The 144179-nt window shown below is 45.3% G+C and overlaps 1 pseudogene; it reads right to left on the reverse strand.

The window, feature by feature from the left end:
• Positions 1–770: 770 nt before the first annotated feature.
• Positions 771–119102, reverse strand: LOC141074214 (uncharacterized; annotated as a pseudogene).
• Between the last annotated feature and the right edge of the window lie 25077 nt (positions 119103–144179).

The raw sequence follows: 144179 nt of genomic DNA on the forward strand, positions 1-144179 counted from the left end.
GTCATGTGGTTCATTAATGTTACAAGGTCTAAGGGGTGAATGGGGGGAGCTTGTATGTAAAATTTGGTGTTATAACACTCTCACTCTTTCATACTGGTCACTTCAAATTCAGCATGGCTCCTCATGGCAAAGAAATCTTTGAGGATCTGAAAAAAAGAATTGTTGCTCTAAATAAAGATGGCCTAGGCTATAAGAAGATTGAAAACACCCTAAAACTGAGCTGCAGCATGGTGGCTAAGACAATACAGTGGTTTAACAAGATAGGTTCCACTCAGAACAGGCCTCACCATGGTCAACCAAAGAAGTTGAATGCATGTGCTCAAAGTCACATCCAGAAGCTGTCTTTTCAAAATAGACTTGAGTGCTGCCAGCAATGCCACCTCAAGGGGTGGGAAGGGTCAGCTTGTCAGTGCTCATACCATATTCTGTACTGCATCTAATTGGTCTGCATGGCTGTTGTCCTGGAAGGAATCCTGTTCTAAAGATGATGCACAACCAGCAGTTTGCTGAAGACAAGCAGACTACCGACGTGGCTTACTGGACCATGTCCTGTGGTCTGATGAGAACAAGGTAAACTTATTTAGTTTAGATGAAGTCAAGTATGTGTGGCGACAATCAGGTAAGGGATTCAAAGACAAGTGTGTCTTGCCTACAGTCAAGCATGGTGGTAGGAGTGGCATGGCTTGGGATTACATGAGTGCTGCTGGTTTTGGTAAGCTACAGTTCATTGAGGGAACCATGAATGCCAACATGTACTGTGATATACTGGAGCAGAGTATGATAACCATCCCTTCAGAAACTGAGCCACTGGGCAGTATTCCAATATGATATCGACCCCAAACAAATCTCCAAGATGACCACTGCCTTGCTAAAGAAACTGAGGGTAAAGGAGCTAGACTGGTCAAGCATATATCCAGATTTAAAAACTTTTGAGCATCTGTGGGGCATTCTCAAATGGTAGGTGGAAGAGCGCAAGTTCAATAACATCCACCACCTTATTGTCATCAAGGAGGAGGGAAGAGGATTCCAGTGAAGCTCTAGTTAACTCCATGCCCAAGAGAGTTAAGTCAGTGCTTGTAAATAATGGTGGCCACACAAAATATTGACATAATATAGCCATTTTCACGTAAGGGTGTTGTCACTTATGTTGCCAGCGGTTTAGACATTAATGGCTGTATGTTGATTTATTTAGAGGTCACGCCAAATTTACACTGTTATACAAGCTGTACACTGATTACTTTACACTGCTTTAAAGTGTCATAAATGCAGTGTGTTGTCAAATGAAAAGATTTACAAAAATGTGAAGCATGTACGCACTTTTGTTATACAATGTAAGTCATTCATTCCATCTATGCATATTGCTATCAATGTGGTATTGTTTGCGTAGATAAGATTTTTGATCGATTGGCAATTTTGATTCCTTCTTTTTCGGCAAGTCCAGCCTTTCTGAATATAGTTTCTGCATATAAATTGAATAGAAATAGCAAAAGGATGCAGACTTGCCTGACCCCGTGCTATATTTTGAACCATGCGGTGTTGCTTCTTAGTAAATGTTCCTAATGATGATTCGAAAAGCCTATATCCTTCATGGTGTCCAAAGTTTCTGGTAATCCATACAGTTAAAGGCTTTGCTGTAGTCAAAGCAAAAATAATTTCTTGGTTGTATTCTTTGGCCTTTTCCATCTAATGATAGCAAATAACATCTCGTTACTCTTCCTTTTCTTAATTCTGTATGTTCCTCTGGCAGTTCTTTGTCAAAAGTAAGGCTGTATCCGTCTTTTTATGATTTTCAGAACTATTTTGCTGGCATGTGATATGAGCTCAATAATCCGATCGTTTCCTCAGTAAGTAGCATCTCCCTTCTTCGTAATAGAAATAAACATCGATCTTGTCCAATCATTGGGCCATTTAATAGTTATCGATATCTGTTGACACAGGCATGTGGTGACATCACTTGCAGCTTCAGAACACTTTATTAGCTCTATTGGAATATTGTAACATCCAGGTGCTTTATAGCCGCAACGACTTTGCCTTTAAGGATGTTCGGCTCTCTATCATTTCCAGACTCCATTTGTTCCCATATCACCGAGTTTTTCTAGTTGAGGTGCTCCGTGTACTCCTTCTATCTTTCCTTGATCTGTTCTGGCTCAGTTAGCTTGTTCCTGTTGTCGTCTTTCAACATGCCTACTCTTAGTTGAAACTTTCACTACATTTCTTTGATCTTTAGGTATGGCTTCTTGGTTTTGCCCCTCAGATGTTTGCTTTCCATCTCATTTTTAATAATCATTTACTCTTCTAAATTGTTTTCACTTTCTTTTGGAGACTTTACTATAACTTGTGTTGTTTCTTTTACATTTTGTCAATAAACCAATTAAGGAAAATTGCTACTTTATTGTGTGCGTTTTCTGATGTATAACAAGATTTATTTTCTAAGTAAAACATTTCCCAAAATTTGAACATGAAAATGGTTTCTATCCTGTATGAGTTTTTTGATGTTTAACGAGATTTGTTTTCTGAATAAAAAATTTCCCACAAATTGAACATGAAAATGACTTCTGTCTTGTGTGAGTTTTCTGATGTGTAACAAGATTTCCTTTCATATTAAAACATTTCCCACATTCTGAGCATGAATATGGCTTCTCTCCTGTGTGAATTCTCTCATGTCTACCAAGCTGTGATTTTCTGTTAAAAGATTTCCCACATTCTGAACAAGAATAGGGTTTCTCCCCTGTGTGAATTATCTGATGTGAAGCAAGATTTGACTTGTCTGTAAAACATTTCCCACATATGGAACAAGAAAACGGCTTCTCTCCTGTGTGAATTCTCTGATGTGTAACAAGCTGTTCTTTCCGGTTAAAATGTTTCCCACATTCTGAACATGAGAATAACTTCTCCCCCCTCTCCACTGTGTGAATTCTCTCATGATTTGTAAGGGTGCCTTTACTACCAAAACATTTTCCACATTCGGAACATGAAAATGGCTTCTCCCCTGTGTGAATTTTCAAATGTGTAACAAGATTTCCTTTCCAATTAAAACATTTCCCACATTCGGTACATGAAAATGGCTTCTTCGCTGTGTGAATTCTCTGATGTTTAACAAGCTGTTCTTTCTGGTTAAAATGTTTCCCACATTCTGAACATGAGAATGACTTCTCCCCCCTCTCCAATGTGTGAATTCTCTCATGATTTGTAAGTGTGCCTTTATGACCAAAACATTTCCCACATTCTGAACATGAAAATGGCTTCTCTCCTGTATGAATTCTCAAATGTGTAACAAGATTTCCTTTCCAAGTAAAACATTTCCCACATTCTGAACATGAAAATGGTTTCTGCCCTATGTCAGCTACTCCATGCTCAACAGCTCTTCTCTGCCTTTGGTTTTTCATATTTGTCTTTGTTGAAGCAGAAGAAAGGACCTGTTGAAAAGGATCAGAAGACAGATTTTTTCTGAGAAGGTCCCGCGGTGGATCTGGTTTAATGACATGTTCTTCGCTAGTATCTAGTGTGATACCAAGATTATCTGCTGCAAAATCTGAAAATATCACACATTCCTCTAAGCTCCCGATGCAGTCGTCTGCCGAGAATAAAAAATATTTTATAATTTTTCATTTGAATTATATTACTACGTATAATATTATATACTTTCTAGCATTTCCATGCAAACTGTAATACAATTCAATTTTTGACAGACTAAGACAATAGACCACAATGAGAGACTGAGATTATAGTGTTAGGCCGCCTTTCAAATTTTCACATCTCTATTACAGCCATATTCTCTGTAGATTCAGGTCATACATTCTCTGGCATGTACAAGAACTCTTAATTCCAGGCAAAGCACATTAGAGCAGAGTGGCCATGAACAAGTCATGAAAAGTAAGGCTTTGTATATCTTTTTTAATATAACTAAACAGTGGATACAAGAAAGAATAACAAATCCTTCATATTCTTATATACGTCATATAAGCCAATAGAAACATTCGCTGAATATACCAATATGGGGAGCACTGGTGGATTAGAAAAAGTATGCAGTGTCCTCTGCAAATACAGTCATGGCCAAAAGTTTAGAGAATGACACAAATATTATATTTTCACATGATCTGCTGCCCTCTGGTTTTTGTGTGTGTTTGTCAGATGTTTTTATCACATACAGAAATATAATTGCAATCATATTATGAGTAACAAAAGGTTATATTGACAGTTAGAATGAGTTAATGCAGCAAGTCAATATTTGCAGTGTTGACCCTTCTTCTTCAGGACCTCAGCAATTCTCCCTGGCATGCTCTCAATCAACTTCTGGATCAAATCCTGACTGATAGCAGTCCATTCTTGCAAAATCAATGCTTTTATTTTGTCTGAATTTGAAGGTTTTTGTTTGTCCACCCGTCTCTTGATGATTGACCACAAGTTCTCAATGGGATTAAGATCTGGGGAGTTTCCAGGCCATGGTCCCAAAATCTCTATGTTTTGTTCCCTGAGCCATTTAGTTATCACCTTTGCTTTATGGCAAGGTGCTCCATCATGTTGAAAAAGGCATTGTTGATCGCCAAACTGCTCTTGGACGGTTGGGAGAAGTTGCTCTTGGAGGACATTCTGGTACCATTCTTTATTCATGGCTGTGTTTTTAGGCAAGACTGAGAGAGAGCCCATTCCCTTGGCTGAGAAGCCACCCCACACATGAATGGTTTCAGGATGCTTGACAGTTGGCATGAGACAAGACTGGTGGTAGCGTTCACCTGGTCTTCTCCGAATAAGCAGTTTTCCAGATGTCCCAAACAATCGAAAAGGGGATTCATCAGAGAAAATGACTTTACCCCAGTCCTCAGCAGTCCACTCCCTGTACCTCTTGCAGAATATCAGTCTGTCCATGATGTTTTTTCTGGAGAGAAGTGGCTTCTTTGCTGCCCTCCTTGAGACCAGGCCTTGCTCCAAGAGTCTCCGCCTCACAGTGCGTGCAGATGCACTCACACCTGCCTGCTGCCATTCCTGAGCAAGCTCTGCACTGCTGGTAGCCCGATCCCGCAGCTGAAACACTTTTAAGAGACGATCCTGACGCTTGCTGGTCTTTCTTGGGCGCCCTGGAGCCTTTTTGGCAACAAGGGAACCTCTCTCCTTGAAGTGGGGTACCACAGGGCTCTGTCCTGGGCCCTGTATTGTTCAACATCTTTATCAACGATTTAGATGAAGGAATTGAGGGTAAACTGATTAAATTTGCTGATGACACAAAGCTAGGAGGGATAGCTAATACTAGAGAAGAGAGAGAGAGGATTCAAAAAGATTTAAATAAACTGGAGAAGTGGGCAGCAACTAACAGAATGGTTTTTAACAGGGAGAAATGCAAAGTACTACATCTGGGCAATAAAAATGAAAAAAGCAGATATAGAATGGGAGGAATAGGGCTAAGTGACAGCACATGTGAAAAAGACTTGGGTATACTAATAGATCACAGACTGAATATGAGTCAACAGTGTGATGCAGCAGCAAAAAAGGCAAATGCAATTCTAGGATGTATTAACAGAAGCATACAGTCTAGATCACGTGAAGTCATTATTTCCCTCTACTCCTCTTTGGTCAGACCTCATCTGGAATATTGTGTCCAGTTTTGGGCATCACATTTTAAAAAGACATCAACAAACTGGAGCAAGTTCAGAAAAGAGCGACCAGAATGGTGACCGGTCTGCAAACCCTGTCTTATGAGGAAAGGTTGCAGGATTTGGGAATGTTTAGTTTGCAAAAGAGAAGACTGAGAGGAGACTTAATAGCTGTCTACAAATATCTAAAGGGCTGTCACATTTTAGAAGGATCAACTTTATTCTCATTTGCACGAGGAAAGACTAGAAGCAATGGGATGAAACTGAATGGGAGGAGGCACAGATTAGATATTAGAAAAAACTTTTTGACAGTTAGAGTGATCAATGAGTGGAACAGGCTGCCACGAGAAGTGGTGAGTTCTCCTTCAATGGAAGTCTTCAAACAGAGGCTGGACAGACATCTGACTGGGATGATTTAGCGAATCCTGCTTTGAGCAGGGGGTTGGACCAGATGGCCCAGGAGGTCCCTTCCAACTCTACGATTCTATGATTCTATGATTCTAAGTTCTTGATGATGCGATAGATTGTTGACTGAGGTGCAATCTTTCTAGCTGCGATACTCTTCCCTGTTAGGCCATTTTTGTGCAGTGCAATGATGACTTCACGTGTTTCTTTAGAGATAACCATGGTTAACAGAAGAGAAACAATGATGCCAAGCACCAGCCTCCTTTTAAAGTGTCCAGTGGTGTCATTCTTACTTAATCATGACAGATTGCTCCATTAACACAGGTGTGGGTGTTGATGAGGACAGGGCTGGAGATCAATCACTGAAACGATGTTAGCTGGTCCTTTTAAGGCAGGGCTGCATTGATGTTGAAATGTGTTTTGGTGGATAGAGTTAATTTTCTAGGCAAATATTGACTTTGCAAGTAATTGCTGTTAAGCTGATCACTCTTTATAACATTCTGGAGTATATGCAAATTGCCATTAGAAAAAAATGAAGCAGTAGACTTTGTAAAAATTAATATTTGTGTCATTCTCTAAACTTTTGGCCATGACTGTAGTTACCAGTCCCTGTTTCTTTTGCAGATCACTTAGCATTACAGGGTGCTTGAAAGTGAATCCTTCAAAAAATGTTCGGCAATGGGAATTCTCAATGATAAACAGGTGGAATACCTTTCAGTAGAACACCCTGTTTTGCCAATCCTACATGCCCTCCCCAAAATCCACAAAGCCAAGGACCCTCCTCTCATGAGACCCATCATATCTGGGATTGGATCAGCAACCGAACACCTATGTGAATGACTTGACATTCAGCCATTGGTCCAAAAAACCCTGGGTTTTTTGAAGGACTTTCAAAAATTTTGCATAACAAAACTTGGTCTAGTGAATTTTCATGGCTTAGTTGTGATGTTCTATTGTTATTCACATCTTTACCACATGCTGTTGCAATTAAATCCCTAGGATTTTAGTTATCGAAATGCTGACTTTTTTAATCTATTTTCTTATGACATTTTAGTTTTTTCTTTTTTTTTTACCTTTGATCACTCATTATTTTCAGTGTAAAGGTGTATCAGTTGGGGCTAAATTTTCTCCCACATTGGTCAATTTGGTTTTGTCACTCTGGAAGATTTAATTTCTCTATTCTACCGTACTTCCAATCTTTTCATTCACAATTGATATGGTATGGCACATACCCAGACAACCTCCTCTTCATGGGGCTTTGTATCTGCCAAAACTGGATTTGCTAAATATATTAACAGAAATGACTACAATCTAAAATTCATGTCCACTTCTCATGCAACGCAAATTTCCTTTCTTGATTTGCAGCTAGCAGTCATTCCTAATAAAATCATTTCTATAGCAACTTAAATTAAACCAGTTATGGGTATTACAATGTTATATGCCAATAGCAATCATCCCCAAACACACTATCCAAGCTATCCCAGTAGAGGCTTCACTAGGATGAAAAAAGAAACTGTAGCAATAAAACCAGCCTAATTAGAGAAATTGTGAATCACCATCTAGATTCATAAAAAGGGATACCCTAGTTGGACTTAAACAGAGCATCCGACATGGTCCAAAATAAAAACGGAACATTTGATGAGAAAAAAAAAAAATACAGAAATATTGGTAATCCAACTAAACCCATCTTATCCATACCTCAATTTGATTGTATTACATTCACTATTTACAAAATTGTACCCATCTCGTAAGAGGATTCCATTCTGTATTAAATTTTGGAACAGGGATGTTCCATTGTAGAGAAAGGAGAAACAGCAATGGTAACACTGTATCACCCAGCTGTAAGATGTATGCGAGATGCACTTCATACAAATTTAAAGGGAATCTTTCACCCCCCAGGACGTATATGACCTATTAATATGGTCATACAGGTAATAGAAATGTTCAACTAGTCGTGCTTGTTGAACATTGAATACATCAATGGGCACTGCATTTAGGGATCTTCTGCGTAGGTGCCAGTGAGTCACTGTGACCTCTGGCATGTTCAACGATAAGGCGCTCCCACCACTTCCTCCCTGCATAGTCATTGTAAGGAATCATGTGTACATAGCGATGACTATGCAGGGAGGAAGTGGGGAGAGCACCTGTCTTGGGGTTACCGCGACAGTGTGGAGCCAGAAGACCGCAACACCTGATTGCTCCTACCCCGGCGCTGAGAAGAAACACTTCATTTTAAATGTGTTTATTTCTTCTGGCAGAACAGGGGTTAATTGGCCATGTTGGAAATCACTGTGCTCACAGCTGAGCTCGGTTAGCCATTCCTTTCCCCTTTATAAGCTGGGCTCTGTTACAAATCCTTGTCAGAGCTAGAATTTGCTGCATGGCTAACTGAGGGAGAGGAGTTCATATGAGGAGAGTTGGAGGAGGTATCTGTGACTGTTGCTTGGTTTGTATGTGTGGTAACCGCCTATCCTTTTCTATTTTGGTTTATTCCCCTACCTTCACACCCCAGTGCATTCCTCGGTTATATCTGAGTGAATATTTTGTATGCCTTGTTTGTCAGGTTGGTGTACTACAGTTCACAGTAGCACCCCTCTTCCCTGGGTGGGGGGAAGAGAACAGATGGAGGGCCAACTCAGTAGATAAGGAAAGGGCGGAGGGTCCTGGCATCTTCACTATCTGAAGTATCCTGGGGAGTAGGGAGATCTAGGGCACCCCCTAGTGTTAGGGACAGGGAAGGAGCTCCTGGTCACCCGACAACTGTGTCGTGACAGCACCCTATCATAGTTCACGCCAGAGTTCACTGGAGCGGAAGAAACCGATGGCTGCGCACAAGATCCCTGAATACAGCATCCATAGAAGGGTGGAAGAGGTATGATTTTTTGAGGGAGTGCAGGGCACAGGCCGGGAAATCTGGCGGTACAACTGACGTGCATGGGAGGGGGTGGTATTGTAATGAGGACAGGGGGCAGCGATTTCTTCCAGACACAGCACGCCCAGGAGCCTGGAAGAAATCATTAACATAAAGACAGAATATAACATTTCTCAGCAACAAGACTATTAATATAAGGCATACAGGTAGGACTAGTGCAACATTTCTATTACCTGTATGCCCTTACTAATAGGTCATATACAGTACGTCCCGGGGGGTGACAGATTTCCTTTTAAATTCGCATTTCACGACAACACCGACATAGTTGGTGTTGTCAATATTGACTGCAAGGTATCACATGCATCTAATTATTTCATTACTCACCAATACAGACAGAACTGAAGATCCAATAGTCAACAGGACCATAGGAGACACCCACTTACCAGTGATGCCTTTTAGATCTACAATTTAGGAACTCGCATCCGGCATGGTTTGAATACGAGTAGAGAAATCATGTTTCATTATTGATATACAAAGATCTCTCCTTTTGTATATATATTTTATCTTCTATGTAATTTGTCATAGTAAACATGATTTTAATTTTATTATGCGTTCTCTGATTTTATTGATTCATTCATCCATGCTTCGTTATGTGAACTGCTCTTTCATTCCAGTCATGCGATTTCTACTCATCTGGACTTAATTTATTGTAAGACTAGAAGGATCCTACATGCTAGTGCAGATTAGCTTTAACAAAGGATGCCGGAGCGCGTCTGACAAGTGTTGCAGCTCGTCTGTTAATTTTTGATCCATTTCTCCCACGATTTCCCTATGGATTATGTATTGTAATTGATTTTTTTCAATAAAAGATCATTATTTTAACTGCAGGAGCTGAAATTCCTCTATTTTCCTGGATATTTCAGTTAATACTGTTGTCAACATAGTTAAACCAAGGCCAAAAGGGAAATGGTTCCCACTTCATAAAATTCATTTTATTTTAATATGGTAAAATCAGGTTACAAAGTAACGTCATGATCCATAGTAGCAACGCGTTTCAAATGCCAACAAGCGTCCTTTATCAGCTTGATAAAGGACGCTTGTTGGCGTTTGAAACACGTTGCTACTATGGATCATGACGTTACTTTGTAACCTGATTAATTTTTCCATGTTAAAAAAACGGATTTTATGAAGCGGGAACCATTTCCTTTTTGGCCTTGGATTATTCACACGTGGCCAAACAAGTTCCTTGCTTCAACATGCTGAACAAAGCTATAGGTGAGCTGGTTTTCCTCTATTTTTCAATATAGTTATACTGAATGGATTCTCTGATATCAGTATTGGGTACTGAATCGCTGCTGGGAGCATCAAGGTTGGAGCAATAAATAAGACTATTGTCCGTGCTTCTACAGGCGCTGATATGTTGCCTAGGTGGTATTGCCCTTGTTTAATTTGGTATGAAATTGGCCTATATAGAAACCAGTGGTGTACACCCGTGTGAATATTTATATGGGGGATTTGTACTTATACTGACTCTTAATGTCCTTGGATATTTCTTTTACTTTTCTCCTGTAATAATTGGCCATTGGCATGTAATTGTAGACTATATTTATACATAAAAAGGTCAGTTAATAACCAAATTTGGTGAGAATTTTCTTAGAAAATGGGATAATCAACTGATCTACCAATTGGAACATCCAATATTTAACTTCCACTTTACAGTAGATTAGCAGAAAACAAAGGAAAGGAACTTCAACTTTGTGATGATAGTTGAAATAATAAAGGAAAATACAATAAAGGAAATGAATGCAAAAATATGTTCTGAAACAATTCAGCGATTTACAAATCAACATATACAAGCAACCTAGACTAAAGGTACTGTCACACTAAGCGATATCGCTAGCAATATCGCTATAACTTGTGACGTTATAGCGATATTGCTAGCGACATCGCTGTGTCTGATACTTACCTACGACCCGCTCCCCCGCTGGTTATCGCTGATCGCGCAAAAACGTTCAGGACCGCTTCTCGTCTTCAGCTTCCTATGGAGAGACGAGCGACGAATGTGGAGCCGGGCGGGAGGACGCAGGATCGCCTAGTGTGACAGGTAAGTAGCGACCCCCGACTCCTGTGATGTCGCTGGTGAGATCTGCCTGTGTGGCAGCTCACTAGCGACCACTTAGCGATGTACCAGCGATCCTGACCGGTGACTGCGTCATATCGCTGGTACATCGCTAAGTGTGACAGTACCTTAAGTCCATGACAGAGCAATATCTTGAAAAAGATCTCAGATCAAGAGGTCTACGTGTACTCCTCCTTTTTCCAGGGTACAATTTCTCAAAGCCAGGCCTAATGGAAAAGTGAACTGAATGTTCTAGAACTCTCAAATATATTGATAGAAGACAAGAGTTTTATATTAGAGTGCAGAAAAGAAAATCAAAACAAATTAACACCACAGTAAGAGAAATTTGAAGGATAGTTGGATTTTGAGAAGAGGATTAAAGATATGCTGACACGAATTATAAGGTAGAGGTCAAAAGTAAGGATAGAAAAAGAAGGAAATATTTATGTGACAAATTAGATTTTGTAAGTGGGGAAGTTTATATGTGGGGTAAAAATAAATCCCAGTGTCTAAAGATCAATCCGATCTAAATAAGACTAAATCAACATCTGAATCGTCAAGCTGACACTGACTATACAGGAGTTTCAGAATCAAATACTGATTTCTCTACCAGTCGCCCCTACAATAACAATTTGAGAACTCCTTTTTTTATGGGACAGAGAAAGGTGGGGCTTCAGGGGATTACAGAAAGACACAAACAAGAATACCTACAGAAAAAGTTATGTTTGAAGAGTAAAATAATGACTCCCTGAGGATTACCATTCTAATTCATTATACTATTATGGGTACACAAGCGTTTTGAAAAACAAAAAGTCTCAATAAATTTATCTTGATTAAGGGTCTACACCTATTTCGACATATATTAGTTTACAAAAAAATATTGGCCAAAAAAAAAACTTCTCAAACCCCATACCATACAGGAAACACCTTTATCCTCACATTTGTTAATCTCTACTCCAGACTTCCCAGACCAAGAGATCAGAGTTTTAGAAGTACTGGAAGAACTTCAATAGGGAAGTTGGAAATATGAAGAAAGAAATTATTAGGACGTGGCAGCAGGAAATGTTAGGAAAAGAACACCTGAAACCAAAATCTACCACGTTGACCTCTTTCCACGCATACCCTGTGGTTAAAAGTTTTGAGTTCATGGTTACGAAAGACATCATGAGTCTTCCCGATCACAGAGGACACCTGAATGTTGAGGAGGATGAGAGAGTTGCCATGAAGTCATTAAAGGAGTGAGATGACACTTTTTTAAGCATCCCAATAAGGATGGCAATACAGTAGTCTGGCCCAAAGCTCGATCTGTTAGCCCAAAAGACAATTAATTGACAAGAACTGCTATAAACTACTGTTGGAGAACCCAATTAATCAGTTCTTGATGGAATATACCGTATATACTCGAGTATAAGCCGAGATTTTCCACCCGTTTTTTTAAGGCTGAAAGTGACCCTCACGGCTGTCAGATTATACTTACCCCTACCTGGCGTGGTCTCTGCAGCCCCTGCTTCTCAGTCTCCAGTGCTGCAGCTCTTCCTGTGTTCAGCGGTCACGTTGTACCGTTCATTAAAGTAATGAATATGCACATATTCATTACTTTAATGAGCAGTACCACGTGACCGCTGAACACTGGAAGGAGTGCCGGCATTGGAAAAGCAGGGACTGCAAAGATGCGCCAGGAAGGGGGGGGGGGAGAGCATATGCTATGTTCACCTGTCCCCATTCCACCGCCGCGCGCCGCTCTGTCCTCCGCATCCTCTGGCTGTGGCGTTCAGGTCAGAGGGCATGATGACATGGTTAGTGCGTGCCCTCTGCCTGAACAGTCACTGCAGAGACCCAGAAGACAGTGCGGTGCGCAGCAGTGGAACGGGGACAGGTGAATATCGCAGGTGCCGGGGCCCTGAGCCAGTGGTGACACCGGCATCTGGCCCCCATAGCGCCCCGGTGTCCCCACCTGCTCAGGACACCGGCACCTGGCCCCCAGTGACAAGAGGTGAGTATGTCTTTTTTTTTTTTTTATTCACAGCAGCAGCATATGGGGCATATTCTATGGAGCATCTTATGGGACAGCATATGGGGCATATTATTCTATGGAGCATCTTAAGGATGGGGCTAACCTTTATGGAGCATTATATGGGGCATATTATTCTATGGAGCATCTTATGGGGCCATTATTAACCTTTGTGCAGCATTATATGGGGCATATTTTTTGTATGGAGCATCTTATGGGGCCATCATGAACTGTATGGAGCATTACACTGTGTTCCAAATTATTATGCAAAAAATATTTCCTCATATTTTCTCTAAATTACCTATATGAATTGCAGTCATCGTTATTTTCCAGTCATCTAATATAATTGCAATGTTTTTGAACAAACTGCCTATGAAAACAGTATATTTTTAAAAATAAACACTCAAAATGCATGATCCAAATTATTATGCACAGCAGAGTTTTCAACCTTTTTATTTTGAACAAAAAAATGGTCAATTGTGAAATTATAAGCATTATCAGCTTATTACAAAATGAAATCAGTTTTCAAGTCAAAACTTTATTCTAGGTGATGTTACATTTGCACATAGGACCCCTTGTTCGAACGACGCTTTTGAACTCTCTCATCCATTGAATTTGTCAGTTTTTGGATGGTTTGTGCTTTAATTGTTTTGCATGTGGACAGAATACCCTCCCAGAGCTGTAGCTTAGATGTGAACTGCCTCCCGCCATCATAGACACTCCTTTTGATGATGCTCCAGAGGTTCTCAATGGGGTTGAGGTCAGGGGAAGATGGTGGCCACACCATAAGTTTGTCCTCTTTTATGCCCATAGCAGCCAGAGATGCAGATGTGTTATTTGCAGCATGGGATGGTGCATTATCATGCATGAAAATGATCTTGCTGCAGAAAGCACGGTTCTTCCTCTTGAACCATGGCAGGAAGTGCTGTTTTAGAAACTCCACATAGATTATGGAGTTCATCTTTACCCCATCAGGGATCCTAAAGGGGCCGACAATCTCTCTCCCCATGATTCCAGCCCAAAACATTACTCCACCTCCTCCTTGTTGGCGCCTTAGCCGTGTTTTCATGGGGTGTCCATCAACCAGCCATCCTCCACTCCATCCATCTGGACTATCGAGCGTTGCACAGCACTCATCGGTGAACAAAACAGTTTGGAAGTCAGTCTTCATGTATCGTTTGGCCCACTGGAGCCGTTTCTGCTTGTGTGCAGTGGATAGAGGTGGTCGACAGGATGGCTTACGCACAGCTGCAAACCTCTGAAGGACCCTGCATCTTATTGTTCGGGGGACGTTGGAGGCACCAGCAGCTTCAAAAACTTGTCTGCTGCTAGGACAAGGCATTTTTGCAGCTGCTCTTTTAACCTAACGCAATTGCCTGTTGGAAAGAGTCCTCAATTTTTCCTTATCAGCACGCAAACGTGTGTGCTGGGAATCAGCTACATACTTCTTGATTGTGCGATGATCACGATGAAGTGTCTTGGTAATGTTGATTGTAGTCATGCCTTGACCTAAATACTCCACAATTTGTTGCTTCTCAGCAGCCGACACATCCTTTTTCTCTCTCATTTTGGAAAAAAATGTAGGCTGCTTAATAATGTGGAACAGCCTTCTTAAGTAGTCTTGCCTTTATTTGGACACACCTGCCAAACTAATTTGCACAGGTATCTGCAATTGCTTTCAGTGATATAAAGAGCCCTGAGAAACATCACCATCAATGAGTTTAAATGACAAAAAAATTCTAACCTTATCACTCAAACTTTTTGCATAATAATTTGGAACACAGTTTATATGGGGCTCCTGAATTCAATATGGCTATTCAAAAATATTTAACCTACTGATGTCTCATTTAATTTTACTTTTATTGGTATCTATTTTTATCTTTGAAATTTACCAGTAGCTGCTGCATTTTCCACCCTGGGCTTAAACTCGAGTCTATAAGTTTTCCCAGTGGCAAAATTAGGGGCCTCGGCTTATACTCGAGTATATACGGTACATAGATCATTCAGGAGAGAGTTACTAGTGGGGCCATAATTAAAAGTGGTGGCTATGTTTTGGTAAAGAATCCAAGAGTAGCCACATTTTACTTGCTCCCAAAGATACATAAAACTTAAATTGCCCACCAGGGAGACTGTCTACTGAATTGCCAGTCTTACAGAAAAAGCCAAACATTTACTTGATCAAGAACTGTGAGAGATAGTTTATTGTCTCCCATCTTACACCAGGGACACCATGCAGGTGTTAAACAAATTACAGGACTATACCAGGGGGCATCAAGAACTGCTGGCCATGTGACGTGGAGCGCCTCTACACTAGCATCGATTATAATAGGGGCATAGTGGCAGTAGAGTTCTTCCTCTCACATAATGTTGAGAATGACCAAACAAGAAGACAATTTTTACTCCTATTTAAGTTTATGCGCAAACACAACTACTACTACTTCTTTGACTGCCTCTTCCATTTGCGGATACATGGCACTGCCATGGGAGCGCCATCGTGACAACCTTCACATCTATATTGGATTGGCTGGAAGAAGAGGTGGTCTTTGTGGAGACTATGTCTAAATTTGTTACCAAAATTGACATATAGCTATATTATATTAACAATGTTCTAATTATTTGGGGTGGAGAATCTGAAAAACGTACAGGTGTATAAATCTACTTAACATTAATGACCTGAACCTCAAATTGTCCCTATTTTGTGACCCTTCCTCTATTTTATTTTTGGACATTATCATCAAAAAGGATACTATCAAAAGTTACAGATGCACATGTATAGGAAAGACACTGCTACAGTGTCTTGGATTCCAGAAGTGCCAGTAAGTGAAAACTATCAGAAGAATTCACAAGGGGGGGGATTTCTATGATTACTAAAAACTGCTTGTCCCTTGGTAGATGAAAAAAAAAAAAAAGCTGATGAACTCAAGGGAAGACTCTTAGAAGAGAACTACATAAAGAGGTCGATAAAAAGGGCCTACAATCTTGCCTTTAGAATTGATATGGAGGATCTCCTGGAACCAAGATCCAAAAGTGGAAATTAGGACTAAAATAAGACTAATTACCAGATGATATGAAAATTAGAATGACATGCTGAGTAACCTCAATAAACATTGGCCTATACTACAGTCAAATAGAGATTTGGAGGGAATATCTTACACCACAGACCTCATCGGGATTGCACAGGACTACCTCTATCTCAACTCTTTTAATGAGCAGCCACTTTGTATGGAATATAACGCCAACCAAGAACTATGACCCTGGATTTTTTTCCATGCAAATTATGCAAGATTCTGGTCATGAAGAAAATTATTGAATGGTTTTGGTAACAAAGATAAAATACATAAACAGATGAATTGCTCCTCAGAGGGACTATTGTACTGCTTAAAGTGTCCATGTGGCTTAAATAGGTGGGTAAAAGCACTAGAGATCAAAAAATGAGGACCAGAGAACACGTATCAGATCCATTATAGATTTATGAGAAAAATGCGTTATCATAAAAACCAGAATAAATAGTTTTGTCACCTCCCTACTGCAAGACATTTCAAAATATTGCAAGACTTGGAATGGAGCAAATTGAGAGGCTTTGCAATTTGCCAGGTTTAAAATGGCACTGAAGGTGGATATCTGGATTAAATCTTATTAAAACAAGAAAATGAATGGATCTTCCAGATGGACTGTGCAAGCCCACAGAGACTGAATGAAAACCACAACTTTGGTTGTTTCATCTGATACAGTTGGGGCTAATCAAATATGTAACCTTGAAATCATGATGACAGAAATAGCAATATACACCTTTACCTAACCTAATAAAGAACTGCTTGCTATCGGAACCCTTCTTAGAAGTGTCATATCCATCTTTATGGCACTCAAATAGGGTGACTCCTAGCCATTGCACCTACTTTACCAATATCATACCCTCAGGAACCGACACAGTTGGCTGTTGTAGGTCATGGCATTTGTTCTTACATATTGCAATAGTTTGGGAGAAACCTCAATGGAAAGAATAAGATAACTTCTTTATACGCCATTCAATCCATGCACTAATTCATTCTTAGCTAAAACATATTATTGAATAATTAACAAGTGGATTCATGTAAATATTTAAAATCAAAATTGATCTTGACCCATAGGAAGGTAACATAGCGGTTTAGTGGGTTCAATTCTTAATCTCCTATATCTAAATTATTATTATTTAGCGGCCTTGGTCTCAATCTCAAGCCATGGAGACTTGATGGATGAATGATCTGTAGGAATATGGATCTTGTGCAAGCCTAGATAGGTCCAACAGGGTCTTCTCTGCTCTTATCTTGATTGCATCAACTATGATAGATCAGCTCACTTTGCTGCACCTAGAGGTAGACATAGGAATGCTGTCCCTTTAAATCTTCCACTGGTTTATTAAGAGTACTGCATAAACCAGTGCAGCGTGAGCAAAACAAGCATGGCCTTTCTAGCCTAACGGGAAAACAAAAACATAACGAATGGCACAGTCCAGGGATGCTGCGGTTATCCGCCTGCTAAGGCCTGTTTCACACATCAGTTTTTTTGTTCAATCAAAATCTGCTAAAATGGTGGATAACGGATCCGTTCCTGAACTGATGACAACGTTTGTCACTGGACCGTTATTTTAACGGATCCGTCAAAGGAAGAATTTTAAAGGAACCGCTGCCTAGAGGAGAGAGAGAGAGAGAGAGAGAGAAGAATTTTTCAGCTGCCAGAACAGAGTTGGCTGAGTGAAGTCTTTCGGGCATGTGCAGTGGGAAGTGCGGATCCTGCCGGCCGAAAAAACGTTGCATGGTCCGTTCGGGCATGTCGACGGACGTCAAAATTTTGGCGGATCCACAAAAAAACGGATCCAACGGATAGCCATCCGTCAAGATCCGCCGGTAATGCAACTCAATGGGAAAAAACGGATCCGTCAAGAAAAATGGCGGATCCGTTTTTTTTTGCAAAATGGCGAATTTTGACTGATGGACACAAACGGATGTGTGAAACAGGCCTAAGGAACAAAAAAGTTTATATTTCCTTATCATAAAAACACAGCTCTGGAGTTTGCACTACCCAACAGGCACTCAACATTGCCTGAGCCAGATGGTTGTGCATTTATACTCTGGACTCCACCCACTCAACAGCTGTTCACTCAACATAGCCCTAAACTTGGCCGACTAAACCCTCTCAGCACTTAGTGTGCTGGAACGTTTTACTAGGTTCATAATCACTGAAGGTAACTGCAGTGATACATATCTCCCCTCCAGTACTTTGCAGTGACCGTGTCACACAAGCCATCGGGTTGCTGGTCTTCCTCTTCACATTGTTTTTTCTATTCTTCATACCATGATGTCCTTCCCCAGTGATTGTTCTCTTCGTATTATGTGGGCAAATCGTAGTTTGGTGATCCTTGTTTCAAGTGACATGTCTGGCTTGATTTTTTTCAAAATTGATTTGTTTGTTCTTCTTGCCATTCATACTTCCCCAGCACCACATTTCAAAAGGCACTGATTCTTCCTTTGTCTCGTTTCTTTATCATCCAGGTTTCACATTCATATATTACTACAGAAAAAAAACAGACTATGTACGAGCCGTGTCTTCATTGCCAGCGAAATGTTCCTCGATTCAAAAGCCTTGTGAAATGCTTCATTCAGGGTGCGAAACGCGCGTCGGGTGTGGTGGATGCCAGGTCTCTTTTTTGGTAATGTATAAATGTTTGTGCACTTTTTGAATATGTATTTGACTATACATGGGATGTGAGTATGCTCCATCATAAGCATTGCTCACTTTTTGTTATACTTCTATTTTAGACCGTGTTTAATTTTTAACCCTTATCTAATAAGTTACTTTATACTTACTTATATATCAATATTTGATAGCTGTATTCCAGTTATGCCTTTATATTCATTGCTATAAGTTATTTTGCTGTTTTGAATCATTTAGTAATATTTGCATATCCACTTGGAATATAATGACATATATGCATGCTCCATATTCATTGCCTTAATACACTTGTTTTTGTGAATCTTTATACATATTACTGTCCAGGCTGTACCACCAATTTTTTCCTCATTTTTGTTGTTCTCATCAATATACTTATTTATACCTTTCTTGTTGATTTTAATATATTATAATAAAGAGTTTTTATTTATGTGTTTTCTCATGAAGTTTTTTATGATGCGGTCAGGATCGCTGGTGCATCGCTAAGTGGTCGCTAGTGAGCTGCCACACAGGCAGATCTCACCAGCGACATCGCACTGGTCGGGGGTCGCTACTTACCTGTCAGACGAGGCGATCCTGACGTCCTCCTGCCCGCGTCCACGCGTCGCTCGTCTCCACAGCAGGAAGCCCAGCAGGAAGCTAACGACGAGAAATGGTCCAGGACGTTCTCGCGCGATCAGATATAACCAGCGGGGGAGCGGTCGGAGGCAAGTATCAGACATAGTGATATCGCTAGCAATATCGCTATAACGTCACAAAAAACAGTGACGTTATAGCGATATTGCTAGCGATATCGCTTAGTGTGACAGGCCCTTTAGGTGTTACAGGGGACAATGGCTTCTTGGGATTAGGCGTTACCGAAATATAATGTGATGTTTTATTTTATTCTTAATTCTACACTTGAATATAACGCTCAACATTGTCTCCTGCTCACAGGCTGAGCAGGGGACAATGATGTGAGCTGTCTTCAGCATCCGGCGCCTGAGATCACCTCGAACTGTGTCAGCTTTCTTAGGTGCCGGTACGTGTGATACTGATCGGCACATGGTTGCCACACGTACCGTTTCCTCCATAGAAACCAGTTTAAACTCTGTCGTGTTGGTGGCTTTTCGCCTACGAATTGCTCGTACGAGGTCATTCTACAACAGTTATATACAATTAAGGTCAAGACTTTGACTTGGCAATTCCAAAACGTTTAGGCTGCATTCACACGTTGCGGTTTTTTAACGTTTTCGCGGCGGTTTTTAACACGCGATTTTGCCGCGAAAACGCAAAAAAAACAGCATCCCATGCAATCCTATGGGATCCCGCAATGCTGTGCTAATGCTGCGAATTTTCCCGTGGCAAAATCGCATCATGGAAAAATACGCAGCATGCTCATTATTTTGCGGAATTTCGGCGATTCCACCCACATAGGAATGCATTGTTCTGCTTACTTTCCACACGTGGCTGTGCCCACCATGAGAAAAGTAAGCAGAACATTTGTGGATGGTACCCAGGGGGTGGAGGAGAGGAGACTCTACTCCAGGCTGTGGGTACCATATCCCTGTAAAAAATAGAATTAAAATAAAACAATCGGGTTATATTCATCTTCCGACGTCCCGCGCAGCCTTACCGATGCTCCCGCCAACTTCCGTTCCCAGTAATGCCTTGCGGCAAGGACCTGTGATGACGGAGCAGTCTCGCGAGACCACTACAGTATCGCAGAGACCGCTACGTCACCAAAGGGCTCGCAAGGCATTACTGGGAGCGGGAGCATCGCGATGATCGGGAACGCTGCACGGGACGTCGGAAGGTGAGAAAAACAGGATTTTTTTAATTTTTTTTTTTATTATTTTTAACATTTGATCTTTTTACTACTGATGCTACATAGGCAGCCTCAATAGTAAAAAGTTGGCCACACTCGTCAAACACTGTTTGACGAGTGTGACCAACCTGTCAATCAGTTATCCAAGCGATGCTACAGATCGCTTGGAAAACGCTAGCATTCTGCAAGATAATTACACTTGCAAATCGCTAGTTTTTCCGTGGGAAAATCACGGGAATTTAAAATGTGGTTTTCCCGCGGAATGGAATTCCCGCAGTAACTTCGGCGGGAGTTCCGCAACGTGTGCACATAGCCTAAGGGTACGTGCACACGCTGCGGAATGCTCTGCGGATTTGGCCGCACGGATTATGTAAAATCCGCAGGTAAAAAGACCTGCGGTTTTACCTGCGGATTAGCCTGCGGTTTATCATCTCTACAATGGAGGAGATGGTAAACCGCAGCGGAACCCGCAGAAAGAATTGACATGTCAATTTTTTCTGCGGTTTAGAAACCGCAGCAAATCCGCACCATCTGCACAGTGGTTTTTGATATCCATAGGATATTATGGTACTGTACACCGCAGCAAAAACTGCTGCGGATCCAGGGCTGTAGAGTCGGAGTCGTGGAGTCGGAGTTAGTGTTGGTTGGAGTCGGAGTCGGTAGAAATGTACCGACTCAGACTCCTGTTTTAAAAAAAATGTATTAATATTTCATAATTGAACTTTCATATGAATTTTATAAATGTTACTCAAATATATATGTTCTATCAAACTATGAACAACAGTGATAAGCAGTTCTGCTGGAGATAGAGACATTTCTTACTTCTTGTGTGTCACTGTTCTCCACTGCCCTTATCTAATCTTATACTTGGTTAACCTCATGCTGCCCCAACCCCCCTACTTACAATGTATGAAACTGAAAGTGAAAATGTGTTGCAAATTCTTAGTAGAAAAGCTCCTCCTCTAGACTAGATCATACTAGGTGTGCGTCTTCCAAGCATCTCACAGCTGCCTGCTACTCAGAAGAGGAAGACTGTAAGAAGTATTATCCTTTCAACAAACTTTGCATCAGTTAACTGTGAGGACATGAGGAATAATAACAGTATTACTGACCACTATATCAGTTGTACGACCTGGCAATAATTTTGTACAATTGTTTTTAGGAAAAACAATTGTCATTTGGATTGTGAATGCAGAATTAAAAACCTGAGAATGTCAAAGAAGCATCACATTAAATCAGCTGTATTTGAACATTTCACCATCACTCAAGATAGAAAACATTATGTCTGTCAGTGTATGACAAATGATCCAGACGAAAACAAATGCTGTGAAGACAAGATGAGTGCATATTCAGGCAAAGATAAAAATGCTCCTACCAGAGCTTCTAATCTAAAGAGACATTTACAGCGCTTTCATCCAGAAGTACTGAAAGCAGTGGATGAGAGAGACTGCATCCAAACCAATGAACCAGTGCTCAGCTCTTCCAGCCAAACAAAGGAGCAGAGAACTTTGCAGCCATCAGTTGCAAGATATTTTGTCAGTGACAAAGTTACTGTGACAATGACAGTAGATACATTTAAAAAACAGATCATAGAGCTTGTTGTAAAGGATAGTGTGCCTATTTCATTATTTTCACGACCAGCTTTTATGTGTCTGAATGGGGAAATGGCCCACAAGCTTGGTGTCTCTCTGGAGAGAGAGTATTAGAAAATTAGTAATCGAAGAAGCTTTTAAACAAAAGGAAGAACTAAAAAAAACTCTCAAGGGACGCTTTCTGTTTCTTAAAATGGATGCCTGCACACGTCACAGAGTGAACTATTTTGCCATCAATGTCCGATTTGTTTGTGACAAAAATGAAATAGTTACCAAGACATTGGCAGTAAAAGACACCAAAGCTCATCACACCAGTGAGTTTCTCCAGGTCTTGGTGGAAAAGGTTCTGCAAGACTATGAACTTAAAAAAGATCAAGTTCTTTCTGTCGTAACTGACAATGCTTCAAATATAAGTACTATTAAGCTAATGAATGAGAGTAATGATGGTGACCAGCAGCTAGAAGAACATTCTGGGTCCACAGACACAGAAATGTTTGAAATAGAGGAACACAGTATTGTAACTGAGGAGCAAACTGAAGTTGCTTCAGATGAACAGCAACATGATAGTTTAGATGATCTTGTTGAAACTGTGTCAATATGTTCTTTCATTCATCACATGCGCTGTGTTGTGCATACGCTACAGCTGGCTATAAGAGACAGTCTGCAAGAAGGACATGCTGCTGCACTGATTGGCAAGGTGAGAAAATTGGCTACTGTTGCCAGAACCCCTAAAGTTGACTCAATTTTGAAGAGACGTGCTGGAAAAGGGGCAATTATTGATCAAGCCACACGATGGGGCAGTACTTATTTAATGATTCAGCGCTTGGTTGAACTGAAAACCTTTCTTGTAGACATGGCTAACCCTCAACTGATGCTAAATGAAAGTCAGTGGAATCAGGTGACTGAGCTGGAAAAATTGCTAGAGCACCCATTTACAGTGACTAAAAAATTACAAGCAGAGGACTTAACTCCAGGTATTTTCTTAAAGGAGTGGAAGAACCTGATGTTTCGCCTGTCCCAAAGAGGAGGGTTAATTGCAAGTGGCATTGCTACATCAATGAAACGGAGAGAGGAGCTACTATTACAAAATAACATTCTTTTGGCAGCTGTTTATGTAGACCCAATGCATCGGATTCTTCTAGATGATCAACAGCTAAGTAAAGGAAAAGAAGCTCTGTTTGAAATAGCAGTAAGGATGAAAGGGTTGCAGAACAGTCAGGAGGAACAAGAAGAATTTGGTCGTCCTGCCACATCTTCACCCTCATCATCAACTGATGAAGAATTTAATTTCGAAAAATATATGGATCACAAGGACCGTGCAAAGCGTTCCCGCATAGAAGAAGAGTCATCCCCATCAAGGAACACAGCCAGTACATTTCAGCAGAATTTTTCATGTGCACTAAAAGAAATTGAGAAATTTGACCGTTCATCAAAAATAACAGTGCAACAAGCGATTCCTCTGTATCCTGACATTGTCAGAGATGTTGCCCGAGTGGTTACTGCTTTGCCACCAACACAAGTTAGTGTAGAGAGGTTGTTTTCTGCTCTCAAAATAATTAGATCAGATTTGAGGGCATCCATGAAGGAGGATCTGACAGAGGCAATACTTTTTCTGAGGACAAATTTATAGATTTCTTCTTATTAACTGCATAAAAGTGTTTATTGCATATTTACTTACAGTTTAGAAAAGTTTATAAAAGTTATTTGCTATATTCTAATTGTATTCTAATAAATGTAGTTTTTGCTCTAAGTGGTCTGATTACTTATATGATGGTGAGAAACTGAATAAGCACGATGTTTAATATTTTACAACAGTAAATTTGTTGTTATGAATTGGCCATTTATGAAGGAGTCGGAGTCGGAGCCTGATAAAATCCAGGAGTCGGAGTCGCAACTGTGGCTTACCGACTCCACAGCCCTGTGCGGATCTGCAGCGGCCAAATCCGCTGCGGATCTGCAGCAAAAGCCGCATCGTGTGCACATACCCTAATACTTCCACCAACATGTTTCACAGATGGCTACTCTCTTAATTACCAATGTTACCACTTTCCTCCCCGTCAACCCGACCTGCTCAAGCTTTGTCAACTACACAATGACAATCATTATCGTCATCTCTTACTCAGCTGACCATTGCCTTGGTGAAGGAAGTTTTCTGAGCTACTTACACTCCTGCCTGATCACTACCTCTAAGTTTGCTTGGACGCAGAGTCCATTGCAACTCAGTTGATACTATCGGTGCCCTTATGAGCATGGCTGACAGAGCCACCAACACAGCCCCATCTTAGCCAAGTACAAGGCTGACTTCATCTCATTCAATAGATCAACTGAAAGAATATGTGAATAGGTTTTTTTCTCTTTTCCACTACCTTGTTCATTGCAACTGCCTCTATTTCATATTCCATATATTTTTACAACACTATATTTGACAAAAGTTCATCTTTTCAACCTAAATTTTTCCCCATTCTCAAAAATGTTAGGAGACAACATGCTGAGTACGCAGTGTGAGCTTTGCTGCTTCCTCAGGTATACACAGGAACACTTTGGGTGGTGAAGCACCTGCTGTTTTAGTGGAGTAAGCATACATCAAGGCAGGGTTCACAAAACAAAGCCTTTCTAGCATAATGGAAAAAAACAAAACAAATAAAGTGTAACAGAGTCCTTTCCTCTGCAGGTCTCAACCTACAGACACCAGGCAATGTCCTCAGCTCATCCTTGGAGCTACATGGGAGTACTTCCTCCTCTCCCAAGACACCACCCCCACTGTCGCACATGCCCAGGACAATGTGATGATCGCATGATTGTGATAACAAGAAATGAAGTGTCAGTGCATGTCCAAAAATGTAACAACTACAATAGTATTGAAGTGGTATATATGTATGTGAAATTTGACTAAACAAAAAAAGAAAAAGTGACACATGCACACCACAGTGAGGTTGATAGTCAAAGTTATATGTCTGGATTTACGTCAATTATATTTAGTATTTTTTAAAATACAATTATCCCCCTTTCACAAAAATGAATAAAAAGAAAAAAGACGAATTCAGTACAGTCAGTCACTTGCGACAAACACATTTTCTTCAAATATTGTGCTGGCTTGCTGTTTTCTAATGCATAAAGAATTTAGAAAAAATTGTTTAATTCAAATAAAGAAAAATAGATGCTAGCCCAGCAACACTAGATCCAAGATCCATCTCTCTGGCTCCGGCTCCACGGCTGGCATGCATCTTCTCTCTCTCCACTGGTCAAGTGAATCTCTGTATGATTTATGGAATACTACACATTTTCTTCCTATGTGCAGTTGTGCAAGACTCACTGTATGAAAAAATAATCTAAAAGTTTAAGGGCTTTCTCTTTCTATCACTGAGCTATGAACGCTGATGTCCTTTCACTATCCAGAATCATTCTAAAATGGGAGTAGCATTCCCTGCCTCAGGTTTAATAAAATTTCTGAATTTCTGTCCTTATTTGTTTCACTACATCATAATATATGTTAGCTGCAAGGCTTCATTGAAAAGCCCACATGGCCATGCCTGAGCTCACTGGAGCCTTCAGCAACCATCTGCAAAGTGAAAAATATCAATTCGCACAAATTGAAATTGTTTGAATTTGCAGAGATCTGCGAAATATCTTTACTTCATTCTGGTCCAGTTAATGGATGCAAAATAATACAGTACCTGCAGGGATAAACAACGCAAATGGCAAGCTGCAGACGCAGCCAAAAAAACCAAACACGCAATTTGCACACAAGACTGTCACTATCTGTGACATGGCCATCTACATCCAGCCTTATCAAACTCCGTGCCTGTGCATTCTGGCCTAAAACACTTTGAAAAGATGCAAAATTCTAACAAAGTTGCATAAAAAATTTGCAATTTTTCGCATTTTCATGCCAATCCCAGCAGCTCATCCAAAGTGGGAGGAGTATGGACCGGGGTTGCTGATGCCTACCAAATTCACCAACAGCTATGCCACTCCAGCAGCGTAACTTACGCCCACCAAACATGCACCTGCAGTCTGTCCCTGACGCGAGTACCATTTCTAGTGAATTCATTAAGCGGTGTTCGAGGGCAAAACAGATTATCTTGTAGTTATAAAACAATTTAATGGCTAACAAAAAATAAACTAAATAAAGTTATAAAGCAAGCTTTCAATACTACTTAGGGTCTCTTCCCCAGACAAGCTTGCTTTGTAACATAATTTATTTTATTTTTGTTAGCCATTAAAAGGTATCTTAACTACAAGATTATCTTGTTTTAACCAAGAAGACCAATCTTTTTTCAACAGTCTAACATGGTACCAAACCCTTTACTCTTTTTCATTAAGTGGTGTGCATCTTCCCCTACCATATGCCTTTGTTTAGACTGGTGTACACAGTGCTAGTTTTAATGAATCAGACCCTAAATCTTTAACCGCCAGACACATCAGAAGTTCCATGTGAACATAATCTGAAAAATATCAACACCTATAATTATTCTACAAGTCAGTGACTGAGTAATATCTGTAACTTTTCTACATGTAGTGATCACTACTCACCTGTGCGGTTATCTGTAGGAATCTCCTCTTTACACCGCTCATCACCCCTCACATATGTCTCTGTAGTATTAATATCGGGCAGATCTTCACCCTAAAAGAAATATTGTAAAAGTCAGGCAGATGGAGAAGTCATAACAAATTAGGTGATCTTTTCTGTTTTTTTACATAATGTCTATGACCAGCTTTATCCTGTCAGCTCCACCAACGATTAAACATACAATGACCACATTTTTAGAGACATCCATCTAGTGGCGTGTCGGGCCTACATTAGCCTTCAGAACTGTAGTAATTCATTGTGTCACAGATTCCACTAGATATTGAGATTGTTCCCCAGGAATACTGGCCCATGCCAGCAAGGATGGGTTCTTGTAGTTGCCACAAATTAGATGAAGGTGCTGAGATGCTCTGAACAACCAATTCTACCTCGTCTCATGGATGCTTTATAGGGTTACAATCTCAGAGTAGGCAGCTGGGCAGGGGAGAGTTACAGAGGGTCAGCCCTGCAGCTGGGCAGGGGAGAGTTATAGAGGGTCAGCCCTGCAGCTGGGCAGGGGAGAGTTACAGAGGGTCAGCCCTGCAGCTGGGCAGGGAAGAGTTACAGAGGGTCAGCCCTGCAGCTGGGCAGGGGAAAGTTACAGAGGGTCAGCCCTGCAGCTGGGCAGGGGAAAGTTACAGAGGGTCAGCCCTGCAGCTGGGCAGGGGAACGTTACAGAGGGTCAGCCCTGCAGCTGGGCAGGGGAGAGTTACAGAGGGTCAGCCCTGCAGCTGGGCAGGGGAGAGTTACAGAGGGTCAGCCCTGCAGCTGGGCAGGGGAGAGTTATAGAGGGTCAGCCCTGCAGCTGGGCAGGGGAGAGTTACAGAGGGTCAGCCCTGCAACTTGGCAGGGGAGAGTTACAGAGGGTCAGCCCTGCAGCTGGGCAGGGGAAAGTTACAGAGGGTCAGCCCTGCAGCTGGGCAGGGGAACGTTACAGAGGGTCAGCCCTGCAGCTGGGCAGGAGAGAGTTACAGAGGGTCAGCCCTGCAGCTGGGCAAGGGAGTTACAGAGGGTCAGCCCTGCAGCTGGACAGGGGAGAGTTACAGAGGGTCAGCCCTGCAGCTGGGCAGGGGAGAGTTACAGAGGGTCAGCCCTACAGCTGGGCAAGGGAGAGTTACAGAGGGTCAGCCCTGCAGCTGGGCAGGGGAGAGTTACAGAGGGTCAGTCCTGCAGCTGGGCAGGGGAGAGTAACAGAGGGTCAGTCCTGCAGCTGGGCAGGGGAGAGTTACAGAGGGTCAGTCCTGCAGCTGGGCAGGGGAGAGTTACAGAGGGTCAGTCCTGCAGCTGGGCAGGGGAGAGTTACAGAGGGTCAGTCCTGCAGCTGGGCAAGGGAGAGTTACAGAGGTTCAGTCCTGCAGCTGGGCAGGGGAGAGTTACAGAGGGTCAGTCCTGCAGCTTGGCAGGGAAGAGTTACAGAGGGTCAGTCCTGCAGCTGGGCAGGGGAGAGTTACAGATCCAGGACATGGATTGTGCAGCGAAAGTGGTCTCCATAGAAAAAAAAAAAAAAAAAGAGTCAAGGAAAGTGCTATCAGGAAAGACACAGGGCCAGAAAAAAAAAAACAATGGATGTAACTGCTGGAAACTATAAGTTACGCGACTGTTAGAAATGGAACTTTTTTTTTTTTTTTTTTACAAGTCATGTATTTGCTTTTCTCTTTGTCTCTCTCAAACATAATTCTGTAAAATTCAGTTTATTTTCATAACGGACTGTAACCTTCCTTGTCTGTGTGTTATATCTGGGGTATCGTTGTCATTTTACACTGTTCAGACTAAAAGGGAGACATCTACCGAAGATAATGCACAAATCGTAAGGAGCCAGATTCATTGGTGCCTGGGTTGCAAGACAGCTCTGCTCTAGCGACCCTTACCATTGGAAGCAATCCATAACTACAAGACACGGGTCATTGTCCTTCTACCATAGATTAAACAGCTATCATGAAGGGAAACACTTGATTGGTCACAATACTTAAGTAAAGGCCCCGTCACACACAGCGATCTCGCTAGCAAGATCGCTGATTTTGTGACGCATCAGCGATCTCGCTGGCGAGATCGCTGGGTGTGACGGGGATCAGTGATCGGCCCCCTGCCGGGTATCGCTGATCGTGCTCGATCGGCCTGGACCATTTTTTGATCACTGGTCTCCCGCTGGCCAGCGCGCATCGCTGCGTGTGGCAGCGAGAGACCAGCGATGCTGGACGCTGGTTTCTAATATAAATAGCAGGTATCCAGGAGCCGCGGCTCTTGGATACCCGATGTTTACATTGGAAACCAGCTTGCTCTCTGGTCCTGATCGCTAGAGGGGTGGTCTATGTGACAGGTCACCAGCGATCAGCCTAACGATGTCCCAGCGATCGCATCAATGTCGGATCGTTGGTGGGATCGCTGGGACATCGTTATGTGTAACGGGGCCTTTAGTTCTGGTGTCAAAACATCCATCCACAGGTATCGGAGGAACTAGAATCTGACAAAAATTTTTCCTCTAAATTTCTGCTTCCGTTGGTCAATATTGACCTGGAACAGCTTCACTGCGGCTATCGTCCATCTATACTAAGGAATGATGGCTGCATTCAGACACATTAGTTGAACACTAGCGCAGTATTCAGGTGCAGTGTGTACAACTGCACCACATGTTCTCAGAACTTTTGTTCACATTTTCCTTCATATTGATATTGGGGGATCCAATATCACCGGGTCTTTCTTTCCGGTATCTTTCCCTCCTCATTTAAGCATGCCATCATACATCCATTGCTTAAAATACCATCCCTCGACCAAAACTGTGCTGCCAACTATAGACCTGTCTCTAATCTTCCCTTCATCTGTAAAACTTCTGTAATGCTTGGTCCACTCCCGTAGAATCTGCTATCTCTCAGATAACTCTTTTCGACCCCCTCCAATCCGGTTTCCGCTCTTTACACTCTACTGGAACTGCCCTCACTAAAGTCTCCAATGATCGACTAACAGCTAAATCTATAGGTCACATGCCAAATCTCTGATAAACAAGCTAGTTGGGCGTAAACCTAATACACATAAAACTAATCTACTTTATTTCCAACCTATTTAAAAAGAAACACCAATCCTTTGGGTTTGATATACTCTTTAATCATATACCAAATATAAATAGACATTCTCCTTGAAATATCTTCTTACACTTCACCCTTATGGGACCCTTCTGACGATGCCCCTAAATTTTTGAATAACCCTTTATTAGAATCCATTCAAGATGAAGAATACCCATTTAAATGACCTGCACATTTTCTGATGTTACCTGTGGTTAAGGGTTAAATATAGCGCTCCTTAATATAATTTTGAGAAAAAAAGAATAAGGAGGATTTGCGCTATTACTATAATGTATACCGGCGTATAGGATTGTAAATACTAGTATGGGATAAGGACTAATTCTCCTATGCCGTCCTATGTGAAAGCGCATGCGCAGAATCCTTTTTTGCGTTCCAGTGCAGTTCACAGGCCGGTTGTTCACAGCACTGTGAACACTTTGCTTCCTGTGAATCAGGAAGTACATTCTGGTGGCGCACGCTATAAAGCTAGACAGGTAAGCAGCCTTGTCTTATGGCATTTTTCTGGGCGACATGGCACGACAGTATGCGTCGTGAGAAGGAAGGAGAAAAAGGAATATATGGATCCAACACCATTGTCACATTTTGGGTGGGATCCTTCCTTTTGCATTCATGCCTCAAAGTATTTCAGCAAAATTAAGGGGTAAAAAAGGTGGTAATGTGTTAAATCATGGGAATGAAAAAGGGATTATAAGAAACCTTACCCCTGTTTGCTTCCTATGTCGCCAATTCTGTGTATGTATGAATATGCAGCTAATTTGTCTATGGGCCATTTAAATTGAAGGAGCGATATATCCTTAAAATTGGACCTTGACAGGTCATTATTAAAATAAGATATTTTTGAACCATAGACAAGCTAAAGCAGGGTTCCCCAACTCCAGTCCTCAAGGCCCACCAACAGGTCATGTTTTCAGGATTTCCTTCGTACTGCCCAGGTGATAATTCCATCACCTGTGCAATACAAAGGAAATCCTGAAAACATGACGACCTGTTGGTGGGCCTTGACGACTGGAGTCGGGGAACCCTGATCTAAAGCATTGAATAAGGAAAGAATTTCCTATTAAGTCAGTGATGAGAATGCTTTTATAAGCACCAACCGTTTAAGGAACAGACCTTTAGGGGCTGTTTGAGAATTCACTTAAAAGAACTGATATTTGAGAGAATTCTTTCTAAGAAGGTTGGTTGCCTTATTATATCGCACGCACGTGTTGGTGCAATTCCTTTCTGTCTGTCTTTTGCTGCATGTGCACTTTTACTAGAAATCTTGGTGTTTCTTTTTAAATACGTTTGGAAATAAAGTAGATTAGCTTTTTGTGTATTAGGTTTACTCCCAACTAGCTTGTTTATCAGAGATTTTTTCGTGTTTGGTACATCACATGCTACTAAGTATCCATGCCAATTCTCCTGGATCTCTCTGCAGCATTCGACACTGTGAATCAACAGCTTCTCCTCACTATGCTCCGCTCCATCGGCATCAAGGACACCGTTCTTTCCTGGTTTTCCTCCTATCTCTCTGACCGCTCCTTTACTGTATCTTTTGCTGGCTTCTCCTCCTCTTATCTTCCCCTTTCTGTTGGGGTTCCTCAAGGATCAGTCCTCCTAGGCTCCCTCCTCTTCTCCCTGTATACTGCCGCTATTGGACAAACAATCAGTTGATATTGTTTCCAGTACCATCTCTATGCTGATGACACCCAATTATACGCTTCTTCTCCTGACATCACGCCTGCATTATTACAAAACACCAGTGATTGTCTTACCGCTGTCTCCAACATCATGTCCTTCCTCTATCTGAAACTGAACCTATCAAAAACTGAACTGTAGTGCTAAGATATTAATGACCATCGGGAAGCCATATTGATAGCCTGCCTTTAAAGACACCCTTAAGATATTAGACAGTAATAGTTTAGATTTGTATTTTCTGTAATTTCCGCAACACCTGTACTGCATAGTTTCTAGTGAGAACATGCTTGTTTATAGTATTCATCCAATTATTACAGGGTTCTTTTATCAAATATTTAGTAAGAAATCGTATGTTTACAATATCTCTAGTGGGAAAGCATATGTTTATAGTTACAGCATAGTTTCACTATTAATGACTGGTGAGAAATGTCGTGTTTATAGTTTGGTAGAAAATCCGGAACCAGGAAGGTCTTCGGCATGTCATATCCGGTGATGTACTTGTTCAGTGTAGATTAACATCCGAAGAGCTGGCCATTCAGAAGAGATACTATACTGGACAAATAGAATTTGTTGGAGTTTGTGTAACACTTGGTTACGCAAGCATTGTTGTTTCTAAACAATGCTTAAGCTGGGGAAGACTGCAGCTAAGACAGAAGCCTGTTAACCTGTAGACTGGAGGGGATGCCCGTGTGGGTCTACAGTGTGGATATCACAGGAATTTATCCATCTTCGCTGTTTCGCTTCTCACAGTTGATGTTTCTGGAGGGATGATGATGCTATTCCTGGTGAAGTTTTGCTTATATAGTGTGCAATGAAAGTACTTTACCTTATGGAAAAGTGCACCCAATATCACAATATTTCATGTTTTCTGTAGTCATTTAATTATTGTAATAAAATTAATCGCCTTCTTTAAAGCTGTATCCGAGGCCTTTAAGTACTTGGCAAAACACTGAACACCTTGTGTTTCCTCCCTCTACTAACCTACCTATGCCCGACATTGCCATTTCCATGTGTGGTTCTACCATTACTCCCCAGCAACATGCCCGCAGTCTTGGGGTCATACTTGATTCAGAGCTTTCATTCACCCCCACATCCGATCAGTGGCTCGCTCTTGTTATCTGCACCTCAAAAACATTTCTAGAATGACCTTATCTTACTTTCGACTCTGCAAAAACTCTTACTGTTGCTCTTATTCCTTCTCATCGTGCTCTAAAAATGGATTTCTTCAGACTGGCCAACCTCCTCAACACATTTATTTAACTATCCCTGTGTTGCCCATTCAAAATTTTCACCACAACCAGGTTCCTTGTATCATGTTCTCACACGCTTTATGCATTTACTAGCCCTCTGTATCTGCACTTTAACATATTCTGGCTCATAACCGGTTCATCCAGCATTACAGGAACACCTGATTTATTACATTATGGCTGGTCAGAACAATGAAAGCAATTGTTACCATCCACCTTTCATGTCTCCCCTATTTCCTCATAGATTGGTAAGCTTGCGAGCAGGGCCCTCATTCCTCTTGGTATCTGTTGATTTGTGTGTTTATTATTTTGTAATGTATTTTATTGTCTGTACAAGTCCACTCTAAAATGTAAAGTGCTATGGAATATGTTGGCGCTATAGAAATAAAATTATTATCATTGTTGACACCATTCTCAGTATACTCTTCACATCATTGCATGCAAAAAAAAAAAAAAAACATACTGTTGGCAAGTTTTTAACTTACTTCTGCTGTGACAGTGTTCAAAGTAATTCAGATAGTTAAATACTCCAATTCCACATCATTGCAACAAAAAAATTGCATAGGGTTGGCAATCTTTGCATTTGATATGACATTGTGCAATCTGAATTATTTTGAACGATCTCCCCATTCTGAAAACTTGTCACTCCAATGTATGCTGCATTCCACAGTCATGTGTCAAATAAGTTTCAGAAGAAAGTGTCTCCAATAAATTGTCCACTCAGTTTATAATACTGGTGGATAAAACAAGACTGATCACAAGACCTTCACAGCCATCTACACATCATATGGAAGATCTCATGACACCTTCTCTCCATCTACCTGATGATCCTGAGGAACATCGGGATCTTCTTGCTTACAGTCCTGTGGAAGAAGAGGACGGGGACATCTCTCTGGTGTTGTCCTCTCACTGGATAGAACTGGAGGAAACACATACAGGGACTGAATTCATTCTTTACATACAGATAATTATAGGTCGTGTGTATTTAGTCCTGTCTATTACCTGGTGGTGCGAGCGGCTGGGGAACCTCCATCATGACGTCCTTGTACAGATCTTTGTGTCCTTCTAAATACTCCCACTCCTCCATGGAGAAATAGACGGTGACATCCTGACACCTTATAGGAACCTGACACACACAACGATACAGTCATCCCCCAATCCCTGCATATCGTTACTGTATAATGTCCCAGCATTCCCAGCAGTGTCACCTCTCCAGTCAGCAGCTCAATCATCTTGTAGGTGAGTTCTAGGATCTTCTGGTCATTGATGTCCTCATCTATCAGGGGGTGAGGTGGAGGCCCCGTGATTGGGCTCAGGGGTCTTCCCCATCCCTCAGACACAGGGGCCTGACAGCGCTCCCTAGAGGTCTTCTTCACTACTGTGTAATCCTGGTTATGGAGAGACACATTAATAAACCTCACTACAGACATTTCCAGAGTCCTCACCTCTCCTGTTCTGTCCATATGTTATTCCTATAGATAGGAATGATGTAATGTGAGGTCATCAGTATCTCTCACCTCTCCAGTAAGCCGGAAGAGGATCTCTAGGGTGAGGTGTAATATCCTCTCCGCCATCTTGTACCTGTCCCTAGCCATCCTTGTAGGGTCACTCAGGAGAATTCTCTTATATAGAAGATCTCCACTGAGAGGATCCGATATTGTAGGGACCTGAATGGGGAGAAGACAATGATGTACCATCATAATGATCCCCTGTAAACCTCAGGAGCTGTTACCAGCTTCACATGATCACTACATCCAGTCATGGCCCGGTCCTGCCCCCGGTATAACACACAGTCCCATTAGTCAAATAGTCAAATCCAGCACCAAAAATGCAGAACAAATATAAAAAGAAAAATCTAAAATATCTGAAACTTTATTCAATATTCCATAAAAACAAGACAAAGTTATAAAGTGATGGGAACATCCTCAGAACCGGGGACGTCAGTAACAGATGATAGAACATTTATATCTCCTGACAGTGACAACATGGAGCAGGGGACGGCCATAATGGAGACTGTACAGTAACAGAGCAGCGAGCGACGTCAGGAGGGAAGTGACCCAATGTAATCCAATACAAACAGAGACCCTCATATAGCGACACAGACGGGAACACGTTCTGTCTCCAGGAATGTGATCACAGCACTGAGAGGCTTAATGTACCCCACGCCCAGTACCGCTCACCAGTGCAGACTTCTCCTCCAGCTCTTACATGTGGAGCCGGCTGTACCCTAATGTGCAGAGTCCCGGTGCCCCCCAGGACTGAGTCCTGTCCCCTCAATCCCACAGTCCCTGCTCCCCCATTTCCGCTCACCAGTGCAGACTTCTCCTCCAGCTCTTACATGTGGAGCCGGCTGTACCCTAATGTGCAGAGTCCCGGTGCCCCCCAGGACTGAGTCCTGTCCCCTCAATCCCACAGTCCCTGCTCCCCCATTTCCGCTCACCAGTGCAGACTTCTCCTCCAGCTCTTACATGTGGAGCCGGCTGTACCCTAATGTGCAGAGTCCCGGTGCTCCCCCAGGACTGAGTCCTGTCCTCTCTATCACACAGTCCCTGCTCCCCCATTACCGCTCACCAGTGCAGACTTCTCCTCCAGCTCTTACATGTGGAGCCGGCTGTACCCTAATGTGCAGAGTCCCGGTGCTCCCCCAGGACTGAGTCCTGTCCTCTCTATCACACAGTCCCTGCTCCCCCATTACCGCTCACCAGTGCAGACTTCTCCTCCAGCTCTTACATGTGGAGCCGGCTGTACCCTAATGTGCAGAGTCCCGGTGCCCCCCAGGACAGAGTCCTGTCCCCTCTATCACACAGTCCCTGCTCCCCCATTACCGCTCACCAGTGCAGACTTCTCCTCCAGCTCTTACATGTGGAGCCGGCTGTACCCTAATGTGCAGAGTCCCGGTGCCCCCCAGGACTGAGTCCTGTCCCCTCTATCACACAGTCCCTGCTCCCCCATTACCACTCACCAATGCAGACTTCTCCTCCAGCTCTTACATGTGGAGCCGGCTGTCCCCTAATGTGCAGAGTCCCGGTGCTCCCCCAGGACTGAGTCCTGTCCTCTCTATCACACAGTCCCTGCTCCCCCATTACCGCTCACCAGTGCAGACTTCTCCTCCAGCTCTTACATGTGGAGCCGGCTGTACCCTAATGTGCAGAGTCCCGGTGCTCCCCCAGGACTGAGTCCTGTCCTCTCTATCACACAGTCCCTGCTCCCCCATTACCGCTCACCAGTGCAGACTTCTCCTCCAGCTCTTACATGTGGAGCCGGCTGTACCCTAATGTGCAGAGTCCCGGTGCCCCCCAGGACTGAGTCCTGTCCCCTCAATCCCACAGTCCCTGCTCCCCCATTTCCGCTCACCAGTGCAGACTTCTCCTCCAGCTCTTACATGTGGAGCCGGCTGTACCCTAATGTGCAGAGTCCCGGTGCTCCCCCAGGACTGAGTCCTGTCCTCTCTATCACACAGTCCCTGCTCCCCCATTACCGCTCACCAGTGCAGACTTCTCCTCCAGCTCTTACATGTGGAGCCGGCTGTACCCTAATGTGCAGAGTCCCGGTGCTCCCCCAGGACTGAGTCCTGTCCTCTCTATCACACAGTCCCTGCTCCCCCATTACCGCTCACCAGTGCAGACTTCTCCTCCAGCTCTTACATGTGGAGCCGGCTGTACCCTAATGTGCAGAGTCCCGGTGCCCCCCAGGACAGAGTCCTGTCCCCTCTATCACACAGTCCCTGCTCCCCCATTACCGCTCACCAGTGCAGACTTCTCCTCCAGCTCTTACATGTGGAGCCGGCTGTACCCTAATGTGCAGAGTCCCGGTGCCCCCCAGGACTGAGTCCTGTCCCCTCTATCACACAGTCCCTGCTCCCCCATTACCACTCACCAATGCAGACTTCTCCTCCAGCTCTTACATGTGGAGCCGGCTGTCCCCTAATGTGCAGAGTCCCGGTGCTCCCCCAGGACTGAGTCCTGTCCTCTCTATCACACAGTCCCTGCTCCCCCATTACCGCTCACCAGTGCAGACTTCTCCTCCAGCTCTTACATGTGGAGCCGGCTGTACCCTAATGTGCAGAGTCCCGGTGCTCCCCCAGGACTGAGTCCTGTCCTCTCTATCACACAGTCCCTGCTCCCCCATTACCGCTCACCAGTGCAGACTTCTCCTCCAGCTCTTACATGTGGAGCCGGCTGTACCCTAATGTGCAGAGTCCCGGTGCCCCCCAGGACAGAGTCCTGTCCCCTCTATCACACAGTCCCTGCTCCCCCATTACCGCTCACCAGTGCAGACTTCTCCTCCAGCTCTTACATGTGGAGCCGGCTGTCCCCTAATGTGCAGAGTCCCGGTGCCCCCCAGGACTGAGTCCTGTCCCTTCTATCACACAGTCCCTGCTCCCCCATTACCGCTCACCAGTGCAGACTTCTCCTCCAGCTCTTACATGTGGAGCCGGCTGTCCCCTAATGTGCAGAGTCCCGGTGCCCCCCAGGACTGAGTCCTGTCCCTTCTATCACACAGACCCTGCTCCCCCATTACCGCTCACCAGTGCAGACTTCTCCTCCAGCTCTTACATGTGGAGCCGGCTGTCCCCTAATGTGCAGAGTCCCGGTGCTCCCCCAGGACTGAGTCCTGTCCCCTCTATCACACAGTCCCTGCTCCCCCATTACCGCTCACCAGTGCAGAGTTCTCCCCCAGCTCTTACATGTGGAGCCGGCTGTACCCTAATGTGCAGAGTCCCGGTGCTCCCCCAGGACTGAGTCCTGTCCTCTCTATCACACAGTCCCTGCTCCCCCATTACCGCTCACCAGTGCAGACTTCTCCTCCAGCTCTTACATGTGGAGCCGGCGGTACCCTAATGTGCAGAGTCCCGGTGCCCCCCAGGACAGAGTCCTGTCCCCTCTATCACACAGTCCCTGCTCCCCCATTACCGCTCACCAGTGCAGACTTCTCCTCCAGCTCTTACATGTGGAGCCGGCTGTACCCTAATGTGCAGAGTCCCGGTGCTCCCCCAGGACTGAGTCCTGTCCTCTCTATCACACAGTCCCTGCTCCCCCATTACCGCTCACCAGTGCAGACTTCTCCTCCAGCTCTTACATGTGGAGCCGGCTGTACCCTAATGTGCAGAGTCCCGGTGCTCCCCCAGGACTGAGTCCTGTCCTCTCTATCACACAGTCCCTGCTCCCCCATTACCGCTCACCAGTGCAGACTTCTCCTCCAGCTCTTACATGTGGAGCCGGCTGTACCCTAATGTGCAGAGTCCCGGTGCCCCCCCAGGACTGAGTCCTGTCCCCTCTATCACACAGTCCCTGCTCCCCCATTACCGCTCACCAGTGCAGACTTCTCCTCCAGCTCTTACATGTGGAGCCGGCTGTACCCTAATGTGCAGAGTCCTGGTGCCCCCCAGGACTGAGTCCTGTCCCCTCTATCACACAGTCCCTGCTCCCCCATTACCGCTCACCAGTGCAGACTTCTCCTCCAGCTCTTACATGTGGAGCCGGCTGTACCCCAATGTGCAGAGTCCCGGTGCCCCCCAGGACTGAGTCCTGTCCCCTCTATCACACAGTCCCTGCTCCTCCATTACCACTCACCAGTGCAGACTTCTCCTCCAGCTCTTACATGTGGAGCCGGCTGTACCCTAATGTGCAGAGTCCCGCTGCTCCCCCAGGACTGAGTCCTGTCCCCTCTATCACACAGTCCCTGCTCCCCCATTACCGCTCACCAGTGCAGACTTCTCCTCCAGCTCTTACATGTGGAGCCGGATGTACCCTAATGTGCAGAGTCCCGGTGCCCCCCAGGACTGAGTCCTGTCCCCTCTATCACACAGTCCCTGCTCCCCCATTACTGCTCACCAGTGCAGACTTCTCCTCCAGCTCTTACATGTGGAGCCGGCTGTACCCTAATGTGCAGAGTCCCGGTGCCCCCCAGGACTGAGTCCTGTCCCCTCTATCACACAGTCCCTGCTCCCCCATTACTGCTCACCAGTGCAGACTTCTCCTCCAGCTCTTACATGTGGAGCCGGCTGTACCCTAATGTGCAGAGTCCCGATGCCCCCCAGGACTGAGTCCTGTCCTCTCTATCACACAGTCCCTGCTCCCCCATTACCGCTCACCAGTGCAGACTTCTCCTCCAGCTCTTACATGTGGAGCCGGCTGTACCCTAATGTGCAGAGTCCTGGTGCCCCCCAGGACTGAGTCCTGTCCTCTCTATCACACAGTCCCTGCTCCCCCATTACCGCTCACCAGTGCAGACTTCTCCTCCAGCTCTTACATGTGGAGCCGGCTGTACCCTAATGTGCAGAGTCCCGGTGCTCCCCCAGGACTGAGTACTGTCCCCTCTATCACACAGTCCCTGCTCCCCCATTACTGCTCACCAGTGCAGACTTCTCCTCCAGCTCTTACATGTGGAGCCGGCTGTACCCTAATGTGCAGAGTCCCGATGCCCCCCAGGACTGAGTCCTGTCCTCTCTATCACACAGTCCCTGCTCCCCCATTACCGCTCACCAGTGCAGACTTCTCCTCCAGCTCTTACATGTGGAGCCGGCTGTACCCTAATGTGCAGAGTCCCGGTGCCCCCCAGGACTGAGTCCTGTCCCCTCTATCACACAGTCCCTGCTCCCCCATTACCACTCACCAGTGCAGACTTCTCCTCCAGCTCTTACATGTGGAGCCGGCTGTACCCTAATGTGCAGAGTCCCGGTGCTCCCCCAGGACTGAGTCCTGTCCTCTCTATCACACAGTCCCTGCTCCCCCATTACCGCTCACCAGTGCAGACTTCTCCTCCAGCTCTTACATGTGGAGCCGGCTGTACCCTAATGTGCAGAGTCCCGGTGCCCCCCAGGACAGAGTCCTGTCCCCTCTATCACACAGTCCCTGCTCCCCCATTACCGCTCACCAGTGCAGACTTCTCCTCCAGCTCTTACATGTGGAGCCGGCTGTACCCTAATGTGCAGAGTCCCGGTGCCCCCCAGGACTGAGTCCTGTCCCCTCTATCACACAGTCCCTGCTCCCCCATTACCACTCACCAATGCAGACTTCTCCTCCAGCTCTTACATGTGGAGCCGGCTGTCCCCTAATGTGCAGAGTCCCGGTGCTCCCCCAGGACTGAGTCCTGTCCTCTCTATCACACAGTCCCTGCTCCCCCATTACCGCTCACCAGTGCAGACTTCTCCTCCAGCTCTTACATGTGGAGCCGGCTGTACCCTAATGTGCAGAGTCCCGGTGCTCCCCCAGGACTGAGTCCTGTCCTCTCTATCACACAGTCCCTGCTCCCCCATTACCGCTCACCAGTGCAGACTTCTCCTCCAGCTCTTACATGTGGAGCCGGCTGTACCCTAATGTGCAGAGTCCCGGTGCCCCCCAGGACAGAGTCCTGTCCCCTCTATCACACAGTCCCTGCTCCCCCATTACCGCTCACCAGTGCAGACTTCTCCTCCAGCTCTTACATGTGGAGCCGGCTGTCCCCTAATGTGCAGAGTCCCGGTGCCCCCCAGGACTGAGTCCTGTCCCTTCTATCACACAGTCCCTGCTCCCCCATTACCGCTCACCAGTGCAGACTTCTCCTCCAGCTCTTACATGTGGAGCCGGCTGTCCCCTAATGTGCAGAGTCCCGGTGCCCCCCAGGACTGAGTCCTGTCCCTTCTATCACACAGACCCTGCTCCCCCATTACCGCTCACCAGTGCAGACTTCTCCTCCAGCTCTTACATGTGGAGCCGGCTGTCCCCTAATGTGCAGAGTCCCGGTGCTCCCCCTGGACTGAGTCCTGTCCTCTCTATCACACAGTCCCTGCTCCCCCATTACCGCTCACCAGTGCAGACCTCCTCCAGCTCTTACATGTGGAGCCGGCTGTACCCTAATGTGCAGAGTCCCGGTGCTCCCCCAGGACTGAGTCCTGTCCTCTCTATCACACAGTCCCTGCTCCCCCATTACCGCTCACCAGTGCAGACTTCTCCTCCAGCTCTTACATGTGGAGCCGGCGGTACCCTAATGTGCAGAGTCCCGGTGCCCCCCAGGACAGAGTCCTGTCCCCTCTATCACACAGTCCCTGCTCCCCCATTACCGCTCACCAGTGCAGACTTCTCCTCCAGCTCTTACATGTGGAGCCGGCTGTACCCTAATGTGCAGAGTCCCGGTGCTCCCCCAGGACTGAGTCCTGTCCTCTCTATCACACAGTCCCTGCTCCCCCATTACCGCTCACCAGTGCAGACTTCTCCTCCAGCTCTTACATGTGGAGCCGGCTGTACCCTAATGTGCAGAGTCCCGGTGCTCCCCCAGGACTGAGTCCTGTCCTCTCTATCACACAGTCCCTGCTCCCCCATTACCGCTCACCAGTGCAGACTTCTCCTCCAGCTCTTACATGTGGAGCCGGCTGTACCCTAATGTGCAGAGTCCCGGTGCCCCCCCAGGACTGAGTCCTGTCCCCTCTATCACACAGTCCCTGCTCCCCCATTACCGCTCACCAGTGCAGACTTCTCCTCCAGCTCTTACATGTGGAGCCGGCTGTACCCTAATGTGCAGAGTCCTGGTGCCCCCCAGGACTGAGTCCTGTCCCCTCTATCACACAGTCCCTGCTCCCCCATTACCGCTCACCAGTGCAGACTTCTCCTCCAGCTCTTACATGTGGAGCCGGCTGTACCCCAATGTGCAGAGTCCCGGTGCCCCCCAGGACTGAGTCCTGTCCCCTCTATCACACAGTCCCTGCTCCTCCATTACCACTCACCAGTGCAGACTTCTCCTCCAGCTCTTACATGTGGAGCCGGCTGTACCCTAATGTGCAGAGTCCCGCTGCTCCCCCAGGACTGAGTCCTGTCCCCTCTATCACACAGTCCCTGCTCCCCCATTACCGCTCACCAGTGCAGACTTCTCCTCCAGCTCTTACATGTGGAGCCGGATGTACCCTAATGTGCAGAGTCCCGGTGCCCCCCAGGACTGAGTCCTGTCCCCTCTATCACACAGTCCCTGCTCCCCCATTACTGCTCACCAGTGCAGACTTCTCCTCCAGCTCTTACATGTGGAGCCGGCTGTACCCTAATGTGCAGAGTCCCGGTGCCCCCCAGGACTGAGTCCTGTCCCCTCTATCACACAGTCCCTGCTCCCCCATTACTGCTCACCAGTGCAGACTTCTCCTCCAGCTCTTACATGTGGAGCCGGCTGTACCCTAATGTGCAGAGTCCCGATGCCCCCCAGGACTGAGTCCTGTCCTCTCTATCACACAGTCCCTGCTCCCCCATTACCGCTCACCAGTGCAGACTTCTCCTCCAGCTCTTACATGTGGAGCCGGCTGTACCCTAATGTGCAGAGTCCCGGTGCCCCCCAGGACTGAGTCCTGTCCTCTCTATCACACAGTCCCTGCTCCCCCATTACCGCTCACCAGTGCAGACTTCTCCTCCAGCTCTTACATGTGGAGCCGGCTGTACCCTAATGTGCAGAGTCCCGGTGCTCCCCCAGGACTGAGTACTGTCCCCTCTATCACACAGTCCCTGCTCCCCCATTACTGCTCACCAGTGCAGACTTCTCCTCCAGCTCTTACATGTGGAGCCGGCTGTACCCTAATGTGCAGAGTCCCGATGCCCCCCAGGACTGAGTCCTGTCCTCTCTATCACACAGTCCCTGCTCCCCCATTACCGCTCACCAGTGCAGACTTCTCCTCCAGCTCTTACATGTGGAGCCGGCTGTACCCTAATGTGCAGAGTCCCGGTGCCCCCCAGGACTGAGTCCTGTCCCCTCTATCACACAGTCCCTGCTCCCCATTACCGCTCACCAGTGCAGACTTCTCCTCCAGCTCTTACATGTGGGGCCGGCTGTACCCTAATGTGCAGAGTCCCGGTGCTCCCCAGGACTGAGTCCTGTCCCCTCTATCACACAGCCCCTGCTCCCCCATTACCGCTCTCCAGTGCAGACTTCTCCTCCAGCTCTTACATGTGGAGCCGGCTGTACCCTAATGTGCAGAGTCCCGGTGCCCCCCAGGACTGAGTCCTGTCCCCTCTATCACACAGTCCCTGCTCCCCCATTACCGCTCACCAGTGCAGACTTCTCCTCCAGCTCTTACATGTGGAGCCGGCTGTACCCTAATGTGCAGAGTCCCGGTGCTCCCCCAGAACTGAGTCCTGTCCCCTCTATCACACAGTCCCTGCTCCCCCATTACCGCTCACCAGTGCAGACTTCTCCTCCAGCTCTTACATGTGGAGCCGGCTGTACCCTAATGTGCAGAGTCCCGGTGCCCCCCAGGACTGAGTCCTGTCCCCTCTATCACACAGTCCCTGCTCCCCATTACCGCTCACCAGTGCAGACTTCTCCTCCAGCTCTTACATGTGGAGCCGGCTGTACCCTAATGTGCAGAGTCCCGGTGCCCCCCAGGACTGAGTCCTGTCCCCTCTATCACACAGTCCCTGCTCCCCCATTACCGCTCACCAGTGCAGACTTCTCCTCCAGCTCTTACATGTGGAGCCGGCTGTACCCTAATGTGCAGAGTCCCGGTGCTCCCCCAGAACTGAGTCCTGTCCCCTCTATCACACAGTCCCTGCTCCCCCATTACCGCTCACCAGTGCAGACTTCTCCTCCAGCTCTTACATGTGGAGCCGGCTGTACCCTAATGTGCAGAGTCCCGGTGCCCCCCAGGACTGAGTCCTGTCCCCTCTATCACACAGTCCCTGCTCCCCATTACCGCTCACCAGTACAGACTTCTCCTCCAGCTCTTACATGTGGAGCCGGCTGTACCCTAATGTGCAGAGTCCCGGTGCCCCCCAGGACTGAGTCCTGTCCCCTCTATCACACAGTCCCTGCTCCCCCATTACCACTCACCAGTGCAGACTTCTCCTCCAGCTCTTACATGTGGAGCCGGCTGTACCCTAATGTGCAGAGTCCCGGTGCTCCCCCAGGACTGAGCCCTGTCCCCTCTATCACACAGCCCCTGCTCCCCCATTACCACTCACCAGTGCAGATTTCTCCTCCAGCTCTTACATGTCGCCGCCTCCTACACAGAAATTACCCTTCACTTCCTACAAGCGCCCATCCTGCTCCTCCCCCATGTGACTGATCACATGACGGTGACGTCATCACAGGTCCTGGCTGCAGACCTCCAGTATAGAGGGAGAATCTCTGCTCAGCTTGGGGTAAATGTTTCTTCTTCTCTAGCGCCCCCTCCCGGCCACAGACATTTCCCACTTGTTTCTACCCCGGCAGGAGGAGATGTCGGAGGGGTCATGAGGGCAGTGAGGGGCATTCAGCAGACCCTGAGACTGCAGGGCAGAGACCCCAATGCCGGACTGTTCGCTTTATGATGTTACATCGTCATCTTCTCCCCATTCAGGTCCCTACAGTATTGGGTCCTCTCAGTGGAGATTTTCTATATAAGGCTAGATTGAAATTGCGTTAGGGCATCCGTTTAACGGAACCGTTAAACGGATGCGCTAATGCTGGTGTCATTTTTTACATCTTTTAGGAGCTAGCGCTAACGGTATGCGTTAGCCCATACAGTTCTATGCACAGCAAACGGGTCCGTTCGCTGTGCGTTACTGCCAACGCACCCAAAAACTCTGCAGCGTTCGAGGGTGCATCATGAATTAACGCATACTTGCTAACGCATGCGTTAGTATGCACTACATTCATTGTGGGCGTTAGTGCCGCTATGTAACGGATCCGTCAGCTCATTGCCCCCTAACGCAATGTGAACCTGACCTAAAGCTGAGGTCACACTAACCAACGCAAAATGCGGTCAGTATTTTACATGCGTAATACGGATGAATGGCCCCTAAACAGTGATCCGTATGTCATCCGTAAGCAAGGTGCGGTCACGTATTTTGCGCATGTCTGCATCCGTATGGCGAGATTTTCTCGCAGGCTTGCAAAATGGACATATAATGGAGCCCTATGACAGGGTTTCTAACAGAAACCAAAGAATAGATATAGACACATAGAATGCATATATATATATATATGTATTCTATGTGTCTATATCTATTCTTTCGTTTCTTTATTAAACCTGTCAGTGTGAGTTTACTGTATAGCGCACTGAATTGCCGGCTTTGCTAAAAGACACCGGGTGCGTATTTCTCGCAAGTCACATGTGTGGTCCGTCTGTAATCCGCATTTTTTGCGCACCCATAGACTTGCATTGGCGTATTACGGGCGTAGTACGCTGACAATCGCAGCATGCTGCGATTGGCACGGACCGTAGAATACGGATGAGAAATATACGGCTGGTGCGAGGGACCCCATAGAGAATCATTGGTCCGTGTGTAATGCGGGCTTTTAGCGCCTCTCACTCGGCCGTATTCCTCGCCAGTGTGACCCCGGCCTAAGAGAATTCTCCTGAGTGACCCTACAGGGATGGATAGGGACAGGGACGAGATGGCGGAGAGGATATTACACCTCACCCTAGAGATCCTCTTCCGGCTTACAGGAGAGGTGAGAGATTCTGAGGACGTCACATTACATCATTCTTATCTATGAGAATAACAGATGGACAGAGCTGGAGAGGTGAGGACTCTGGAAATGTCTGTAGTGAGGTTTATTAATGTGTCTCTCCATAACCAGGATTACACAGTAGTGAAGAAGACCTCTAGTGAGCACTGTCAGGCCCCTGTGTCTGAGGGATGGGGAAGACCCCTGAGCCCAATCAAAGGGCCTCCACCTCCCCCCCAGATACATGAGGACATCAATGACCAGAAGATCCTAGAACTCACCTACAAGATGATTGAGCTGCTGACTGGAGATGTGGGAATGCTGGGACATTATACAGTAATTCTGTATCCAGTGGCGTAATTAGAATTCGATGGACCCAAGTGAAAATTTTGGCCACCCTTCCCCAGCATATTGGTCATGTGTATGGGCCTTTGAAGCATTGTAAATTACACTGCTCAAAAAAATAAAGGGAACACTAAAATACCACATCCTAGATATCTCTGAATGATATATTCCAGTTGCAATTTTTTAATCATTGCATAGTGGAATGTGTTCAGAACAATAAAACAGAACAATTATCAATGTAAATCAAAATGAATATCCTATGGAGGTCTGGATTTGGAATGATACTTAAAATCAAAGTGGAAAATCAAATTACAGGCTGATCCAACTTCAGTGGAAATGCCTCATGACAAGAAAAAGATGCTCAGTATTGTGTGTGGCCTCCACGTGCCTGTATGACCTCTCTACTGTACAATTCCTGGGCATGCTCCTGATGAGGCAGCAGATGGTCTCCTGAGGGTTCTCTTCCCAGACCTGAACTAAAGCATCCGCCAACTCCTGGACGGTCTGTGGTGCAACGTGACATGATGTCCCAGACATGCTCAATCAGATTCAGGTCGGGCCAGTCCATAGCTTCAATGCCTTCATCTTGCAGGAACTGCTGACACACTCCAGCCACATGAGGTTTGGCATTGTCCTGCATTAGGAGGAATCCAGGGTAAACCGCACCAGCATATGGTCTCACAAGGGGTCTGAGGATCTCATCTCGGTACCTAATGGCAGTCAGGCTACCTCTGTCGAGCACATGGGAGGGCTGTGCGGCCCTCCAAAGAAATGCCACCCCACACTATTACTGACCCACTGCCAAACCGGTCATGCTGAAGGATATTGCTGGCAGCAGTTCGCTCTCCAAGGCGTCTCCAGACTCTGTCACGTGCTCAGTGTGAACCTGCTTACATCTGTGAAGAGCACAGGGTGCCAGTGGCGAAATTGCCAATCCTGGTGTTCTGTGGCAAATGCCAAGTGTCCTGCACAGTGTTGGGCTGTGAGCACAACCCCCATCTGTGGAAGTTGGGCCCTCAACCATCCTCATGGAGTCGGTTTCTAACCGTTTGTGCAGACATATGAATATTTGTGGCCTGCTATAGGTCATTTTGCAGGGCTCTGGCAGTGCTTCTCCTTGCACTGGCCTGTCTCCTGGTAGCGCCTCCAGCCTCTGGACACTACTCTAACAGAAAGCAAACCTTGCCATAGCTCGCATTGATGTGCCATCCTGGATGAGCTGCACTACCTGAGCCACTTATGTGGGTTGTAGAGTCCGTCTCATGCTACGAGTGTGAAAGCACAACCAACATTAAAAAGTGACCAAAACAGGCAGATAGCATTGGTACTGAGATGTGGTCCCCACCTGCAGAACCACTCCTTTATTGAGTGTGTCTTGATAATTGCCAATAATTTCCATCTGTTGTCTATTCCATTTGCACAACAGCATGTGAAATTGTCAGTGTTGCTTCCTAAGTGGACAGATTTATTTCACAGAAGTTTGATTTACTTGGAGTTATATTCTGTTAAGTGTTCCCTTTATTTTTTTGAGCAGTGTATATCGTATGAGCCCCACCACAGCCTCCCTGTATACTGCATGAGACCGACACAGCCCCACACAGCCTCCCCATATGCAGCATGAGCCTCACACAGCCTCCCCATATGGAGCATAAGCCCCACACAGTCTCCCCATATGCAGCATGAGCCCCATACAGCCTCCCCATATACAGTGGGAAAAAAAGCATTTAGTCAGTCACCAATTTTGCAAGTTCTCCCACTTAAGATGAGAGTCTTGTAATTGACATCATAGGTAGCCCACAACAGAGTCAAAATGAGAAAACAAATCTGGAAAATTACCTTGTCTGATTTAGCAATAATTATTTTTTCAAATTATGGTGGAAAATAAGTTCATTAACAAAAGTTCATCTCAATATTTTATTATATATCCTTTGGCAATGACAGAGGTCAAAAGTTTTCTGTAAGTCTTCACAAGGTTGGTACAAACTGTTGGAGGTATGCTGGCCCATACCTCCATGCAGATCTCCTCTGGAGCAGTGATGTTTTGGGCCTGTCGCTGGGCAACACGGACCTTCAAATCTCTCCAAAGGTTTTCTATGGGGTTGAGATCTGGAGACTGGCTAGGCAACTCCAGGACCTTCATATGCTTCTTACGAAGCCTCTCCTTTGTTGCCCTGGTGGAGTGCTTGGGATCATTATCAAGCTGAAAGACCCATCCACATTTCATCTTCAATGTCCTTGCTGATGGAAGGAGGTTTGCACTCAAAATCTCACGATACATAGCCCCATTCATTCTTTCATGCACATGGATCAGTCTTCCTGGTCCCTTTGCAGAGAAAGCCTCAAAAGATGATGTTGCCACCCCCATGCTTCACAGTATTTATGGTGTTCTTTGGATGCAACTCAGCATTCCGTCTCCTCCAGACTCGTCGAGTTTTATTTCTATCAAACAGTTCTACTTTGGTTTCATGCAGCATGAGCCCCACACAGCATCCCCATGTACAGCATGAGCCCCACACAGCCTCCGCATAAGCAGCATAAGCCCCACACAGCCTCCCCATATACAGCATGAGCCCCACAGCCTCCCCACATACTGCATGAGGCCCCCATAGCCTCTCCATATACAGCATGAGCTGCCCACACAGCCTCCCTATATACAGCATGAGCCCCAAACATCCTCCCCATATACAGCATGAGCCCCACAGCTTCCCCATATACAGTATGAGCCCCACACAGCCTCCCCATATACAACATGAGCCCCACACAGCCTCCCCATATACAACATGAGCCCCACACAGCCTCCCCCTATACAGCATGAGCCCCACACAGCCTCCCCATATACAACATGAGCTCCACACAGCTTTCCCATAATCCACATGAACCTCACACAGCTTCCCCACATACTGCATGAGGCCCCCATAGCCTCTCCATATACAGCATGAGCTTCCCACACATACTCCCTATATACAGCATGAGCCCCAAACATTCTCCCCATATACAGCATGAGCCCCACACAGCCTCCCCATATACAGTATGAGCCCCACACAGCCTCCCCATAATCAGCATGAGCCCCACACAGCCTCCCCATAATCAGCATGAGCCCCACACAGCCTCCCCATATACAGCATGAGCCCACACAGCCTCCCCATATACAGCATGAGCCCCACACAGCCTCCCCATATACAGCATGAGCCCCACACAGCCTCCCCATATACAGCATGAGCCCCACACAGCCTCCCCATATACAGCATGAGCCCCACACAGCCTCCCCATAGACAGCATGAGCCCCACCACAGCCTCCCTGTATACTGCATGAGACCGACACAGCCCCACACAGCCTCCCCATATGCAGCATGAGCCTCACACAGCCTCCCCATATGGAGCATAAGCCCCACACAGTCTCCCCATATGCAGCATGAGCCCCATACAGCCTCCCCATATACAGTGGGAAAAAAAGCATTTAGTCAGTCACCAATTTTGCAAGTTCTCCCACTTAAAAAGATGAGAGTCTTGTAATTGACATCATAGGTAGCCCACAACAGAGTCAAAATGAGAAAACAAATCTGGAAAATTACCTTGTCTGATTTAGCAATAATTATTTTTTCAAATTATGGTGGAAAATAAGTTCATTAACAAAAGTTCATCTCAATATTTTATTATATATCCTTTGGCAAAGACAGAGGTCAAAAGTTTTCTGTAAGTCTTCACAAGGTTGGTACAAACTGTTGGAGGTATGCTGGCCCATACCTCCATGCAGATCTCCTCTGGAGCAGTGATGTTTTGGGCCTGTCGCTGGGCAACACGGACCTTCAAATCTCTCCAAAGGTTTTCTATGGGGTTGAGATCTGGAGACTGGCTAGGCAACTCCAGGACCTTCATATGCTTCTTACGAAGCCTCTCCTTTGTTGCCCTGGTGGGGTGCTTGGGATCATTATCAAGCTGAAAGACCCATCCACATTTCATCTTCAATGTCCTTGCTGATGGAAGGAGGTTTGCACTCAAAATCTCACGATACATAGCCCCATTCATTCTTTCATGCACACGGATCAGTCGTCCTGGTCCCTTTGCAGAGAAAGCCTCAAAACATGATGTTGCCACCCCCATGCTTCACAGTATTTATGGTGTTCTTTGGATGCAACTCAGCATTCCGTCTCCTCCAGACTCGTCGAGTTTTATTTCTATCAAACAGTTCTACTTTGGTTTCATGCAGCATGAGCCCCACACAGCATCCCCATGTACAGCATGAGCCCCACACAGCCTCCACATAAGCAGCATAAGCCCCACACAGCCTCCCCATATACAGCATGAGCCCCACAGCCTCCCCTCATACTGCATGAGGCCCCCATAGCCTCTCCATATACAGCATGAGCTGCCCACACAGCCTCCCTATATACAGCATGAGCCCCAAACATCCTCCCCATATACAGCATGATCCCCACAGCTTCCCCATATACAGTATGAGCCCCACACAGCCTCCCCATATACAACATGAGCCCCACACAGCCTCCCCATATACAACATGAGCCCCACACAGCCTCCCCATATACAACATGAACCCCACACAGCCTCCCCCTATACAGCATGAGCCCCACACAGCCTCCCCATATACAACATGAGCTCCACACAGCTTTCCCATAATCCACATGAACCTCACACAGCTTCCCCACATACTGCATGAGGCCCCCATAGCCTCTCCATATACAGCATGAGCTTCCCACACATACTCCCTATATACAGCATGAGCCCCAAACATTCTCCCCATATACAGCATGAGCCCCACACAGCCTCCCCATAATCAGCATGATCCCCACACAGCCTCCCCATATACAGCATGAGCCCCACACAGCCTCCCCATAGACAGCATGAGCCCCACCACAGCCTCCCTGTATACTGCATGAGACCGACACAGCCCCACACAGCCTCCCCATATGCAGCATGAGCCTCACACAGCCTCCCCATATGGAGCATAAGCCCCACACAGTCTCCCCATATGCAGCATGAGCCCCATACAGCCTCCCCATATACAGTGGGAAAAAAAGCATTTAGTCAGTCACCAATTTTGCAAGTTCTCCCACTTAAAAAGATGAGAGTCTTGTAATTGACATCATAGGTAGCCCACAACAGAGTCAAAATGAGAAAACAAATCTGGAAAATTACCTTGTCTGATTTAGCAATAATTATTTTTTCAAATTATGGTGGAAAATAAGTTCATTAACAAAAGTTCATCTCAATATTTTATTATATATCCTTTGGCAAAGACAGAGGTCAAAAGTTTTCTGTAAGTCTTCACAAGGTTGGTACAAACTGTTGGAGGTATGCTGGCCCATACCTCCATGCAGATCTCCTCTGGAGCAGTGATGTTTTGGGCCTGTCGCTGGGCAACACGGACCTTCAAATCTCTCCAAAGGTTTTCTATGGGGTTGAGATCTGGAGACTGGCTAGGCAACTCCAGGACCTTCATATGCTTCTTACGAAGCCTCTCCTTTGTTGCCCTGGTGGGGTGCTTGGGATCATTATCAAGCTGAAAGACCCATCCACATTTCATCTTCAATGTCCTTGCTGATGGAAGGAGGTTTGCACTCAAAATCTCACGATACATAGCCCCATTCATTCTTTCATGCACACGGATCAGTCGTCCTGGTCCCTTTGCAGAGAAAGCCTCAAAACATGATGTTGCCACCCCCATGCTTCACAGTATTTATGGTGTTCTTTGGATGCAACTCAGCATTCCGTCTCCTCCAGACTCGTCGAGTTTTATTTCTATCAAACAGTTCTACTTTGGTTTCATGCAGCATGAGCCCCACACAGCATCCCCATGTACAGCATGAGCCCCACACAGCCTCCACATAAGCAGCATAAGCCCCACACAGCCTCCCCATATACAGCATGAGCCCCACAGCCTCCCCTCATACTGCATGAGGCCCCCATAGCCTCTCCATATACAGCATGAGCTGCCCACACAGCCTCCCTATATACAGCATGAGCCCCAAACATCCTCCCCATATACAGCATGATCCCCACAGCTTCCCCATATACAGTATGAGCCCCACACAGCCTCCCCATATACAACATGAGCCCCACACAGCCTCCCCATATACAACATGAGCCCCACACAGCCTCCCCATATACAACATGAACCCCACACAGCCTCCCCCTATACAGCATGAGCCCCACACAGCCTCCCCATATACAACATGAGCTCCACACAGCTTTCCCATAATCCACATGAACCTCACACAGCTTCCCCACATACTGCATGAGGCCCCCATAGCCTCTCCATATACAGCATGAGCTTCCCACACATACTCCCTATATACAGCATGAGCCCCAAACATTCTCCCCATATACAGCATGAGCCCCACACAGCCTCCCCATAATCAGCATGATCCCCACACAGCCTCCCCATAATCAGCATGAGCCCCACACAGCCTCCCCATATACAGCATGAGCCCACACAGCCTCCCCATATACAGCATGAGCCCCACACAGCCTCCCCATATACAGCATGAGCCCCACACAGCCTCCCCATATACAGCATGAGCCCCACACAGCCTCCCCATATACAGCATGAGCCCCACACAGCCTCCCCATATACAGCATGAGACCCACACAGCCTCCCCATATACAGCATGAGCCTCACACAGCTTCCCCATATACTGCATGAGGCCCCCATAGCCTCTCCATATACAGCATAAGCTGCCCACACAGCCTCCTTATATACTGCATGAGCCCCATGTAGCCTCTCCATGTCCAGCATGAAGCCCCCAAAGCCTCCGCATGTCCAGGATGAGTCCTACATTGTCTCCCATGTCCAGGAAGAGACCCCTATAGCCTTCCCATGTCTAGCATAAGGCCCCCATAGCCTCCCCATGTCCAGTATGAGGCCCGCTTAGCCTGCCCATGTCAAGCATGAGAGCCCCATAGCCTCCCCATGTCCAGTATGAGGCCCCCACAGCCTGCCCATCTCAAGCATGAGAGCCCCATAGCCTCCCCATGTCCAGCCAAACATCCCATGCACATTAAAAAAGGGATACTCACCTCGGTCTCATTCCCCTGGCACTCTGCTTCTGCACCTGTCTTGGTGTCTCTGGTGTGCTGACTCTCTGCAGTACACATCTGATGTGATGAAATGACGTCATCGCTCCAGCTGTTTCAGATGCAGATTAGTGGAGGAAGTGGCCAGAGGCCCCTCATCCAATGGAGTCAGTGCAGATGGAGACAGCGAGAGGGCGGGCACGATGTGGCCCATGAGACAATGTTTTCCATCCCCTCTGCTATCTAGGTCTGCATGCCAGACTGGGACAACCAGAGGCCCGGATGTGGCCCGCGGCAACACTTTGCCCAAGTTTGCTCAGGATAATTGGCTAGATGAAGAGAAAGTTTCAAGAGATCTCCCCTATGATGTGTAGAAGCGCCATTGATTTATCTGCAGCTCCCACAGCCTGAGGAACTACTGACACGATAAGTTGCCCCAAAGAACTGCCGTTACCTTATCCATTGTTCCTTGACAGGCATTTCCTTTGCAATTGAACTGTTTATTCCCCCATTTAACTGCTTACTCCCTGATTTAACTGCTTATCTCCCTTTGTGGCGTATCCCATTGTTCAAGTAAAGTTGTTAACCCTTGCTCTGCCTCTCCTGCCTCACTGCATCTTGCACCCAGCTCACACTTGGCGTAGTCGGCAGGATGCAGTCCACAGGCACGAAAGTGACAGACCAAGCGGCCGTGGGTGTCGCAAGGGCCAGTATACTGCTGAGGGCAATGCTGAGCAACCTCTTAAAGTTCACAGGGAGCAACACTTTGCTATGGGACTGGACTGAGCGGGTCAAGGGTATGTTGAGGATGCACCCCTTGACCCTGGCAATGCAGGCAGAGATTGCCATGATGGCCCTGGATGGAGAAGCGAGGTGCTCAGTCATGTACTGGCCCCCGCATGAGTGAAACACCTTTACCAAGGTGCTACAAATCCTAGAGGAAATGCACGGGGAACCCACGGATGTCGGAGAACTGCACATGCGCTTGTTTAGTCATGTCCAAAGGGAGGGGGAGAATGTGACCCAATACATGAACGTGCTGCAGGAGATCCATGCTGCGATCGTTAAGCGGGATGAAGTAGGCGTAGGACCAACTGATATAATTCTGAGTGGCAGGCTTTAGAGATGCGCTGCTTAAACAGGCATTGGGGAAGCGCTTGCGGGTTAAGGAGTATATGTCCTTTCCAGAAGTTGGGGCGGAAGCATGCACACGTGAGCAGGAGTAGGCGGGGAAGGTCAGGAGCGGGGAGGTATCCATTCCGCTTGCAACTGAACCAAGTTGGGTGAGAGAAATCCAGAAGGAAATCAAGGACATGCAAGAAGAATGGTCTAACTTAAGGAAGAAATCTCCAGTAACCCTGGACTCCTCCAAAGGCGGAACTGATCCCGAGCCTCACCAGGAAACGAGACAACCTCTTGCAGAAAGGCGGCCGATCTGTTTTGCATGCGGAGACACTGGACATTATACCAGAGGATGCGTGCGCCGGGAGAGATCCTTCAACCGCTGCTTGGAGCCTGAGCAGCCAAGAAAGAGAGAAGGAAGTCCCACAAGTTTGGTTTTTCTGAGTCCTCTTGTGTGGGCCGAAATGGATGGTCGGGCCGTCCGCTGTTTAGTTGATACCAGCTCTCAAGTAACCACTATGCCCGAGACTTATTTCAAACATTATTTTCCCGAGGCGATGCGGCTTGAATGGGGCCCAGTAATCAAATTGACGGCGGCCAGTCAGTTGCCCATCCCGGTCGCAGGGATGGTCAGGATGCAAATCACTGTGTGCGGTAAAGATGTGGGCCAGAAAGGAGTCGTGTTACCCGCTGGGGACCCAGGCAATGGTCCCATTGTGACTTTAGGAATGAACGTGTTGATAGAACTCGGGAACATCCTGGTCAATGAGTCGGCAGATGTGTTTCTGAATCGATAAAGCCCTCATACCCCCCCCAGAGAAAAGTGTTTCAACAGTTGATCCGGGTGACCCAGGCCAAAGAGACACCAAGTGAAGGAAAAACATTGGGGAAGGTGGTCGTTCCGGCCGCTACCAACCTCGTTTTACCACGTCAGACTGTGCTCACTCTGCCCATCCGAGCCGGTACCCCTCTTGAAGGAATAGAAGTTCAGATAGAACCTGCTTTAATGGAACAACTACCTCCAGGGCTCCTCATTGCATAGACGTTAGCCACTGTTCTTGACCGTAATGTACCGGTGTGATGTGTCAACCTAGGAGAGGACAACCTCACACTCTCGTCCAAAAGTAAAGTTGCACAAATAATGGGCATTCCCGAAGAGTTGATATCACCAGAGGCCGTGCAGTTGGCGGTGAAACCGAGGAATCCCTAGACAGTGGCTGTAACGGTGTCCTCCAAACCACCACCTGTTCACCTAAAGGAAGGATGTTGAATTCTGGAGCAGATGCGGGCTAAACTAACGGAACTCTCGCCACAACAGGTACAACAAGTGGAAGCGGTACTACAGCGATACCAAGACGCTTTTTGCTCATCATGACTACGATTTTGGGTGTACCACAGCCATCACCCACGAGATTCCAAGGGGAAACACCGCACCCATTGGGAAAAATATCGACAAATCCCACCACAAATGTACCAGGAGGTGAAAGATATGTTGGCGCATATGCTGCAGAGTGGGGTCATCTGAGAAAGTCAAAGTCCGTGGGATGCTCCCATTGTCTTAGTATGGAAAAAGAACGGGACCCTGTCCTTCTCTGTAGATTACCGGAAACTGAACAAGCTGATATAAAAATGGCCCTGAAGCAACTAAGCTTCAAAAACTAAATCAGCACTCAGGTACTTTCAGAAGACAGAGCTCAAGGAACACTGCACACTCCAGTAGGGAGTGGCAGAATCCAAAAAGCAAGAAAAACAAAAACAAATCTTAGATGCAAAAAGGCAAAACAGAAAACTTAGCTTTAAGAGAACAGGAATCAGACTGGTGTCCAAGAGTCCACAGAGAAATCACCCGCAGGGCAGAAAGGGCGTAGGCTGCCTTAAATCCAGTCAGTGACTCCACTCAGCCAATCGTCTTCATTAGTCCCAGGTGCCTGATAATCAGGCTCACTACCTTCCTTCACTAGAATAGGGAGTTCACCAGGCCTCAGTGACGGAGGGGAAAATGAACTCACAACATATCGCTAACCCGCTGCTGGAGTTGTTGAAAGGAGTACCATCCAGTGCCAAGAATTGGACCATCCAGTGGGGAGATAGCCAGGAAGAAGCTTTCCAAGCCCTAAAGATGGCCCTGACTGAAGCACCGTACTGGCCTATGCAGACTTCTCTCAACCTTTCATCTTTCACAGATGGAAGCCTACATGGAGTAGGAGCTGTATTGTTACAAATACAGGACGGAAAAGAGCTAGTGATTGCTTATGCGAGCCGGTCTCTCCACAACTCCGAGCAAAATCCAGATAATTACAGTTCTTTCAAGCTGGAGTTGCTGGTGTTATCGTGGGCAATGTCCAAGAAATTCGCTGAGTACCTGTCAGGGTCTGAAGTCTTGGTACACACCAATAACAATCCTCTGGCCAACCTAGAAAATGCAAAATTGGGGACTCTGGAGCAGAGATGGGTGGCCATATGGCAAATGATACAAGATTGCATATCAAAGAGGAGCTGAGAATACACATGCCGATACTTTGTCCAGAGTGACTCACGAGTGACCTGGACGTGACCGGGACGAAAAAGCTGGAGGCCAAAGCGATGCCTGGATTTTGGAACCCTGCCAGGACGTTGGCGGCAATGCAGGGACAGATAGGGGAGGCGTCCGGAGAACACACACTGGGATGACCCCGTGATGACTGGGTGTGGCTTCAGCAGGAAGATAGGGAACTGGCTCAGTTGAGGCAATTAGTGGCCTTGAAGCAACTTCCCAGCCGAAGTGAGAGAGATGCTCTGTCCCCGGGAACACTGCAGATCTTCCGGCTGTGGGAGAGGATCCAACTGGATGATGGCTTGCTGTATCGGAAAGTGTAGATGGCACGAGAGTTGGGAGTCACCTGGCAAGTGGTGCTGCCAGAAAAGTTGATCAGCAAGGTGGCCACAGAAACTCATGAGAGAGGGGCCCACTTTGGCCTAGAGAAGACGTTCCAATGGCTGCAGAAGTTGGTCCACCATCCTCGGTTGAAGACTGCAGTAGATGAAGCTTGTCAGCGATGCATGAGCTGTTAACTAGCTAAGCCTCCGGAACAGAGGGCCCCTACGCAGACCATCGTGACTTCTGCTCCCCTAGAGGTGTTAATGATCCGACTACTTGACCGTGGGTCCACCTTGGATATGAACACTGTCTGGTGATGACCGATCATTTTACCAAACTTGTGGTAACTCCGACCCGGGATCAGACTGCTGAATCGGCGGCACAGGCCATTTGCAGAGATTTCATCCGAGTGTACGGTTGTCCGAAGAGAATTCACTCTGACCAAGGCGCCTGTTTCCAAGGGCGAGTGATGGAAGAACTGTATCGCATGTATCAGATTGAGAAATCAAGAACAACGCCTTATCATCCACAAGGAAATGGAGCCTGTGAGCATTTCAATCGGACACTGATTCAGATGCTGAGAATGATGGATGACAGGAAATTCCGCTGGCCTGAGTATGTGGCTCAATTAATCTGAGTGTACAACATCCGGGTGCACAGCACAACTGGATACACGCCATACACCCTACTGTTCAGCCAAAAAGGGCCAGAGATCACTGAGCTGGAACTGGATCCAGAGGACTACCCGGGTTTGTGATCATCAACATCATTTACAGACTCTACATCGATTGGTACAGTTCAAGTTTTGGGAGCTTGAGCATCATGAGACGATGCCTTTGTGAGGAACAGCTCTCAACACCTAGACCAAGTACTGGTTCAAGACAAACGACCTCGAGGAAAGTTGGAGTATTGGTGAAACGCCGAATTGGACCCGATGGTTCAGTCTATGAGGTTCAACCTGAAGATGCCCCCACTCGAGTTGTCCATTGAAACATGCTACATCCTTGTCACGAGACAGACCAACCGGAGAAAACGCGAATCGTTCCTGAAACAATCCCTTCTACAGCTTTTGACTGTGAGGAGGAAGAACTCTCCAACCCACCACTTATCGACCCAGAAGAGGTACATGAGCCTGAAACTCTAGATAGCTGCTCCATTGAACCTGGGTGCGCCCCCATCCTCGCCCACTCAACCTGAATCCACCACTTCACTCACCCTGACTCGACTACCCAACCTGACTTATGCCGCACAGAACGGACATCAGCTGGAATACCACCCAACCATTACGAACAAGACCTATTTGGCAGCAAATCATCCAAGAAATGGAGGAGCGTCAACATTTGCTGCAGGAACTCTCGCCCGTGGAATGGTGAGCTAAAGGAGAGGAGGAGTGTAAGGAGGAGGACTGGGCCGTGGGTACCCGTTCTGGGTCTGGAACTGTCGGGGCTGACTCCTCTGTTGTCCGGGGTAAAGAATAAGATACCAAACCTTTGCACCAGGAAGCAGGGGGTGTGGCTAAGCTGCAGCAGCCACAGCGTGCACAGAAGCAGTCAGTTTTGGCGGGAGCAGGCAGCGCACAGCAGGGAGAGGAGTGCTCCATCCCTCGAGCACGACACTGCGCAGGCCTGCGTCTGTTTTCCCCCTGCTGCCACCAGCGGGTACTTGAGAGAAGTGCAGTGTACCCGGTAACTACCAGAGAGCAAGGTACCGCACACTCTGTGTCCGTGAGTACAGAGAAACCAGTTACGGGACAGATGTTTACGCCCCAAGTTGCCAGTATATATTTTCTGGTCTACGTTGGACCCTGACAGTGCTGTGGCCTTCACTATCTCAGCTGCATCAAACTACGGACTAGGGGATCATCGGGAGGTAACGGAGACCGCCCACTGCCGCCAGAAGACAGATCATTGTTGCCCACAGGACTTCTTTGGACCAGCACCGCACCAGCCATCGTTGGCGACATTGATTTCCCTGCAGCTCCCACAGCCTGAGTTACCCCAAATAACTGCAGTTACCTTATCCATTGTTCCTTGACCCTGCATTTCCTTTGCAACTGAACTGTTTATTCCCCCATATAACTGTTTACTCCCTCATTTAACTGCTTATCTCCCTGCGTGGATTATCCCATTTTTAAAGTAAAGTTGTTAACCCTTGCTCTGCCTCTCGTGCCTCACTGCATCTTGCAACCTGCTCACAATATAGTACATAGTATATAAACAAAAGTTTGATAAGCTCAAGTCTAGTAATGATTGGTAACAAGTTTGAAAATGGCTTATCCTACACCTCTCTGATCCACATGATCTGATGTCAGGCATTGGGATACTCTACTGTAAATGATCAGGAGAACAATCAAAAATGGAAATTTTGTTTATCAAAACCAAAGTTTATTAATACAAAACATTACAAAATATAAAAACATCAAGATTGTGAGGTGATGCATAGATGTATTGTGGTTGGACCATACATGATTGACAGAAACTAACAGAAGAAAGTACTTCAATATCTTATCTACTTATGCAGAACAATGAATCTGGATCTAAAAATATCAGCCAGGCATTGGTACAAAAAATTCCAAGATAGAGAAGGGATTTTAAATATAGGTATAGCCTAGGAAACAATTAAACTAATGGGTAAACAACCAATAAAGAGCTTAGTGAAAAATAAAGGAATGAATTTAACAACATCTAGTGATAAATGGAGCAAACACAAGCTCAGGCCATGTGTCCAATTCGGATACCCTAAAGTTAAATGGGGCACAACCATCACTCAGCATGTGGAGATGTAATTTTCCACCATATTGTTGAGACCCTGTCTACTGCTAATATGGACTGTAGCAGATGTTGTGGAATGCTGAGGGAGGTTTTCCACATTTTGGCCAGGCTAACCCTTTCTTTTAAGGCGGTGCTGATGCCCCAGCTGCGTTGGTGACTTCCTTCTCCTCTGCCTTATGCTTCCACTGCGGCATAGAAGTGGGATAGTAACACTGATGATGACATCAGCGCTGGCCATGTTGGTGAAGTACTGGAAGCAACGCAACACTGCACATACAGCATGTTATACATGTAGACCCACTCGTTGGTCGTGAAGTGTTGTTCTGCATAGCGACTCATGTATGGGTGTTGCAGCTGAAACGTCACTATTGCCTGCTGCTGCTCAGTTTCTCCAGCATATCCAAAGGTGGAGTTCCACCTTGTGACATATGAGACGTGAGCAGGAAGGCAGAAGTGAAACTGTATTGTGCACAGCTGAGCAGCAGCAGAGTGAGAACACAGCGTGCACAGACGGCCTGCACTTTCTGCATCAACTCTGACATTTTCAAGGAAGCTTTGGACCACCAAATTCAGCAGATGCATCAAGCAAGGGATGTGGATCAAATTGGCTAGGCCTAAAGCTGCTACTCAATTCTGCCCATTATCGCACACCACCAGGCCAGGCTTTAGGTTCAGCAGCACCAACCACTCATTGGTCTGTTTGATCCACGTCCATAGCTCCTGTGCAGTAATGTAGTGTGAATATAAAAATGGCTATTTTGAATCCATATTGAAATATACAGAATGCATTCAGACCATTATATAGCTGCATTTCTGGTCAAACATTTTCAGACAGACAATGCTCATAGTGACACAATCTTGGGAACTGTTTACTACCTGAAACCCTTTTACCTCACAGACAGTTCTAATTTCTATATGTTGTTTAACAATGCTCATAGTCACACAATCTTCAGAACTGTTTATTATCTGAAACCCTTTCACCTCACAAACAGTTCTAAGTTTCTATATGTTTGTTATTGTGGTTTTATCTAAATAAGTGTTGATACCTGCATAATTGGGGATGCCCATGCAGTGTTGTGAATTTCCCAGGGGTTCTCTGTCTTGGTGTTGCTTCTCTGAATTTCCAGATGGATGATCTTTAAAAGCCTCTTGGTGATGTATGATGTGAGTATATGTATTTAATCATTATATATTTAATCTTTATATGTTAAAGTTTGGGCACCCCTATTAATGTTAACCTTTTTTCTTTATAACAATTTTGTTTTTTGCAACAGCTATTTCAGTTTCATATATCTAATAACTGATGGACTCAGTTATATTTCTGGATTCAAATGAGGTTTATTGTACTAACAGAAAATGTGCAATCTGCATTTAAACAAAATTTGACCGGTGCAAAAGTATGGGCACCCTTATCATTTTCTTGATTTGAACACTCCTAACTACTTTTTACTGACTTCCTGAAGCACTAAATTGGTTTTGTAACCTCATTGAGCTTTGAACTTCATAGCCAGGTGTATCAAATCATGAGAAAAGGTATTTAAGGTGGCCACTTGCAAGTAGTTCTCCTATTTGATTCTCCTATGAAGAGTAGCATCATGGGCTCCTCAAAACAACTCCAAATGATCTGAAAACAAAGATTATTCAACATAGCTTTTCAGGGGAAGGATACAAAAAGTTGTCTCAGAGATTTAACCTGTCAGTTTCCACTGTGAGGAACATAGTAAGGAAATGGAAGAACACAGGTACAGTTCATGTTAAGCCCAGAAGTGGCAGGCCAAGCAAAATATCAGAAAGGCAGAGAAGAAGAATGGTGAGAACAGTCAAGGACAATCCACAGACCACCTCCAAAGACCTGCAGCATCATCTTGCTGCAGATGGTGTCATTGTGCATCGGTCAACAATACAGCGCACTTTGCACAAGGAGAAGCTGTATGGGAGAGTGATGCGAAAGAAGCCGTTTCTGCAAGCACGCCACAAACAGAGTCGCCTGAGGTATGCAAAAGCACATTTGGACAAGTCAGTTACATTTTGGAAGAAGGTCCTGTGGACTGATGAAACAAAGATTGAGTTGTTTGGTCATACAAAAAGGCGTTATGCATGGAGGCTAAAAAACACAGCATTCCAAGAAAAACACTTGCTACCCACAGTAAAATTTGGTGGAGGTTCCATCATGCTTTGGGGCTGTGTGGCCAATGCCGGTACCGGGAATCTTGTTAAAGTTGAGGGTCGCATGGATTCAACTCAGTATCAGCAGATTCTTGACAATAATGTGCAAGAATCAGTGACGAAGTTGAAGTTACGCAGGGGATGGATATTTCAGCAAGACAATGATCCAAAACACCGCTCCAAATCTCAGGCATTCATGCAGAGGAACAATTACAATGTTCTGGAATGGCCATCCCAGTCCCCAGACCTGAATATCATTGAACATCTGTGGGATGATTTGAAGCGGGCTGTCCATGCTCGGCGACCATCAAACTTAACTGAACTGGAATTGTTTTGTAAACAGGAATGGTCACAAATACCTTCATCCAGGAATAATAATAATAATAATAATAATAAATAATAATAATAATAATCTTTATATAGCGCCAACATATTCCGCAGCGCTTTACAGTTGAACAGTTTCAAACACAACAGTCATAAGTAACAACGTTAACAATACAATAATTAAAGCAAAATAAGACGACCCTGCTTGTGGAGCTTACAATCTACAATGAGGTGGGGGAGATACAAAGCACAGGTTTGTATTTACAATGATGTATTTACAATGACGGTCCAGCCATCTTCAGGGGGTGGGGGTTAGATGGAGATAGTGAATGGGCTACACACACACACAAACATAACATGACTTTGATTACTGAATGTGATAGGCCGCTCTGAACAAATGCGTTTTGAGCGAGCGCCTAAAACTATGCAAATTGTGGATGATCCTAATATCTTGGGGTAGAGCATTCCAGAGGATTGGCGCAGCACGGGAGAAGTCTTGGAGTCGGGAGTGGGAGGTACGGATTAGGGCAGAGGTTAGTCGAAAGTCATTTGCAGAGCGCAGCGGTCGGTTAGGCCGATAGACAGAAATGAGGGAGGAGATGTAAGGGGGTGCCGCACTGTGGAGAGCTTTGTGGGTGAGAACAAGTACTTTGAATTGTACCCTGTAATGAATTGGCAGCCAGTGTAACGACTGGCGAAGAGCGGACGCGTCTGAGTAACGATTAGCCAGATGGACAACCCTGGCTGCTGCATTAAGGATAGACTGGAGAGGAGAGAGTCGAGTGAGAGGGAGGCCAATTAATAGAGCATTACAGTAGTCCAGGCGGGAGTGGATCAGGGCGACAGTGAGAGTTTTTGTTGTTTCCATTATATTATATTCCGTTATATTAAAGGGGACGTCATGGAATTCGGAAAAAATATTCCTAATCCTGGAAAGCGCACTGCAGGTCCGGTGCTCACAGATGTCTAGTGCTGAGCTGCAGTACCACATACAACCTGTGCACAGCAGTGGCGCCATTGTATGTAGCACCCGATAGTCACAAGCCCACACTTCCTCCGAGCCGTAGAAGTCTGATAATATGGGAGCGATTTTACAGCATTAAACCTAAACTAAGGGAATGTGGAAAGTGACCCGTGCATGATCCCGCTGCAGGAGCAGCTCCTCCCGGCGACTCATTAATAGCTACAGGAAGCGACTAGAGGCTGTTATTTTTGCAAAAGGAGGATCTACGAAATATTAATGTCACTTTTATGTTGCAGTGCCCATACTTTTGCACCGGTCAAATTTTGTTTAAATGCACATTGCACATTTTCTGTTAGTACAATAAACCTCATTTGAATCCAGAAATATAACTGAGTCCATCAGTTATTAGATATATGAAACTGAAATAGCTGTTGCAAAAAACAAAATTGTTATAAAGAAAAAAGGTTAACATTAATAGGGATGCCCAAACTTTAACATATGACTGTATGTACTTAACCTTTGTATCTTAAAATATACACTAGTGTACGCAATCATACTATTCAATCATACTATTCCTTTAATTTTGCACTTTGAAATACAAGTGTGTTATCTTTCCCCCAGATGAGTTTCAAAACAGCCTGCTGTTGTTTTCCCCTGGCTGTGAAGTTGGTGGTGCAGGCGTTTTTAATAATCTTCGGCTCTTTACAATTTCCAGTTTGTTTTTTTCCCATGTCACAGAGTCGTTCTTGTAGAGGTGCTGTATGTACATTTTCCATCTTTCCTTGATCCGTTCTGGCTCCGTTAGTTTATTCCTGTGGTTGTCTTTCAACATGCCCACTTTTGGTTGAAACTTTTGCCGAATCTCTTTGATCTTTAGGTCTTCCTGGTTTTACTTCTCAATGCTCACTTTTTATCTAATTTTGAATTATCATTTACTGCCCTAAAGTGTTTACATTTTCTTTTCGAGACTTTACTATAACATTTATTGACAAAATGTAAATTTAAAAATATAAGAAAATGTCTACTTTCTTGTGTGCGTTTTTTGATGTTTAACAAGATTTGTTTTCTGAGTAAAATGTTTCCCACAATTTGAACATGAAAATGGTTTCTGTCCTGTGTGAGTTTTCTGATGTGTAACAAGATTTCCTTTAAGAGTAAAACCTTTCCCACAATTTGAGCATGAATATGGCTTCTCCCCTGTGTGAATTCTCTGATGTCTACCAAGCTGTGATTTTCTGTTAAAACATTTCCCACATTCTGAACAAGGAAAAGGTTTCTCCCCTGTGTGAATCATCTGATGTGAAACAAGATTTGACTTGTTCATAAAACACTTCCCACATTGTGAACAAGAAAATGGCTTCTCTCCTGTGTGAGTTCTCTGATGAGTAACAAGATATGATTTTTGAATAAAACATTTCCCACATTCTGAACATGAATATGGCGTCTTCCCTGTGTGAATTCTCTGATGTCTAACAAGCTGTTGTTTCCGAGTAAAATATTTCCCACATTCTGAACATGAATATGGCTTCTCTCCAGTATGAGTTCTCTGATGAATAACAAGATATGATTGCGTAAAACATTTCCCACATACTGAACATGAAAACGGCTTTTCCCCGGTATGAATTCTCTGATGATTTATAAGTTGGCATTTCTCAACAAAACGTTTCCCACATTCTGAACATGAAAATGGCTTCTCACCTGTATGAATTCTCAGATGTGTAAAAAGATTTCCTTTCTGATTAAAACATTTCCCACATTCTGAACATGAAAATGGCTTCTCCCCTGTGTGAATTCTTTGATGTATTACAAGTCTTGACTTAGTATTGTAACGTTTCCCACATTCTAAACATGAAAATGGTTTTTCCTCTATGTGAGCTATTTCATGTGTAACAGCCCTTTTGTTTTGCATATTTGTCTTTGTTGAAGAAGAAAAAAAAACCTGTTGAAAAGAAGCAGATGACAGATTTTTTTTTATAAGTTCTTGAGCTGTATCTGGTATGATACCAAGATTATCTGCTGCAAAATCGGAAAATATCAGACATCCCTCAGAGGTCCCCGTACAGTCACCTGCTAACAATAAAAAATATTTTATTTTTCATTAGAATTATATTACTAATTATATTATTATATTTTATAGCATTTCCATGCAAACTATGATACAATTCAATTATAGACAGACTAAAACAATAAACCACAAAAGAGGGACTGAGATTAAAGGGTTAGGCGACTAGGTTATGTCCTTTCAAATTTTCATTTATCTATTATAGCCATATTCTCTATAGATTCATGTTTCACTGTGTCGGTCATGAATCAATTCCAGATACATGTTCAGAGGAGTCTCATTAACCCCTTAACGTCCATAGACGTGCACAGTCCGTCATGGGCGGTTGTAACTTACCGAACCAGGACGAACTGTCACTGTGTGTAAACACGCAGTGACAGTTCAGTGCCGACAGCTGTATATGACAGCTGACAGGCACGGCAAGGGGTGCAGGGACCCTTGCAGTCGGTCCCTGCACCCCCAGCGCTGTGATTGGTCAGTCAATCTGACTGACCAAACAGCAGCGATGGAGCAGGAGATGCTGAAATTTCAGCATCTCCTGTCCTATCAGTGCAGGAGCTCAGCGCTGCAGTGGCTGAGCATCCTGCATTGACAGCCAGGAGCGGCACACCTCGCAGTTAACCCCCTGACTGCTGCGATCGAGCACAGTCGTAGCGTTCAGGGGGGGAGGCAGAGGGTAGGGGGCTCCCTCTGCCTCAGATCGGCGTCCCCGCAATGTAATTGCGGGGCCCGATCTGTGCCATGATGACCCGGGGGTGGTCATGACAATCCCATAAAGGGACTGGGTAACAAAAAAATTATTTATTTTTTTTTTTTTACATATTTAAAAAAAAAAAAAAAAAAATCCCCTAAAAAAACAAACATTTTTATATAAAAAATAAAATAAACAAAGAAAATATCACCGCGTCCATAAAAATCCCGTCTATAAAAATGTCACCCTAGCTAACCACTTCAGATAACGCCGTAAAAAAAAAAAAAGGTAGCAAATTATACTTTTTCCAAGCGGTATCGTCATACCGCTTGGAAAAAGTGCAATAACACATGATCAAAAAGACGGATATAAATAAACATGGTACCGCTGAAAACGTCATCTTGTCCCACAATAAACAAGCCATCACACAGCTCCATCAGCGAAAAAATAAAAAAGTTATAGCTCACAGAATAAAGTGAAGCAAAAATAATTAAAGTATAGAAAAATCATAGCTCTCAAAATACGGCGATGCAAATATTTCTTACACAAAATTCTTCGAAAAAAAAGCAACTTTTAGTGTGTGACAGAAGCTAAACATGAAAAAAGGTATAAATCTGGTATTGCTGTAATCACACCGACCCGAGGAATAAAGTCACCTAATCACTAATACCGCATGAGGAACGGTGTAAAAAATAAAACCAATTCTTCACCTTTTGTGGATTTGTGCATTCTGCCTCCCAAGGATTGCAGTAAAGCAATCACAGTGGTTTACCCCCACATATGGGGTATCGGCGTACTCAGGACAAATTGCACAACAACTTTTGGGGTCCTATTTTCCAGTTACCCTTGTGAAAACAAAAATTTGGGGGCAAAAAGATCATTTTTGTGGAAAAATATTTTTTTTTTTATTTTCACGGTTCTACGTTATAAACTTCTGTGAAGCACTTGGGGGTTCAAAGTGCTCACCACACATCTAGAGAAGTTCCTTGGGGGGTCTAGTTTCCAAAATGCGGTCACTTGTGGGGGTTTCAACTGTTTAGGCACATCAGGGGCTCTCCAAAACGCGACATGGCGTCCAATCTCAATTCCAGCCAAATAAGTCAAATGGCGCCGCTTCCCGTCCGAGCTCTGCCATGCGCCCAAATAGTGGTTTATCCCAACATATGGGGTATCAGCGTACTCAGGACAAATTGCACAATAACGTTTGAGATCCTGTTACCCTTGGGAAAATAAAAATTGGAGGTGAAAAGATCATTTTTGTGGAAAAAATATGATTTTTTAATTTTACGGCTCTACGTTATAACCTTCTGTGAAGCCCTTGGGGGTTCAAAGTGCTCACCACACATCTAGAGAAGTTCCTTAGGGGTCTAGTTTCCAAAATGGGGTCACTTATGGGGAGTTTCCACTGTTTAGGCACATCACGGGCTCTCCAAATGCGACATGGTGTCACCTCTTGATTCTAGCCAATTTGAAATTCAAAATTTCTAAATGATGTGCCTTCCCTTCTGAGCACTGCCGCGCGTCTAAAGACTGGTCTTCCTCCACACATGGGGTATCGTTGTACTCAGGAGAAATTGCAAAATAAATATTATGGTTTGTTTTCTCCTGAAACCCTTGACAAAATTAAAAAAAAATGTGTCCAAAGAAAAATTTTGGGGGAAAAAAATTAAATGTTCATTTTTTCCTTCCATATTGCTTCAATTTTTGTGAAGTACCTAAAGGGTTAATAAACTTCTTGAATGTGGTTTTGAACACCTTGAGGGGTGCAGTTTTTAGAATGGTGTCACTTTTGGGTATTTTCTGTCATATTGACCCCCCCTCAAAGAGACTTGAAATGTGAGGTGGTCCCTAAAAATAAATGGTTTTGTAAATTTTGTTGGAAAAATGAGAAACCACTGGTCAACTTTTAACCCTTATAACTTCCTAACAAAAAATAAAATTTGGTTCCAAAATTGTACTGATGTAAAGTAGACATGTGGGAAATGTTATTTATTAACTATTTTTTGTGCCACATCTCTCTGATTTAAGGGCATAAAATTTAAAAGGTTGAAAATGGCAAAATTTTAAACATTTTCGCCATATTTCCGTATTTTTCATAAATAAACACAAGTCATATTGAAGAAATTTTACCACTAACATGAAGTACAATATGTCACAAAAAAACAATGTCAGAATCAGCGGGATCCGTTGAAGCGTTCTAGCGTTATAAGCACAGAAAGTGACAGTGGTCCGATCAAAATTAAGGCCTGGTCTTTAATCTACAAAATGACTTTGTCCTTAAGGGGTTAAAGGGATCTGTAATCAGTATTAGGTGATTACATCTCATACATTCTCTGACAGGTACAAGCGCTATAGCACAGAGCAAAGAACATTGGAGGAGATTGCTCATGTAGGAGATTGCTCATGTACACAAGTCTGTATGTCATCCAAGCCAATAAAAATATTGGCTGAATTTGGGAGCACTGGGGGATCTGAAAAAAGATTTGCAGCAGTGTCCTTTGCAAACATAGTTACCAGTCCCTAGTTCTTTTGTGTTTTTTTTAATCAAGTAAATTTTTATTAATTTTATAACAGTTACAAATACACAAATAACATTCTCAACCAAAAGTGTTTACCCCCCTCCCCCTTAACACTTGTTATTCAGAACACCATATCATAGATATACGACCATACAAAACAGAATAAGTCAGGACGGTCAAGACCAGCCAAGTCGAAAGGCACACAGCCGATTGGCAATTGTAAACGCAATGTGTAGTGATTCCATAGCAACTGACACACATCTAACAAGATCCTATCGAGGCTGATCACTGGTCACCTCCAAGCCAGGGACCCCATAATTTATCAAAATATTTACTTATATCCCTTTTGAGGTATACCCTTTTTTCCAATGATATGAGGGACTCAAATTGATTAATAAGTTCTCTGCCTGTCGGAGGAGTTGCAGAAATCCAGTTTTTAGCAATCAGTTTTCTAGCCATGTATAGTAATCAAGCTATGGCAAGTTTCCCAGTCTCAACAGTACATAGTTCATCTACATATCCCAGTATGCAGGACAGAGGATTGATAGTCACCACGCACCCATAGGCTGACTCTATATGGCCCAAAACTGCTCCCCAATATGAGTGCAGACACGATCATGACCATAACGTGTGCAACATTCCTGCTTCCTGTTGGGCGCACCTCGGGCATCCAGAATAATTTCTAAGACCCATTTTAAACATCATTTCAGGTGATCTGTATACTCTGTGAATGACATAGAGCTGCGAGAGTCGTTTGGGCTCAATAAGCTTAAGATTGGGTATTTATTCCAGCACTGAAGCCCACTCATCATCTTTAATAACACAAATCTCTGTCTCCCATTTCCGTTAAACCAACAGAAGGAATTTCTTAAGGAAGAGCAGGTCACTACAGACACTGGATATTACCCCCTTTGTGGCTCCCTCTGGGCAAATAGTGGTGTCCAATACCACATCTGAGTTTTTACACCCTAGTTCTTTTGTAGATCACTTGGCCTTACACATGTGCTTGAAAGTTTATGAATGCTTCAAAATTATTCTGCATAAATCTGACCTAAATTACATCTGATTTTCAGGAAAATATTTGAATTCCAGGTCCAGTTAAAAAAAAAAAAAATGATTTATTGAAAAAAATCAGTTAAAATATATGATCCATAAGTAATTCACTGGGGTGATATGGATAAAAAATTAACAGCCATGCTGTAATCTATTATGCATGTTTTACTGATTTTTTTTTTCAATTAAGGATCATTATTTTAACTGCTGAAGATGGAATTGTCACGAGTGTGTCACGCCAGCCTCGGAGATCTGGGGCTAGAAGATCACTGCGTATTCTGAATTGCAGATCTTCCATTTAGCCAGTGTATTTGGATCCCATATTAAATGAATTTTGTTTTTGGTGATGAAGAGGTTAACGACCCTTTCTATGCTGATTAGAAACATGCAACTCCATTTCAGCTGCTTCTGATCTGGTCAGTAACTCTTCCTGTAAAACCTGGCCAGACCTTCTCTGTCCTGCCAGTGAAAGCTCTGCTTCCTTGCTCTTAGAAGACACTGTTGAATAGAAGTTTGTTGTTGCTATTGGAGATTCGTCTTCCTGTGCTGTGTGCTAAAGCTAATTAGTTAAAGTTTAGAGTTGGAGTGTTCTTTAGGTTGCTGTTTGTACGTGTGTGTTTATCTCCTGTTCCCTTTTCCCATTTAGTTTATTCTTCCCAGTCCCTATCCTCGCTATTGTTGGTTAGTGTTTTTGTATGATAGAGGTTTTCTGTTATCTCTGTTTTGTCTTTGTATCTGGTTTATCTTGCATTTCTGTCCCATGCCTCATGAAGGAACAGATTAGGGTTTTTACAGGACCATAGTAAAAGTTGGAGACTCAGGCATCTGTAGCTTTTAGAGTATCCCTGGGGACATGAGTAGCTAGGGTCCCAGCTCCAGGGACAGTTAAGGCCCCTCTTCCTTCCTTTCCTTGCAGCGTGGCAGGAATTCACTTATTTTCCTGGATATTTCTATGTCTGGTCAGGTTGAACGTTCCGTGCTTCCACTATAATGAACCGCAAAAGGTGAGCTGGCAACCCTGCTAATTTTCTGATTTGTGATTTCTGACTTTATTGCCTTGCTCATATCAATGAACATTTCATTTCAGATCTGGACTTATTTTAAATCATCATTATATTCTCCATTCAAAGGTTCATTATTTTCATGTCTGAACTCACAAGCGCAAGAGACAAATCGCAAAAAGCTGCATAGGTTTTTTTCTAATTCATCTAAGTTGGGACATACTCAGAATTCCATGATGGAAAATTTTTAGAAAACTAGAAAAAAATGATAATCTATGAAACCAGAATATGGTGTATCAAAAAACTCTACAAAATCATATAAAAGATATGATTCCAAGATGACTCTGGATTAAAAAAACTCCATATCATAGTATACAGTGCCTTCAGAAAGTATTCACCCCTTGGCGTTTTTTTTATGTTTTGCTACCTCACAACCAAATAGAAGAGTATGAGTATGAAAAACTGTAGTTGTGGATGATGCAAATTATGACACCGACCACTTACCACTCGGGTAGGTAGCCTGGCTACCAAAAATACTTGAACGAGAAAGTGTAAGAGAACAGACTGAGTCAAGCTCATATAGCTGGCCAGCGTATTTTTCCCAAATGAGTAGGTGATGTTGATACATGTGTTTATGAAAAGCTTTAGTTCCTAATCTTTTCTTGATTGTAGATCCACAGTATTTATTCCTCCTACAAAGCCTTCACATTGCAAAACAACTGACCACTATGACAAAAGCGTTCCGGTATTATTGAGCCTCCTCCAGTATCAACACTTGTGGCATTACTTGTAACAAAGCTAACAGCAGCAGGTTTTCAAGAAACCTCTTTTGACCGAACCTCAGCTACTCTCTTGCTCATGCCACCACCCTCCTCCCCGATGACGTCACTTCCTAGTCAACCTGATCTGATGCTCAGGTTTTGTCCACTACAGAATCATCAGCATCTGACCGTTGCTTCTGTGAAGGAAATTTCCTTGCACTCCTGCTGATCACTACCTCTAACTTTGCTCTGACTCAGAGTACCACAGCAACTCTGTTGATACTACCATTGTCTTACTAACATGGCTGACAGAGCCAACAACACAGCCCCATCTCAGTCAGGTACAAGGGCCACTGTTCATCTCATCCAATGTATCAAATGGAAGAAAATGCGAATGTTATTTTTTTCATCTTTAACACGACCCTGTTCATTGCAACCGCCACTTCCTTTTACCATACATTTTTACAACACTATATTGAAACAAAAGTTAATCTTAACCTAAATTATTCCCCATTCTCAAAAATAATATAAGACGACATGCTGGATAGGTGTATGTCCAAAAAGCCAGAAACTGCAAAATCCTGCTGTATTGGAGTTGCAATACCAAATAGGAAGGACACAGTGGGACTAATGTATCACCCAAAATTCAATAAATAAGGATATACCCACACACAATACATATAAAATAATGAAATAAATATAATATATATATATATATTCTCCCAATAGAAACCATACGTCCGGCTCCAATGGATAAACCCAAAAACTAGGAAATGGTTTTAAAAGGGGAATAAATAATTCTTATTGAAATGAATCTGTAAATTACCGTATATACACTACAGTATAAGCCGAGATTTTCAGCCCATTTTTTTGGGCTGAAAGTCCCCCTCTCTGCTTATACTCAAGTCATATACGCCAGGGGGTCGGCAGGGGAGGGGGAGCGGGGATGTCAGATCATACTGACCGTCCCTCAGGGGCGTCTCTGCAGCCCCCCCGCTTGTCCCACGGTCTCCCTTCCTTCAGTGGTCACGTAGTACCGCTCATTAAACTCATGAATATGCGCATATTCATGAGTTTAATGAGTGGTACCACGTGACCGCTGAAGGGAGACCGTGTGAGAACGGGACTGCAGAGACCGTGCCAGGAGCTGGTAAGTATATGCAATATTTACCTGTCCCTGGTCCATCTCTGCTCGCCACTTTCTGCCGCGTCCTCTGTCAGTGATGTTCTGGCAGAAGAGGGCGCGATGACGTAGTTAGAGCACACCACGCCCTCTGCCTGAGCAGTCACTGACAGAGGGACCGGCAGACAGCGGCGAGCAGCGATGGACCGGTGACAGGTGAATATCTCAGGTGCCGGGTCCTGAGCCAGCGGTGACACAGGCACCTGGCCCCCAGCGACGGAGAGGTGAGTATGACATTTTTATTTTTTTTAATTTGCGGCAGCAGCATATGGGGGCATAATCTATGGAGCATCTTTTGGGGGCAGCATATGGGGGCATAATATATGGGGCCATAACCTTCATGGAGCAGCATATCGGGCATATTATTCTATGGAGCATCTTATGTCTTATGGGGCCATTATTAACCTTTTTGCAGCATTATATGGGGTGTATTTTGTATGAAGCATCTTATGGGGCCAATCATGAACTGTATGGAGCATTATATGGGGCTCTTGATTGAATATGGATATTCAAAAACATTTAACCTACTGATGTCTCAATTAATATTACTTTTATTGGTATCTATTTTTATTTTTGAAATTTACCAGTAGCTGCTGCATTTTCCACCCTAGGCTTATACTCAAGTATATACGGTAATAAATACATAAATAGGGGAAGGTCTGACTTATTGAGATAAAATGCCTTTATTTGAAGTATTTGGCAAAAGAGCTACTATAAAAAGGTGCACCACACAAAACATAAAAAGAACAATACAACACAGAAAATAGGATAATATGTAACGGGGACCACACAATGTTATTAAATCAATACAAGAGCTAAGGTGCTTAAATATAATACAAATATTCATAAATAGAGATTATTACCTTAGATACAAATAAAACGCCCTATGCATGACAAAAAAATGATGTCATAATTCACCAATAAAAAATGCTAAAATATTGTAAATGATGCATATAACCTAGTGAGCCATAAAACTAAAATAATAATATATATATGTTGTGGTGTAGTGACCACTGTGTCCGCTAGGGGGAACTGTGTGGGTGTCCCAGGACAGGCGTATAGGCATTTCCAGTGTCCTGATAGGTGTAGGATGCTGAATGATCGTAATGTATCTCAAAGTGGGTGGCCTTGAGTTGAAGACTTGTGTATGTGTTGATCAGCAGTGATACTGCTGAGGTTTTGTGCTAATGGGTTAGGGAGAGCTACCTACAAATCCACCCAAGGGTGTGGTTAGAACGACATAGTAAAGAATGTATGAATGCTTGTAGGACCTGTGATGAGGTCATAGCCATGTGACCCGGTGGGCGTGGCTACGGACCATATAAGGTGGCCAGGGTATGTCACATGAGTGAATGCTGGGACCCGGTTGGTCTGTTGTGGAAGGTCCCGCTGGGAGATGGGGCTTCCTGCCTGACAGCACGTGGAGTGGCTGTGTCTAATGGCTGCAAGTGCCTGATAGTTCCCTGGAGGGAATGGACGTCTGAAGTGAGTATGAAGCAGCTATGATGTAACCCTGAGAGGGGATATAACTGTGAGGATCGAGAGCCTGTGTGCTGGACATTGCACAACCTGTATGACTACAGGATAAACAGAGGGTAGCTCTGACATGGACGCTATGCTGTTTATATGAACTTTATGTTGCTGCTGTGGGTTTATGATGCCTGAATAAACTGCATGGATTGTTATTGTTTTATGGAAAACCCGTGCCGGACATGATTATTTGGCTGCCAAGTGAGTGTCCCCAACCTTGAATGACAGCGCTACCTTACTATATATATATATATATATATATATATATATATATATATATACACACACACACACCGTATATACTCGTGTATAAGCCGACACCCCTAATTTTGCCACAAAAAAACTGGGAAAGCTTATTGGCTTGCGTATAAGCCTAAAGTGGAAAATGCAGTAGCTACTGGTAAATTTCAAAAATAAAAATAGATACCAGTAAAAGTTAAATTAATTGAGACATCAGTAGGTTAAATGTTTTTGAATATCCATATTGAATCAGGAGCCCCATATAATGCTCCATACAGTTCATGATGGGCCCCATAAGACGCTCCATACAAAATACACCCCTTATAATGCTGCACAAAGGTTAATAATGGCCCCATAAGTTGCCCCAGATATATATGCCCCATATAAGTTATGGCCCCATAAGATGCTCCATAGAACATGCCCCATAAAATGCCCCATACATTATGCCCCCATAAGAAGCTCTATACATTATGCCCCCATAAGATGCTCCATACATTAAAATGGGCTGAAAATCTCAGCTTATACGTGAGTATACACGGAGCTATATATATATACATATATTATATACAAAAAGTCCAAGAAATGGACATATGTTAATATTGTGACCTAATATATATAAATATTTTATCAATAAATAATCCATATCACAAAATCTCCCAAAAATGAATATGGCCAAAAAGCATAGAAATAGCTACCACCAGTTATAAGCACCAGGATATCCATCAGAATATACAGCATGGAGAGGGTTACCTGAATATATGTGGTAGTGGTTCCAGAAGAGGTGCAGATTTTTTTTAAATTAGTTTGCTATTTCCCCTTCTTAAAAAATAAATAAGAAATGCTACGTAGGTACATTTACAATAATTTAGCAACTACAGTTATATTGGTGTGATATATATAAACAATGGGTATAGAAAGTATTCAGACCCCCTTAAATTTTTTACTCTTTATTTCATTGCAGCCATTTGGTAAATTCAAAAAACTTCATTTTTTTTTCTGATTAATGTACACACTGCACCCTATCTTGACTGAAAAGAAAACAGAATTGTAGAAATTTTTGCAAATTTATTAAAAAAAAATGAAATATCACATGGTCATAAGTATTCAGACCCTTTGCTCCGACACTCATATTGAAGTCACGTGCTGTCCATTTCCTTGTGATCCTCCTTGAGATGGTTCTACTCCTTCATTGCAGTCCAGCTCTGTTTAATTAAACTGATAGGACTTGATTTGGAAAAGCACACACCTGTCCTTATAAGACCTTCCAGGGCATGTCAGACCAAATGACAATCATGAGGTCAAAGGAACTGGCCAAGGAGCTCAGAGACAGTATTGTGGCAAGGCACATATCTGGCCAAGGTTACAAAAGAATTTCTGCAGTACTCAAGGTTCCTAATAGCACAGTGGCCTCCCTAATCCTTAAATGGAAGAAGTTTGGGATGACCAGAAGTCTTCCCAGAACTGGCCGTCCAGCCAAACTGAGCAATCGTGAGAGAAGAGCCTTGGTGAGAGAGGTAAAGAAGAACCCCAAGATCACGGTGGCCGAGCTCTGCAGATGGAGAAAGTTCGACAAAGTCAACTATCACTGCAGCCCTCCACCAGTTGGGCCTTTATGGCAGAGTTGCCCGACGGAAGTCTCTCCTCAGTGCAAGACATGAAAGACCACATAGAGTTTGCTAAAAGACACATGAATGACTCCCAGACTATGAGAAATAAGATTCTCTGGTCTGAGGAGACAAAGATAGACCTTTTTGGTGATAATTCTAAGCGGTATGTGTGGAGAAAACCAGGCACTGCTCATCACCTGCCCAATACAATCCCAACAGTGAAACATACTGTGACGACTCCTGGAGTGGACCCTCTGGGTCGTGGCACCAACCCTCCCAGGGCGAGGTGACCTAGTGAGGACCGCCCCCTATACAGGGAGTGTCAGGGGCAAGCCCAAGGGGGTAAGGTACCACAACTGCTGGCACCAGGTGGCCGGTTCACAGGAGACAAGAGTGTGTCTGCAGGAACGTGTAAAGCGTGGACACAGTGACACGCGGGGTACAGGACGGTACAGGGTGAGTGTATGTGGTAATAGCAGGTACGCAGGATGCAGTGATGAGACACGAGACAGATGAAACTTTAAATAGTAACTTTTATAGATGAATGCCGTTAGGGCTATTTTAAGAAACCAAATAGAATAACAGTAGTTGTCCTCACAGGGAGCAAATACACATAAAACATGAATTTAGAGAACACGACTACTCCGGCAAAGACCGGTTACTATAGGGCTGAGGAATGGCCGACTACGGGTCCTTAGTTACTATGCGTCACTTATCCGTCCTGACGTCCCTCGGCGTCCTGTTCAAGGGTGTGTCGGCGTCGCAGCCACTGGGCCCAGCCGCTGAGGATCTGGCATAGCCTTCAGGCGTTCCGACGTCGAGGAGAAGCAGGGATACAACAGGCCCGCGGAGAGTTCTTTAGCGGGAAGTCCCCCAGCAGAGGCAGCGGAATACCGCCTGGGAGTGGGAGAGTGGAGGTAGCAACCCCCTGACAGGGGCTGGCAGCGGCGGTGATAAGTGGGGGGGTTGATAGGCCACAGGCGCAGCCTGCGGCTGCACTGGAGATTCCGCGGCGGGCGCAGGTCCAGCACCTACCACGGACTGGAGTGGGGCGGTGGCAGATGCGGGTGGCAAAGGATAAGTCACCGCCACGGTCGGGAGTAAAGCAGCAGCGGCCAGCAGCGAGGAGGCCGCAGCCGCGAGCTGGAGTGAGGCAGCAGTCTCCTTTTGCCGGTAGGCTCGATGCCGTCTCACTGCGGTCCACCGAGAGTCTCCCTCCGGTCGCTGTCCTCCTCTCTGGTTGCTGCTCGTGGCTCTCGCTCTCTGGCCCTCACCAAGTCTCCTCCTCCTTCTCTCCCGCTCTGCTGACTCACTCAGTCTGGCCCTCTATGCCCCTTTTATCTGGACTCCACCCCCAACTGCCCTGTGAGTCTCAGCGTTCCATCCCCTAACTCTGCTCCCTGGAAACAGATCCCCCAGTAACCTAGAAGACGGTCCGCTTGGTTCCGGCCCGGGTACTCGGCGGAGGCCTCTCCTCCTACATGTAAGGAGGCACGGAGAGTACTGGGGAACACACGGCGTGTACACGGGAGTGCGCTAGATACAGGATAGTGCAAGACGGGTACACGAGAGCACGTATGGCGTGCAGCGACTAGTACGTCCGGGTGTGAGCAAAGCAGGACGCGTGCAAAGGAGCACATCAGAGTACTGAGTTAGGCAGCAGGTGTGCCAGGAGGTGCAACAGAGTACAGGAACAGAGTGTGTGCCAGGAGGCACAACTGAGCACAAGTCAGAGTACAGGATCAGAGCGTGTGCCAGGAGGCACAACTGAGCATAAGACAGAGCACAGGATCAGAGCGTGTGCCAGGAGGCACAACTGAGCATAAGACAGAGCACAGGATCAGAGCGTGTACCAGGAGGCACAACTGAGCATAAGACAGAGGACCTGAATACAGCGCACAGCCAGGCAAGGACAAGGCAGACCAAGCCAGGAAGCACAACAATAATCAGGCACCTCCCATAGGAAGAGGTAGCCTGATATAGCACATGATCACTAGGACTTCCGGGTCAAGTCCTCCAATACCATAGAGAGGACAGGCCTGGAGACAGCTGAGAAGAGCGCGCATGCGCACACAGAACATAGTGCAAACATGAACCTAAGCACGAGAGGTGCACGTGCGCACCCAACGGGACCCCCTGAGCGGCCACGGCTCCAGAAGAGGTGACGCCGGGACCGAGGTCCAGCCCCCAGGTGAGCGCGGCGTGACAGGCGGCGTGACACATGGTGTTGGTAACATCAAGCTATGGGGGTGTTTTTCAGCTGCAGGGACAGAACAACTGGTTGCCACTGAAGGAAACATGAATGCGGCCAAGTACAGAGCTATCCTGGATGAAAACCTCTTCCAGAGTGCTCTGGACCTCAGACTTGGCCGAAGGTTCACCTTCCAACAAGACAATGACCCTAAGCACACAGCTAAAATAATAAAGCAGTGGCTTTAGAACAACTCTGTAACCATTCTTGACTGGCCCAGCCAGAGCCCTGACCTAAACCCAATTGAGAATCTCTGGAGAGACCTGAAAATGGCTGTCCTCCAACATTCACCATCCAGCCTGAAGGAACTGGAGAGGATCTGCAAGGAAGAATGGCAGAGGATACCTGTCGTGACCCTGCAGAACGGGTACGGGAGACCTCCACCAGAGGTCGATAGAGAGGAGGCCTCAGTAGGGTACTACTAGCGTACACCGGCGCCGCATTGGCAACCCCAAAGGGGTGGAAGGGAAGTCAGCCAAGCCGGGTTGGTAACAGACAGGAGTGCGGTACCAGAGGGGAGAAGCAAATGCGTAGGCAGAAAAAAGCCAGAATGTCCGAGCCGGTCGGGAGCAGAAATACCAAGGACGCTAGACAGAAACACAGGTCAGAGTACAAGCCGAGTCCAAACACAACGAGGTCCAATCACGGGGGGAAAAGCCTAAGTCAGGGAAGGGTACAGGGAGCATTCAAACACAGGAAGTCAAGGAACAGAAATAGGACAAACCAGGGTGTAATTTGGTCAGCTGCTCAAGCCATAGACTGGAACTATAACTGACATGGGCTGTCACCAGCAGCGCAGAGAAACAGCCGGCCACGCACCAAGGAGAGGCAGGGAAAGGATAACCCACACATGACCAGGCCGGGGAAGAAAGCAAACCCCGACCTGGATCATTACAATGCCGAAATCCAGGTGTGAAAAACTTGTTACATTGCTCCCAAGAAGACTCATGGCTGAACTAGCCCAAAAGGGTGCTTCTACTCAATACTGAGCAAAGGGTCTGAATACTTATGAACATGTGATATTTCAGTTTTTCTTTTCTAATAAATTAACAAAAATTTCTGCATTTCTGGGTTTTTTTCAATCAAGATGGGGTGCAGAGTGTACATTGAGAAAAAAAAATTAACATTACCAAATGGCTGCAATGAAACAGAGTGAAAAATTTAAATGGGTCTGAATACTTTCCATACCCACTGTATGTGAAATTTTATTAGAAAAACAGGTGTGAATTAATCCCTTTCTGACATTGGAAGTAATATTCCGTCCCTATTCCCTGGGCCTATCTGACAAGGGACAGATTATGTTGTTATTTCAATCGCCCACGCACACAGGTGGTGCACGGGCAATCGTCGTTGGTTGTCAGCCGATTCTGACAGCTGACACCCGGCACTAACTGCCAGCAGCCGTCCCGCACCGCTCCCGACCCTTTATCACCCTAAATGCTGCGATCAAACGTAGAATTCCGACAGCCGGCTAAGGGCTGACAGCCAGTCCCGATTATTGCCATGGTGACCCGATGTCACCATGATGATATCTGTCACCAGAGCTAGGAAACTTGCTGATCATACACAGTGCATGAACAGTAAGTTGTTCTGTCAGTGCAGAGGCTGACAGTTTCAGCAGCATGGGGATGCTGCTGCATCCCCATGCTGTAGAAGTGTACAGCCTGCAAAAAATGATAGTCCCGTAGTGCAGGGTTCCCCAACTCCAGTCCTCAAGGCCCACCAACAGGTCATGTTTTAAGGATTTCCTTAGTATTGCTCAGGTGATAATTGCTTCCCCTGTGCAATACAAAAGGAAATACTGAAAACATGACCTGTTGGTGGGCCTTGAGGACTGGAGTTGGGGAACCCTGCCGTAGTGGGACAAAGGTAAAAAGTAAAAAAAAAAAAAACAAAAAAAAAAAACAAAAAAACTTTTAATTGTAAAATATAAAAAACAAAAAAACAAAATATGAATATAAACAAGACAAATAACAATGCTTCATCATCATAATGGAGAACAAAATGTGGAATAAATTGTGATCAAAAAGAGGATTATAAATAAACATGGTACCGCTGAAAACCTCATCTTGTCCCGTAAACAAGCTGCCATACAGCTCCATCGGCAGAAAAATAAAGTTATAGCTCTCAGCGAAAAAGCACACAAAAAAAAAAAAAAATATATATATATATATATATATATATATATATATATATATATATATAAATAAGGTATCGCAGTAATCGTACTGACCCGAAAAATAAAACTGCCTTATCAATTTTACCAAACACTGAATGGCATAACTCTTCCTCCCCCCCCCCCCTCAAAAAAAAATAATTCTGAATTGCTATTTTTTGTTGTTCATTCTGCCTCCCAAAAATCAGAACAGAAAGCGATCAAAAATGTCATGTGCCCGAAAATTATTCTAATAGAAACATTAACTCGTCCAGCAAAAAAAATAGTCCTCACATGACTGTCGGCCAAAATATGCAAAAATTATAGCTCTCAAAATGTGTTGAAGGAAAAACTATTTTTTTGCGATAAAAAGTGTCTTTTAGTGTGTGACAGCAGCCAAACATAAAAACCCGATATAAATCTGGAATTGCTGTAATCGCACCGACCCGATAAATAAAGTCGCCTAATCACCTATACCGCACGAGGAACGACGTACAAAATAAATAAAACCAATTATTTACCTGTTGCTGATTTTTTCATTCTGCCTCCCAAAAATCGCAGCAAGGCTTAGCACACATTTATCCTGTGCTCTACACCATTGAGTGCTTGCAACGGGATTTCCATGTGAATCTATGAAATACGTGATTCAGACGCGAATTCTGGCGGAAGAGTCCCCATAATGAGGCAGATGGAGGCATTGTGGACACCATAGGACCTGTGATCCAGCTGTGTCCATTGGCCACAGTTTTTTGCACTCCTGAAAAGGACAACGCTGAACAGAGGTCAGTCTAGAGTAACTCTGCTGCCTCATTATAGTGAATGGATCCCTCAGAGTTTCATCTGAATCACGTCACTCAGAGTTTTAGATGGAAACCCCAGAATAAGTGGTCAGCATAAAGTGCCGGATAAATGTGATCCCAAACGTTATTTAAAATGTTCCCAATAAAAGCTTCAACTCAATCCACAAAAAAAAAAAAAAAGGAAGTCCCCACACTCAGGTCTGTCATCTGTTAACGGAAATATAGGGGGCTTTCATGTTACTAGTAGCACAAAGGCTCAGGAAAAGCAAAATGGCTCATCACTCGCCAACAGAAATTCAGCAAGTGCTCACAAATTCAAATGCCCCCCTCCCTTCTGAGCCCCACAGTGTACCTAAACCACAGATAGCGTCCACGTTTCGCATTTCTGAAGCAATGAAAGCCTGCCTAACTTACGGGTGCATGACTCCACAAACACGGGCTGGACATCACGTACTGGTGACTGCAACTGGTCACTACAGCGGCAGTTTGCAATTTTCACTCTGCAACATTCATTACTGCTTGCTTCTGGAAAATACCCATGGAGTCAAAATTGTCACTACACCTGTAGATAAATTCTCCAAGGGGTATAGCTTCAAAAATGGGGTCACTTGAGGGAGGATTATGCTCTTCTATCAAATTAGGGGCTCTGTATATGGTATCTGAGTACTCATAAGAAATTGAACAACAAATTGTATGGTGCAATTTCTCCTGTTACTCTTATGAAAATGCAAAATTTGGGGCTAATATAACATTTTTGTGGGGAAAATGTGATTATTATTTTCACGGCTCAACGTTCTAAACTTCTGTGAAGCTCCTGGAGGTTCAAGGTGCTCACTACACATCTAAATACATTCCTTGAGGGGTCTAATTTCCAAAATGGGATTACTTGTGGGGGGGGGGGTTCCATTGCTTAGGCACATCAGGGACTCTTCAAATGAGACATGATGTCTGCTAATGAAAGGAAATTTTACATTGAAAAAGTCAAAATGATGCTCCCTTCCGACCCTTGCCGTGCGCCCAAACAGTAGTTTTCTCCCTCCTATGGGGCATTGGCATGCTCAGGAGAAATTACACAACAAATTTTGGGGTCTATTTTTTTCCTGTCAACCTTGTCAAAATAAAAAAACATGGATTTTTGTGAGTACTCACCGTAAAATCCTTTTCTCCGAGACGCTCATTGGGGGACACAGACTGTGGGTGTATGCTACTGCCGTCTGGAGGCCGACACTAAATATACAAAAAACAAGTTAGCTCCTCCTCTGCCGCATACACCCTCGCCCCGATAGCGGGCGGAAACCAGTTTAGTGAAAAAGCAGTAGGAGAACATAATAAATTAGCCTTAACGCAGAAAATCATATGTCTGAAAAAAGGACCACCCTACCTTAAACAAGGAATTATACTAATCAAATAAACAAGAGCCAACTGGCTATCAGGGTGGGTGCTCTGTCGCCCAATGAGCGTCTCGGAGAAAAGGATTTTACGGTGAGTACTCACAAAAATCCATGTTTCTCCTTCGTCTCATTGGGGGACACAGAGACTGCGGGACGCCCTAAAGCAGTCCCTGGGTGGGAGCAACTCACCGATCCAAACCGCATGCCCTGCTGTTTAAAGGTGTGCCACTGCTGCCTGGAGAATATTCCTACCCAGGCTCGCATCTGACGAAGCCTGAGTATGCACATTGTAATGCTTAGAAAACGTGTGCAGGCTTGACCAGGTTGCCGCCTTGCATACCTGCTCTGCCGAAGCCAGGTGCCGAAGCGCCCACTGCCCGAGTAGAGTGCGCCCCTATTCCAGGTGGAATCGGTGTGCCTCTGATACGGTAAGCCTCCTGAATCGTTAAACGAATCCATCTGGCTATGGTCGACCGTGAGGCTGCGAGCCCCTTCCTGCGCCCTTCGGGAATCACAAACAACGAGTCTGTCTGGCGAAAAAGGTGCTGTCCTCGACACGTACCTCCTGAGAGCTCTTACCAGGTCCAACGTGTGGAGCGCCTTTTCCACTCTGTGTACTGGTGCTGGACAAGACGAAGGCAAAACAATGTCCTCATTAATATGGAAAGAGGACACGACCTTTGGCAGAAAGGGCGGTGGTGGCCTAAGGACTACCTTATCCTTAAAAAAGGTCAGAAACGGAGCTCTACAAGATAGGGCTGGCAACTCCGAGACCCGCCTAATGGAAGTTATGGCTACCAAGAATACAACCTTCCTGGAAAGGTATGACAATGAGATTTCTTGTAACGGCTCAAAAGGAGTTTCCTGCAGGACACCCAGAACCAGGTTAAGGTCCCAGGCGTCCATGGGCGCTCTAAAGGGGGGCACCAAATGAGAGACCCCCTGAATGAACGTCTTGACCTGCATATTGGTAGCGATCTTTCGCTGGAAAAGGACAGACAAGGCCGATATCTGTCTCCTCAGGGAACTCGGGGCCAAACCTGCGTCTAGACCTGACTGCAGAAAAGCCAGAATGTTGGGAACCGAGAAGGACAATGGCGCAACCCCGTGCTCTCGACACCAGTGAAAGAAAACCTTCCAAGTGTTATGATAAACCCTCGCTGAGGCCGGCTTCCGGGCGCTAATCATCGTAGCAACCACCTCACGCCCAAACCCCATCTGGGTCAGAATCCAAGATTCAACGGCCATGCCGTCAAACAGAGGGCCCCTAAGTTCGGGTGGCAGATCGGCCTCTGGGACAGTAAGTCTGGTCGTTCCGGCAGACGCCAAGGCACGTCTGCGAGAAGCTGCACTAGATCCGCGTACCATACCCGACGGGGCCAGTCTGGGGCCAGCAGAATTGCCGAGACCCCCTTTGTCTTGATCTTTCTGATGACCCTCTGGAGAATTGGCAGTGGGGGGGGGGGGAACAGGTATGGGAGCCGAAACTGGTTCCATGGTAGGACCAACGCATCCACTGCGATTGCTCGCGGGTCCTGAGACCGAGCGACAAACGTGCCCACTTTGGCGTTCTCCCTGGAGGCCATCAGATCCACGTCCGGAGTCCCCCACCGTTGGCAAATCTGCTGTAAGACCTCGGGGTGCAGGGACCATTCCCTGGCCGCGACACCTTGCCGGCTTAGGAAATCTGCTGCCCAATTTTCCACGCCTGGTATGTGAACTGCTGAGATTACCGAGTGATGCCTCTCGGCCCAACGGAGTACATGCTCTATCTCGCGCATGTGTTGTGAGTTCATTTTCCCCTTCACCATTGAGGTCTGCTGAACTCCCTCTTCTGGTGAAGGAAGGTAGTGAGGCTGATTACCAAGCATCTGGGCAGGATGATGATGACTGGGTGACGGGAATTGCTGACTGGATATAAGGCAGTCGACGCCCTTCTGCCTTGCTGGTGATCTCTCTGAGGGATTCTAGGAGACCAGTCTGATTCCTGCTCCTCAAAAGCTAAGTTTTCTGCTCTGTTTTTTGCATTTGTGTTTTGTTTTTCTGGATTTCTGCCATTCCCTGCTGGGGTGTGCTGAATTCCTTTTTGCTCTGTCTTCAGAAAATACCTGAGTACTGATATAGTCTTTTTGAAGCCTGGCGTCTTCAGGGCTTTTTTCCCCATCAGCTGTTGGCTCTTGCTTTGATAGGGTTTTGGCGGATTACAGACAGCAGCTTTTCTATCCTGTTCTTTGTAGTTAGCTTGGGCCCCATCGTTTGCTCAGCCTATCTGTGTGTTTTTTCATCTTGCTTCACCGTCATTATATGTTGGGGGCTGCCTATTGCTTTGGGGTCTGCTCTGGGGCAGTTTAGATTTCCCTTTCTGTCTTTAGGCTATGTAGTTCTCCGGCTATGATCGAGGGGTCTAGGGCACCGTAGGAACCCCCCACGGCTACTGCTAGTTGTTGTTGATAGGTTCAGGGGTCTGTAATCCGATAGCTGCCAACTTCTCTGGTTTTCTGGACTTAGCTTGTATTTCTGTTTTTGCCTCCTACGGTGACTCATTCATAACACGCATGGTTGCCCTGCTGCGCGTGCCTCCCTGGTGATTCACGTACACCACTGCCGTGGCGTTGTCTGATTGAATCCGGACTGGGCGTCCTGCTAGCAAGTGCCGAAAATGCTGCAGTGCCAACTGCACCGCTTGAATCTCCAACAAGTTGTCTGCATTGTGATTCCTATAAGTGTGTTCTAGAAGTGTGAAGATTAATTTAAGAATTAAAACCAGAAGGATGTATACAGACTGTGCCCTGCTACCTGCCACCATCGCACTCTATCAAGCATCTCTATTCTTCCGACAGGTATGTCCATCCACCCAGCTCTCCTGCTGTCTGTCTATGAAGGACACACAGTGCATCACCCAGCTTTGCACATAGACTTGCCTCTGCACCTAGCATTCACATGGTATGTCCATCCACCCAGCTCTCCTGCTCTCCTGCTGTCTGTCTATGAAGGACACACAGTGCATCACCCAGCTTTGCACATAGACTTGCCTCTGCACCTAGCATTCACATGGTATGCCTTTCAGCTAACCCCAGCTTACCCCAGTGTTATTTATGACCTTGTTTACTCTGGCTTGATCATATACATCTGGTCCACTCTTAATTGTCTGACCAAGAAGAGCAGAGACCACTCCTCTCTGCTTCACACCTGACTGCACTTAGTTGTACATATATTGCAGAGCACAAGTCTGCATAGACTTCAGTCTGCATTGTGATTCCTATAAGTGTGTTCTAGAAGTGTGAAGATTAATTTAAGAATTAAAACCAGAATTGAACCAGAATGGAACTGAAGGTAACTGGACAGTCACTGTAAACAATGTTTCTGTTTGTTTTCACTTTCACCCCAATAATCCTTCACTTTCTGCTAATTCCCCTAATCCCTACTCCTAGTAAGGAACTGTTCATCTCTTCTTCAATCCTCCCTATCCACCTCACCTCCGCCTCAAAACTGTTCCTTAACATACAATCCTCTGTCTTCAAACACAGACAGCCCCCTCATGCCCTCTCCTGCTCCCACCTGCTAACACTTTCTCTGCTCCTTCTCACTGCTGGTGATATCTCTCCAAATCCTGGTCCTCCTCACCACATTCCCACAGTCATTTCTACCTCCCATCCACACTCTATCACAACCTTCCGTTACCTCTCCAACCTTATACCCATTCACCCAGCCCCCGCTTCCCCAGTCCCACTAACAGGAGCTCTGTGGAACGCTCGCTCTGTCTGCAACAAGCTTTCCTACATCCATGATCTTTTTGTTACTACCAAACTTTCCTTCCTCGCCATCACCGAAACCTGGCTCACCCCTTCTGACACAGCCTCTCCTGCTGCACTTTCGTATGGCGGCTTCCACCTTTCTCACACCCCCCGCCCCAGCAGCAAACATGGTGGAGGAGTTGGTTTTCTCCTGTCAGATACCTGCTCCTTCACCCCAATCCCACTGCCACCCTCTGTTACCCTCCCTTTGAGGTGCACTCTGTGCGCATCTACTCCCCCTCCAACCTCCAACTGGCTGTCATCTACCGCCCCCCAGGGCCAGCCACCACCTTCTTTGACCACTTCACCACCTGGTTACTTCATTTCCTTTCCGCGGACATCCCTACTATCATCATGGGCGACTTCAACATCCCCATTGACACTTCCCTCTCAGCTGCCACTAAACTTCTATCTCTCACTTCCTCCTTCGGCCTCATTCAATGGTCTTCTACAGCCACCCACAAAGATGGCCACACACTGGACCTCATCTTCACCTGCCTCTGCTCCCTATCTAACCTCTCTAACTCACCTCTTCCTCTCTCTGACCACAACCTGCTCACATTCTCTTCCCTCTTCACTCCATGTCTACAATCCCCACCCCACAAACTTTCACACCCTCGCAGGAATCTTAAACACCTTGACCTACACTCATTCTCTGAATCCCTCCTCCCTCTTACAGATATAAGTTCCTTACACAATGCGGATGACGCTGCCGCTCTATATAACACCACAATAGCTGTAGCTTTGGAATCCGCTGCCCCACTTACACATACCAAAACTCGCAAAATCAACAGACAGCCCTGGCACACCAGCCTGACCAAAGAGCTGAGGCGAGCTTCCAGGGCTGCTGAGCGCAGATGGAAAAGATCCCACTCCAACGAGCACTTCATCGCATTCAAACAGTCCCTCACTACTTTCAAGACCACACTCGCCACAGCTAAACAAACCTACTTCTCATCTCTCATATCCTCCCTGTCTCACAACCCTAAACAGTTATTCAACACCTTCAATTCTCTCCTCCGCCCCCCAGCACCTCCTCCCTCCCCACTCATCTCAGCTGAAGACTTTGCCTCATTTTTCAAGCAGAAAATTGATAACATCAGGGACAGTTTTGGTCAACAACCCCCAGAGCCCTTCCTCCCGACTTCCCAGCCCTCCACCTTCAAAACCAACTTCTCCACCATTACAGAATATCGACTCTCCACTCTACTCTCAAGATCACATCTCACCACCTGTGCACTCGACCCGATCCCATCCCACTTCATCCCAAACCTCACCACAGTCTTCATCCCAACCCTAACCCATCTCTTCAACCTATCACTAACAACTGGTGTTTTCCCCTCAAGCTTTAAACATGCCTCCATCACACCTATCCTCAAAAAGCCCTCTCTTGACCCATCCTCTGTATCTAGCTATCGCCCTATATCACTTCTCCCATACGCCTCCAAGCTACTGGAACAACACGTCTACCTTGAACTGTCCTCCCATCTCTCTTCTTGCTCCCTCTTCGACCGCTTACAATCTGGCTTCCGGTCACACCACTCCACTGAAACTGCCCTTACTAAGGTCACCAATGACCTCTTAACTGCCAAGAGCAAGCGACACTACTCTGTCCTCCTCCTCCTGGACCTGTCGGCTGCCTTTGACACAGTGGACCATTCCCTATTATTACAGACCCTCTCATCCCTCGGCATCACAGACTTGGCCCTCTCCTGGATCTCATCATACCTAACAGACCGGACATTCAGCGTCTCCCACTCACACACCACCTCCTCACCTCGCCCCCTATCTGTCGGAGTCCCACAAGGTTCAGTCCTTGGGCCCCTGCTGTTCTCTATTTACACCTTTGGCCTGGGACAGCTCATAGAATCTCATGGCTTTCAGTATCATCTTTATGCTGATGACACACAGATCTACATCTCTGGACCAGATATCACCTCCCTACTAACCAGAATCCCTCAATGTCTGTCCACTATTTCATCCTTCTTCTCCACTAGATATCTGAAACTCAACATGGACAAAACAGAATACATCATCTTTCCCCCATCTCACGTGACCCCCCCTACGAACCTATCAATTACAGTAAATGACTGCCCACTCTCCCCAGTCCCACAAGCTCGCTGCCTCGGAGTAATCCTTGACGCTGATCTCTCCTTCAAACCACATATCCAAACCCTTTCCACTTCCTGCCGACTTCAACTCAAAAATATTTCACGCATCCGTTCATTCCTCACCCAAGAATCTGCAAAAACCCTAGTCCATGCCCTCATCATCTCTCGCCTTGACTACTGCAACCTCATGCTCTGTGGCCTCCCCTCAAACACTCTCGCACCCCTCCAATCTATTCTAAACTCTGCTGCCCGACTAATCCACCTGTCCCCCCGCTATTCCCCAGCTTCTCCCCTCTGTCAATCCCTTCACTGGCTCCCAATTGCCCAGAGACTCCATTACAAAACCCTAACCATGACATACAAAGCCATCCACAACTTGTCTCCTCCATACATCTGTGACCTCGTCTCCCGGTACTTTCCTGCACGCAACCTCCGATCCTCACAAGATCTCCTTCTCTACTCCCGTCTTATCTCCTCTTCCCACAATCGCATACAAGATTTCTCTCGCGCATCACCCCTACTCTGGAACTCTCTACCACAACATATCAGACTCTCACCTACCATCGAAACCTTCAAAAAGAGCCTGAAGACCCACCTCTTCCGACAAGCCTATAACCTGCAGTAACCACCGATCGACCAAACCGCTGCACGACCAGCTCTACCCTCGCCTACTGTATTATCACCCATCCCTTGAAGATTGTGAGCCCTCGCGGGCAGGGTCCTCTCTCCTCCTGTACCAGTTATGACTTGTATTGTTTAAGATTATTGTACTTGTTTTTATGTATACCGCTCCTCACATGTAAAGCGCCATGGAATAAATGGCGCTAGAACAATAAATAATAATAATAATAATAGGGAGAGGTGCCTCCTAAGGCGACCATTGCCCCTGGGCCGTGTGATGGCGGAAGATTGCCCCCCAACCGAAAAGACTTGCATCGGTCGTGATCACCAACCATTGATCTGGGGGAAAGGGCTTCCCCTGACGAAGAGAGGAGTCGAGCGTCCACCACTGAAGTGCCCATCGGACTTGAGAGGACAACCTGCACTGATGATCGAGCGAGAACGGACTCCTGTCCCAAGACGCTAAGAGAGCATGCTGCAGGGGACGAAGATGAAATTGAGCAAACGGAATTGCTTCCATCGCCACCACCAACTTCCCTAGAACCCTCATCCCGAACCGGATAGTGTGAGGGCCTGGTTGTTGAAGACATCGAACTCCCTGCCGGAGCGCCCGAGCCTTGTCTTGAGGGAGAATTATCAAGGCTCGGGAAGTTTCGAAAATCATCCCTAGGAATAGAATCCTTTGAGCTGGGGTAAGGGATGGCTTCTTCCCGTTGACCAACCATCCTAGGCGAGATAGGGTATCCAGTGTGATACTGACATTTTCCTCGCATGCCCGAAAGGACGGACCCTTTACTAAACGGTCTAAGTACGGCAAAACCACTATGCCCCGAGAATGTAGAATGGCCATGACGACAGCCATCACTTTCGTGAATATGCTGGGGGCCGTGGCCAACCCGAAAGGTAGGGCCACAAATTGGAAATGCCGCCCATCTATTGTAAACCGCAGGAACTTTTGATGCGGGGGAAAAATAGGGATGTGCAGGTAGGCATCCTGGACATCGATCGAGGCCAAATATTCTCCCTGCTCCATGGACGATATGACCGACCGGAGAGATTCCATGCGAAAATGCCTGACTCTGATGAACCTGTTCAGGAGCTTTAGGTCCAGAACCGGCCTTACTGTTCCGTCCTTCTTGGGGACCACGAACAGGTTGGAATAAAATCCTTGGGTTCTTTCGCACTCTGGTACAAGGACAATGACCCCGTTGCGCTGAAGAACCCTGATGGCCCCTAGCAATGCCTCTGCCCGGGATTCCGACTTGGGAAGACGGGAACGAAAAAATAGTCTTGGAGGATCCCCGACAAATTCTATTTTGTACCCGGATGACACTAATTCCGCCACCCATGCGTCGTGTGCCACTTTGACCCAGACGTGGCGGAACCTGAACAGACGTCCGCCTACTCTGCTGTCTTTGGGTACCTGATGCCCCGAGTCATTTTGCTGAGGGCCTCTGGGACCTGGCCCCCTGACCTGATGCTCCTTGTCCTGGTTGTAGCGAATTGGGGCGGAAGAACTGGCCGCTGTTGCCCATCCGGGGGTGCGAAATGCTCGAAAGCGCGCCTGAGGCTGACGAAAAGGCAGTCTAATCTTCTGCTGTGGGAGAAAGGTGCTTTCCCCCTGTGGCACCCGAAATGAGTTTGTCTAATTTCTCACCAAATAGCCGGTTACCCTGATACGGCAGGGAAGTTAACAATTTCTTAGAAATCGAATCAGCCCGCCATAGCCTTAGCCACACGGCTCTCCTAATGGCGATAGCATTTGCCGCCGCTAGTGCCGCGCAATTAGCCGCATCCAAGGACGCATTAATTAAATAGTCACCCGCCATTGCGATCTGATTTGCCATCTCAGACACCTCCGTCGGCAAGTCTCTATCTTGTAGGACTTTATTCAAAGAATCTGACCATGACATCATGGCTTTGGCTACCCATGTTGCCGCAAATGAAGGAGAGAGTGCTGCTCCTGATGCCTCATACACCGAGCGGGCTAAACCTTCTATGAGCCGATCTGTGGGGTCCTTAGTGGAAGAACCACTAGGTACTGACAACAGGGATCTTGAGGCCAGGCGTGACACTGGGGGATCTACAATCGGCGATTCCGCCCATTTCTTACAGAGCTCTGGTGCAAACGGGTATATCGTTTCTAGCATCTTTTGTCCTGAAAAGCGCTTGTCTGGACGTTCCCTGTGCCGCTGCACTATGTCCTCGAACTCTGGATGAGTGCTAAACACTCTATGTGGTCGCCTGGCCTTTTTGAAGGATATCTTATGCCCTGCGGTTAGGGACACATCCTCCTCAATACCTAGAGTCTGATTGACAGCTTCAATGAGACTGTCTACCGTCTCCCGACACCCCGGAGTATCCAGGTCCAAGAATTCCTCCACGTCATCACTTGAACTCTGCTCGCTCCCAGAAAATGGTGACGGTGAGCGAGACGCCGCACTCACGGATGCCGAAGCACCGGAGGGGCCCGGAGACGCCATATGGGTTTTCTCCCTATGCGTCTGCTTAAAGAGTGTGCGGCCCCTGCAGGCCGGAGGCTCTTGTGAGGTGGATGAACCCTCCCAAGCAGGCGAGCCGTTGTCTCTACCCCTATCCGGGGCCTGAAGGGTCTCACTCGCCTTCGTAAGTGAAACCATGGACCAAGAAAGAGATAACGCCCATTCCGGGGGATCCAGACCCCTGGGCTCCGTTGCGGGGGAGGGCTCCTGGGCGCGTTCGGAACTACAGGCTTCACATAACGTAATAGTCTGTGCTCGTGGGAACATAACCCCACAGGAAACGCATGCGGTATAAAGGAACGTGTGCTTTTTTCCTTTCCCAGACATACTGCAGAAATAGGCCAGCTTTCTCTCTTTTTTTTTTTTTTTTTTCCTTATGAAGGGGCAAATGAGGAGGAGGAGGAGGGTAACCCTTAGTGTGGCTCCAGGACGGGGTCGCACTTACCCGGCTCCTGCGTGTCGCTCCTGCGTGTCTCTCCCGCGCTCCTGCGTCTGCCTGCTCCTTCCTCTGGGTAGGCTGCGAGTGCTCACCTGCTCGCGGCCTACCTTGCTCTGAAGCCGGGGCCTCAATTTTATCCAGCGTCCGCCCCGGTCATGGGGGGTGGCGCCGGATATGATGTCACGCCAGGGGAGGGACTTCCACCCGCAGCCTGGGCCGAAGCCGCGGGCTAAATTTAGTCACTGCCTGCCCGCCCGTGCACTGGCGGCCCCCGCTGACCCGGTGATCCTGCCGGCACTCTCCTCACCCCGCTGGGGGGGTCCGCGGCCCTCCACGTGCAGGTATAGGAGGGAGGAAGGAGGAGGGAGGAAGGGAGAGGAATGGAGCCTGCTGGATCACCTGCTGCCCATTCGGGGGTGCGAGCCCTAGCCCCCGAACCTGCCACCTCTGGCCGTACCGCTAACCTGGAGCCTCTCGCTGCCCCGGGGCCCTCCCCAGTCATCCATACCTGCCCTCAGCCGAGGCCATGAGGTAATCCCTTTTTGGACGGTGCAGGCACCCTAGCTCCGTCTGCCCTGTAGGGGTGAGGAGAGGGACCGTCCGCCGCCATGCAGCACCGCCGTCTTGCGTTGGTGGAGCAGTGGGGGCCGCACAGACTAGTCTTGTGCCTCTGTGCAAGCCCATGGTTTCAATACCTAGGGGTGGACAGGGCTAAGTCTGGCATAGTGTCCCACGTCGCGGGAAAGGAAACGTGGAGGGACACTCGCACGTGGTCGCCCGTTGTTGGTTTGGGGAAATCGGATCCTTTCAATAGGATGCGTTGCCCCGTCTCATCTTCTCAAAATAAAAATAGATGTCTGGGGAAAAGTTCCAGAGATGTTCCTCGGTGCGGGAAAGGATACGCGGAGGCGATACTCGCGCGTGCTCGCCCGTTGATGGTTTGGGGAGATCGGACCCTTTCAATAGGATCCGTCGCCCCTGTCTCCTCTTCATAGGGAGAAAAAACAAAAAATAATCTGGAGAGATCCAGATTGCGTGTGCCTCCATCAGACACTAAGCAAAAAACTGGTTTCCGCCCGCTATCGGGGCGAGGGTGTATGCGGCGGCGAAGGAGCTAACTTGTTTTTTGTATACTTAGTGTCGGCCTCCAGACGGCAGTAGCATACACCCACAGTCTCTGTGTTCCCCAATGAGACGAAGGAGAAAATATTGTATCTGAAGTAAATTTTTTGTGAAAAAAAGTTAAATGTTCATTTTTTTCCCACATTCCAATAATTCCTGTGAAGCACCTGAAGGGTTAATAAACTTCTTGAATGTGGTGAGCGCCGCTAATCGTGGCCGGGTGTCAGCTGATTATCACAGCTGACACCCGGCACTATGTCAGGGGCGGTCACGGACCGCCCCCGACACGTTAACCCCTGGCACACTGCGATCAAACACGATCACAGTGTACCGGGGGTTTAGGGAAGCATCGGCAGGGATGGGGCTCCCTCCATGCATCCTTGCGACCCCCGCAGCAGCGCGATGTGCAGACCCACGGATCCAAAATGGCGGCGCGGACCTTCGGGGGCCTGCAGGGAGCTGGCTTCCTCATGCCTGCAAAGCGCAGGCACGAGGAAGCCTTCTGCACTGCCTGTGACAGAAGGCTTTTTTAAAAAAAAATATTCCCTAATAAATTCATTTTTTGGAAATAAAAAAAAACCCAAAACAATAAAAGTACACATTTGGTATAGCCGCGTCCGTAACGACCCGCCCTATAAAACTGTCCCATTAGTTAACCCCCTTAGCGAACTCCTTAAAAAATAAATATAAAAAACAAAGCAAAAAACAATGCATTATTATCATATCACCAAACAAAAAGCGCAATAATGCGAGATCAAAAACACGGATATAAATAACCATGGTACCACTGAAAACGTCATCTTGTCCCGCAAAAACGAGCCGCCATACAGCATCATCAGTGAAAAAATAAAGTTATAGCTCTCAGAATAAAGCGATGCAAAAATAATTATTTTTATAGAAAATTGTTTTCATTGCATAAAAGCGCCAAAACATAAAAAAAAAAGATATAAATGAGGTATCGCTGTATCCGTACTGACCCAAAGAATAAAACCGCCTTATCAATTTTACCACACGCAGAACGGTGTAAACGCACCCCCCAAAAGAAATTCTTGAAATGCTGTTTTTTGTTCATTCTGCGTCCAAAAAAATCTGAATAAAAAACTTTCAAAAAATGTCACGAGCCCGATCATGGTACCAATAAAAACGTCAACTCATCCCGCAAAAAATAAGACCTCACATGACTCGGTGGGTCAAAACACGGAAAAATTATAGCTCTCAAAATGTGGTGATGCAAAAACTATTTTTACAATAAAAAGCGTCTTTTAGCGTGTGACACCTGCCAAACATAAAAACCCGCTATAAATAGTAAATCAAACCCCCCCGTTATCACCCCCTTAGTTAGGGAAAAATAATAAAATTAAAAAAATGTATTTATTTCCATTTTCCCATTAGGGTTAGGGCTAGGGTTAGGGCTGAGATTAGGGTTAGGGGTGTGTTGGGGTTAGGGGTGCAGTTAGAATTGGGGGTTTCCACTGTTTGGGCACATCAGGTGCTCTCCAAACGCAACATTGCGTCTGATCTCAATTCCAGCCAATTCTGCGTTGAAACAGTCAAATGGTGCTCCTTCCCTTCCAAGCTCTGCCATGTGCCCAAACAGTGTTTTACCCCCACATATGGGGTATCAGCCTACTCAGGACAAATTGCAAAACAACTTTTGGGGTCCAATTTCTCCTGTTACCCTAAGGCCTCTTTCACACTTCAGTTTTTTACAATCAGTCACAATCCGCCAGGTTTTGAAAAAAACGGATCCTCAATTTTCTTTTGAGGATCCGTTTTTTTTCCCCATTGACTTCCATTAATGGCGGATTTTTTTTTGAAGATCCGCCAAAAGTTGCTGTCCGTCACCATCCTCAAAGATTATAAAACTTTTTTCTCTGGCGGATCCTCCAGACTCATTTAACCCGAAATTATTTCTGGGTGCCGGACAATCAATCACTCTCTCTCTCTCTCTCTTTTCCAGGCCACGATTCCTTTAAAATTCTTCATTTGTCGGATCAGTCACAAAAACGGACGGGTGGCATCCGTTGTCATCAGTACTAAAACGGATCCGCCATCCATCCTTTTGGCGGATTTTGACTGATGAAAAAAAACTGAAGTGTGAAAGAGGCCTTAGGAAAATAAAAAAATTGGGGACTAAAAGATCATGTTTGTGGAAAAAATATGATTTTTTTATTTTCACGCCCGGGCATTATAAACTTCTGTGAAGCCCTTGGGGGTTCAAAGTGCTCACCACACATCTAGATAAGTTCCTTGGGGGGTCTAGTTTCCAAGATGGTGTCATTTGTGGGGGGTTTCCACTGTTTAGGCACATCAGGGGCTTTCCAAACGCGGCATGGCGTCCAATCCCAATCCCAGCCAAAAAAGTCAAATGGCGCTCTGCCATGCGCCCAAAAAGTGGCTTACCCCCACATATGGGGTATCAGCATACTCAGGACAAATTGCACATTAACTTTTGGGGTCTTGTTACCCTTGGGAAAATAAAAATTTGGATGAAAAGATCATTTTTGTGGAAAAAATATGATTTTTTTTAATTGTACGGCTGTACGTTATAAACTTCTGTGAAGCCCTTGTTCTCACCACATATCTAGATATGTTCCTTGGGGGGGTCTAGTTTCCAAAATGGGGTTACTTGTGGGGGGGTTTCCACTGTTTAGGTACATCAGGGGCTCTCCAAACCTGACATGGCGTCCGATCTGAATTCCAGCCAGTTTTGCATTGAAAAAGTCAAACGGCGCTCCTTCCCTTCTGAGCTCTGCCATGCGCCGAAACAGTGGTCCCCCCCCCCCACATTTCAGGTATCAGCGTACTCAGGACAAATTGCACAATAACTTCTGCAGTCCAATTTCTCCTGTTACCCTTGGTAAAATAAAAAAATTGGACCTGAAGTAATTTTTTTGTGAAAAAGTTAAATTTTTTTTTTTTTTTTTTTAAACATTCAAAAAATTCCTGTGAAGCACCTGAAGGGTTAATAAACTTCTTGAATATGGTTTTGAGCACCTTGAGGGGTGCAGTTTTTAGAATGGTGTCACTTTTGGGTATTTTCTATCATATAGACCCCTCAAAGTGACTTCAAATGTGATGTGGGTCGTAAAAATAAAATGGTGTTGCAAAAATGAGAAATCGCTGGTCAACTTTTAACCCTTATAACTTCCTAACAAAAAAAAAATTTTGGTTTCAAAATTGTGCTGATGTAAAGTAAACATGTGGGAAATGTTACTTATTAAGTTTTTTGTGTGCCATATCTCTGTGATTTAAGGGCATAAAAATTCAAAGTTGGAAAATTGCGAAATTTTCAAAATTTTCGCCAAATTTCCGTTTCTTTTTCCACAAATAGACGCAAGTTATTTGAATGAAATTTTACCACTAACATGAAGTACAATATGTCACGAGAAAACAATGTCAGAATCAGTGGGATCCATGGAAGTGTTTCAGAGTTATTACCTCATAAAGGGACAGTGGTCAGAATTGTAAAAATTGGCTCGGTCATGAACATGCAAACCACCCTTGGGGGTTAAGGGGTTAAACCCTTACAACTTCCTAAAAAAAAAGTGGATTACTTACCGGTAATGCTCTTTTATAGAGTCCAGGACATCATCCACTGAGAGAGGGGTTCCGGCCCTAGGAACAGGAAACCTAGAGATAAAAGGGGCGGTCCCCTTCACACCCTCAGTTGGATTACAGAGAATGAGAGGAGCCAAGCTTTAGTTAATTGCTCCGCAAGCCATTTAAAGTATTTACAACTATATCTATCTATCTATGAACCATGTGCAACCATAACCTAAGGGAGGGAAGTGAGTGGGTGCTGTCATGGACTCCATAAAAGAGCATTACCGGTAAGTAATCCGTTTTTTTCTCTTCGCCACAACAGCACCACTGAGAGATTTTCAGAGACGATCACCTGGGAGGGTCACCGTGCTAAGAACCGTTCTACCGAAGACTAAATCAGAGGAAGAAGACAAGTCAAGCCTGTAGTGACTGTAGAAGGTAGATGGTGAGGACCAAGTTGCAGCCTTACATGAGGTCAATCGGAACGTCCGCCTTCTCAGCCCAGGAGGATGCAACAGCCCGTGCGGAATGTGCTTTTATCCAATCCGGACGGCTTTCACCTTTCGCTGAGTAGGCCAGACCAATTGCTTCTCTGATCCAACGGGATAGCGTGCCATTTTAACTTCAGACCCCTTCCTGTGGCCCTGAAAGGACACAAAGAGAGCCCTGCTCTGCCTCCAGGGACGAGTCCTGTCTATATAGGTTAGACCAGCTCTTCTCACATCTAAGGTGTGACATTTTTCCTCTTCAGGTGTTATAGGGCCATCATAAAAGGAGGGCAGAAAAATTTCCTGGGGTCTATGGAATTTGGTAGACACCTTAGGGAGGTAAGAAGGGTCTGGTTTTAACACTATCCTATCATGGAATATTGACAGGAAAGGGGGGGTCCACTGATAGAGCTTGGATATCACTCACTCTTCTAGCTGATACTAAGGCTACTAACAAGGTCGTCTTTAATGACACACTTTATTGAAGCTAAGTGTAAGGGTTCAAATGGGGCCCGTTAATGCATTGAGAACTAGGTTCAGGTCCCAGGGCGGTGCTCGAGCAATATGTACTGGGTCTTCTCGCTGACATGCTGAAAGAAACCGAGCTACGCACCTGCCCCCAGCGATATAGTAGCTATACAGTGCACCTAGAGCAGATAGCTGAACCTTCAAGGTATTTACTGATAACCCCAATTCTCGACCCCTCTGCAGGAATTTCAAGATAGCAGGGATAGGTACCTCACTAGAGAAGGCCCCTGTGTAAAAGTTAAGAAATTTCCTCCACACCTTGGTGTATATCTTGGTCGTGGCCTCCTTTCTACTGTACAGAGGGGTACTAATTAAATTCTCTGAGAACCTCCTTAGCCTCAGAAACTGCCTCTCAAGTTCCATGCCGTCAGACATAGACCCTTCACCCGAGGATGAAGGAAGGGTCCCCGAGAGAGCAGGTCCTGATCCCACGGGAGGATCCAGAGGTCGGACAAAGACATGGCTGAGCCATGAAAACCAAGGCCTCTTGGGCAAAAATGGAGCGATCAGGATTACTCTCACCCTCTCGTATCCTTTTCTGATGATCACTGGGAGGATTATCATCGAGGCATACCCCAGACGGAAAGGCCATGGGGATTGAAGAGAGTCGAGCATATCCGGTCGGTCCGCTCTGTGTAGGGAAGCGAACTTTTCGACTTGTCTGTTGGCCCATGTAGCAAACAGGTCTATTTCCGGAAGACCCCATAAGGCTGTTATTTTCTTGAAGATGCGGCGGCAGAGCATCCACTCCCCCCGATGCAGGGTATGGTGACTGAGGAAGTCTGCTCTGAAGTTGTCTACTCTCCTGATGTGGAGAGCTAATAGGGACAAAAGGTGTGTTTCAACTATCTGCAGGATTCTCTCTGCGGTAGACATCAGAGTTCTTGACCGTGTTACGCCTTGATGATTTAAATATATGTGACAGAGGTGGCGCTGTCCAATAGAACTCTTACATGAGATCCTTGCAGCTGTGGAAGGAATTCACGTATAGAATGATCAATCGCTTTTAACTCCCTCAAATTAGAAGAGTCGTCGGCCTCACCTATGGACCATTGTCCTCGGACTATACTTTCACCTAAATAAGCCCCCCAACCGAAGGGACTGGCGTCCGTAGTAATCACTCTTGAGGGTCTCAACACCCAAGGAACTCCTCTAGAGAGATGGCCCAGGTCCAGCCATCATGACAGGGATCTAACTATCTCAGTTGACAGGGATACTTCGCCCTCCAGTTGTCCCTGCAGTCGCTCTTCCTCTTGCAGGATAACTTGCTGCAACTGTCTAGTGTGGAACTGGACCCACTGCACTGCAGGAATACATGATGTAAGGGAGCCGAGAAAGGACATAGCCTCCCTCAGGGACATCTTAGGGTTGTCCATTGCTGACCACACATTATTATTGTTAACATCTTTGTTTCTGGGAGGAGACACTTTTGACTTACAGAGTCCAGATGGAGGCCTAGGAACGTCTGCCGAGTTACCGGGAGCAATCTGGATTTGGTCCAGTTGATCAGCCGCCCCAAAGCCTGCAAAGATGAAATTGCATCAGCTTGTCGATGTTCACATTGGAAGACGCAGTTTCCTACCACCAGAAAATCATACAGGTATGGGACTGCTAACCTGGTGAAAACCCGAGGAGCCATGGATAAGCCGAAGGGCACTGCCGCAAAGTGAAAATGGTGGACATGGCCTTCCAGAGTGACAGTCACTCGAAGATACTGCTGTTGCATGGCATGTATTGGCAGATGATTGTATGCATCCTTCAGATCCAGGACCGCCATGAAGCATCTGGGGAATAAAAGTTTAATTGCTGAACGTATGGATTCCATCTTAAAAGGTATGAGACCGCAGAAAGCCATTCAATTTTCTCAAATTAATTATGGCTTTGTAGGAACCATCTGACTTAAAAACCAGAAACAAGGGAGAGTAAAATCCCTTGCCCCTCTGGTTCGCCGGAACCTCCACTAGCACATGCTTGATTAACAGACCCCTAATTTCCAACTCCAAAGCCTCCTCCTGAATGTAAGACTTTAGAAAAGTCAATATGAAAGAGTCCGGGGGGACCCGAGCAAACTCTAACCTCAAGCCAGACGATACGAGGCCAATAGCCCAGGGATTGGATGTTAATGCCTTCCATTGCTGGCTGAATAATGACAACCTGCCACCCATCAGGTTGGGGCTAGCGGAACTTGTCTCGGCACTTGTAGGAAGGTTCGTCAAATAGATCACCTCTCTGCTTGGCCTCTCTGTTGTTTTGGAGTCTCTGGTTCTTGTAGGCTCTCTTTCTGCCGAAAGGCTGCTTTCTGAAAACCCTCCTACAGGACAGGACATATGAGTTAAGGAACCCCTTCTTTCTTTCGCCCACTTGGGTATCTCGTCAAGCACTGTGCCAAACAGGTGCTCAACCTGGCATGGTATAGCGCAGAGTTTTGCTTAATCCTGCACGTCACCTCTGCAGCCCTTTAACCATAAGGCACAACGGGCTGCATTGGTTAATCCCGCTGATCTGGCCGCTAGACGCAGGGAATCAGCTGAGGCGTCTGCCAGGAAGGATGTTGCTCCTCTAATAAGAGGGACAGAAGACTGTAACTTGTCTCTAGACAATCCACTCTTAATGTTTTCTTCCAGCTGATCCAACCACACTAGAATAGATCTTGGGGTGCAAGTGGCTGATATCGCTGGCCTGAAGGACCCCGTACATGACTCCAAGGACCTTTTAAGGAGTCTATCGTCCTTACGATCCAAGAGGTCGGTTAGTGTTCCTGAATCTTCTACTGGCAAGGAAGAGCATCATGAGGTTGATGTCACAGCTGCATCAACCTTGGGAACCTTTGACCAAGATGTTAACTCCTCATCGTCAAAGGGGTACCACCGTTTGGATGCTGAGGGAAGGAATCCTCGCTGTCCCTGCTTCTCCCATTCTTTCTTAGGCTGGTTTCACATTAGCGTTTTTGCGCACAGCGCATCGAGCGCTATTGGGCGCATGCGCCCCTATGTTTAACATGGCGCTTGCACGCGTTCATCAGTGTATTCGTGCGCATGCGCTTTTTCCAGGTGTGCGCCTAGACACGCTAGATGCTACATTTTGCTTTTTTTTTTTCCGCCCAACTTCGTTAAAAAACCGCACGCAGTAGCGTGCGCACGGAATGCGCCAAAAAAACACACATTACAATCTATGGGGTCACAGGTGTGCGCTTGGTCATGCGCACTCCAGCACATGCGATTTTTGAGTAAACAATGTCTAGACACTGGTTTAAACCACCTCCTACACAAAGCAACATTGTTTGGGGGGTTGTATAGATGAAAGAAGGTGTTTGCACTGGCATAGCAATACTCTACAAACAGCCTGCAAGAGACCAGAGCCCTTTCTTCATTTTGAGCAAAGCTGCAACTTCAAGAATTTGAGTATTCTAAAACTTAATGTCTGCCTGTCCTTTTAAATGTGTTATGTACTAATGCTTTTTTTTTATTGCAGCATGTCTTCTGGGGATGAATATCGGCCATCCCGTGGTGAACTGGCCCAAGCAGAGTGTGATGTGAGTATCTTCCTGCCCTACAAGTATCTGCTTCAACATGTACAAATGTTTAAAATTATTTTTTGTTCTTTTTCAGACATCGGACACGTTTTCAAAGTCCGAAGTGCAGGAGCAGCCAAGCCAAGTGCCAGCGGTGAGACAGGCTTGTAAGTATAGACTGACTGTGAATGTCCATTTTTTGTTGTTGTTTTTTTGGGTTTTTTTTCCTGGCTTTTTTTTCTGTCCTGTTTTTCATCTTAAATCTTTCTTTTCTGTATGTTTTTCTATCTTTTTAATTTACAAATATTTCCAAGAATCTAAGATAGGGTCTCTCCAGTAGCAAGGAATCTGCCAAACGGAGAAAGAACAAAAAATTAATATTTAGGTCTAGGCGTTTTTAAAACAGTAACATAAAAAAAAAATAGTACATGGCATAACAATAATTCTGCAGGCTTTTGTTTACTACGTGGCAGAACAATAATTCTGCAGGCTTTGGAATAGTACATGGCTGACCAAAAACAATTATGCAATCACGTACCGTAATGTGACTAGGAGCCGTTCCTCAGGAGGAATCGCACGACGGAGCTGTGTGTCCTGTCTCCGGATGGCTCTTTGAACACGAGCAAGCAAATCCCAGAAGCTTTGTTGGGACATCCGGGTATAGTCACTAAATTTCTCCAGGTATCCCTGGAGCTCGCTGTAGAGGGTGTGGTACGCTCCGCGGCTCTCCCGAAGTTCTATAATGGGATGTATCCACAAATGCCGCCGCTGCCGTCTTCGTTGTCTCTCTCTCCCTTTGTTGCTGGCAAGCAAATGCAAGACTGATCCAGCGCGATGTCCAAATCCAAGTTAAAGTGAAAAATCTTCCAACGCAGATCCATGTTCGCAAAGGAAAAAGTAACCAAATCTGAAGAATTCAGCTGTAACAAGGTCTATTTAAAGCATTCCCATGACACATGCCCACTGGTGTCCCATTGGTGGAGTCTTTTTCAAGCATTTTTCAAGGATTTTTCTCCTGTGAAATGGGACACCTAGAGAACGCATGCAAAAACGCATGAAAATGCATACAAATGCCATGTTTTTTTGTCGTCTTGCTCACGCTGATGGGACAAAAAAAAAAAAAAAAAAAAAAAATCGCTGCATTTACATGCGCTCGCAAGCATTTTTTTAATGCGTTTCATGTGCGCACGAAACGCTGCACAAAAAAGCCCTACCCGGACCCTGGCCTCGCCCTGTCCTTACCAGACAAGGGGGAGCTGACAAACAGGCCTTCCCCAACGCTGCCTCCGGTGCTGGAGGCCCTGCCGTTCCAGCAGAGACCGCATAGGCGGCATCACAGCCCAGGTATCCTCTTCACCTTTTCTCTCTACAGGTTCCCTTAGGAACAGGAATCCAACTGAGGGAGTGAGGGGGACTGCCCCTTTTATCTCTGTAGGTTTCCTGTTCCTAGCGGCAGATCCCCTCTCTCACTGGGTGCTCGCGAAGAGAAAAATTGATTCCAAAATTGTGTTGGTGTAAAGTAGACATGTGGGAAATGTTACTTTTTAAATATTGTGTGACATATCTCTGTGATTTAAAGGCATGAAAAGTAAAAGTTGTAAAATTGTGACATTTTCCAAATTTTCTTTTTCACAATCGCAAGTCATACTGAAGAAATTTTACAGCTATCATGAAGTATACAATATGTCACGAAAAAAATCTCAGAATCACTGGGATCCGTTAAGGCGTTCCAGAGTTATTACCACATAAAGTGACAGTGGTCAGAATTGTAAAAATTGTCCCGGTCATGAACAGGCAAACCACCTTCGGGGGTAAAGGAATTAAGCACTAAGGAGCCAATTCATCTAAGTGTTTACTACAGTTTTCTGGCATAAAACACTTCGAAAAGATATTACATTTTTTACACAGTGTGAAATTGCGTAAAAAATTTGCAATTTTTGGTATTTTCATGCCAGTCCCAGCAGCTCCTCTAAAGTTGGTGGAGTATGGACCAGGCTTGGTGGTGTCCACCAAATTGATTAACAATTATGCCACTCCAGTAATGTAACTTATGCCCACCAGACAGCTCACTACAGTCTGTCCCTGACATGTGCCCGCAATAGGAGCAGGTGGAATCGCGATCCACCCCACATATTAACTAGTTAAATGCCGCTGTCAAATGCTGACAGCGGCATTTAACCAGCGCTTCCGGCCGCCGGGCAGGAAATACGCGCATCGCCATTCCTCGTCACGTAATTGGGGATCAGCGATGCGTTGGCATGACAACCAGAGGTCTCACAGAGACCACTGTGGTTGTTGATGCCGGATTGCTATGACCGCCACCCGGTGGTCGGCGCTCATAGCAATGCTGTAATTCTGCTACATATAGGCAATCTGCTCATCGCCTATATGTAGCAGAGTCGATCAAGTTGTGGCAGCTTCTAGCCTCCCATGGATGCTATTGAAGCATGCCAAAATAAAAAAAAATGTTTTAAAAGATATGAAAAAATAAAAAAATATAAAAAGTTTAAATCACCCCCCTTTCGCCCCATTCAAAATAAAACTAAAATCACATACACACATTAGGTATCACCGCGCTCAGAATCGCCCGCTCTATCAATAAAAAAAGGATTAACCCGATCGCTAAACGGCGTAGCGAGAAAAAAAATCAAAACGCTAGAATTATGTTTTTATGGTCGCCGTGACATATTACAATGCAATAACGGGTGATCAAAAGATCGCATCTGCACATAAATGGTAACCTTAATAACGTTAGCTCGGCACACAAAAAATAAGCCCTCACCTAACCCTGGATCACGAAAAATGGAGACGCTACGGGTATCGGAAGGTGGCGCAATTTTTTTTTTAAGCAAATTTTGGAATTTTTTTTCACCACTTAGATCAAAAAGAACCTAGACATGTTTGGTGTCTGTGAACTTGTAATGACCTGGAGAATCATAATGGCAGGTCAGTTTTAGCATTTAGTGATCCTAGCAAAAAAAAAAAAAAAGCCAAACAAAAAACTAGTGTGGGATTGTACTTTTTTTTGCAATTTCACAGCACTTGGAATTTTTTTCCCATTTTCGAGTACACGACATGGTAAAACCAATGATGTCTTTCAAAAGTACAACTCGTCCCACAAAAAACAAGCCCTCACATGGCCATATTGAGGAAAAAAAAAAAAAAAAAAAGTTATGGCTCTGGGAAGGAGGGGAGCGAAAACCGAAAAAATCTCCAGTCATTAAGAGGTTAATGGATTAGCCCTTAAATCTTTAACCGCAAAAGTTCCATGTGGAGATCCAAGATGGCCACCGACATGAACAGACACACAGAGGAGCTCCAAGACTGGGCTTATCAATCCACTCCATCCAGCTCAATCAGGCCCCCACAAACAATTGGAACACACCTAAACTCAGGATCCCTGAAAGCCCATTATATTGGGATCTGGACTGTAAATTCTTGCCCAGGGGAGTCAAAGGCATCATAGCAGATGTGAGCCCTGCAGCCTGCACCGACAGATGAGAGCCTGACCAACAGTGATTGCTGACCCACAGCAGAATCCCTGCAGCCACCACAGAAGCCGGACAGTAGAAAGGCACCCCCAGGGTGAGCTCACACAGACCCACCACTGGATGCACAAAGCCTGGACAATGATCCCACCAGATGAATCCTACAGCAGATGGGACTAGAAACATCCTCTTCTCCACCTTTCCTGAGGGAATCTGACTCACCCAGCCTGGCAGTGGATCCACAGCAGCACTTGACGGGTAGGTGCAGGCACTAGGGAGAGAGAGGGCAGTGCAGAACCAATGAGGCCATAAACGCTGAGGGGTGAGAGGCAGGAGGCCAGGGAGTGCTGGCAGACACACAGGCTGGAAAATCCCCAGCTCAAGCTGGAGCTGGCTGCATCCAAGAGAGGAAAACACACTATAAATTTATATTTGGTGTTTGTACACTACACATCCTCTTGATCATAACACCGAGGGATGCAAACTGAAAATTTGAATACAACTACATAGCCAGTTGTTGAGATAAATTTCCGGAGGTCAGCGCTAAGCAGCGACTACTGCTTTTTTTATAACGGCGCCTGCTTACACCTACACGTGTTTGGATAAATAACGGATAAAGCCCCCTTTTGTCAGGGCTCGCCTTCCGTATTGCGGTTGACCCCGGCCCAAGTTGGGATATACCTTCGATAACAGGACTATGAAAGCTTCTTTAGCCATATCTTGGCTGTGGTATCCCCCCCTCTATCTCTCTGTGTATACCTCATGGCTGCATACTCTGCTCTACCATCTATGGATAAATTCGTGAATCAGGGTAGCTCCAAATCGGTCAAGACAAAAGCTCAGGTTGCCTCCTAAAACATCTGAATCTAACACCACCATGTCTGAGGAATCCCTGCAAGCAATTGCTGCTTCTATTACAATGAAGCTCATGCCGGTGATTGACGTCAGACTTCAACCATCACTGGAATCAATCACATCACAGCTAACTGAACACCCCAATAAAATTTCAGTGGCAGAACAGCGAATTTCTGACTTTGAGGACACGGTACAATCCTTTGTTACCCAGATAAAGGACAGAGACCACGAGACAGAGCAGCTTCGGGAAAAATTTGATGACCTGGAAAACCGGAGTCGTCGTAACAATTTACGGATCATCGGTGTTCCTGAATCTGTAAAGGACCTACACCACCTTACTTCCTCATGGCTTCCACGAGCACTCAATTTGCCTGACATGCCTGGCTCTATGGTGGTGGAGCGAGAGCACAGAATTGGACCTGAGCGCTCTGATCCGAAAGCTCGTCCACGCCCGGTAATTTTCAAGTTACTCAATTACCAGGACAAACTTCAGTTGCTCCGGGCGTACCGAGCCACCTCCTCATTGAAATACGAGGGCCATTCCCTCCTAATGTTTCAAGATTTCTCCTCCTTGGTAGTGACCAAGCGCCGTGCTTTTTCTTCAGTATGTAAACTATTACATGACAAAGGCAATCGTTTTGCTCTTCTCTACCCTGCACGCCTTTGGGTGGTGCTTCAAGGAAAACCGGTATTTTTTGATGACCCAGATAAAGGTAGTTGAGCGCTCTTTCCGGGCTTCCTCTCCGGTCACTGGACTCTGATTTGTAGCCATGTGTTATTTTGCCTTTAAGATTTGATTTTGAGCTTATGGCTTGATCTATATTTAACTTTTGTTCTTATCTCATGTTTTTCCTTCTAGGGGATACCATTAGTTAAGATAACTTAACCCGATGTTTAACTTCTTGGTTTATATGTTGTTTCTCATTTCAGTTGGGGTTTGGGGGTAGGTTCCCTCTCCTTGGGCACGCTCTATGTCCGGTCTTTTTGGCTAACTTGGGTTGGTAGGTTTGCTCGCTGGGACAGACTTTTGCCCAGCTACTCTTTTTCTCATTTCTACGTTCTGGCCCCAATGTGGGATAGGTTAACATGGCCGCCCCTAATAACATAGCTTCTCACATTAATACACGCTCCATCGAACTTCTATCATGGAATGTGGCTGGCCTCAATTCACCGGTAAAGCGCAGAAAAGTACTAGACCACATTACTCGTCTACGCCCCCATATTGTCTTTTTGCAAGAAACCCACTGGCTATGCAGGGGTCACCCAGCGCTCCGTAATAGATATTATGCGGAGTGTTTGGAGGCTTCCTTTACACAGAAAAAACGTGGTGTGGCCATTTTGTTTCATAAGGATCTCGATTATTCTATACAGGATGTGGTGAGGGACCAGGCAGGGCGATATATATTAGTCAGAGCTATTATTGAACAGTGGGAATATTGCCTTATAAATGTTTACGCACCCAATACTACTAAGCCCCTCTTTTGCTAAACTTGAAGAGATGGTTCACAGCTGGCTTCCTACCAATATATTATTGGGTAGAGATTTAAACACCCTTCATGATGCTTTTTTGGACAGATCTTCCCCCCCCTGCCTGCATCTCACCCTCCATCCAGAGCGATTTCTACCTTGTTAAACAGGCTTGACTTGGTTGATGCCTGGAGGTGCTGCCACCCTACGGAAAGAGAATATACCTTCTATTCTAGGGTACATGATGTTCACACACGAATTGATTATTGGCTAACTTCTGCCTCTCTTCTTTCCCTTCTAAAAACAGCTGACATTCTCCCTTCAATTATCTCAGACCACTCCCCGGTCTTAATTACTCTGGAACTCCCCACTAATAGATCTGTGTCTTTGTGCTGGCGCTTCCCCTCTTATCTCTATACTTCAGATGATTTCAAGCGCTATATAACAGGCTGGTGGGAGACTTTCCTGGAGGACAACTTGAAACACTTGGACGATATCAATCTATTTTGGGCCACTGCTAAAACAGTACTTAGGGGACATGCTATCTCTTATGTGTCCCAGAAAAAAAGGAAGTTGTCCTCCTTGCGGCCTCACCTAGACCAGCTCACTCAGTCGTATAGAGACTTTAAATTACATAATACGCCCTCATTCAGAGAGGCTTACCTGACAGCTAAACAAAATTTAAATACCCTATTACATGAGCAGGCACACAACCAATTAGCTCATCAATGTAACCGTTATTTTCATTGGGGTAACAAACCAGGCCGTCTCCTGGCATCTTTAACGAAGCCATTCAAAGCAGCTACTAGGATTCCCAATATTGTCTTACCTGATGGCTCTATCACTCATGACCCAACCTAAATTTGTGCGGTTTTTAGAGACTTTTATGCAGATCTTTATGGCCCATCTCTGGACTCTCGGGAGGATGGATATGCATTCCTATGCAAAGCTTGTCCACCAAGGCATTCTGACTCTCAGCGGAAGATCCTAAACCAACCAATTTCTTCTTCTGGTGTAAGATCAGTCATTAAATCTTCAAAACTGCATAAAGCCCCTGGCCCGGATGGGTTCTCGGTAGAGTTTTATAAACTGTAACAACCCTTAATTACTCCACACCTCACCTCTCTTTTTAACCATATTTTGGACTCGGGTTCTCCGCCGGATCGATTTAATGAAGCCTGTGTTATTACTACTAAAGCCAGGCAAAGATCCGCTTCTCCCTGCCTCGTACCGCCCGATTTCCCTTTTAAATGTTGATTTTAAATTGCTCACCAAAATCATGGCTAATAGATTACAGTCTATGCTTCCTGATATTCTTACCTCATCTCAAACGGGCTTTGTCCATGGCCGGTCTATCACTTACAATATCAGGACAGCGTTAGCGGCCATCACACATAGTTATCAGGCTAAGGCCATGCAGAATATACTGGTCAGCCTTGACGCTGATAAGGCTTTTGACCGTGTGTCCTGGTCTCATCTTATCAGAACTCTGAAGTATAGACTGTTTCGCTTTACCTTTTTTAATTTTATACGCACAATTTACACTTACTCCCAATCTTCGATTTGGCTTAATGGTATCCAGTCAACCCCTTTTTCCATCTTCAGGGGGACAAGGCAGGGCTGTCCTGTCGCCTTTGTTGTTTAATATTGCCCTTGATCCCTTACTAAGGTATCTGGAAATGATCCCTTCCTTTGGGGGCATAGGGGTCGGTCACCATACACTTAAAACGTTGGCATTTGCTGATGATATCTTACTCATGATATCCAATCCTAAGGAATCCATTTCCTCTATAGTGGATGCCTTTAATGAATTTGGAGCAGTTTCGAGATTTCGTATAAACTTTAATAAATCTCATGCTTTAGCTATTTTTAAAATTGCTCAGAAACGGTGGCCATTCCCTTTTCCCTTTCAGTGGAGGAGAAATTCTTTACCTTATCTTGGCGTTGACCTACCATCAAATCTTCATGATATATAAATTAAATCTTCAGCCTCTTATTTCTGTAGTTATACAAGAAATTCAATCCTGGAAATCCCTTAAATTATCCTTTGCAGGTAAAGCCCATCTAATTTAAATGATCTCTTTCCCTAAAATACTCTTTCCTTTGCAGACACTAATGGTTCTACTTTCTAAAGCTGATGATAGGCTACTGACACGAGCCTTGCGCCAAGTTATTTGGGGCTCAGAAGGGGGCTCTAGAATTAGTGTTTTTAAGCTACAGCAAACCAAATCTTTGGGTGGACTTAATCTCCCAAATTTACGCCTCTACAGTATAGCGGCTACTTTTCGCCATTCCCTTGATTGGATATACGCCTTTAATCGCTTCACTAATACCCCAATAGATGAGGCCATGTGTAGACCCTTCAGCCTCCCAGCATTGCTTCACCTACGAAATGCTGAAATTCCAGTGGAGGTTGGAGATAATCCTCTATTATGGTCGGTAATCTTGGGATGGTGTCAAGCTAGACGAGCTAGCAGTCTTGACCCCCACATCTCGATGTTTCTTCCCTTTCAAGGTAACCCCTCTTTTCTACAAGGCAAGCCACCTCCCATTTACAAGGTGCTTGGAAACAATGGGTGTAGACTGGTCCGAGATACGTTAACAAATAATCAATGCCTTCTTACCTTAGAGGACATGGTTTTCAAATACCCAATCCTTACAGAAGACAATTTTACTATCTCTCAAATTAGACATAAGCTCAATATTGCGAGACATACCGGATGATGCTAGAACACACCCTCTAAATTTAATATCCATTAAAGCCCAAATGGGAACTTATTCTATGAGTCTTATATATAAATCATTAAAGCTTTCTATACATTGGTCAGATTCTTCACCAGGCCCTGGAAAACGGGTTGCTCAATTAACGAACTGTTGAGTAAATTACCTTTTGAAAGCCACTCTGCTTATTAACTCTATATTACCATATGACAGCTACATAACAATGTCTCTTATGATATTTCATAGAGCATACATCTCCCCGGAGGTCAAGTCTAAAATGTCCCCCTCAGGGGATTATCCCTGCCCAAATGCTTACACTCTCCAGCTGATATTTTCCATTGCCTTTGGGACTGCCCAAAAATAAGGGAGGTGTGGGATACACTTCTGCAACATCTCATCAACACTTATGTCATATCTCTCTCTCCCCGGAGTGGGCCATATTTAATATTCTCGCACAGGACCAGTTGGTGAGGCTTTCTGTCCAGCAGCGCCGCATTTTCTTCATATGGGCGGCAGCTACACGTAAAAGCATTCTCCATTTGTGGGCACAGGATGTAACACCTTCTTTAAGCTTAATTACTACAAAAGTAACATATCTCTTCAAAATGGATTGGATAGAGGCCTTACTTAATAAAGAAAAAGACACTGAACGCTTTTTTTTCACATGGTCCTCTTATCAATACTCAGACATCTTCTACACGCCAGACGATACATAGTTGTTTCCAGCTCACCAACTGGTATATGAGAGAGCAGCTTGCTGGTAATATCCCTGTTAGACTGGATTGCAATTGTGTTACTAAGTTATGGAGTTTGCCCGGGGGAGAGGAGGGGGGAGTTATAGTTGAAAAAATGCCATTTAATATTAATAATATTGCATAAATGTTCTTCTGTTATGTTATTGGACATTATATGTATACTTTGTATTACACTCAATAAAGACGGTTTAAAAAAAAAGTTCCATGTGAACATACTCTGAAAAGAATCAACACCTATAATTATTCTACAGGCCAGTGACTGATTAGAGCCTTTGACTTCTCTGCATTTAGTGGTCACTACTCACCTGTGCGGTTATCTGTAGGAATCTCCTCTTTACACCGCTCATCTCCCCTCATATATGTCTCTGTAGTATTAACATGGGGCAGATCTTTACCCTGAAAGAATATTGTATAAGTCAAACAGATGGAGAAGGCGTAAGAAATGTAGAAAAACAGAAAAGATCATGTAGTGTCTATGATCAGCTTTATCCTGTCATTTCCACCAGGTATAAAATATACACTGAATGGCCACATTACTAGAGACACCCATCTAGTGGGGCCTTGGGGAAGAGTTACAGAGGGTTAACCCTGGAGCTGGAAACCGGAGAGTTACAAAAAAACATCTATCCACTAGTATCAGGGGACCGAGAATGTGTCAAAAAATTCTAATGTCCTATCTGTTGGGAAACACTGACTCTGGAACTGGTCTCCTGCTGCTATCGCCCATCTGTACTAAGGAATGATGGCTGCATTCAGACACATTAGTTGAACACTAGCGCAGTATTCAGCTGCAGTGTGTGTAACTGCACCACATGTTCTCAGAACTATTGTTCACATTTTCCTTGATACGTCGTTTCCATTCTTGAGACCCAATAAAACTGAATATTTTTCATTGATCACATCATTCTCAGTATACTCTTCACATCATTGCATGCAAAAAACAACTGCATAAGGTTGGCAATTTTTTAATTTACTTGTGCTGTGACAGTGTTCGAAGTAATTTAGATTCCTCAATTTTCTAATTCTGAAAACTAATCAGTCCAATTTACACTGTATTCTATGGTCATAATAAGTTTCAAATGGCAGTGTGAAGGGTGTTTGTAATACATTGTCCATTCAGTGTATAATACTGTTGGATAAAACAAGACTGAACACCAGATCTTCACAGACTTCTACACATTATAGGGGAGATCTCATGACACCTTCTCTCCATCTACCTGATGATCCTGAGGAACATTGAGATTTTCTTGTTTACAGTCCTGTGGTAGAAGAGGACGGGGACATCTCTCTGGTGTCGTCACTGGAGGAAACACATCCGGTGACTGAATTCATTCCTTACATACAGATAATTATAGGCCGTGTGTATTTAGTCCTGTCTCTTACCTGGTGATGTGTGGGGCTGGGGAACCTCCACCATGACGTCCTTGTACAGATCTTTGTGTCCTTCTAAATACTCCCACTCCTCCATGGAGAAATAGACGGTGACATCCTGACACCTTATAGGAACCTGACACATACAATTATACCGTCACCCCCCGATCCCTCCATAGCGTTACTGTATAATGTCCCAGCATTCCCAGCAGTGTCACCTCTCCAGTCAGCAGCTCAATCATCTTGTAGGTGAGTTCTAGGATCTTCTGGCCATTGATGTCCTCATGTATCAGGGGGTGAGGTGGAGGCCCCGTGATTGGGCTCAGGGGTCTTCCCCATCCCTCAGACACAGGGTCCTGACAGCGCTCACTAGAGGTCTTCTTCACTACTGTGTAATCCTGGTTATGGAGAGACACATTAATAAACCTCACTACAGACATTTCCAGAGTCCTCACCTCTCCAGTTCTGTCCATCTGTTATTTCCATAGATAAGAATGATGTAATGTGACGTCATCAGAATCTCTCACCTCTCCAGTAAGCCGGAAGAGGATCTCTAGGGTAAGGTGTAATATCCTCTCCGCCATCTTGTCCCTGTCCCTATCCATCTTTGTAGGGTCACTCAGGAAAATTCTTATATAGAAGATCTCCACTGAGAGGATCCGATATTGTAGAGACCTGAATGGGGATGATGATGTAACATAAGATCCCATGTAAAAAAAAAAAAAATCTCCGGAGCTGTTACCGGCTTCACATTATCACTACATCTAGTCATGGCCCTGTCCTGCCCCCCAGTATAGCACACAATCCAATTAGGCTGCGTGCCCACAATCAAGAATAGCTGCGTCCAAAATACTGCATTATACATTAGAGGCACAAATGATGAGATTTATAGAAATCGCATGCCCATTACGTTCTATTTAATGCTGAGTGAACTCACCCGTTGAGCGGTTTTACGAGTCGCAGCATGTTAATTTCGGCATGGGAAACGTTAGCCTCCGCTGTGTACTTTCCCCCATAGCCAGTCATTTGATATGTTAAATCTGCATAGGTTCACTAAGAACATGCAACAGCAAAATTTGAATCCCTGGCGAATGTTGCTACAAATCAAAAGAAATATTATATATATATATATATATATATATATATTCTAGTAGAAAAGATATTTAAGGCTGTGTGCCCACAATGCGATTTTTAAGTGTTTTTGCCGCGATTTTCGGCGCGAAAACGTTTAAAAATCATGTACAGAACGCCCCCCATGTATTCCTATGGCATTCCGCACATACTGTGCTAATGCTGCGCTTTTTTCCGCGGCGGAATCGCATCGCGGAAAAAATCGCAGCATGCTCATTCTTTTGTGCGGAATCGCAAAGAATTGCCGCAATTCCGCACCCATAGGAATGCATGAGAATCGCTTACTTCCCGCATGTGGCTATGCCCACCATGCGGGAAGTTAAGCGTTTCATGTGCGGTTGGTACCCACGGTGTGGAGGAGAGGAGACTGTCCTCCAGGCCCTGGGTACCATACCCCTGTAAAAAAAAAAAGAAGTAAAAAAAAAAAGAAGACTAAAAGAAATAAAAAAAATCGGGGTATATTTACCTTCCGACGTCCCGCGCTGCATTCCCGGCCTAAGCGTTCCCAGTAATGCCTTGCGGCAAGGTCCTGTGATGACGCGGTCTCGCGAGATCGCTATAGCAACGCGAGACCAACGTCATCACAGGTCTCGCAAGGCATTACTGGGAATGCTGATGCCCGGGATGGCAGCGCGGTACGTCGGAAGGTAAATATACCCCGATTTTTTAATTTTTAATTTTTATTTTTATCATTTTTCACATTCTATCTTTTACTATTGATGCCGCATAGGCAGCCTCAATAGTAAAAACCTGGTCACACTTGTCAAACACTATGTTTGACGAGTGTGACCAACCTGTCAATCACTTTCCAAGCGATGCTTCAAATCGTTTGGAAAGTGCTTGAGAAAAATCGCGGCAAAAATCGCGATCATAATCGCGGTGAAATCACGCGGAAAAAAACGCGCGATTTCTGTGTGCGTTTTAACATGCAACGTGGGCACATAGCCTTACTGTTAATATTGTTGTTCGTAGCAGCCAAATAGGACTATGTAAATAGCTGCTCTACACTGAAGCAGGGAAAGCATATAGAATAAAAAGCATATAATGAACAATAAAATTGCAGTATTTTATTAGAAGTACTAAAAGAGTCAAACAGTACATTAAAGACAGTGCCAATAGTGCATGGTGATGAACGAAAGAAAATAAGTGGCACCACCAGATGGTGGGCAAGACTAAAATGTAATGCTAATGTACCATGATAGAAGGGTAAAAATGTACTCAACTAATGTACCAAGCATAGTAAGTTTGCATACAAACAACTAATCATAAATTGTATGTACCATATTCCAATGATTCAACACAGCTGAAGTGCCGACAATACATTTAAGGTATACCACTAAAGTGTGGATATTTCACCCATAGTATCCTAAATAGATATCACAAACATAGTTAGCATGTCTTACCAGGAACCATGCGATGGTGCCACACTTCCCCTACGTGCGTTTCGGCGGCGTGCCTTCGTCAGGGGGAGTCATGAACTATTGGCACTGTCTTAAATGTACTGTGTCTCTTTTAGTGCTTCTAACGGATATGACGCTTTCGTTAACATTCTTTCATGACAGCCCGTTCAGGCCCCGACAAATTGTAAAGGCAAGCTTTTGGCAATTTGGCACTAGGAATAAGGTCAATAGCACAATTATACGGCTGATGAGGTAGTATCTCTGCCTTTTTCCGAGAACACATCTCCAAAGTGCTTCAGGTACCTCGGAAAACCCTCCAGACTAGCGAAGCATATTTGTACATTTTTTAGGCATTTCTTGGAACAGTTGGGGCCCCATTTCAAAATCTCCTTCAGACACCAATCAATAACTGGATTGTGAATCTGCAACTATGGAACCCCCAGTAGCAATCCAGCAGGTAAGTTATCCAACACAAAACAGCAGATGGATTCAGAGTGGAGTGCCCCCTCTTTGAGAGTGAAATCCACCGTTGCTCTCTTGACCAAGTTGTGAGGTAACGGTGTCTTGTCAAGGGCGTTGATTTGAATGGGTCTTTCTAAACTAACTGTCCCTAACCCTAGCTTCAGAAGCAGTCCTGAATCAAAGTTAGCAGAGGACCCACAGTCAATAAATGCCAATGTTGATAACACCTGGTTCTCTAGTTAAATCACAGCATCATCAGAGGAAGAAAAAGATACCTGGGAGTCCGAGTGACCTCCTCGGTCGTCATCCAGACTCAGACGTTCTGTCGATGGTTTGGTGGCTTGAGGACGAGTTGGGCAATTCTTAAGAAAATGTCTAGAGAGACCACAGTATAGACAGAGTCCAAGTTGTTGTCACAGTCTTCTCTCCCCAAGAACACGGGCAACTCTAACCTTGGGTAAATGGACCTGGTCCGAGGAAGTATAACATGTGGCCTGCTGTTCAGAATGTCTCTCATGGATTCTGAGGTCCATTCGTATGGCCCGAGTCATGGCCTCCATCAGAGAACAAGGGGTATCATGGAGGACCAGAGCAAAGTGTCTCGGAAAGGCCTCTTTGGAACTGGCACCTGAGAGCAGCATAGAACTTCAGTGGACCACTGCCGGAGCTCAGTACGGTAGTCCTCAGCTGTGCGACCCCCCTGTGCCAGGTTCATGATTTAAGCCTCCGCGACCTGGATTCTATCAAGTTTGTCATATGTCAAACCTAAACTGTCAAAAAAGGCATCGATGGAAAACCGTTCTGGGGCTTGTGGGGACAAAGAAAATGCCCAGGTCTGAGGAGGCCTTCAAGTTATTTATCTGCCCCTACAACTGATATTGCGATGGTTCCAGACTTTGGCAATCCTTCACCAGATCCCGAGTCATCTGCATCAAATTTACCACCTGGTCACAAAGTGTGTGAACAGGATCCATACTCGCGAAAAAGAAAAACATAGTGACCCGACGTAATGTGACGATAGTCACTTCTCATGGCCAAGCCGTGAGTCAGAGTGTTCCAGAAGTACAACGTCAGAAGGGTACATTATAAACAGAAGGAAGAGACAAAATCGTAGCCAGGTAATGTTCCGAGATCAGAGGACCGGGAGGATAACGGATCAGAGCTGAAGGGGTTAAACAGGCGGCTTGTCAGAACGAAGTCCAAGGTCAGGCAACAGATCAAGCATATATAACTCAAAGCACAGGAGAGCACAAAGCACAAACCTCGCAAGATGAATGTACATCTGGCAGTGGTCTGGGAGTAGCTGCTCAGTTACCGTATTTTTCAGATTATAAGACGCACTTATGGTCCCCCAAATTTTGGGGGAAAGTGGGGGGTGCATCTTATAATGGCTCTGGCGTGGTGTCAGGGGGCTGGGGTGGGCTGGTTGCGGGCTGCAGAGACAGTTGGAGGTCCTGTGCTCCCGCTCATTAGGCTCATGTAATATTCACTGCATCCGCTGTCCATCACCTTGGTGCTGAGGCAGCGCCGAGTTGGTAGACAGGGGAGCGGAGCATATTACATGTGCCTGCACTCTCCCCCCCCCTTAACTATAGTCACCTACCGATGCTAGAGATGATGGCTCCTGCTCCCAGCTCCCCCCATGGCTTTCCTGTGTCTGCTGAAATCCTCCTCCCGCAGGGCGTGCGGCAGCAGCTGCTCATTCAGGCAGTTCATTGCTTCAGGACCTTCAGTCAAGTCATGTGACTCCCTGTGTGCACTGCAAGTCACGTGACCGCAGGTCCTATTGGTCACATCATGGAAGGTCCTGTAGCTACAATGAGCTACCTGAATGAGCAGCAGCAGCTGCGCGTGCCCTCGCAGGATGTCAGCAGACACAGGAGAGCCACGGGGGGGAGCTGGGAGCAAGAGCCATCATCAGAAGGTGAGTTAACTGTTTAATATTTTATCATGTGCTTGCCAGCAGGGGGGAAATATAGGGACGGGGGCCATGTGTGACAGCAGGAAGAAATATAGGGACGGGGGGGACAATGTGTGCCAGCAGGGGGAATAAATGAACGGGGGGGTATATGTGCCAGCAGGGGGGAATATAGGGACGGGGGGGACAATATATGGATGGGGGGACAATGTGTGCCAGCAGGGGGGAATATAGGGACGGTGGGGCATGTGTGCCAGCAGGGGGGAATATAGGGACGGGGAGGACAATATATGGATGGGGGGACAATGTGTGCCAGCAGGGGGGAATATAGGGACAGGGGCCATGTGTGCCAGCAGGGGGTAAATATAGGGAAGGGGGCCATGTGTGACAGCAGGGGGAATATAGAGACGGGGGGGACAATGTGTGCCAGCAGGAGGGAATATATGAACGAGGGGCCATGTGTGCCAGCAGGGGGGAATATATGGACGAGGGGACAACGTGTGCCAGCAGGGGGGAATATATGGATGGGGGGACAATGTGTGCCGCAGGAGGGAATATAGGGACGGGGGGCCGTGTGAATGCCAGCAGGGGGAATATAGGGATGCGGGGGCCGTGTGCGTACCAGCATGGAGGCATATAAAGGGGGGCATATAGAGAGAGGGGGGCCATGTGAGTGCCAGCATATAGTGGCCGAGGGGGAAATATCCAGGATGGGATGGGAGGGCTATGTGCCAGCACAAGGGGGCAATGTGCCAGGATGGGGATTATATACAGTATATGATTTGAAAGATGGACACTGGCATTATAAGACACATCTCCATTTAACATAAAAAAACCCATTTTTTTCTCTTTTTCTTCACCAAATTTGGGGGTGCGTCTTATAATCAGGTGCGTCTTATAAAGCGAAAAATACGGTAAATAGGCATGGCATTTACCCTGGATAGTGAACACCTGGAAACTGCCGATACTTCCCAGTCACAGATTGGCTAGTCGAGCTGTCAAACACAACAACAGCTCAGCACAATCAAAATACTGACAGATTCAGCACGCCCCTATAACGGATTGGACGGCCAAGCTGTCAGTAACTGCACCTCAGACACATTGAGGGGTGGAACCGTGACATGTGGATGGGTCTTTCAGCATGATAATGATCCCAAGCACACCGCCATGGCAACGAAGGAGTGGCTTCGTAAGATGCATCATTTCCTGGAGTGGCCTAGTCAGTCTCCAGATCTCAACCCCATAGAAAACATTTGGAGGGATTTTGAAAGTCCGTGTTGCCCAGTGACAGGCCCAAAACATCAGTGCTCTAGAGGAGATCTGCATGGAGGAATGGGCCAACATACCACCAACAGTGTGTGTCAACCTTGTGAAGACTTAGGCCTGTTTCACACTTCCATTTTTGACCATCAGTCAAAATCCGCCGTTTTTGCTAAAAAACTGATCCGTTTTTTTCCCCATTGACTTGCATTACCGGCGGATCTTGACGGATGGCCATCCGTTGGATCCGTTTTTTTGCGGATCCGTCAATTTTTTTGCGTCCGCCGAGATGCCTGGACGGACCATGTAACGTTTTTTGTACTGCAGGATCCGCATTTTTATACAGCGCATGCCCAGAGGAATGAAGTCAGGAGGAAATTTAACCCTGAAATCATTTCTAGCGGGCAGAGAAAAAAATTCTCTCTCTCTCCTCTTCTCGGGCAGCGGTTCCTTTAAAATTTTTCATTCGGCGGATCCGTCAAAAAACCGGATCCGGTGGCATCCGTTCACATCAGTTAGAAACAGATCCGCTTTCCGCCTTTTTGGCGGATTTTAACTGACACAAAAAACTGAAGTGTGAAACAGGCCTTACAGAAAACGTTTGACCTCTGTCATTACCAACAAAGGATATATAACAAAATATTGAGATGAACTTTTCTTAATGACCAAATACTTAGTTTCCATCATAATTTGCAAAATAAATCTTGCCAAATCATACAAGGTGATTTTTTGGATTTGTTTTCTCATTTTGTCTCTCATGGTTGTGGTCTACCTATGATGTCAATTACAGGCCTCTCTCATCTTTTTAAGTGGGAGAACTTGCACAATTTGTGACTGACTCAATAACTTTTCTTTCCACTGTACATGTGAAGCCGGCTGTACCCTAATGTGCAGAGTCCCGTTGTCCCCCCAGGACTGAGTCCTGTCCCCTCTATCACACAGTCCCTGCTCCCCCATTATTGCTCACCAGTGCAGACTTCTCCTCCAGCTCTTACATGTGGAGCCGGCTGTCCCCTAATGTGCAGAGTCCCGTTGTCCCCCCAGGACTGAGTCCTGTCCCCTCTATCACACAGTCCCTGCTCCCCCATTATTGCTCACCAGTGCAGACTTCTCCTCCAGCTCTTACATGTGGAGCCGGCTGTACCCTAATGTGCAGAGTCCCGGTGCCCCCCAGGACTGAGTCCTGTCCCCTCTATCACACAGTCCCTGCTCCCCCATTACCGCTCACCAGTGCAGACTTCTCCTCCAGCTCTTACATGTGGAGCCGGCTGTCCCCTAATGTGCAGAGTCCCGGTGCTCCCCCAGGACTGAGTCCTGTCCCCTCTATCACACAGTCCCTGCTCCCCCATTACCGCTCACCAGTGCAGACTTCTCCTCCAGCTCTTACATGTGGAGCCGGCTGTCCCCTAATGTGCAGAGTCCCGGTGCTCCCCCAGGACTGAGTCCTGTCCCCTCTATCACACAGTCCCTGCTCCCCCATTACCGCTCACCAGTGCAGACTTCTCCTCCAGCTCTTACATGTGGAGCCGGCTGTACCCTAATGTGCAGAGTCCCGGTGCCCCCCCAGGACTGAGTCCTGTCCCCTCTATCACACAGTCCCTGCTCCCCCATTACCGCTCACCAGTGCAGACTTCTCCTCCAGCTCTTACATGTCGCCGCCTCCTACACAGAAATTACCCTTCACTTCCTACAAGCTCCCATCCTGCTCCTCCCTCATGATCACATGACGGTGACGTCATCACAGGTCCTGGCTGCAGACCTCCAGTATAGAGAGGGGGAATCTCTGCTCAGCTCGGGGTAAATGTTTCTTCCTCTCTAGCGCCCCCTCCAGCCACAGACATCTCCCACTTGTTTCTGCCCTGGCAGAAGGAGATGTCGGAGGGGATATGAGGGCAGTGAGGGGCAGAGACCCCAATCCGGGACTGTCTGCTGTATCTGGGACAGTTGGGACCTCTGGGATTATTTGTGTTCCTCATTCTCAGTCGGGGCAGATAGAACTTTCTCATGTTCCAGAATCTTCTCTATACGACATCTGGCTTTCTGTGTCTGTACGGCCGTGTTCACACGGTGCAGGAATAATGTGTTTTTCTTTTATTTCTGCAGGATCCGCACAAAAATGGGACAAACTAAAAAGAATGAAAAAAAAAATATAAAGAATTAACATAACTATACGTAAAAATATAGATTTCTTATGCATCTTGGCCTTGGAATGAGCATGAAATATATGTAGACTAGCTGAAGAGCCCGGCGCTGCCCGGGCATAGTAACTAACTACGGTTAGTTATAATAAATTATAATGATTATATCTATATATATAAAGCTGAGTGTAGAGCTCACTCCGCATTCACTATGATATCCCACATCAGCCAGAGCCACCAGACTACTACCCCTAATATCCCACATCATCCCATCAGAGCCACCGGACTACTACCACTAATATCCCACATCATCCCATCAGAGCCACCGGACTACTACCCGTAATATCCCACATCATCCCATCACAGCCGCCGGACTACTACCCCTAATATCCCACATCATTCCGTCAGCAAGAGCCACCTCACTACTACCCCTAATATCCCACATCATTCCGTCAGCAAGAGCCACCTGACTACTACCCCTAATATCCCACATCATCCCATCAGAGCCACCGGACTACTACCCCTAATATCCCACATCATCCCATCAGAGCCACCGGACTACTACCCGTATTATCCCACATCATCCCATCAGCCAGAGCCACCGGACTACTACCCCTAATATCCCACATCATCCCATCAGAGCCACCGGACTACTACCCGTAATATCCCACATCATCCCATCAGACAGAACCACCGGACTACTACCCCTAATATCCCACATCATCCCATCAGAGCCACCGGACTACTACCCGTAATATCCCACATCATCCCGTCAGCCACAGCCACCAGACTACTACCTCTAATATCCCACATCATCCCATCAGCCAGAGTCACCGGACTACTACCCCTAATATCCCACATCATCCCATCAGCCAGAGCCACCGGACTACTACCCCTAATATCCCACATTATTCCGTCAGCCAGAGCCACCGGACAACTACCACTAATATCCCACATCATCCCGTCAGCCAGAGCCACCGGACTACTACCCCTAATATCCCACATCATCCCGTCAGTCAGAGCCACCGGACTACTACCCCTAATATCCCACATCCCGTCAGCCAGAGCCACCGGGCAACTACCACTAATATCCCACATCATCCCGTCAGCCAGAGCCACCGGACTACTACCCCTAATATCCCACATCATCCCGTCAGCCAGAGCCACCGGACTACTACCACTAATATCCCACATCATCCCGTCTGCCAGAGCTACCGGACAACTACCCCTAATATCCCATCAGCCAGAGCCACCAGACTACTACCCCTAATATGCCACATCATCCCGTCAGCCAGAGCCACCGGACTATTACCACTAATAACCCACATCATCCTGTCAGCCAGAGCCACCCCTGACTACTACTACTAATATCTCACATCATCCTGTCAGCCAGAGCCACCCCTGACTACTACTACTATTATCTCACATCATCCTGTCAGCCAGAGCCACCCCGGATTACTACCCCTAATATCCCACATAATTCCGTTAGAGCCACAAGACTACTTCCCCCAATATCCCACATCATCCTGTCAGCCTGAGCCACCGGATTACTACCCTAATATCCCACATCATCCAGTCAGAGCCACCGGACTACTACCACTAATATCCCACATCATCCCATCAGAGCCACCGGACTACTACCCCTAATATCCCACATCATCCCGTCTGCCAGAGCTACCGGACAACTACCCCTAATATCCCATCAGCCAGAGCCACCAGACTACTACCCCTAATATCCCACATCATCCCGTCAGCCAGAGCCACCGGACTATTACCACTAATAACCCACATCATCCTGTCAGCCAGAGCCACCCCTGACTACTACTACTAATATCTCACATCATCCTGTCAGCCAGAGCAACCCCTGACTACTACTACTATTATCTCACATCATCCCGTCAGAGCCACCGGACTACTACCCCTAATATGCCACATCATCCCATCAGCCAGAGCCACCGGACTATTACCACTAATAACCCACATCATCCTGTCAGCCAGAGCCACCCCTGACTACTACTACTAATATCTCACATCATCCTGTCAGCCAGAGCCACCCCTGACTACTACTACTATTATCTCACATCATCCTGTCAGCCAGAGCCACCCCGGACTACTACCCCTAATATCCCACATAATTCCGTTAGAGCCACAAGACTACTTCCCCCAATATCCCACATCATCCTGTCAGCCTGAGCCACCGGATTACTACCCTAATATCCCACATCATCCCGTCAGAGCCACCAGACTACTACCCCTAATATCCCACATCATCCCATTAGAGCTACCAGACTACTACCCCTAATATCCCACATCATCCCGTCAGCCAGAGCCACCGTACTACTACCCCTAATATCGCACATCATCCCGTCAGCCAGAGCCACAGGACTACTACCCCTAATATCCCACATCATCCCATTAGAGCCACCGGACTACAACCACTAATAGCCTAAAACATCATCCTGCCAGCCTGAGCCACCGGATTACTACCCCTAATATCCCACATCAGCCAGAGCAACTGGACTACTACCACTAATATCCCACATCATCCCGTCAGCCAGAGCCACCGGACTACTACCCCTAATATCCCACATCATCCCGTCAGACAGAGCCACCGGACTACTATCCATAATATACCACATCATCCTGTCAGCCAGAGCCACCGGACTACTACCACTAATATCCCACATCATACCGTCAGCCAGAGCCACCGGACTACTACCACCCCTAATATCCCACATCATCCCGTCAGCCAGAGCCACTGGACTACTATCCATAATACACCACATCATCCTGTCAGCCAGAGCTACCGGACTACTACCACTAATATCCCACATCATCCTGTCAGAGCCATCGGACTACTACTCCTAAAATCTCTGCTGAGGACTTTGCCACACACTTCAAAAACAAGATTGACCAAACAAGGCAAGTCTTCATCACTCAACCACCACAACCCTTTTGTACACCAGACCAATGCCCAAATCCCATAACCTCACTCTCCAACATCACTGAAGGGAAGCTTAATCGGCTCTTCTCCAAATCGCACCTCACAACCTGTGCACTTGACCCCATCCCATCCCACCTCGTCCCCAACCTCACCACCACACTTATCCCATCCCTAACCCACCTCTTCAACCTATCACTAACGTCCGGTACCTTCCCTTCTGCTTTCAAGCATGCCACAATCACGCCTATCCTTAAAAAAGCCAACCCTCGACCCAACCACTATGTCCAGCTATCATCCAATATCATTGCTTCCATTCGCTTCCAAACTCCTGGAACAGCACATCCACTCTGAACTTTCCTCCCACCTATCATCTAACTTGCTCTTTGACAATCTACAATCTGGTTTCCGCCCCCAACACTCCACTGAAACAGCCCTGACCAAAATTACTAACGACCTACTTACAGCCAAATCAAATGGACAATACTCTATACTCCTGCTTCTAGACCTGTTCTCTGCATTTGACACAGTTGACCACTGCCTCCTACTACAGATCCTCTCCTCCTTCGGCATCAAAGGCCTTGCCCTATCCTGGATCTCCTCAAACCTTTCCAACCGCACATTCAGCGTCTCCCACTCCCACACCACCTCCTCATCCCACCCTCTCTCTGTTGGAGTCCACCAAGGCTCTGTTTTAGGACCCCTACTCTTCTCAATCTATACACTTGGTCTGGGGCAACTCATAAAGTCCCACGGATTCCACTACCACCTTTATGCTGATGACACTCAGATCTACCTCTCTGGCCCAGACGTCAGCTCTCTGCTGTCCAGAATCCCAGAGTGTCTCTCAGCCATATCCTCCTTCTTCTCCTCTCGCTTCCTCAAACTCAATGTAGACAAATCTGAACTCATCATCTTTCCTCCATCTCACAGATCTTCCTTACCCGACCTAGCTATAACAATTAATGACATCACACTTTCCCTAGTAACAGAAGTCTGCTGCCTCGGAGTAACCTTTGACTCTGCCCTGTCCTTCAAACCGCACATCCAAGCTCTTTCTACCTCCTGTCGCCTCCAGCTCAAAAATATTTCCAGAATCCGTCCTTTCCTCAACCCTCAATCTACTAAAATGCTTGTGCATGCCCTCATCATCTCCCACCTCGACTACTGCAACATCCTTTTCTGTGGTCTCCCTGCTAACACCCTCGCACCTTTCCAGTCCATCCTTAACTCTGCTGCCCGACTAATTCATCTCTCTCCTCGCTACTCCTCCGCTTCTCCCCTCTGCAAAACTCTTCACTGGCTCCCATTCCCTCAGCGTATCCAGTTCAAATTACTAATACTGACCTACAAGGCCATCTATAACCTGTCTCCCCCATATGTCTCTGAACTAATCTCCCGATACCTTCCCTCACGTAATCTCCGGTCCTCCCAAGACCTCCTTCTCTCCTCCACACTTATTCGCTCCTCACCCAACCGCTTCCAAGACTTTTCCCGAATAGCCCCTATTCTCTGGAATTCTTTGCCCCAACAAGTCCGACTATCAACCACACTTGGATCCTTCAGACAGAACCTGAAAACCCACCTCTTCAAGAAAGCCTACAGCCTGCAATGACCCCGCTACCTCCTCACCACGACCGGAGATATCATCTCAACCAACACCGAAACTGCTGCAACCCACCAACCTACTGTCTCCTTCCCCACCATCCTGTAACATGTAAGCCCAAAAGGGCAGGGTCATCTCTCTCCTCTGTATCAGTCTGTGATTGTTAGTTTGTTTACTGTAAGTGATATCTATAATTTGTATGTAACCCCTTCTCATGTACAGCACCATGGAATCAATGGTGCTATATAAATAAATAATAATAATAATATCCCACATCATCCCATCAGCCAGAGCCACCGGACTACTACCCCTAATGTCCCACATCGTCCTGTCAGCCAGAGCCACCGGACAACTACCACTAATATCTCACATCATCCTGTCAGCCAAAGCTACTGGACTACTACTCCTAATATCCCACATCATCCCATCAGCCAGAGCCACCTGACTACTACCCCTACTATCCCACATCATCCTGTCAGCCAGAGCTACCGGACTACTACCCCTAATATCCCACATCATCCCCTCAGCCTGGGGTTAGAACCAAAGCACTGAGTGGAACGGTCCTAACTTCCATACCAATTATCCCTTTAATAGAAGCCTGGGGTCAGAATCAGAGTGCTGAGCGATTTTCCCTAACTTCCATACTGGAGATCTCTTTAAGAGAGGCCTGGGGTCAGTACCAAAGTGCAGAGTGGATTTGCCCTCACTTCCATACTGGGGATCCCTTTAAGAGGGGCCTGGGGTCAGAACCAGAGCGCTGAGTGGAATTGCCCTAACTTCCATACCAATGATCCCTTTAAGAGAGCCTGGGGTCAGAACCAGTGCGCTGAGTGGATTTGCCCTAACTTCCATACCATTGATCCCTTTAAGAGGAGCCTGGGATCAGAACCAGTGCGCTGAGCGGAACGGTCCTAGCTTCCATACCGGGGATCCCTTTAAGAGAGGCCTGGGGTTAGAACCAAAGCGCAGAATGGATTTGCCCTCATTTCCATACTGGGGATCCCTTTAAGAGGGGCCTGGGTTCAGAACCAGAGTGCTGAGTGGATTTGCCCTGACTTCCATACTGGGGATCCCTTTAAGAGAGGCCTGGGGTCAGAACCAGAGCGCTGCGTGGAATTGCCCTAACTTCCATACCAATGATCCCTTTAAGAGAGCCTGGGGTCAGAACCACAAGGCTGAATGGAATGGCCCTAGCTTCCATACCGGGGATCCCTTTAATAGAGGTCTGGGGTCAGAATCAGAGCGCTGAGTGGAACGGTCCTAGCTTCCATACCAAGGATCCCTTTAAGAGAGGCCTGGGGTTAGAACCAGAGCGCAGGGTGGATTTGCCCTTACTTCCATACTGGAGATCCCTTTAAGAGGGAAGATGTGCCTTAGTGGCTATGGGATGGAGGATATGTGATGGCTTTATGGGCACAGGAGGGGGGATTAATTTCTGTCATGTGCTCACTGCTCCTTTCTGGGGGGCAGACAATGCCTGGGAGCTTATGTTCCCAGGAATTCTAGATTTCACGCACCCGGTCAGTGTCTGCTGAGGTGTTGTGGAGACGGGAAACTGTTGCTCATAGCAACCAGTCACAGCTCAGCTTCTTTTAAACAGCTCTGGTGAAAAGAAAGATGCTTAGTGATTGGGTGGGGTTATGTGGAGTGGGCGTGGCCGACACACACACACACACACACACACACACACACACACACACACACACACACACACACACACACACACACACACATTCATTTTTATATATATAAGATAGAAGAATGAACACATATCCCATATTGATACAGGAAAGATGTATATCTTTGTACCGTGTTAGCCAGTAGATAGAAAAATATTTAGAATTGAGAGTCCTCAGTGGTTGATACCTTTTAATGGCTAACTGAAAAGATGGTAACACATTGCAAACTTTCGAGACTACTCAGGTCTCTTCATCAGGCTAGACTAATACAAAATCTGAAGAGTCACATACTTATACACAATACAGCACAGAAAAAATGCAATGGATAAGACAAGTGACGTGAAGCAGAACTATCAATATGGGAGAGGGAGAAACATAAATATAAACATTGGACCAGTTCATAGATAAGGAGTCCGGATGTTTTATAGTCCTCTGATTGGGAACATCCGGACTCCTTATCTATGAACTGGTCCAATATTTATGTTTCTCCCTCTCCCATATTGATAGTTCTGCTTCACGTCACTTGTCTTATCCATTGCATTTTTTCTAGGCTGTATTGTGCATAAATAAATGTGACTTCAGATTTTGTATTAGTCTAGCCTGATGAAGAGACCCGAGTAGTCTCAAAAGTTTGCAATGTGTTACCATCTTTTCAGTTAGCCATTAAAAGGTATCAACCACTGAGGACTCTCAATTCTGAATATTTTTCACATATCCCATAAAAACAGGTGTATACTATATTTCCTGTATTTGGTAGGTGGGGAATGAACATGATATACACTGCTCAAAAAAAAATAAAGGGAACACTTAAACAACAGAATATAACTCCACGTAAATCTAACTTCTGTGAAATCAAACTGTCCACTTAGGAAGCAACACTGCTCGACAATCAATTTCACATGCTGTTGTGCAAATGGAATAGACAACAGATGGAAATTATTGGCAATTATCAAGACACCCTCAATAAAGGAGTAGTTCTGCAGGTGGGGACCACAAACCACATCTCAGTACCAATGCTTTCTGGCTGATGTTTTGGTCACTTTTGAATGTTGGTTATGCTTTCACACTCGTGGTAGCATAAGACAGACTCTACAACCCACACAAGTGGCTCAGGTAATGCAGCTCATCCAGGATGGCACATCAATGCGAGCTGTGGCAAGAATGTTTGCTGTGTCTGTCAGCGTAGTGTCCAGAGGCGCTACCAGGAGACAGGCCAGTACACCAGGAGACATGGAGGGGGCCGTAGGAGGGCAACAACCCAGCAGCAGAACTGCTACCTCTGCCTTTGTGCAAGGAGGAACAGGAGGAGCACTGCCTGAGCCCTGCAAAATGACCTCCAGCAGGCCACAAATGTGCATGTGTCTGCACAAACGGTTAGAAACCGACTCCATGAGGATGGTCTGAGGGCTCAATGTCCACAGATGGGGGTTGTGCTCACAGCCCAACACCGTGCAGGACACTTGGCATTTGCCACAGAACAGGATTGGCAAATTCGCCTCTGGCACCCTGTGCTCTTCACAGATGAAAGCAGGTTCACAATGAGCACATGTGACAGACGTGACAGAGTCTGGAGACGCCGTGGAGAGCGATCTGCTGCCTGCAACATCCTTCAGCATGACGGGTTTGGCAGTGGGTCAGTAATGGTGTGGAGTCGCATTTCTTTGGAGGGTCACACGGTGTTGGGCTGTGAGCGCAACCCCCATCTGTGGACGTCGGGCACTCAGACCATCCTCATGGAGTCGATTTCTAATCGTTTGTGCAGACACATGCACATTTGTGGCCTGCTGGAGGTCATTTTGCAGGGCTCTGGCAGTGCTCTTCCTGTTCCTCCTTGCACAAAGTCTAAGGTAGCGGTCCTGCTGCTGGGTTGTTGCCCTCCTATGGCCCCATCCACGTCTCCTGGTGTACTGGCCTGTCTCCTGGTAGCGCCTCCAGCCTCTGGACACTACGCTCACAGAGACAGCAAACCTTTTTGCCACAGCTCGCATTGATGTGCCATCCTGGATGAGCTGCACTACCAACATTCAAAAGTGACCAAAACATCAGCCAGAAAGCATTGATACTGAGATGTGGTCTGGGGTCCCCACCTGCAGAACCACTCCTTTTATTGAGTGTGTCTTGATAATTGCCAATAATTTCCATCTGTTGTCTATTCCATTTGCACAACAGCATGTGAAATTGATTGTCAATCAGTGTTGCTTCATAAGTGGACAGATTGATTTCACAGAAGTTGAGCAGTGTATATGTAGATGATAGAGGAATGAACACATATCCCATATAAATGTAACAACTCTGCTGGCATTACTGCATTACCTCCCATTCCCCACTCACCAACTTGCTCACTGCTCCAGGCCATGCTGTGAATTCTATTTACTGCCAGCTCCTTGCCTTGTCTCCTGTCTGCTGTGTTCATGTTTTCTGACTGTGTGTATAGGGGGGCGGCGCCTGAACTCTTTGCTAATGGAGTCAGGGTGCACCTGGCTAATGTGTCCCTGACCAGTTACCTAGAGCTTTCTACTATTTAGGGCTGCCCCACCCACTGAACCTTGCCTGAGCAATGTCTAAACTCAGTATCTTGCTACTGAGCCTGCCAGGTCCTCTCCTGTGTATCTCCTTCTCTGGAGTTTTTTCCCCTTGACTTGCTTGGTACTCTCTGCCCTCCAGGAGGCAGAATATCCTGGTCTCTGTGCCTTGTCCTAGCCCTGTCTCTGTACTTAGCCTAGTACTTCTCTGTCCGCCCTCCAGGAGGCAGAATATCCTGGTCCTGGTGCCATTATTCCTTGTCTTGGTCCAGCCTTGCTTTGCATCTGTCTCCTTAGTGCTATACCTTGTCTCACACCATTGCCTTGTCTAAACTCTGTCCTACCTCTGTCTGTCAGTCTCCTTGTCTGTGGTTCCTTTCCTTGATGTGTCTTTCCTGGTGTCCTCCCTGTCTACTTGTGCTCCGTACTCTAGCGATTCCGCTCTGTTCTGCCTGTGCTCCGCTTCTGCTGCTGCAGAACCTCTTGCTGCAGCTTCTCTCCACAGACCATATGGTTCAGCTTTGCTCTGCTGCTGCAGAACCTCTTGCTGCAGCTTCTCTCCACAGACTTTGTGGTTCAGCTTTGCTCAGCTTCTGCTGCTGCAGAACCTCTTGCTGTAGCTTCTCTCCACAGACCTTGTGGTTCAGCTTTGCTCTGCTGCTGCAGAACCTCTTGCTGCAGCTTCTCTCCACAGACCTTGTGGTTCAGCTTTGCTCTGCTGCTGCAGAACCTCTTGCTGCAGCTTCTCTCCACAGACCTTGTGGTTCAGCATTGCTCCGCTCCTACAGAACCTCTTACTGCAGCTTCTCTCTGCAGACCTTGTGGTTCAGCTTTACTCCGCACTCATGCGGCTCCACCTACTCCGCACTCCTGCCTGTATCCGTACCTGCACCTCCTGTGTGAACAAGTCCATCCCTGTTCTATCATACTCCACTCCCTCCTGTCTGTTCCAGTACTAGCACCCACTGTGTGAACAGGCCTCTACCTGTTCCTTCATACACCACCCCAGCCTGCCCTGTGTCTCAAGCCGTGCCAGCCTGCCCTGTGTCTCAATCCTTGCCAGCCTGCCCTGTGTCTCAAGCTGTGCCCACCAGCCGTGCCGACCTGCCTGTCTGACGCACCTGTCCAAGTGCCTTGTCCTCGAGTGGGACCAGCAGCCACAACCAGACACCACCCTGGAGTGGCACCTGGCAGCTACCTGCCGCACAATCCTGACCTCACCATTAGAGGCTCCAGAGAAGACCAAGGCAGCTGTTTTAGTCACACCCCTTCCAGGGTAGTCTGGTTTGTGGCACTGTGGGACCACAACCCCCCGGCTCGCGCCAATCAGCCAAGGCTCGAGCGTGACAATAAACAGGTGTATATTACATTCCCTGAGCTTTATAGGTGGGGAATTAAGATGAAATATATGTAGATAATAGGGGAATGAACACATATCTCATATAAACACGTGTATATTATATTCCCTGAGCTTTATAGGTGGGGAATAAAGATGAAATATACGTAGATAAAAGGAGAATAAACACATTTCTCATATAAACAGGTGTATACTATATTTCCTGTATTTTGTAGATGGGGAACGAACATGATATATATGTAGATAATAGAGGAATGAACACATCCCATATAAACACGTGTATATTACATTCCCTGAGCTTTATAGGTGGGGAATGAAGATGAAATATATGTAGATAATAGGGGAATGAACACATCTCATATAAACAAGTGCATATTACATTCCCTGTGCGTGATAGGTGGGGAATGTACATGAAATATATATATTGTGGCAGGTCGGTTCACTTAGCTGCTCCTCGAGATGGACACAGTTACACCGGGGTTAAAGTGTCTGGGTGGTTTATCGTATCATAAACCCCATATTGGTGACAGAAAAACAGCCTGTCTGGCTCAAAAGGAAATAAAAAGTTCATAAACAGTCCTGCCCAGCATTTCTGGGCCAACACATATGGCAGCTCTCAAAGGAACGTCAGCGTAGGGCTTCCTTGCATCTACACAACACAGACCAAAGGAAAAAAAAACTGGCTGGACATTTATTTCCCCAGCCACACCATTGAGGTAGAGATATGGTGAATAGGCATCCCGCCTATCTCTTACCTACTCACCTAAAAACCCACCCATAACATGGCCACTTAACTCCTTCAGCACATAGTATGTTGAACAGAAACTTATGGGTTTCTAGATCATGGAGGAAAGCAGTCTCCTTGACACTTATCTCCCCTCACATATCATGCCAGTGACCCTATCACATATTCCCCCCTCTGCCCAAAGCCGGGTGCCTTGGCTCCTTTAGACACTAAACAGGGAATTCGGGAGAGAGCATCTGCATTCTCATGTGACTTCCCAGGCCTGTGTTCTACATGAAACTTGAAATCCTGGAGGCCTAAGAACCACCTAGTCACCTGGGCTTTCTTACCCTTTTTCTCCCTAAACCATCTTAGAGGGGCATGATCGGACACAAGTTTGAACCTCCGGCCTAGTAGATAGTACCTCAATGTATCCATTGCCCATATTATGACTAGACACTCCTTCTTGACAATGGCGTAGTTCTTCTCACATGAGCTTCCGGCTCAAATACAGGATTGGATGTTCTTCTCCATTTACTTGAGACAGCATGGCTCCCAAGCCAACTTCTGACGCATTCGTCTGGACCACGAACTCTTTGGTGAAGTCTGGTGTGACCAGAACCAGATGTTTACACAGAGCTCTCTTCAGTCCCTGGAACGCCATCTCTATTAATTATCAATTGGTGCCTTTAAGTAGATATGTCAATTTCTCGGCGATCATACCGAAATTCGGAATGAATCACCTATAGTACCACACAATTCCAAGAAATGCCCTCATTTGCTTCTTGGAAAGCTGTTGCGGCCACTCATGGTTCGCGTCGATCTTGTTGATTTGCGGCTTAATTTCACCTCTCTCAATGACATAGCCTAGGTTCTTGTCCTTCCCTATGGCACATATTTTTGGATTTATCTTGAACCCCGCATTTTTTTTTAAAGTATCCAGAACCGCCTGTACTTTTGGTAATTACTAGCCCAATCAGGGCTAAAGACCAGTAAGCGGTAAAACGAGTCATGCAAAATATGACCCCAGGGGTTTATATAGAGATGTTTTTGACTGTTTTTGAACAGGTTGCAGAGCGGGAGAGGGTGCCCCCAGAGCAGTGGGTGGAGGTGATGGCTCTCTATCTGACAGGTGAACCCCAAAAAACCTATTTTGACTTGGCCTTTCAGGAGGCCCGGGAATATACCAAGTTGAAAACGGAAATATTGACACGCTCAGGGGTCACTATGTCTGTCAGAGTCCAAAGGGTTCATCACTGGGCGTATTGTGGTGACAAACCTCCCCACTTACAAATGACTTTTTGCATTTGGTGCAGAAATAGTTGCAGCCGGAGTCCTCCACTCCAGCTCAGATGGTCGAGCGGGTCGTCATGGACAGATTTATTCACTCTCTTCCCAAGCCGGTGCAGACCTGGGTTGCCCAAGGAGACCCCTGGAATGTGGATGACCTGGTGGGCCTCGAAGAAAGGTACCAGGTGGTCGAGAGGTCCCTGCGGAAGCCAAGGGGTGGTACATATCCATACTGGGATACCCAGCGGGAGCCAGAGTCTCAAAAGAGGGGTAACAGAGCCACATTCGCAAGAGCTCCAGGACATTGCCAAAGAAACGTGGGAAGCTAAGGCCACACTGGAGCATCATAGAGCATGCCGCCCAGCTGCAGGAGAGAGTAGCGAAAGTGATGCCTATTGTGAAGCAGCATCTTTTCCAGGCACAGAAGGCACAGGCAAGGATGTATAACCGATCAGCGAGGCTGAGGCAGTTTCCAGCCCGGGGACCGCATGGTAGTGCTTATCCCCACAGTGGAGAGCAAGTTCCTAGCCAAGTGGCAAGGTCCATACGAGGTGGTGGAAAAACTGGACAACGTTAATTGCAAGGTACACCAACCACAGTGAAGGAAGCTGCACCAGGTCTATCATGTGAACTTGCTGAAACCCTGGAGAGACTGAGAATCGCTGGAAACCCCTTGCCTGGGAGCCAGTCCCAAAGTTACTGTGGACAATTTCACCATTGCAGAGACTGATGCCGGCCCAGAGGCAACAGTGTTGGGAGCTGTTGCAGCGGAACCTGGATCTATTCTCAGAGTTGCCGGGGCATACGTAGGTGGTCGAGCATGACATGTTGACAGAACCGCACATAAGGGTGAACCTCAAGCCCTATAGAATTCCGGAAACACGGGGAGAGGTGACATCCAATGAGGTGAACAGCATGCTAGACCTCGGGGTGATAGAGGAGTCAAAAAGTGGATGGTTGAGTTCTATCGCCCTCGTACCGAAGCCTGACAGTGCAATGACTACTGCAAGCTGTATGAAGTCTCTACTTTTGATGCTTACCCGATGCCTCGTGTGGACGAACTCATTCAGAGACTTGGACCCGCAAGGTATATTACAACCCTGGACCTGATGAAGGGCTATTGGCAGATCCCCATATCCCAGAGTGCCAAGGAGAAGACAGCCTTCTTGACTCCTGAAGAGTGTTTACAATAGACCAAGATGCCCTTCGGTCTGCAGGGGGCGATGGATCGTGTACTGGCTCCCCATAAGAAGTATGCCGCAGCATATCTCGACAGTGGTCTTTAGCCCTGACTGGGCTAGTCATCTACCAAAACGTACAGGCGGTTCAGGATACTTTAAGAAATGGGGAGTTCAGGATAATTCCGAAAAAATGTGCTATTGGGAAAGAAGAGGCCAAGTACCTAGGCTATGTCATTGAGAGGCGAAATTAAGCCGCAAATCAACAAGATTGAGGCAACCAAGAGTGGTTGCAACAGCTTTCCAAGAAGCAAGTGAGGGCGTTTGTTAGAATGATGAAGTACTATAGGCGATTCATTCTGAATTTCGCTGATTGCCGTGCCATTGACATATCTTCTTAAAGGCACCAAATCGATGATAGTTAAATTGTCTGATGACACAGAGATGGCGTTCCAGGGACTGAAGAGAGCTCTGTGTAAACATCTGATTCTGGTCACACTTCACCAAAGAGATTGTGGTCCAGACGGATGTGTCAGAAGTTGGCTTGGGAGCCGTGCTGTTTCAAGTAAATGGAGAACATCTAATCTTGTGTTTGAGCCGGTAGTTCATGTGAGAAGAACTACGCCATTGTCGAGAAGGAGTGTCTAGCCATAAAATGGGCAGTGAATACATTGAGGTACTATCTACTAGGCCAGAGGTTCAAATTGTGTCAGATTATGCCCCTCTGAAATACTGTAGGGAGAAAAAGGGTAAGAACGCACAGGTGACTAGGTGGTTCTTAGGCCTCCAGGATTTCAAGTTTCAAGTAGAACACAGGCCCTGGAAATCTCACAGGAATGCAGATGCTCTCTCCCGAATTCCCTGTTTGGTGTCTGAAGGTGCCAAAGCCCGCCGGCTTTGGGCAGAGGGTGGGAATATGTGACAGGGTCACTGGCATGATATGTGAGGAAAGATAAGTGTCATGGAGACTGCTTTCCTCCGTGATCTAGAAACCCATAAGTTTCAGTTCAACATGCTATATGCTGAAGGAGTTAAGTGGCCATGTTATGGGTGGGACACATACTCACCGTATCTCCACGTCAAGGGTGTGGCTGAGGAAATAAATGTCCAGCCAGTTTTTTTTTCCTTTGGTCTGTGTTGTGTAGAGGCAAGCAAGCCCTACGCTGACGCTCCTGTGAGAGCTGCCATATGTGTTGGCTCAGAAGTGCTGGGCAGGACTGTTTATGAACTTTTTTATTTCCTTTTGAGCCAGAAAGGCTGTTTTCTGTTACCATTATGGGGTTTATGATACATTGAACCACCCAGAGACTTTAACCCCATGTGCCTGTGTCTACCTCAAGGAGCAACTAAGTGAGCCGACCTGCCTCACTATAAATATTTCATGATCATGCTGCATCTACCAAGCTCAGGGAATATAACATACACCTGTTAATAGGAGAATGAACACATATCCCATATAATCTACATATATTTCATCTTCATTCCCCACCTATAAAGCTCAGGGAATATAATATACACCTGTTTATATGGGATATGTGTTCATTCCTCTATTATCTACATATATTTCATGTTCATTCCCCACCTATAAAGCTCAGGGAATATAATATCCACCTGTTTATATGGGGCATGTGATCATTCCCCTATTATCTACATATATTTCATGTTCATTCCCCACCTATAAAGCTCAGGGAATATAATATACACCTGTTTATATGGGATATGTGTTCATTCCTCTATTATCTACATATATTTCATGTTCATTCCCCACCTATAATGCTCAGGGAATAGAATATACACCTGTTTATATGGTATATGTGTTCATTCCCCTATTATCTACATATATTTCATGTTCATTCCCCACCTATAAAGCTCAGGGAATATAATATACACCTGTTTAAATGGGATATGTGTTCATTCCGCTATTATCTACATATATTACATTCCTCACCTATAAAGCTCAGGGAATATAATATACTCCTGTTTATATGGGATATGTGATCATTCTCCTATTATCTACATATATTTCATGTTCATTCCCCACCTATAAAGCTCAGGGAATATAATATACTCCTGTTTATATGGGATATGTCCTCATTCCTCTATTATCTACATATATTACATGTTCATTCCCCACCTACAAAGCACAGGGAATATAATATACACCTGTTTATATGGGATATGTGTTCATTCCTCTATTATCTACATATATTTCATGTTCATTCCCCACCTATAAAGCTCAGGGAATATAATATACACCTGTTTAAATGGGATATGCGTTCATTCCGCTATTATCTACATATATTACATTCCTCACCTATAAAGCTCAGGGAATATAATATACACCTGTTTATATGGGGTATGTGATCATTCCCCTATTATCTACATATATTTCATGTTCATTCCTCACCTATAAAGCTCAGGGAATATAATATACTCCTGTTTATATGGGATATGTGATCATTCTCCTATTATCTAGATATATTTCATGTTCATTCCCCACCTATAAAGCTCAGGGAATATAATATACACCTGTATATATGGGATATGTGTTCATTCCTCTATTATCTACATATATTTCATGTTCATTCCCCACCTATAAAGCTCAGGGAATAGAATATACACCTGTATATATGGGATATGTGTTCATTCCTCTATTATCTACATATATTTCATGTTCATTCCCCACCTATAAAGCTCAGGGAATATAATATACACCTGTTTATATGGGATATGTGTTCATTCCTCTATTATCTACATATATTTCATGTTCATTCCCCACCTATAAAGCTCAGGGAATATAATATACACCTGTATATATGGGATATGTATTCATTCCTCTATTATCTACATATATTACATGTTCATTCCCCACCTATAAAGCTCAGGGAATAGAATATACACCTGTTTATATGGGATATGTGTTCATTCCTCTATTATCTACATATATTTCATGTTCATTCCCCACCTATAAAGCTCAGGGAATAGAATATGCTCCTGTTTATATGGGATATGTGTTCATTCCTCTATTATCTACATATATTTCATGTTCATTCCCCACCTATAAAGCTCAGGGAATATAATATACACCTGTATATATGGGATATGTGATCATTCCTCTATTATCTACATATATTTCATGTTCATTCCCCACCTATAAAGCTCAGGGAATATAATATACACCTGTATATATGGGATATGTGTTCATTCCTCTATTATCTACATATATTTCATGTTCATTCCCCACCTATAAAGCTCAGGGAATATAATATACACCTGTATATATGGGATATGTATTCATTCCTCTATTATCTACATATATTACATGTTCATTCCCCACCTATAAAGCTCAGGGAATATAATATACACCTGTATATATGGGATATGTGTTCATTCCTCTATTATCTACATATATTTCATGTTCATTCCCCACCTATAAAGCTCAGGGAATAGAATATACACCTGTTTATATGGGATATGTGTTCATTCCTCTATTATCTACATATATTTCATGTTCATTCCCCACCTATAAAGCTCAGGGAATAGAATATGCTCCTGTTTATATGGGATATGTGTTCATTCCTCTATTATCTACATATATTTCATGTTCATTCCCCACCTATAAAGCTCAGGGAATATAATATACACCTGTATATATGGGATATGTATTCATTCCTCTATTATCTACATATATTTCATGTTCATTCCCCACCTATAAAGCTCAGGGAATAGAATATACACCTGTTTATATGGGATATGTGTTCATTCCTCTATTATCTACATATATTTCATGTTCATTCCCCACCTATAAAGCTCAGGGAATATAATATACACCTGTATATATGGGATATGTGATCATTCCTCTATTATCTACATATATTACATGTTCATTCCCCACCTATAAAGCTCAGGGAATAGAATATGCTCCTGTTTAAATGGGATATGTGTTCATTCCTCTATTATCTACATATATTACATTCCTCACCTATAAAGCTCAGGGAATATAATATACACCTGTATATATGGGATATGTGATCATTCCCCTATTATCTACATATATTTCATGTTCATTCCCCACCTATAAAGCTCAGGGAATATAATATACTCCTGTTTATATGGGATATGTGTTCATTCCTCTATTATCTACATATATTTCATGTTCATTCCCCACCTATAAAGCTCAGGGAATAGAATATACTCCTGTTTAAATGGGATATGTGTTCATTCCTCTATTATCTACATATATTTCATGTTCATTCCCCACCTATAAAGCTCAGGGAATAGAATATACTCCTGTTTAAATGGGATATGCGTTCATTCCGCTATTATCTACTGTAAAGCAGCGGCGTCCACGCTGTGCAGAGATGAGGCAGTGACCCAGCAAGTTTAAACAAACAAATGTGTTTAATGTCCACAAAAAAACCACTCACAGTGCACAACACGCTGTATCCTCCAGATCGCAGCCGGGAAGCAACAAAACAGTCCGTGGACAATTGCCGTGAGCGACCGCGTTGCCCGGGTATGAAAGGGGTGCCAGACCTTGGCTCAGCTTGGCCCTGTTGCCTCACACAGGGAGCTCTGCAGACCACTGCTCTGTCTCTGTGCAAGTCAGAACTGACACACCCAAACACTTTCTGCAGGGTTTTTTTTCCTTTCTCCAATCTGTGGCCATAGGCCACTTATAAGACCTGGGCTGGAGGAAACGGACCGGACCCCACTACCTTCCTGCAGTCCGATTAAAAAATAAAAGCCCATACCAGGTTTTCCTGAATAAACTCCTTGGTCCAAATAACTTAACCAGGCTCAAACTCACATATTCTGCCCTGTGAGTCACAGGCACCCTGCTGCGACAACAGGGCACTCCAGCGGATCTACTACGCTTCTGAGCGCATTCTGGGGGACACACAGCGACCCTCACATATGACTCCGGTCGCTGTCTCACACTACATATATTTCATGTTCATTCCCCACCTACAAAGCTCAGGGAATATAATATACACCTGTTTACATGGGATATGTGTTCATTCCTCTATTATCTACATATATTACATGTTCATTCCCCACCTACAAAGCTCAGGGAATATAATATACACCTGTTTACATGGGATATGTGATCATTCCTCTATTATCTACATATATTTCATCTTCATTCCCCACCTATAAAGCTCAGGGAATATAATATACATCTGTTTATATGGGATATGTGTTCATTCCTCTATTATCTACATATATTACATGTTCATTCCCCACCTACAAAGCTCAGGGAATATAATATACACCTGTTTACATGGGATATGTGATCATACCTCTATTATCTACATATATTTCATGTTCATTCCTCACCTACAAAGCTCAGGGAATATAATATACATCTGTTTACATGGGATATGTGTTCATTCCTCTATTATCTACATATATTACATGTTCATTCCCCACCTACAAAGCTCAGGGAATATAATATACACCTGTTTACATGGGATATGTGATCATACCTCTATTATCTACATATATTTCATGTTCATTCCCCACCTACAAAGCTCAGGGAATATAATATACACCTGTTTACATGGGATATGTGATCATTCCTCTATTATCTACATATATTTCATCTTCATTCCCCACCTATAAAGCTCAGGGAATATAATATACATCTGTTTATATGGGATATGTGTTCATTCCTCTATTATCTACATATATTACATGTTCATTCCCCACCTACAAAGCTCAGGGAATATAATATACACCTGTTTACATGGGATATGTGATCATACCTCTATTATCTACATATATTTCATGTTCATTCCTCACCTACAAAGCTCAGGGAATATAATATACATCTGTTTATATGGGATATGTGTTCATTCCTCTATTATCTACATATATTACATGTTCATTCCCCACCTACAAAGCTCAGGGAATATAATATACACCTGTTTACATGGGATATGTGATCATACCTCTATTATCTACATATATTTCATGTTCATTCCTCACCTATAAAGCTCAGGGAATATAATATACATCTGTTTACATGGGATATGTGTTCATTCCTCTATTATCTACATATATTACATGTTCATTCCCCACCTACAAAGCTCAGGGAATATAATATACACCTGTTTACATGGGATATGTGATCATACCTCTATTATCTACATATATTTCATGTTCATTCCTCACCTACAAAGCTCAGGGAATATAATATACACCTGTTTATATGGGATATGTGATCATTCTCCTATTATCTACATATATTTCATGTTCATTCCCCACCTATAAAGCTCAGGGAATATAATATACACCTGTATATATGGGATATGTGTTCATTCCTCTATTATCTACATATATTTCATGTTCTTTCCCCACCTATAAAGCTCAGGGAATATAATATACACCTGTTTATATGGGATATGTGTTCATTCCTCTATTATCTACATATATTTCATGTTCATTCCCCACCTATAAAGCTCAGGGAATATAATATACACCTGTATATATGGGATATGTGTTCATTCCTCTATTATCTACATATATTTCATGTTCATTCCTCACCTACAAAGCTCAGGGAATATAATATACACCTGTTTATATGGGATATGTGATCATTCTCCTATTATCTACATATATTTCATGTTCATTCCCCACCTATAAAGCTCAGGGAATATAATATACACCTGTATATATGGGATATGTGTTCATTCCTCTATTATCTACATATATTTCATGTTCATTCCCCACCTATAAAGCTCAGGGAATATAATATACACCTGTTTAAATGGGATATGCGTTCATTCCGCTATTATCTACATATATTACATTCCTCACCTATAAAGCTCAGGGAATATAATATACACCTGTTTATATGGGATATGTGATCATTCTCCTATTATCTACATATATTACATGTTCATTCCCCACCTATAAAGCTCAGGGAATATAATATACACCTCTTTATATGGGATATGTGTTAATTCCTCTATTATCTACATATATTTCATGTTCATTCCTCACCTATAAAGCTCAGGGAATATAATCTACACCTGTTTAAATGGGATATGCGTTCATTCCGCTATTATCTACATATATTACATTCCTCACCTATAAAGCTCAGGGAATATAATATACACCTGTTTATATGGGATATGTGATCATTCTCCTATTATCTACATATATTTCATGTTCATTCCCCACCTATAAAGCTCAGGGAAAATAATATACACCTCTTTATATGGGATATGCGTTCATTCCTCTATTATCTACATATATTTCATGTTCATTCCCGACCTATAATGCTCAGGGAATATAATATACACCTGTTTATATGGGATATGTGTTCATTCCTCTATTATCTACATATATTTCATGTTCATTCCCCACCTATAAAGCTCAGGGAATATAATATACACCTGTTTATATGGGATATGTGATCATTCCTCTATTATCTACATATATTTCATCTTCATTCCTCACCTATAAAGCTCAGGGAATATAATATACACCTGTTTATATGGGATATGTGTTCATTACTCTATTATCTACATATATTTCATGTTCATTCCCGACCTATAAAGCTCAGGGAATATAATATACACCTGTTTATATGGGATATGTGTTCATTCCTCTATTATCTACATATATTACATGTTCATTCCCCACCTATAAAGCACAGGGAATATAATAAACACCTGTTTATATGGGATATGTGTTCATTCCTCTATTATCTACATATATTACATGTTCATTCCCCACCTACAAAGCTCAGGGAATATAATATCCACCTGTTTATATGGGATATGTGATCATTCCTCTATTATCTACATATATTACATGTTCATTCCCCACCTATAAAGCTCAGGGAATAGAATATACTCCTGTTTATATGGGATATGTGTTCATTCCTCTATTATCTACATATATTTCATGTTCATTCCCCACCTATAAAGCTCAGGGAATATAATATACACCTGTTTATATGGGATATGTGTTCATTCCTCTATTATCTACATATATTACATGTTCATTCCCCACCTACAAAGCTCAGGGAATATAATATCCACCTGTTTATATGGGATATGTGTTCATTTCTCTATTATCTACATATATTTCATGTTCATTCCCCACCTACAAAGCTCAGGGAATATAATATACACCTGTATATATGGGATATGTGTTCATTTCTCTATTATCTACATATATTTCATGTTCATTCCCCACCTACAAAGCTCAGGGAATATAATATACACCTGTTTATATGGGATATGTGTTCATTCCTCTATTATCTACATATATTACATGTTCATTCCCCAACTATAAAGCTCAGGGAATATAATATCCACCTGTTTATATGGGATATGTGTTCATTTCTCTATTATCTACATATATTACATGTTCATTCCCCAACTATAAAGCTCAGGGAATATAATATCCACCTGTTTATATGGGATATGTGTTCATTTCTCTATTATCTACATATATTTCATGTTCATTCCCCACCTACAAAGCTCAGGGAATATAATATACACCTGTTTATATGGGGTATGTGATCATTTCTCTATTATCTACATATATTTCATGTTCATTCCCCACCTATAAAGCACAGGGAATATAATATACACCTGTATATATGGGATATGTGTTCATTCCTCTATTATCTACATATATTTCATGTTCATTCCCCACCTATAAAGCTCAGGGAATATAATATACACCTGTTTATATGGGATATGTGTTCATTCCTCTATTATCTACATATATTACATGTTCATTCCCCACCTATAAAGCTCAGGGAATATAATATACTCCTGTTTATATGGGATATGTGTTCATTTCTCTATTATCTACATATATTTCATGTTCATTCCCCACCTATAAAGCTCAGGGAATAGAATATACTCCTGTTTATATGGGATATGTGTTCATTCCTCTATTATCTACATATATTTCATGTTCATTCCCCACCTATAAAGCACAGGGAATATAATATACACCTGTTTATATGGGATATGTGTTCATTCCTCTATTATCTACATATATTTCATGTTCATTCCCCACCTATAAAGCTCAGGGAATATAATATACACCTGTTTATATGGGATATGTGTTCATTTCTCTATTATCTACATATATTTCATGTTCATTCCCCACCTATAAAGCTCAGGGAATAGAATATACTCCTGTTTATATGGGATATGTGTTCATTCCCCTATTATCTACATATATTTCATGTTCATTCCCCACCTATAAAGCTCAGGGAATATAATATACTCCTGTTTATATGGGATATGTGTTCATTCCTCTATTATCTACATATATTTCATGTTCATTCCCCACCTATAAAGCTCAGGGAATATAATATACACCTGTTTATATGGGATATGTGTTCATTCCTCTATTATCTACATATATTTCATGTTCATTCCCCACCTATAAAGCTCAGGGAATATAATATACACCTGTTTATATGGGATATGTGTTCATTCCTCTATTATCTACATATATTTCATGTTCATTCCCCACCTATAAAGCTCAGGGAATAGAATATACTCCTGTTTATATGGGATATGTGTTCATTCCTCTATTATCTACATATATTTCATGTTCATTCCCCACCTATAAAGCTCAGGGAATATAATATACACCTGTTTATATGGGATATGTGTTCATTCCTCTATTATCTACATATATTTCATGTTCATTCCCCACCTATAAAGCTCAGGGAATATAATATACACCTGTTTATATGGGATATGTGTTCATTTCTCTATTATCTACATATATTTCATGTTCATTCCCCACCTATAAAGCTCAGGGAATATAATATACACCTGTATATATGGGATATGTGTTCATTCCCCTATTATCTACATATATTTCATGTTCATTCCCCACCTATAAAGCTCAGGGAATATAATATACACCTGTTTATATGGGATATGTGCTCATTCCTCTATTATCTACATATATTTCATGTTCATTCCCCACCTATAAAGCTCAGGGAATAGAATATACTCCTGTTTAAATGGGATATGCGTTCATTCCGCTATTATCTACTGTAAAGCAGCGGCGTCCACGCTGTGCAGAGATGAGGCAGTGACACAGCAAGTTTAAACAAACAAATGTGTTTAATGTCCACAAAAAAACCACTCACAGTGCACAACACGCTGTATCCTCCAGATCGCAGCCGGGAAGCAACAAAACAGTCCGTGGACAATTGCCGTGAGCGACCGCGTTGCCCGGGTATGAAAGGGGTGCCAGACCTTGGCTCAGCTTGGCCCTGTTGCCTCACACAGGGAGCTCTGCAGACCACTGCTCTGTCTCTGTGCAAGTCAGAACTGACACACCCAAACACTTTCTGCAGGGTTTTTTTTCCTTTCTCCAATCTGTGGCCATAGGCCACTTATAAGACCTGGGCTGGAGGAAACAGACCGGACCCCACTACCTTCCTGCAGTCCGATTAAAAAATAAAAGCCCATACCAGGTTTTCCTGAATAAACTCCTTGGTCCAAATAACTTAACCAGGCTCAAACTCACATATTCTGCCCTGTGAGTCACAGGCACCCTGCTGCGACAACAGGGCACTCCAGCGGATCTACTACGCTTCTGAGCGCATTCTGGGGGACACACAGCGACCCTCACATATGACTCCGGTCGCTGTCTCACACTACATATATTTCATGTTCATTCCCCACCTACAAAGCTCAGGGAATATAATATACACCTGTTTACATGGGATATGTGTTCATTCCTCTATTATCTACATATATTACATGTTCATTCCCCACCTACAAAGCTCAGGGAATATAATATACACCTGTTTACATGGGATATGTGATCATACCTCTATTATCTACATATATTTCATGTTCATTCCCCACCTACAAAGCTCAGGGAATATAATATACACCTGTTTACATGGGATATGTGATCATTCCTCTATTATCTACATATATTTCATCTTCATTCCCCACCTATAAAGCTCAGGGAATATAATATACATCTGTTTATATGGGATATGTGTTCATTCCTCTATTATCTACATATATTACATGTTCATTCCCCACCTACAAAGCTCAGGGAATATAATATACACCTGTTTACATGGGATATGTGATCATACCTCTATTATCTACATATATTTCATGTTCATTCCTCACCTACAAAGCTCAGGGAATATAATATACATCTGTTTATATGGGATATGTGTTCATTCCTCTATTATCTACATATATTACATGTTCATTCCCCACCTACAAAGCTCAGGGAATATAATATACACCTGTTTACATGGGATATGTGATCATACCTCTATTATCTACATATATTTCATGTTCATTCCTCACCTATAAAGCTCAGGGAATATAATATACATCTGTTTACATGGG

This window comes from Dendrobates tinctorius, unplaced genomic scaffold (assembly GCF_039654945.1).
Source record: "Dendrobates tinctorius isolate UK_male_01 unplaced genomic scaffold, ASM3965494v1 ptg000014l, whole genome shotgun sequence".
Taxonomy (NCBI): Eukaryota; Metazoa; Chordata; class Amphibia; order Anura; family Dendrobatidae; genus Dendrobates; species Dendrobates tinctorius.